We start from the raw sequence: 101757 nt of genomic DNA on the forward strand, positions 1-101757 counted from the left end.
TCTTCCCGGGAGCAGTGCCCGCTGCGCGCCCGTCTTACCCCGGCGCCGTCTACGCAGGCTATGCCCCGCCGACGCTTACCGCGCCGCCCCCTGTCTACTACCCCGCTGCGTCGCCAGGACCGTGCCGCGTGTTCGGCCTGGTGCCTGAACGGCCACTCAGTCCAGAACTGGGCCCCGCGTCGTCGGGGCCCGCGGGTTCCTGCGCCTTTGCCTCGGCCAGCGCCTCTGCAGCCACCACCGGCTACCAGCCTGCAGGCTGCGCGGGGGCCCGACCTACCAACCCCTCTGCCTACGCGGCCGCCTACGCAGGCCCCGATGGCGCGTACCCGCAGGGGGCAGGCAGTGCCCTCTTCGCAGCGGCTGGCCGGCTGGCGGGGCCCGCCTCGCCCCCCGCGGGTGGCAGCAGTGGTGGCGTTGAGACCGCAGTGGACTTCTATGGGCGCACATCGCCCGGCCAGTTTGGAGCGCTGGGGCCTTGCTACAATCCTGGGGGGCAGCTCGGAGCCGGCAGTGGAGGCGCCTATCATGCTCGCCATGCGACTGCCTATCCTGGCGGGGTGGATCGATATGTGTCCGCCATGTGAGCCGAGCTTTCGGTCGAAAATTCACAGATACCTCGGCTGTCCACATGAACTAAGTTTCCCTGAGACCTGAGAACAGGACTGAAGAGAGGATTTGAGAGCCACGTGGAAGGGACAGAGAGGGCAGGAGAGGCATAGCCTCGCAGCGCACCGCGTACACACCGGTCCGCTTTGGAAATGGGAGGATGTGGGGAGAGGCAGCGAGGGCCCACGGACTGGGACAAAGGACCCTCAGTAAGGCGAAGCTCCAAAGGACATGCCTTTCACATTCTACTGGGGAGGGTACTTGGCGATAATGGGGGCGCAGCGTAGTGCGTATGCCAGAGTCTAGGTCTGAACTGTGGGGAATCACCACCATGTCTTCACTCATCCCTGTATTGCAAGAAACTCGGCCGGGCCTTTTACACGGTTCTGCTTCTTGCGCCTTTGATTACTACAGCAAAGGCTGCAATAGCGCCTTCCTTAAGGTGAGGAAGATGAGTTTGCAAAAGAAGTAGCCCCCTCCTTTAAAAAAAAAAGGGGGTGGGGTGGGGGGGAGGGTTCTGCTTCTCTTGACCTGGGGCTGGTTTTCCCTGCCTTTGAGAACTGCAGACCTGGCTTTTAGTCTGGAGACTGTGCCTCAGCTCCAGAGAGTGACCTAATCCCATCGCCCACATCCCCAGTCTCTTCATCTGCCATACAAGAAGGCTGCAGGATTCGACGCCATATGGCCTTTAAGGGCCGCGTCATCCTGGATGCTGCCCTGCGAATCTGGCAGCATCGGTGGGCCACCCAGGGCCTGACCCTATTCCCAAGAACTGGAACAGAGCTTAGGACAAGCTCCTGCCCTGAAGTCTCTGGATTGGTTCCAGGCAGCAATTATATTATAATTTCTTGAACCTTTTGAGCATGATGTGCTGATCAGCAGCTGTTATGCTAGGTCATAAATTGGGTTTTCCAATGAGACAGGTAAAAATACATTTGTCCATTGTCCACGCTTTCATTTCAGTAAGTGACCCTGCACCAAATTGGAAAACTAAAATTCAAAGAGACGACAGGACTCAGGGCAGCCCTTTGGTTTCGGCTTGTTGAGCTGGCTCTTCCATCCCTGGCAGCCTCTGCAGTACAAAAAGGAAAGAGAAAAATTAACTGGGTCCGTCAGTGAAGTAAGCTTTAGAAAGAAACTGGATTTTTAACTTTGTTTTGTATCCGTTCGTTTTAAACATCAAGCTGACCCAAATCAGAGAAAACTCAACTACTTTCCCACCTTTCTCTTAAGATACCTTGTTAAGTTTTTATTCTGGAACCAAAATTTCCAGGGTTAAATACTTCAGAGGCTCGGTACGCAGCTCTCAGATAAACCTGAGTGTTCAGATGAACTGTTTTAATAAAAAATCTTTGATCAAGTGAGTTCTGGCAAGAGAAACTCTGCACCTTTCTGAGTAGTTAACTTGCTAGCGAAGGGGTGGGGGCTGCGTGAGAAAAAAGACTGAAAACCAGTGGTAATTTTTATTTTTAATCTTGGGAATTGTGCTCTCTTGTTCACAAAGGCATGTGAATGTGATTCAGTCCAGACGGGTATTTGTCTAAATGAGTACTGTCCAGAATGGAAACTACACGTGTAATTTAAAATTTTCTAGTAGCCACATTAATAAACAGTTGAGATTAACTAATATATTGTATTTAAGCCAATATAGCCAAACTATCATTTCAACATATAATCAATATAAAAATTTGTTGAGATATTTTACCTTTTTCATACTAAATCTTCAAAATCTGGAGTGCATTTACACTCACAACTCATCTACATTTGGACTAGCCACATGCCAAGTGCTCAATAGCAGTATGTGGCTGATGGCTACCATACTGGACCCTACAGGTCTAGATGCTGGTCTTTCCTGACTTCAGTGGTGGGTAAATGACCATCTGGAGGCAGGAGGTCTCTGGAGAACTGACCTTGCTGTCTGGGTCCAGATTCCACATCCAGCCCTGCGTCCTTGCAGAAGTGTAGGTATTGGGCCCCTCTCATCTCCATATAGACCCTTGCGGGTGTTAAATTCAAAGGTTCTCCATGGGCATGCTAGACAGTCTGACTCTCCCAGCCCAGAAGTCAAGATGCCTTGCCTAATTGGTAGTGGCCAGAAATTGAGAGCCCTCTCTCAGGGGTTTAGTCCTGGACTAGCAAGGGCCCAGGAGCCGTATTTGGGCTGGGAAAGGGCGGTCTATATGCCCAGTTAGTGCGGTAGTTGACCTTTTGTCTCTTTTTTAACTACCAAGTCGAGTGCGTTGGTCGTTAACCTTAAGTCCCTTTCCTCCAGTGTCCACGTTTGTGAAGGGGAATTTGTGACTCCTGCCACGGAGTGTCCTCCTTAAGCTAAAGGGGACAAGAGAAGTGAAAAGCGCTTGTGAACTATAAAGTGCTGGGCACAGGAGGGCTTTAAAATTTTAAAGCGTAGCCTTATCCCGAAGCCTGGGGAGCGTGGGGGTAAAGCTCCGGGGGCGGGAAGGTTGGGGTGGGAAAGTGCATGCGTCTCGGCACCCTCCCCCCAATTTGTGACTAGGACTTCAGGTGCGATTTTGTCCAAAGAGAGGGTCTGTGCCTAGAGAAAGAGGACGCCTCGAGGAGGGAACTGGGTGTGTGCAGCGGCAGCCGGGAGAAGACAGGGAAACGCTCGAGAGTCAGCCCTTCGCGGCCTCTTTCGGGCCGCATCCGCAGCTCGCGAGCCACCCGGCCTGCCTAGAATGGGCGCTGCGCAGGCGAGTGAGAGCGGCTCCGGCTTCAACCACAGCCTGATGAGCGAGCGGGCCGACCCTGCAGTCCTCAGGACTCTAATCTTGAGAACATTTCACTGCAGCGTCTTGGAACATGCCAACTCTAAGAATCCCCAAACAGTGGAACACAACCTCTCGGTTCCCCCATCTGGGAGCTCAGAATCGGGAGGCGCGTTTCTTTATTTGTTTCTTCTTCCTATGCATGAAACTAGAAAAATCGTTTGCCCCTCTCTGGGCCCTGCACCCCAGCGTCGTGTGCAGGCGCCCCCGGGCTGTGGGTAATTAGATGCGTTCTTCCCTAATTGCCCAAGGCTCGTTAGAATTCGCCCCAGAGCTGTAACATTTATTTTCTTTCAAATTAACTTTGCTTGCAATTAAGCTTAGGAAACCAGCAACAAAAGCAGACTTGGCCTGAGGTCGTTTACTACGAAAACGGATTAGGGAACCTTTTCCCTCAATTTAAGGGGAAAGATTCCTGTGGCCAGCGTTTGGGGGAAGTGTCCAGACAGCAGAGGCAAAGGGGGGCAGGAAGCTGCTGGCGGCGCTTGTAGATGGTAACCGTCTTTGGCCTTCCTCCACATCTCCGTGATTCGTGTGCCCAGAGGAGTAAGGGTGATGGCGTTGAAATAAATTCGGGACGGTTTCAGCTGAATTACAAACCCATGACACGAAGCTAATGTATATAGTTACAGTTTACCCCGCTGGCTCATAAACATAATCTCATTTACTAAGAACTTTGTGAGGATTTTCTTTTATTAAAATTAAGTTTTTTCTTATTACAAAATTGGTACATCTTCATTGTAAAAATAATAATAACACACGTTAGAAAGAAAGAAATCAAAGGAATCCATAGATTGCCCAGAGAAAGCACAGCAAACACCTCGGTGAGTATGTTTTCTAGTTTTTGTTTTTGTTTTTCCTACGCAGGAGACCTGAGTCTCAACTTTTTCACTGAAATCCTGTAAGATCTTGAACAAGTCCCTTCCTGCACTGAGTAGGCCTCATTTTCACCATCTACAAAACTAGATGGCAGGTCTCTTTTACTCTCACATTCTTGAAGTTCTCTGTTTTTGTTCATATGAATCCTGGAGGCAGGGCCAGGACACCCTTCCTGCTATTTTACATAAGAGGCTGAGGCCCTGAGGCCTTGCCACTCCAAGTGTGGGCCCTAGACCAGCTGCATGGGCATCCCGTGGAAGCTCACTAGAAATGCAGAATCTCAGGCCATACCCCAGATCTACTGGACCAGAACCTACATTTCAGCAAGACCCTCAGGTGATTCATATACCTAGGTAAAGAGGCAGATATTTAGAGAAATGAAAAAACATGTGTTAAGTTGTTGAGATCAACGATCTCAGACTACCTTCCAGGAGCCTGCTGTTTTCTGACCAAAGTCCCCAACCAGTGATCCAGTGCTACTGTGAGGCTCTGGCTGCACAGAGGAGAGTGCTGGGCTGCAAGGGAAGAAGTTGGTCGGGGTGAAGTATTTCATCTCCTCCCTTGGGTGTATTTTCTGCGTCTTGGAATCTAGCCCTAGAATACATCTCACCTCATGTTCCCAGCCGTATGGGTAACTGTGACATGGCATTCAACAAAGGTATACCTGAAAGCATCTTGAAAGCTGAGGTGCCAGTTGGAGCCAGAGCAAGAACCCAGGCTTCTGAGGCACTTTGGAGACCTTGGGTTCTGGTCTCTGTACCCTCCCCAAGCAGCAGTCATTGCCCAAGTATGGAATAAACTTGGCCTCTGATACCTCAGTTCCAGCCCCAAATTTCGGGTAGTTGGGGGTTTAGGAGGAAAAAGGCTCTCTTCTTGGGACACAGTGGCCAGCAGGAAGGGGTCCCTATCTCTGAGTCCATTCTGGCCAAGGGATCCTCTACTAGAACATTCTAAGTGCCCCTTGGTCAGCCCAAGATCCTGGACACTCTAATGAATCATGTCCTGCCTCAAACACACAACTTTCAGGAGAATCTGGTTTCCATGCTCATTCTGTTCCTGAGAAGAGCTGACTCCTGGTAACTGAGCAAAAAATGCCCTGATGGAAAGCAGTTCAGACAGGGCATGTCTCCCAAAGAATGGGGCAGGAGTCCAGATTGAGGAATGGGGCAGGAGCCCAGACTGAGGAATGAGGCCAGAACCCAGGATCACATACCAACTCATTGGGAGAACCAGGACTCTCATCTCAGTGATCATATGAGTTCTCAAAAATAGGAATACCGTGGGTGTGTATAGAGCTTCCAAGGAGCTAAAGAAAGGGCATGTGACTTACTCAAGATCTCACAGCTGTAAGTGTCCAAGCTGGACTAGAACCTATGCCTCCCCCAAGGGAGATTGCCTTTGATTATCATCTTAATAAAAGGCAATGTGAAGATGGGGGTGTGTTAAAAGTGGGAGCTGGGAGTTGGGGAGGAGTGCACCTTGGAAGATTTCCCTGTTTGGGCCTCCATTGGATGAACGGGTAAACTGGGCTGGGACTGGTTAAATAATAGCTTAGAACTACCTAGAGGGAAAGCAGTATGACTGGTGCTTCTCAGCCTAAACTGAGCAATGACCTAAGTTAAAAACTGAACCAAAGAAAAAATGGGGCAGACAGGTGGGGTCAGGAAGGATAGGAGTCCCTTAATGAGTTTGGTGCCTGGTCTCTCCCCATCCCTGCCCTCTCTCCAGCATTTTCTTAGCTGAGGCCAAAGCCAGACTTTGCAGAGTTCCTAGAATAGCCTTCACTAATCTACCTCAGGAGAGGAAACCTGCTCCCTACAGAATTCCCTGTGCCCCTCTGCCAGCCCCACAACTCCTCTTCTGTGAGCCAAGGCTCAGATTTCCACCTTATCCCAGGGTTAACCAGGTGCAGAAGCACATAGTCTGGGAGGCCCAGGGATCAACTATAAGCCCCTCCCAGGGTGAGGAAGAGACCGGGAAGCCAGAATCAGGGCGGATCTCAGCCCTGGTGTAGAGCCCAGGCTTATCTTGGTATCTGAGAACGTGAAGCGGCTTCTCCCTGGAGTGTGGGCAGAGCCAAGCCCCATGGTTTTTCAAGCATGGAGACACTCAGCAATCAGAGATAAAGTGTGAGAACCACAGCCTCATAGGGCCTAACTCTCAGGGCTACCCTTCCCAGCAGCCAGCCAGGGCCTCCCCACTCTGCACCCCACCACCACCAGCTTCACTTCCTGATGTCAGACTTTAGTTCTTCAGGGAAAGACTTCTTGATGTCTACAGCCGAAAGCCCAAACTCCTCACCTAGCACTCAGGACCCTCTATGATTCCTATGCCAACCCCCTTCACAGCCACTCCTCACAGAGCTGCCCTTCCTGCACCTCTAGGCTCCAGCCAATGCACGCTTGCTGTTCCCTAGACACCTCTATGTGTTCCTGTCACCTTGAATTTGTTCTGACCATTACCTCTTAGCCCCATACCACCTAGGGACTTCTAAGGCTACCAACCCAATAGGAGCCTCCATTATCTCTCTCATCAATCAAGGTACCAGCCTCCTGACAGGGCTCCCTTCTCCCTCTTCTGCTTCCCTCAGACATTTTCCTGCCAGTAGCCAATGTGTGATGCAGCTCAAACATCAACAGATCACGTCACTCTCTCACAGAGGTCTGAACCTCAGGACCAGGGACTGAGAGTAGGAGCATGGCATGTCCATGAGCAGCCCTGGGAAAGGTTTCTTACACTATGGCAAAATTATGTTTAATATGAGCATTTTCAAAATTTCTCCCTCCCATGTAACACTTTACTTTTACTCTAAATTTTCATCAAAGTTTCATACAACTATTCAACCTTATGCAAAGTGTGGTCTGCCCACATTTTCTCTGCAATGGTGCTCAAACAAAGAATAATATCCTATCGTGGGGATTGGCAGGGGTCTTGAGGGTGGAGCTAAGAGCAATCAAATGGAGCATGTTGAGGACAACCATACAGTGGAAATTCTGGACAGAAATAAAACAAACAATACACCCTCTTTCTGCCATATTCAAGAATAAGGTGTACCAGACACAGTCATCTACCCAGCTATCTTCCCCCTTCTTTGCTCATAAGACCCTGATTTTGTCCAGGTTCCAGTTGGTTATATGTTTTAGGGGAAGACTTACCCCTTGGAGTACCCATGGATGCAATGTTGGACTTGTCTAAGGTAACCATGGTGATAATTCCATCACTCTTGCCAGAAATTACTCAGAAATGGCTACAGGATACTTTCCAAGCTAATGAGATATCCAGAAAAGTGTGCTGATGGCTTCTGAGAAACATGTCTTTGTTCTTAAAAAAGAGACAGGGGAAGATAAACAGTCCTTTTCTTTCTCTGAATGTTGTTTGAGTGTGACTCCTGGAAGTGTGGCAGCCACATTGCGCCCGGAGGGTGTCAGCCTAAGAGAACAAACCAACTTGCCAAGGATGGCAGAGCAGAAAGATGGGAAGAATCTAGGTGTCTGATGATGTCACTGCGTTGCTGAACTAATGTCGGAATGATTCATTATAGCTTTAGGCACCTATTGCTGGAAATAAGAAATATCATCCAAGTTTAAGCTGCTTTTCCTTGGGCTTTTCTGTTACTTGCAGCCAAATGCATCCTAACTGACACAGAAGGTGACCCTTATGGGACGGGGGGGGGGGGGGGGGGGGCAGGACTGAGTCCTAGTTTATTCCCTTTGAGATTTCCTTTGCTATTCTTATAAACTTGCAGCTGAAAGGTTGTCTAGTCCCACCCTCATTTTATAGAAGGAGAAACCACAGGCCAGGGAAGGTAACTTTCTATGGTTGTGCCATAAGCTAATATCTTAGACCCTGTCCAAGGCTCTCTCATGCCATTGTTGTTCCCCAGCTTCAAGTGGCTCTGCGGGGGCAGGGCTGACTATTGGTAATCCTGACATTATCAAAGAGTGATTGTGTTCAGAGTGTACCAAGCACTTCCACATATGTCATCCTTCGGGTCCTCACAACAGTCTTAGGAAGCAGCAGGTTTCCGCTGCATTTTTTCAGACGAGGCCACAGAGGTCCCAAGAGGAGAGAATAAGCTCAAGGTCACGTGACCTTGGCATGGGAGGGACTCAACCGACGTAAGAAAGTCTACAGCAAAATGAATCAGATGTCTGAGGATTTTTCCTTCCTGGATATGGGAATCGGAGGACTGGCCTGTTGATCTTGACCAGAGCTCCAGGGAAATCCACTCTCTTTGTGTCTCTGAGTGGGGTGGATCAGATGCCCCTGACTTATCTCTTCAAGCTGTGAAGCTTAAAGGTAATGTCTGTGAAGTGTGTTGGATCTGGTTGCTTCTGATTCTACAGAGTAGGATGGTAAGTGCTAAAGCTGAAGGGGACTGACTGTTGCTTAAAATGAGCCCTACGATGGCAGCCAGTGCCTTCTGTCACCCAAACCTTACCCCCCCAGCTCCACCACCATTGGTCCCACCAAGGCCCAGGCTGCAGGAACAGGCCCTTAGTTTACAGAACACCTGGGAGAGGCTGTGGGCAGCTGGGTAATTTCCAAATTAATTGTAGGAGAAACCTAACAAAACAATCTACAGCCTAAGCGTCCTGGGAGTGCTGCTGTGAGACTGACAGCTTGGAATCCAGCAAGTACAATGCTGCCCGACCACAGACAGGAGGGCCCTTCCTCCTTGGGGGGAGGAGGGCTGACTTCCTTCCAACAGGGGCCCGTCTGGGCCTGCAGCTGGCCTGATAGGAGTGTAAAACCCCAGAACTGAAACAGTCTTTCCACCCAAATCCTAAACTACAATTAACATAAACAGCTTTCCCAAAACATTATTGCAAGGTTGACTGGCCCCATAAGTTATATGCCCTGGCAGAAACCTTGTTTCTTAGCAAGGGGTTTTTAGGTCTCATTTTGAAAATTTCCTCCTGAATTCATCCTCAAGAAACCTGGGCTGCCCTCCACTGCCCCCCTGTACATTATATACACATGCAGGAAATGAACTCAGAGTCTATGGTATATTATTAATAACAGTCAAATCTTACCAAAGTTTGGTACTTTCCTGTTTTCTGAGAGACTGCCTGCTTTTGTCAGAAAAGTACTGGTTCAAGTCCTGGCTCCAGCACCTAGGCAAGTCTCAGCCTCACCTTCCCTAACAAAAAATGGACACAACACTGCCTTCCCTCTCTAATGCCAATCACAATGGCTAATAATCAGTGAGCTATGTGGCAGGCCTGGTTTGGTGCTTTTGGTTCTCCACAAACTCCCCTGGGAGATAGAGACCATGAACTAAGAAATGGTGGGAGCAGAGTTTGAAGCTAGGCAATCAGACACCAGAGCTTCTGAGTGATAACACTTTGCATCGTAAGGCTCCTGGTTCTTACAGAGGCACTAGGCTAGAAGTCAAAAGACTCATGGCCTCACCCATCCACAGCCACCAACTTTGTGTGTGATCTTGGGCAGTCTCTTGTCTCCAATAGTCTCATCTATACACTGGGTAGATGTGTATGGCGATAACAATCAGGTGGCCTCCTGTGTCCCTTTAGCATAGCATTTGGTGAGCTTGAGTCCCCCTCCCCTGAATATGAAACGAGGATGGAAATGCATAATGTGAAAGTTTTTGATAATTGTAGGGTGTAGTTTATTTCCAAGTCCTTTAATGTCATTATTTCATAAAGCCCTCAAAAGAACCCCAAAGTGTGTGATATGGGGGCAGGGGGAGGGCGGTTACTGCACTTATTTTTACAGCATGGAGAACTGAAGCCCAAAGAGAAGTCACCGGCAAGTAGGGTGGATCCAACACTAGACTTGTGATGTCAGGCTCTGATCTGGGGCTCCTGCTGTTACACTATGAATTTCTGCAAATGAATGGATACCCCAGCACATTACTGGCCCAGGTATAATGCTGTGCCTGGCACTGTGCCTTGCCTGCAGTGGTTGCTCACAGCATACAGACCTAAGAAAGTGGCTTGGTAGCAAGAAGAAGGAAAGTCACCTCCCACCGTGGTACTCAGCCGGGGTCTAGGGAGGTTTAGGGCTAGCACCTACCCAGATCTGGGCCCAATATTATAGGTTGCTCAGACCCAGAGTGCCTGACCCAGGGTCAGACCCATGTATAGCCTGAATACGCAAGCCCCTGCCCTCTGTCTACAACCTATTATAGTCACCTTCCAGATGGAGTGTTGATGGTTACCTCATGTTTGATGTGCCTCATACCCCATTTGTCCCTCCTACCTGCTCCATATAGTCGCACAATGTGGTGGCAGCTTCTGACAAGGCTCCCCTCTCTCAGTATTCACAGCCTGTGTAAGCTCTTTCCACTTCAATAAATGTGGATTAGCCCTAGTGTCTTGCTTCTAATGAGCAGGATATGGCAAAAATGAGAGCAGGTCCCTTCCATGATTAGGTTACAAAAGCCTATGACTTCTGTCTTGCCAGCATTCTCTCTTTTTTGCTCTAATGAAGCAAATGGCCATGTTGTAAAATGCAGGATGGAGAGGCCCAGATGGTAAGGAACTGAGGAACTTATGAGGAACTGAGACTTTAGTCCAGTAGTAAAGGACTAATCCTGCCAGCAAACAGGATCACAGTGAGTAAGCTAGGAAGTGGGTCCTTCCCAGTCAAAACTTGAGACACCCGCAGGCTTGTGAGCGATCCTGAAAAAGAAGGCCAGAGAAAGTGAGATGATAAATGCAATTGTTTTAAGCCACGAAGTTTTGGGATAATTTGTTAATGCAGCAGTAGATAACTGATATATGGGAAGTGATGTGGCCATGAACCAAGGAACACTATCAGGCTCTAGAAGTTAGAAGAGACAAATAACGGATTCTCCCCTGGAGCCTCCAGAAGGAATCAGCCTTGCCGACACCTTGATTTTATCCCAGTGAAACTGAGTTTGGACTTCTGACTTCCAGAACTGTGAGAGAATAAATATATGGTCACCAAGTTTGTGGTGATTTGGTTTAGCAGCTATAGGAAATTAATATAGCTGTCTATAAGAAACTCGCTTCTAATACAGCAATATAGGCAAGTTGAAAATAAAGGATCAAAAATATTTATCATGCAAACATTAATCAGAAATCCAAACCAAAACAGAAGGGCTATATTAATATCATGTAAAGTAGACTTCAGAGCAAAGAAGATTACTAGGGACACAGACGGATATTACATAGTGACAATAAGGTAAATCCAGCAAGAACACTTAGAAATTCTAAATGGGTATGCACCAAACAACAGAGTTACAAAATATGTAAAGCAAATTGTTAGAACTGAAAGGAGGAAGAGACAAATTTGCAATTAGAATTGGAGACTTCAACATCCCTCTCTCACTAATTGGTAGAACAACTAGACAGAAAAACAGAAATATGCAGAGCAATCCAACAATGCACAACAGGATCTAATTAACATTTGTAGCACACTCCATCCAGCATCAGTAGAATACTCATGCTTTTCAAATGTCTATGGAACATATACCAAAATAGACCATATCCTGGGCCATAAAAAAAAAAAAACCTCAATAAGAGAAGTGAAATCATATAGAATGAGCTCTCTAAAGTTCTCTGAGAAAGATATTAGGAATATTTCTAAACACTTGGAAACTACACAGCATCTAAAAAGTCAATGGCTGAGTCTGGCTGGCTCACTTGGTAGAGCATGCAACTCTTGATCTTGGGGTCATGAGTTCAAGTTCCACATTGGGTATAAGAGATTAAAACAAAACAAAATAAACAAACATCCAATAAAACTCCAAAAACCTCAATGGGTAAAAGAGAAAGTCTCAGGGAATTTCTTTTTTAAACATGAAAGTGAATTAAAATGAAAATACAACATATAATAAGCTATGGGACACAGCAAAAGCAGTGCTGACAGGGAAATTTATAGCACTAAATGCATACATTGGAAAAGAAGAAACATCTCAAATCAATAACCCTAAGCTCCCACCTCAAGAAAGTAGACAGAGAAGAACAAAATAAAGCCAAAGTGAATAGAAGGAAGGCAATAATAAATATAAGAGAAGAAATCACTGAAATTGAAAACAAAACAGTAGACAAAAGTCAAGGAAGCAAAGAGCTGGTTCTTTGAAAAAATGAAAAAAAATCTCTAGACAAATCTCTAGCAAAACTGCTCAGGGAAAAAAGAGAGAAGAGACAAATCACCAATATCAGGAATGAAACAAATGATATTATTACAGACCCCACAGATATCAAAAATATAATAAACGAAGTCTACAAATAATGCAAAACACATAAATTTGACAACTTAGATAAAGTGGACCAATTCCTCAAAAGATAAAAACTACTACAACTCACCCAATGTGAAGTAGATCATTTGAATAGCCTTATAAAGGAAACTAAATTGTTAATTTTTTAAAACTTCTAAAAAAGAAATTTCCAGGCCCAGATGATTTCACTGGAAGGAATTCCACCAAATTTTTAAAGAATTAATACCAATTACAGAATCTCTTCCAAGAAATAGGAGAGAAACAAATATGTCCTAATTCATTTTATGAAGCTAGTATTACTCAGATACCAAAATCAGATAAAGGTGTGTGTGTGTGTGTGTGTGTGTGTGTGTGTGTGTAAACTATAGATTATGATTCCTTATAAATATAGACAGAAAAGTCTTTAATAAAATATTAGCAAATAGAATTCAGTGATATGTGAAAAAGAATTACACACCATGACTATTCAGTTTATTTCAGAGATGGAAAGCTAGTTCAACAGTCAAAAATTAATCACTGTAGTCCACTATATTGACAGGCTAAAGAAGAAAAAATAATCACACAATCATATCAATCAATGCAGAAAATACATTTGATAAAATTAACAGCCATTTATGATAAAAACTCTCAGAAAAATAGGAAGAGAGGGGAACTTCCTCAACTTAATAAGGAATGTCTACCAAAAACCTACAGCTAACATTATACTTAATGATGAAAGACTGACTATTTCTACCAGAGATCAAGATCACAGCAAAGATGTCCAGTCTCATCGCCCTTGTTCAACATAGTACTGGAAGTTCTATGGTAAGAGAATGAAATAAGAGGTATACAGATTGGAAAAGAAAAAATAAAACGGTTCCTATTTTCAGATGACATGATTATTTACTTTGAAAAACCCAAAGACTTTACAAAAAGAAGAAGAAGGAGGAGGAGGAGGAGGAGGAGGAGGAGGAGGAGGAGGAGGATGAAGCGGAGGAGGAGGAGGAGGAGGAGGAGAAGGAGGAGGAGGAAGAAGGGAGAAAAGCTCCTAGAACTGAGTCCAGCAAGGGCACAGGATACAATATAAACATACCAAAAAATATATTTCTATGTACTAACAACGAAAATGTGGACATCAAGGGGCGCCTGGGTGGCTCAGTCGGTTAAGCGGCGGACTTCGGCTCGGGTCATGATCTCGCGGTCCGTGAGTTCGAGACCCGCGTCAGGCTCTGTGCTGACAGCTCAGAGCCTGGAGCCTGTTTCAGATTCTGTGTCTCCCTCTCTCTGACCCTCCCCTGCTCATGCTCTGTCTCTCTCTGTCTCAAAAATAAATAAACGTTAAAAAAAATTTTTTTTAAAGACAAAAGAGAAAATGTGGACATCAAAATTAAAAATGCAATCACTCAAAAAAACTTTAGACGTAAAGCTGACAAAACATTTACAGAACTTGTATGCTGAAAACTCCAAAATTCTGTTGAAAGAAATAAAAGAAAATCTAAATAAAGACATACCATGTTCATGGTTTGAAAACTCAATGTATGAAACTGTCAATTCTCCCCAAATTGGTTTACAGATTTAATGTAATTCCTATCAAAATCCCAGCAAGAACTTTTGTTGATATAGACGAGATTCTTCTAAAATTTATGTAGAGGCAATGGAACTAGAATAGTTTAAATGATTTTGAAAAAAGAATAAAGTAGATCTTAGTTTGGGCTACTATAAGAAAATGCTGTAGAGTGGGCAGCTTATGAGCAATAAAAATTTATTGCTGACAGTTTTGGAAGCTGTAAGTCTGAGATCAGGCTGCCAGCATGGTCGGGTTCTGGTGAGAGCTCTCTTCCAGTTTGCCGATTTCCAACTATTCCTTGTATCTTCCTTATGTGGGATAAAGAGGATGAGAATGCTCTTTGGGGTCTTTTCATAAGGGCACTAATCATATTCACGAGGGCTCCACCCTCATAGCCTAATTACTTTCCAAAGCTCCCACCTCCTAATACCCTCACTTTGGGAGATAGGATTTCAACATATGAATTTTGAGGGGACATAAAAGTTTAGTCCATTTCAAAGTGAGAGGAATCACTTACCCAATTCCAAGACTTCTTATATACTACAGTAATCAAGACTGTGTGGTGTTAGTAGAGGGAAAGACACACAGATCAATGAAAAAAAAAAGAGAGAAACCCAAAATATATCCACACCAATATCACCAAGTGATTTTTGACAAAGGTCCAAAACAATTCAATAGAAGAAAGACAGCCTTTTCAACAAATGGTGCTGGAGCAACTGGACACCCAAAGGCAATAAAACAAAACAACAGCAACAACAAAAACCCCACTTCAATCTAAGTCTCATACTTTATATTAAAATTAACTTAAAATGGATAGTGGACTTCAACAGAAAATGTGAAACTCTAAAACTTTTAGAAAAAAGATGGGAGAAAATCGTTGGGATGTAGGACAAGGCAGACAAAAAGTTCTTAAACTTGGCACCAAAACAAAATCCATAGAAGAAAAAATCACTACGTAGGATTTTATCAAAATAAATTAAAAATACTTGTCTGTGAAAGGCTCTGTTAAAAGGAAGAAAAGAAAAGCTACAAACTGGAAGAAAATATTTTCAAACCACATATTTGACAAAAGATTTAGATCTAGAATATATAGATAACTCTCAAAACTCAACAGTAAGAAAAAACATCCAACTAGAAAATGGGCAAAAGAAATATTGCACCAAAGATGATATAGAGATGGCAAATAAGCACAGGAAAAGATGTTCAACATCATTAGCCAGTCAGGAAATGCAAATCGAAAACACAATGACATATCACTGCACACTTATCACAATGACTAAAATAAGGCAAAGAATGATAACACCAAATCCTGGTAAGGAGTCAGAGAAACTGGATCACTCTTATGCTGGGAATGTAAGAGTGGGAATGCAAAATGGTAATGCTACTCTGGAGGAAAACTCAGCAGTTTCTTTTAAAGCTAAGCATGTAACAACCAGACACCCAGCAATTTATACTCTTGGGCATTTATCCCACAGAAATAAAGACTTATGTTCACACTAAAACCCGTACATGAATGTTTATAGCATCTTAATAGCAAAACAAAACAAAACAAAACAAAAACACACAAGAGAAGAATCCCAGATATCTTCCAGTGGGTAAATAAACTCTGGTACATCCACATCATGGAATACTACTTAGCAATAAAAAGGAATTAATTATCAATACACATAACAACTTGGAAGAATCTATAGAGAATCATGCTGGAAAAAAAAGCTGATTCCAATAGATTATGTATAATTCCATTTATATAAGTGGATATAAATATAAAAGCACAACATGAGGGATCCTTGTGGTGTTTGAAATGTTCTGCATCTTGACTATATGAACTTTGCTATCCTGGTTATGTTATTATACTATTGTTTTAGAAAATGTTACTATTGGGAGAATTAGGTAAAGGGTACACAGGATCTCTGTATTACTTCTTATAAGTGCATATGAATCTCGGGTACCTGATGGCTCAGTCGGTTAAGCAACTGACTCAGGTGATGATCTCATAGTTCATGAGTTTGAGCCCCACATCGGGCTCTTCACTGAAAATGCGAAGCCTGATTGGGGTTCTCTCTCTCCCTTACTCTCTGCCCCTCCCCCACTTGCTCTCTGTCTCTCAAAATAAATAAATAAACTTTTAAAAAAAAGTTTACGAGTGCATATGCTTTTAAGTTTTTCTTTCTTTTTTTAAATATAATTTATTATCAAATTGGCTTATATACAACACCCAGTGCTCATCCCAACAAGTGCCCTCCTCAATGCTCATCACCCATTTTCCCCTCTCTCCCCCACCCTCCCATCCACCCTAAGTTGTTCTCTGTATTTAAGACTCTCTTGTGGTTTGTCTCCCTCCCTCTCTGTTTGTAACTTTTTTTTTTAGTTTATTTATTTATTTTGAGACAGAGAGAAAGCACAAATGGGGAACAGGCAGAGAGAGAGAGATAGAATCCCAAGCAGGCTCCACCCCACCAGTGCAGAGCCTAATGTGGGGCTTGAACCCACAAGCTGCAAGATCATGACCTCAGCTGAAGTCAGATGCTTAACTGACTGAGCCACCTAGGCGCCCCTAAAAGTATTAAATTTTAATATTAAAAAATGTCAGGTTAATAAAATAAGCCTGTGTGGCTGTGATATCAGACAAAATGTTATTTCATGGCAAAAAAGAAAAAACCTTCACAAGAAATAAGGTGGGTCATCTCGTTATAATAACACTTTCAAATCACCAGGAAGATAATTCTAAACTTATATGCATCTAACAGCATAACTAAAATATAGAGCAAAAGCTGGCAGAACTAAAAGGGATTTTAACAAATACACTACACCATCACAGAGAACACATCTCTCCCAATAATAAAAAATAAAGCAAACAAAAAATATCAATAAGGATAAGGAATATTTGAACAACTCAGTTAATAAACCTAAGGTCACTTATGAACTATGGCATCCAACAAAAGAAGAAAACTCATTCCTTGTTTGCACACTTGCCACATTTACAAATACTGACCAGGTGCTAACCCACAGAACAAGCCTCATAGGTGACCACAATGTATTTAAGTTAAGAATCAATAACAACAAAAGATGATAATAATTAAAGAACCCTACATGTTTGGAAAATTTAAAACAATTCAAAACAACTCCAAGAAGAACTCTTACAGAAATAGAAAAATACTTAAGATCAAACCATAACTAAAATATCACATATTAAAACCTGAGGGATGGAGCTGATGCAGCATTTTAAGGGAAAACTAGAGCCTTAAAAAGAAAGAATTCAAACTTAATTAGCTAGCGGTGCCTGGGTGGTTCAGTCGGTTGAGCGACCGACTTCGGCTCAGGTCATGCTCGTGGTCTGTGAATTTGAGCCCTGTGTGGGGCTCTGTGCTGACAGCTTGGAGCCTGGAGCCTGCTTCGGATTCTGTGTCTCCCTCTCTCTCTGCCCCTCCTCCACTCGTGCTCTGTCTCTCTCTGTCTCAGAAATAAGTAAACATTAAAAAAAAAAAGAAGAAGAAATACATGAGAATGATTAGCACAAAACTCTTGTTAGTAGTTATCTTGGACTGGGTGGAATTAGGAAGCAATAGGGAAGAGGAACCCCAAGGGATCTATGATAATGTTCTGATCTCTGGTGTTGGGTGGTTGGTTCAAAGATGTTCATTTGGTGCTGCTGCTGCTGCTGCTGCTGATGATGATGATATAAAAGCAGGAGGAGGAGGAAAATTGTACCAACTCCTTCTTTTATATGGATGATATATTTCACTAGAATCTTTTTTTTTTTTTAAGAACACTGGGTTTAGGTTCAGAAATCTTAGGTTTCACATCTACATAAAATTCTTACTAACTAAAACTCAAAGGTTGTCACCTAACCACAACCTAACCTAACCACAACCACCCAACCACCTCCCACCTACAGTAACAGCCTCAAAACTGGCCTCCTGAGTCCAGAGGTCACTCTTCTACACTTGATTCCACTGCAGACTTTCCTTTAAGCTTCATTCTCTTGAACATAAATAGTTCGTCAAATGTAAAACCATTGTATTCAGAGCTTCCAGGGTGTAAGACTCCAAGGTCACCTCGCATACAACTGTTGATGGAACTGCTATCCCCTTGCGGGCAATGCAAGTGGTGCTCCATGGGGTTGTGTAACTTGGTGCTACTAGCTCACTGGAGGAGAACTTCTGGAAAAAGAAATTTGCCACGGGGTTCAAGACAAAAAGATTGTCTATGCCAACAAAATTATTCCACAGGAGTTTAAAAGGTTAAGACTTTCAAATCCAAACCAACCTCCAACATGTAGGCCACTTCTTTATAACAACTATTGTCATGGCCCCAAATTTACCCTTCACAAAGCATCTTCACACCCATTATCTCAGGTGCACCCAGTCAATGCTTCCCCTAACATAACTTGCATCTAGAATTGGGGCTGGTTTCTTTCAGCTTTGGGAAGTTGCTCAGTGATGTTCTCCAGGTGCCTCTCTCTTCCTGTATGTCCCCTGGGGCAGTCCCATCTGTCACCTACTCACATTCAACCTCCCCCAAGACCCCTACAGAATCTCCCCAGTAGAAATGGATCTCTGTTACCCAATAATAGCACAACCTTGGGTGTTTGTCTCTATACATTTGAAGCATCCAGTAGATTCATCTCCTTACCCTTCTGTTCTTAGGATTCCACTAACCAGTTTTTCAGCCTCGGCACGATTGAGATTTGGGTCCAGACAGTATTTTGTTATAAAGATTGCCCTATGCATTGTAGGAAATTTCACAGTATCTCTGGCCTCTACCCACTAGATGCCAATACATATCCCCTTCTTCCCCACCCCTGTCCCACTGTGACAGCCAAAAGTATCTCCACACATTACCAAATGTCCACTAAGGGTTAAATCATCCTTTGTTGAGAACCACTGCCCTGGGCTATGAGCACCCCGAGGACAGAGCAGTGACTTATACACTTACTCACTGTATCCCTGTCTAACATTGTCCTGGCACATAGGTGTTTACCAGTAGAGAAAAAATCACCTGCCATGTGTTAGATATAGTCTCATATATGTCAATGTTGACTACCCTCCAGTCATTCAAGGCCACCTTCTGTTTTTTGCCATATCTTCACGCAACCAATACTAGTATTAACTTTATATTTTCCTTTATATTGGCTCATTTTATCTCAAATCAGCCACCCAACATAGTACCTACATACATTAGGCACAGCACCTGATACAGAGAGGGTGCTTAGTAATATTTGTGAACTATAAGTGAATTTCCCTTTCCAGCTCTCAGTATCAGCTTCATAGAAAGAACCTGATTTCTTGATTACCTACCTAGTCTGTTAGGGATGTCTGACTTCTGTAACAAATAAACCCCAGAATTAAAAAGTTTTAACACGATGGGATTATATTGTGAACAGTCCATCCAGGGTGTTCCCGGCTACCAGGTGACTTTCCATGTGACAACTGAGCACCCTCTTTCTTCCTCACAGCTAGGCCCAGAAATGACACACATCACTTACACTCACCTTCCACTAGCGAGAACCACTCCCAAGACCCCAGCTCAGTGCAAAGGGAAAACAGAGTGGCTGGCTGGCCAGCTTCACGGCAGTGATGCCTCGATACTGCAGAACTAGGTGCTCTATTTTAGTGGATAGCTAGCTGGCCCTGCCTCAGCTCATGTAAGGTATTGTCAGTTCACCTCTCAGACACTGCTTTCTCCTCCAGAATGTCCCCTCCACAGCATCCTATCATCCAGGCCAGCAAACTATGCCTCCGATGTAGCCAGGAAGGAACAGTAGGGAAATTCATGCAGTGGGTTCGCGAATCTACATACCCACCCCACCCTTTCCACCATTTGTCATGAGACAAATGGTAAAACCGAGAGAGGAGAAAAAAATCTACTCAGGGTTACCCACCAAGTCAGGGTCAGTACAGGACCCTGAGCTGTCTGCACGAGGCGGGCAGCAATGAGGCCCATCCACCCACCTTCAATAGAAGCAGCCCAGGAATTAGCGCTGATGCCTACGCCCCACTCTGGAGTTCCTGACACCTCTTCTTGGATCTAGGCCCTTTCAAAAGGAGCATTTCAAATAGGAGCCATCAACACTTACAGAGGGTGGGTCTTAATCCACAGAAGATCATTAGCTTCACCCAAGTGATGGGACATCCATCAGCACCTCCCATTCTTCCACCAATTATCTATCTGCTAATTATCTGGGATTAAGAATTGACACGGAGCGACATGGTCATTAACCACATATTTGCACGGCTTATTCATGTTAGTGGGGCTGCTTGGTCTCACCGAGTCTAATTGGACCTGCCCACAATGCTGCACAACACATTTACATCTACTTGGCTGTCAGCAGCCAATAAAGGACCGCAGGATGTGTTTACTTCCAAAGGGACTTGGCTCTTGGCAAAAGCTTTTTTGCAGGCACGCTGGGTGTCTTGGCTCTCTGGCAATACGGACTGCGGCTTACCTCAGAGCACACATTCAATTATTTGTCAAACATTTGTTAGCTCAAGCACTGTAGGAGACATGACACTGGCCCCAGGATGTTTCAAAAAGACGAATGAGACACTGTTCCTACCACCTGTAAGGTTTCTCTCTAGTCAAGGAAACACAGCAAGCAGAGGGAGCTAAGAGCTGTGAGAGAAGGAAAGCAGAATGCCATGGGAGTGCAACACCAAAGATCTGTTTGGTCTGAGAAATCAGGGGAGGCCTCACAGAGGAGGCATTTTCAGCAAAAAGCCAGATAGAGAAAGGAATTCTAGGCAGAAGGAACTGCAAAAGCAAGGGCACAGAGATGTGTGAGGGGATTAAGGAGTGACCTAGTGTGGACAGCACACATGCCACAGGTAGGAAGGGGGTGGCCTGGCACACTGGGGTCAGGACACGGGAGGGAAGGAGGTGCCGAGTAGCCTGGGTCATCCCATTGAGAATATTGACTGTTCTGCTAAGGCCTGGAAATGTTTCCTCTGAGTACCGGGAACATGGAAGCAATTTTGTTTTGGTGTGTATGTGTGGGTGGGCATGTTTTAGTATATTTTATTTTGAAAAATAGCATACATACAGAAAATTGTAAACATTCTCCCAAACTGACCGCCCCTATGCAAACATCACCCAGCAAAAGGAACAAATCATTACTAAAACTCCCCAAATCCCTTTTGGCCCCCTTTCAGGAATTACCCAATCACAAAAGAAAGCACTAGCCTGGCTTTAACATCATAAATTAGTTTTCCCTATTTTCTTGCATTTGGCTTCTTTTACTCAACATAATGTTCTCAAGACTCATCCATGTTGCTATACATAAATGTAGTTTTTCCTTTACCGTTGCTAATATTCCATTGTATAAATGTATCATAATTATTAACAAGCATTGCGTAGTTTCCAGATAGGGGCTGCAAATCTTCTTGTGCGTGTCTTTTGGTGTTTTCGTGGAGGTACATTTGTTGGCTACCTATCTAGCGGTAGAATTGCAGAGTCATAGGGAATGCAAATATCTGTATGAATAGACACTGTTAGTATCCCAAAGCTGCTTTGTCCATTTGCACTTCCACCAGGAATGCATGGAGTTCGGGTTGTTCTATATATTGTCAGTCTTTGTATGTTTTATGCTAGTTTGTTTGGAGGGAGTGACACGATCCCACCTAGGCTAAAGGATGGTCACTCTGACAGCAGCATCATGTGGTAGTTAGAAAAGAGGGAGTTGGCACAAAAGGACCAGTCATGAGGCTAGACTGTAAGGCCCAGGAGAGGGGTTATGAAATCAGTGGTGATAGAACTGGGCGGGGGTGGGGGGGTGCAGGAAAGGCTGACAAAAAGAGGTACTGAGGAGGTGGAATATAAGAACATGACCACAAGGTAGAAGTGGACTTAAGAGGGAGATGGGAGAAGGTTTCTGTATGAGGTGACTGGCTGGGTGAACGGTGTCAGGTTTGAAGGCAGGAGAAAACAACCTAATTTGGGACGCATTGTGTTTGCAATGTAGGACAAGAGGGAGATGTCCAATAAACTGTTGGTTAGATAGGTCTGTTGTCAAGGGATGAGGTCAAGGCTGGCGACACTGAATTAGGATGTATCACCACAGAGGTAGGGGTTGAAGTCAGGGGTGTGGCTGAGATTTCCTCAGGCTGGGGGTGGGGGGTTGTATGAAATGAAGAGAGGAGGGCTGAAGACCAGCCGCCTACCTTCAGGGGATGAGCAGAGGAAGAAGAACGAGAGACAACATCGCTTCCCTCTGAAATGCTGGCAGGGGCTGTGAAGCGTGAGTCAGGCCCTTTGAGCCCCAGCAGCAGCCTGGGGTCCGTCTTGCTAGCCACAGTTTTCTCCTGAATGAACTTGCATCACTAACCTCAAAACTGCATTGTGAAATCCGCATCAGATTGCGTACCTCTGGCAGCATCCTGGGGACAATGGGACTCATAGCATCTTGGGGCTGGGAGTCCTCTCCATCTCCACCACATCTCTGCCAATTAGTTATCCAGCACCCCAGGCGGGGAACTCATACTTCCCACGGCAGCCATTCCACTGTTGAGCAAGTGAGGACATCAGAAAACCTTTTCTTACAAATGCAGTCTCACCAGGTTCAGGTCAAAGGGAAAAAATAAAGCTACACTCCAATGGTAATGGCCCTGGGTAGCATAAGATGCAAAGACTCTGCGTTCTGGGAAATCTGTTTCTATTACTGTGTCCACCAGCATCTTCCTGCTGGGGTTGGGGTCATGGCGTTTGACTCCCTCCCAGGAAGCTGCAGTGATTTCACTACCATTTGCACACTGGATGGGAATGTGCTCATCCGCTTCAGGCATTCTTCTGGCTTCATCAAGCAGTGAGTACTGCCCTGGAAATTGGCCAGTCTCTCAGGACTCAAGCAGTGCATGCCACAGCACAGATCCGCCAGGCTGGACACGCGGGAAGAATGAGTGGCTGCTAGCTGAGAGCGAGCCCACTGCAAGCAAGGTGGGCACAATGCCATTCTGTTCAACATTTTTTTTTCTAAATATTTATCTGCACCTGGCCCTTTGTGGGTCTCTGAAGAAGACAAAGGAAGACAGACCCGATGAAAACATGGCTCCCATCTTTGGGGAGATTGGTGGAAGAAACAGACATGCAAGAGAAAAAGGTGTATGAAACTTTTTTTTTTTTTTTACTTTGTTTTTATAAATTGCCAAAACACCCACCTAGGCAGCCTCTGTAGGATCTTAAATATGGAGATTTGGATTCTGGAAAAGACATCAAGGAACACTTCCCTGAACCTCAATGGAAAGGGTCTTATCAACCACTTAAAACAACTGACATAGCGGGGTGCCTGGGTGGCTCAGCTGGTTAAGCGTCCAACTTTAGCTAGGGTCATGATCTCACAGTTCATGGGTTTGAACCCCACATCAGGCTCTGTGTTGACAGCTCAGAGACTGGAGCCTGCTTCAGATTCTGTGTCTCCTTCTCTCTCTGCCCCCTACCCCCACTCACACTCTGTCTCTCTCAAAAATAAATGAAAACATTAAAAATTAAAAAAAAAAAACTGACATAGCATAAAACTCCAAAGTGTTAACCCTTGGATACATACTTGCTAAACTGAAAAAACACACATCACTTTCTCCTGACTATAAGACATCCATTCCATTAGGAGACCTCAGACTGAGGGTTCTTAGGAATTTCCGGAATTTACAGATTTTGGAAATAGATAGCTTGTGTCCAAGTTGGCAGAATAAGATTAACTTTCTGATTCTACAAAATCTTTTTTTCTTTCCCTTTGCCTATTGCTGTATATTGACACACTCTCTTTTCTCTATATGATTTCCATTTTCATCATCTTGTTACTTTTGACTCACTATGGTCATATGGATTGCCAGACCCACAGGCACAGAATCCCACCGAGCATAGCATATGATCAGGGGATTCACTTCATAGTGAACGAGGCATAGGAATGAGCCCAATGTCATGGGAAGCACTTCTCGATATCACATATTGCACCCGTAGGAGCTAGCCTCATAGATTGCTGAAACGCCCTACTAAAGTCACCAGGTACCACCTCTGAGGCAACACCCTGAAAGGATAGAGAGCCATCCTTTAGGATGTAATGTATTCATTAAATCAGAGATGCCTATATGGTGGTGTGACCCCACTAGGAAGGATAGATGGCCTGGGAACCAAGGGGTGGAAGTGGCAGTGGCCCCAATAACCATCAGGCCCAATGACCTTCTGTAAGACTTTGTACTTCCCATCCCCACACTTTTGGGTCACACTTCCTCACTCTCAGATGAATCTGGCTAGTCTATCATGAGTCTTCAATTGGACTTCTTTTTTTCCAGGTAGACTTCTTGACTGGAACTTATTGTTTTATTAGAAAATTAGTTGATTTGCTCATCTTCCTGATTGTGGTGATGGTTTTACTGGCATATGTATATGTCATAACTCATCCAATTATACATTTTTTAAAGTTTATTTTAAGAGAGAGAGCATGCACACATGTGAGCGTGTGTGTGTAGGAGAGGCAGAGAGAGAGGGAGATAGAAAATCCCAAGCAGGCTCCAGCACTGTCAGTGCCACAGACCCTGACACAGGGCTCGATCCCACAAATCGTGAGATCATGACCTGAGCCAAAATCAAGAGTTGGTGACTTAACCAACTGAGCCACCCAGGTCCCCCTCAGTCATACATGTGAAATAATTTACTTCAAAAAAATCTGTCAAAAGAGGGATGCCTGACTGGCTCAGTCAGTAGAGTGTGCAACTCTTGATCTCAGGGTTGTGAGTTTAAACCCCACATCGGGTATAGAGATCACTTAAACATAAAATCTTTTTTAAAAAAATCTGTAAAAAGGAAAAAAAATGAATAGTTATGTGAAATACATAATCTCAAAAATATTAAGATATCAATAGGGATTTTGGTAAAAATATATAACGTAGATAAGAAAAATCAAGAAATCCTCCACAGAAGAAGTAAGTATAAGCATGATTCAAAATTAACCAAATATATTTTCGTAATAACTCCAACGGCTCTCTTTAAAAGTGGGACTACCTTAGTGGTGCCTGGGTGGCTCAGTCAGTTGAGCATTGGACTTTGGCTCAGGTCATGATCTTCCAGTTCATGGGTTCAAGCCCCGTGCCAGGCTCCTGCTGATAGCGTGGAGCCTGCTTTGGATTCTCTGTCTCCCTCTGTCTCTGCCCCTCCTCCATTCGTTCTCTCTCTCTCTCAAAAATAAACATTAAAAATAGGGGCACTTGTACCCCAATGTTTATAGCAGCACTTTTAACAATAGCCAAATTATGGAAAGAGCCTAAATGGCCATCAACTGATGAATGGATAAAGAAATTGTGGTTTATATATACAATGGAATACTACGTGGCAATGAGAAAGAATGAAATATGGCCTTTTGTAGCAACGTGGATGGAACTGGAGGTGTTATGCTAAGTGAAATAAGTCATACAGAGAAAGACAGATACTATATGTTTTCACTCTTATGTGGATCCTGAGAAACTTAACAGAAGACCATGGGGGAGGGGAAGGAAAAAAAAGTTACAGAGGGAGGGAGCCAAAACATAAGAGACTCGTAAAAACTGAGAACAAACCGAAGGTTGATGGGGGGTGGGTGATGGGTATTGAGGAGGGCACCTGTTGGGATGAGCACTTGGTGTTGTATGGAAACCAATTTGACAATAAATTTCATATTTAAAAAAATAAAATAAAATTGGACTACCTCAAAGAGAAGGCCTCTCCTACTCCTCAGGTCAGGATGGGTTGGGTTGTGCAGGCTGGCACAGGGCCAGGGAAGAGGGGATCATTCAGTAAAATAAAGGAGAAGAATCATCATGCTGGGGAAAGGGGAGGTACCTGGGAGAGAGGGGAAAGGGTCAGCAGGGTGGGATGCTGCATGGGTGGAGGAGGGAGAGTTGAGAGCCTTTAGGGGCACAGCAACACAAAAGGGACTTTGGGAGGAAAGAATTAATCAGAGAGGATTTTGAAGTTGTTTGCCATGGTGTTGCTATGGGCCTCTTTCCCTCTGGTCACTCCTTCACGGTCTTTAGCAAAGGCTGTGTTGCTCACTAGTTCTTTCATGTGAAAGTGGATCCTTCTGGGAACTCTAAAGGGGGTGGGGATGAGTTGTACACCTGTGTTGATGCAAGGCAAAACCAGATTGTTCAAAGAAGCTGGAGTTAAAGGCTCCTGAGTGAATCCCTAGAAATGAGTAAAACTTTATTTTTTAGACCTTTAGATTACTTTAGGTCTTCAAAGGCTGTGGGGTTCAAGCTGGGATCTCCAAGGGGTAATGAAGGACCCAGTTAATATCTAGGTTCTAGGTGAGGGGAATAGGGAGGGAATAGCATGAGGACGTATACATCCGACATGATGAAAAGATGGAGCTGGAGAACAGGAGAGCACAGAGGAGGGAGGGAGGATTTAGAAAGGGCTGGAGGCTTGAGGGGTCTGCTGGGCTGAGAGGCTAGTTCACCTTATATCTTGTCCCCCCTCAAGCCACCACCCTAAAGAAACTGACAACCAGCCCCCAGCACAGATCTAGTCTTTTTTATCCCCCATCCCTCTTCCTACTTTTCTAAATCAATTATGTTGTCCTAGAGAGAAAACTGAGATGGAAACTCTCAGGAAAGAAGAGAGAATCACCCTTGTGGGGAGGGAAGGGCTGGAGTAGAGACAGGGGCTTCTATACAACACTCATAGACCCCCTGTCTGGGTGCTGTACAGAGTTTCTGGGTAAAACCCCAGTCATGCAATTTAGGGACCACAAATTAAATTATTCAGAGAGTTCAGAAAACCTGGAGAACAGAGTCCTCAACCTTCATTCACCAGTCACCCTCCAACCTAGGTGTCTTGTCTCAGCCTTTCCTATGTGTTACAATTAATCTGGATAGCAATGCTGAGCCTCTGAAAGTTTTTAATCAGGTGCTGGAACCCCACTTACTGCTGTCCTCATGGAGCAGAATCCTACCTTCTAGAGTAAATGCCATTTGAGATTTTGTGCCCTTCCTCAGAAGAGGTCTGCTAATTGAAGAAAATAAACTCAGGACCCTACAGAAAAGACCCTTCTCTGAGGTTTTTAAAAAAAGAAAATAGAAAATACTTTTATCCACTTTACAAATGAATAAAAGGGAAGGGACGCAGAGCTCCATTAATGCACTGTAGAAAGACTATCCATGAATACTGATCTGCCTAGAGAGAAAAGAGGAAGAATTGAGTCCAAGCCCCTCATTTGTTCTTGTCTTTCGGCATCAATGCAGGGGTAAGAAGAGGTGCCAAGAGGGAGCATTTGCAGGTAAGTTTCTGCCTGAACAGTCCAGAGCTCTCAAGGGTTGAACTTAGTCTCTCCTTCCCATGAGACTCACTGAAGTCTATAAATCTCTGAGGATGTCAGCTGCCAGAGCCCATCTTTCTTTGAAAACAAAGCTTTCAGCAGGGGAACTCATAAGAAGGAGTCAGAACCTAGAATGTTTTGGGGTTCTCTGCTAGGCCCATCCAAGGGAATGGCAGAGTAAGAGAGCTGGCCAGTGGGTCTTGTCCACTAGGTGGCGGTGTGAGGTGCAGTGCTAGGACTATCTGGAGGCTGGCCTTTTAGGTCCTGATTTGGGGCAAACTGTTTAACTTTCCTAAGGCTCATATTCCTTGTGGAGATATACTTGGCCTGCATCCTTCACAGCATGGTTATGAGGATATGTTGGGATAAAGTATAAAGCACTATTCCATACTTGAGTCTGTCCATTTTCACTGACTGGTCTTGTATACTAATGCTTGGGGCTCTCAGAGTCTAGTGTCCCAAGAGCCTCCTCCAAAGGACCATTTTACTCAGCCTCCTGGAAGATCCGTTTGCTCCTCCCTTCACCACATGTGACCAATTCTCCTGGTGTCCCAGGTTGGAGAGCTTGCCAGAAAGGAGCTCACATGACAGGGACCTGCTTGTTCCCTGGAAAAGCAGGTATTAATGAATCTCTTCTCCTTCTTTCTTGTACCTCTATTCCTAGCATGGCCTGTGTGATTCCAGGGCCCCAGTGCAGCTGAACTTGCATGGGAGGGTAAATCTATAGGGAAGGATATGTGAAAGAAAGCCTTGCTTGAGAAATGAAAGAAGTGTCGTGAAGTGATATAGGGGAATGTGACTCTTGCCAGGACTTCTGGGTCCCCCATCCTATTCTGTTCCCAGCTGCAACTTGTACCTCTTGTCTTGTGCAGCCATCTGGGCTAACTTCTTAATGAGGACAGCAAGATAGATCCCTGCCGGGAGGATCGATAGAGACCTTATCTTCTGATGTTTGGGGAGGTTGGGGAAGATGCTGCTCCCTCTGTGTTCCCTTTGGCTTCCATGTCTCCTCTGCCTGAGCCCTCCCCTCTCTCAGAGGTATCTCTGGGGAACTCTGCAAGCAGTTGCATTGAGGTGGTAGCCTCTCTCCCTCAGCCCTGATATCTAGGAGCTCCCGAATACATAAGTCACAAAGGGACTAAGTTTCCAGATTATGGAGGAGAAAGAACAGAAGGAAGGGTACTTCCCAAACAATTGAAGCACATTAGTGAATTCTTCTGGGACTACTTTAGTCTTTTGTTGGCACACAGGACACTGAAGACTCCCAACCTTATGAAGTAACATAGATAAACCAGAGCAACTGCACAGTCTTCAGCTTCCAAACCCCACTGAAGGTGGGGTGGGGGGAGAAGGCTCTTTGCAGCAGAAATGGAACCAGCTCTTCCAGGGTCTTCCCAGTCTGCACCAGTCCTTGGGGCTACTGTCTGGGTCTCTGGACAGGGTTGATCCCCCACTAGCATCTCCCTTTGTCTTATTTAGTGGATTCCCTAATGGGCCCAGTTCATATACAGACTAAAGAATCCCCACTGGCCTCAGCCCCTACCCCAGGCCCCTCTTCAATTTCTCTCCCACTCTTTCAGCCCCAATTAGGGCCTGTGGAGTGTCCTTTCCTAGACCCCAGGATGAAGTACAGTCACTCATCCCAAAGGAAATTCAATCCCTGGATTGGCACTTATTGTAGAAGCAGCTGGAACATTTGTGATGTTTACCCTCTTTTGGCCCAAAGATCTCAGGAAATTTTTAATCCTCCAACTCCCAACACTCCTACAGGGGCCTCTTTTTCTTAAGTACCAGGTTCCACCCTTGCTGGAGAATTTCCTAGCAATGAGACCTGCGGCAGCTGCAGCACCACCTTTGAAAGCTTCATCCAGCACTGAGCCCATATAGCACAGATACAGCCTCCAGGCCAACTGGCAGGGACTTCTCCAACAAAGGGCAAATGTGGACCTTTACAGCCCTCTATCATAGGTGCCAAAGCAGCAGGGAAGGATCTAGCCCAGAGGACATGGAGGCATCCAGGAAACTGCTATGTGAGGAGCCTGGCAAAGTGCCAGCGAGAGATGACATGCGAAAACTCTGGAACATAGCCCAAGGAAGCCCCTCCCCCCCTCAATAATCTAGTATTTACAAAGCTATCCCATGAGGAGTCTAGGGTCTGATTCTGAGGAGACAAAGTGACTTGTCTCAAGGAAGGCTCATCAAGAAGCAACTGGAAAACACCCTGAAGATTCACTTGGACAAAAAGTTGGGTAGATATCTCTGGCAGGAGCCCCTGTAGGTGTACATAGTTCAAGGCTTGTTGCCAATTGCCCCCTCCTGTGAAGTACTATAGCTAATAGGAAACTGGAGATTTGGCACCTTCAATGAATCAGGAACACTGCCTGAATTCCTTTTGGAAGCTTTCCTTCCTTGATCTAGGCATTAGATAAGCACTAGAAACCCAGGTTACATGGTTTGGGGTACAGCAGAGGTAGAACTTACCTCTTAAGGTCCTTGAATCCGTAAAACTGTTAAGTTGATAGAGACCAAACCATAGTTTCCCTGGTCTGCTTTTCTCTCTCAGCACTGTGTTTCAGGGATGACTAAGCCAAGGGTGTTTATTAGCTCTTTGAACGAAACCATTGGGCAAGTCAGGAGACAAGCTGATCACAAAAAATTCAGTTCCTACCCTGAATAGTTCTTTCCCTGCCCTCTCAGCTGTGAGCAAGGAAGCCAGAAGGCCCTGTGATGTTAGTCATGGTTCACACAGGACTCCCAGTCCAAGAAGAGAAGACAAACTTTCGCCCATCATCGACAAATTGTGGCACAGTATGACTGTATGGGGGACAAGAGAGGCAGTCCAGAGTCATTCCCAGTCAAATGATGGCAGGACAAAACCCAAGGGATGTGAGTGGAGTTGTATACCAACAGACTCCAGCCATGGAGAAGCAGTGTCCCAGAGGCAGAGAACAGAGGGAAGAGTGTCTGGAGGGGACTACCACAGACCGGAGCATCTTCTTGGGAGTTTCCACTTTAGGAAAAGACTACTGGAGATTAATTTAGGGATTCCTTCAAGGGTCAAATAGTCCAGAGAGATAGTGAAGTCCAAGAAGATTCCAGCCCCTAAGTCACAACTGGAAGATGTTCTGAGAGTCAGTGAGCTGAGAGATGCTCAGAAATTGAATTATCTGAGTGGTCAAGGGGCTCCAGTGATGAAGTATTGCCCCACTCCAAGTGTTGGTTGCCCAAGATATGGGACAGCTGAGCCTTAAAGAGCAGATTGCTGATGGACTGAGGCTCATATTGGAGGTATGCTGCAGAGCAAGCCTCAGGGTTTTCCCGCTGAAGTGCCCCGTGCCTTAGATAGCCGGCCTACTTCATTTCCTTGAATCTATAAATCAATTTGAGGAGTTGACACCTTAATAATACTGTGTCCTCTGACTCACAAACCTTGTAGATATCTCCATTTCTTCAATTTCCCTTATCAGTGTCCTATAATTTTGTATATAGACATTACACATATTTCAATACATTTTATCCCTATGTATTTAGAAATTTTATCTAAATGGTATTTTTAAACTTCTAATTGCTCACTGCTTATAGAGATAAATTTATTTTTGTTTTTTTACTTTATATTCCATGACTTTTTAAACTCATTTATTAGTTCTAGTGGCTTTTTTTGTTTAGAATTTTCTTCATAGATGTTATCTGTAAATAAGGAAACTTCTATTTCTCCCTTTCTAATCTGCATGCCTTTTCTTTTTCTTGCCTTACTGCATCATCTGGTTCCTCCAGTACAATACTGAATAGAAGTGGTGTGTGTAGATATCCTTGTTCTGGATCTCGGGGTGGAAAACATTCAGTCTTTCACCATTATGATGTTGGCTGTGGGTATTTTGTAGATGCCCTTTATCAGACTGAGGAAGTTCCCTTCTACTCTTAGTTTCGAGGGGTTTTTGAACCAGGAATGGGTATTAGATTTGGTCAAATGCTTTTTCTGCATCTACTGAAACCATGCTTTTTTTTAGTTTGTAAATATGGTGAATTACATTGATTGCTTTTTTTAAATGTTAAACCAACCCCACATTCCTGAGATGAATCTTACTCAGTCATGATGTTTTATCCCTTAATATATTGTTGGATTAAATTTTCTAAAGTTTTGTTTAGAACTTTTGCAACTATACTTATGAGAGATATTGATCTGCAGTTTTCTTTCTTGTAATATTTTTGTTTGGTTTTGGTATCAAGGTAATTTGGGGCTTGCAAAATGAATTGGAAAACATTCTTTTTCATATTCTGAGTTTGATTAGAATTTTTCTTCCTTAAATATTTGATAGAATTCACCAGTGAAGCCCTCAGCATCTTAAGTTTTCTGTGTGAGAAGGTTTTTAACTGTGATTTCAGTTTGATACAAGGGTTATTTATTCTTTGTTAAGCAAATTTTGATAATTGGTATCTTTTATATTAAAGTTCATAATATTCCATTTAAATATCTGTAGAATCTATAGAGGTGTCACCTCTCATTCATGGTATTATTAACTGGTATCTTCTTTTTTTCTAATCCAACTGGCCAGAAGTTTATCAATTTTTTGCTCTGAAAGAAGCAGCTTTTGGTTTTTCTCTATTTTTTTGTTTTCTATTTCATTGATTTCTGCTTTGATCTTTACTATTTTCCTTCTTCTGCTTACTTTGGGCTTATTTTCCCTTTTTGTTGTCGTTTATTGGGATTTTAGCAGGTAGCAGAAACAAATGCATGGACTTTCTGTTTATCCAGAAATCAGAGATGTGATTCGAAAGAGGTGGCTTTCTGGCTTTTTCATTTTTTTAATGGAATTGCCATTTGTAGATTCTCCCAGTATTTAAGAAGTTAGTATTTAAGAATGTTGGTTCTGCAGTTTGACTCAGGCTTTACATCCTAAGTCTTCCCCCTTCCTAGCTATGTGATCTTATAAAGTAATTAACTGTCCCTGAGCCTCAGTTTACTCATATGTACAATGGAAAAGATAGTAGTATCTTTCCCCACAGTGAGTTATCCATGTAAAGCTCCATATGTGACCCACAGTGCTTGATAAACATTAGCCATTATTTACTCTTTCATTACTTTCATTATTTATTTATTTACTCTTTTCATTACTTTCATTATTTATTTATAAAAAAAAATCTATACTACTGTAAAGACCCTTTCATCATTTAAGGACTTTTTCATGTTAACCCCTCCTGTTAGATAAATCAGCTTTTTACTGCTCCCCTCAAGAGTGTGGTAGCTAAATACACAAAAGCTAGCTTTCACTTTGTAACAAATAACCCTAAAATTTGTGCTTAAATTAACTTTTTCTCATTTCTATGTATTGGCTGGGCAGTTTTTCTGGTCTAGGACAACTCAGATCCAGACGACGTAGGACAGCTTCATTTGTATGCCTGGTGACTGGTTCGGTGTCAGCTGAGACTCAGCCGTGATTAGAGAATCATCCAGCAGGTTAACCTGGGCTTGTTCACGTGGCAGTAGAAGGATTCCCCAGAGGAAGAACAGAAGGGCAAGCCCTGATGACGAAGCTCCTCCCACCTTATGACCCAGTGAATATTTTGTGCTTGGCTTCATTAATTTTATGTCAGTTATTTTCCCCTTATAGTCATTTGCATGCACTCTATACTCGTGTTGTCTGACTATATTAAAGGTATCTTTCAATGTGACTGTTTATCTTGGCAAAGATAGGACATTAGGCAAAGAACTAAGAAAAATCAGCTGTTCTTTTTTTTATTATTATTAAAGTTTTTAAAAATTTATTTATTTAGGGAGAGAGAAAATGCGAGTGAGTGGGGTAGGGGCAGAGAGAGAGAGAGAGAGGGAGAGAGAATCCCAAGCAGGCTTCAAGCAGTTCTGATATGATGGGTCCCTGAGCTCCCCTGGATAACCTGCCTAACCCCTCTGGGACTTGGTTCTGCCTCTCAGACCTCAACTCCTCCCCAACCCAGGCAGAGCCTGAGCCTCCAAATAAGTCGACAGCCCTACTCCATCCCTTACACAGGCTCTGCTCTGCCACCTGCCAACACGCCAGCCTACCCTTCCTTCTAGTCTGCCCTACCTCTACCTCAGCACAGCCTCCTGACCCAGTGGGCACAGCTGATCCCAGCTCCAAGCTTCTCCTCTCTTGCTGACGGAGCTTCCATTTTGACAGTGGGTAAGGGCCAGCTCTGAGGATGCAGGAACAGAAATCCCCACCAAGTCACATAGTGTGCGAGCTTACTAAATAATACAAGTAGACAGGGACAGTGGGTGGAGCTGATGAGTGAATGGATCCTACAAGCAGAGACCTATCCCTTAGTCCAGACTGGATGAATTGCACAGGCTTGGTGAGTACTGGGTTAAGGTGCTCTCCATGGCTCAGCCCTCTGCCAGCAACACCATCCACACAGGCGCTTGTCTTCTATCTATAGGCACAATGCCTTACCCAAAACCCTGTCTCTGGAAGAACAGATGTCAGTGTACCCTTAGGGACAAGCTGTCTAGGCCCCACCAGTTTACCTGCCCCAAAGTGGCTCAGCTCCACAGCTGATGTGTGACCAGGGCCGTTTCTGGTTTTGTGATCCACATGTGATGCTCCAGGAAAAAGTAAAAATGTCTCTAACTGTATTTACCAGATTTGGGGCAGGAGGAGGAGGGCACACTGTTATGTATTTAGATGTAGAAATCTAACTTATCTTAGTTAGGACATTTTACTCTCCTTATGCTCCACATATAAAAATAATGTGTTCATGACTAGAAAAAACCCACAACATACTGAAGAGAATAAAGTTCCCTTCCCCAATGAGCTCCCAGAGACCAATCCCCAGAGGCAACCACTGTTAGCATATTTTTATTTATCCTTCCAGAAATGTTCTACATGTGTGTAAACATGGATTTGTACAACCTCATTTTATACATATAAATAGGATATTTTAAAACATACATGGTACTTATGTCATATTTGTAAGTTTTCTCACATGGCTATATGACTAGGTCCTTTCAAAAACAAAGGTAATCCCTGATTTAGAAGCATGTAATAACCCAAAAACTTAATTTGTAAATAACCTTTCTGGAACTCAAAACATCTTTTCAGAGGAGTAATATTCTAAATCACGGTCAACAAACCTTTTCTACAAAGGGCCAAATATAAGTATTTTTAGCTCTGCAGGCCACACTCTCTGTCACATGTTCTTGTTTTTTTTGTTTTTGTTTACAATCTTTTTAAAACGTTGGGGTGCCTGGGTGGCTCAGTCGGTTAAGCGTCCGACTTCGGCTCAGGTCACAATCTGGCGGTCCGTGAGTTCGAGCCCCGCGTCGGGCTCTGTGCTGACTGCTCAGAGCCTGGAGCCTGTTTCAGATTCTGTGTCTCCCTCTCTCTCTGACCCTCCCCCGTTCATGCTCTGTCTCTCTCTGTCTCAAAAATAAATAAACGTTAAAAAAAAAATTTAAAACGTAAAGACCAATCTTAGCTCTTAGGCTGTTACACAAAAACAGGGCATGGGCCAAAGTCGGCCTTTGGATTATAGCTTGCTGACCCCTGTTCTAAATAGCAGTTAGGTGCCAAGCTTAGCTCTCAGAAGCAAGATTAACCCATAATGGGTTTAAGATGCCAAAAGAGATAATATACTTTAAATTGCTTTGTAAACCATAGTGTCTCTACCAATGTGAAGAATTATTAGACAGTTCTGCAGTGTTTAGCATGCGGGTAATTTTTTTTTTAAATAGAAACTGTTAACACTGAATAAAAAAGGTTTATAGATCTTGAATTGCATGATTTAGCAAAGAATCTGATAGAATTCTCAAGTGATCTACAAGGCAGCACGGGTAGATGACACTGTGTTACATACAATCCTATGTTTTTTGTCAGCATAACACAAACACACATTGACTCAAAACTGACTGGTTAGTGTGGTATGAGAGTTCACTGGACAAGTGGCCCCCTCCATCAAAAAACAGAGTGAATCACTGAATTTTTACCTCCTATGCACATCAAAAAGGCTTTTTTTGTGCCTGTTCACAGTCACATGCACTGACCTAACCCTTGAATTCTCTGTGAATTGTACCTGCTAGAACCTACAAAGGTGGAGAAGACACAGAGTAGAATAGAGTGGATGCTGGAGAGTCATTTGGTGACTACCTATATTAGGAGCCTTATTTATTATTATTATTTTTTAATGTTTATTTTTGAGAGACAGAGAGAGCACATGTGTACACGTGCAAGCAGGGGAAGGGCAGAGAGAAAGGAAGACAGAACCCCAAGCAAGTTCTGCACAGCTGTCAGTGCAGAGCCTGATGCGGGGCTCAAACTCACAAACTGTGAGATCATGTCCTGAGTCGAAATCAAGAGTCGGACGTTTAACTGACTGAGCCACCCCAGGCGTCCAGGAGCCTTATTTTAACAACAAAAAAACCCTGTCATATTTCATTGAGCTTTAATCCTTATGACTTGCTTCTTCTTTGTCAAAGAGGTAGAACTTACCTTAATAATTTCATACCATGACTACAATTTTATTTTATTATAAAATAAATACAGATATATAAGTGATGAATCACTAAATTCTGCACCTGAAACCAGTTTTGTCATACATGTTAATTAACTAGAACTTAAATAAAAACTTGAAAAGAAGGAAAAAAAAAAGAAATGCAAAGATTTTCCTGAAGTATCTGGGCTGGAATCAGGAAAGAAGGTAGAAGACCAAGGACACTTGAGAGGATCATGTGTGAGAAAGGGGTTGGTCTTCTGATTGTACACAGAGGCAGGGAAGGCAGCTCATGTGCAATCCCAGAAGGGAAGGCCAGGTGGAAGGAAGACGTTGCCCTAGGCATGTGGCTTAATGTCACCTGGGTTTTTAAGGTAGGACACTTTGTGATATCTCCCTTAGCAAAATATCCTATAACTTGCTAACAGGAGTCCTTTAAAAAAATTCTGGAGGCACGTGGGTGGCTCAGTCAGTTAAGCATCCAACACTTGATGTCAGCTCAGGTCTTAATTTCAGGGCCGTGAGTTCAAGACCTGTGTTGGGCTCCATGCTGCGTATGAAGTCTACTTACTAAAAACAAAAAACAAAAAAACTGTAATTAAAACAAAACAGAGGTCACCCACACATTGTATTTTAAGGACCCCTTGGTTCCCTTGAGTCTGCTTGTCCAGGCAGGTAAGCCAGAAAGGGTGTCAGTAATAACAGGCACAATAAAAATATTACCTAAATTTGTAGACCACTGAAGAGTTTAGAAAATACCTTCCCAAGCATTATCCTTGGAACAACAAAGGGTGGGAACTTGGATATGGGTAAAATGACTTGCCGTAGGTCACAAAGCTAGCACAGGGCAGAGCAGAAAACAGCACTTGAAGTTTCTGAGGCCAAAGTCAGTGTTCTCCACATCTCCCATGCTACTTCCCAGGAGGTCCCACAGAGATCTGGAATGGGCATTTCTACTCTCATTCCTCCCCCTGTTCTTCATTTAGTGGCTGGATTCCCATGAACATCACTCTAAGTGTCCTACACTTACTAAGCACATGAAATTGCTGACCCGTCAAATAAACCAGCATGGTTTGCTGGGCATCTGTATCTGCAAGGGGGAGGCAGCAGAGCCATGCTGGGAAGGGAGCCAACTCTGGGGCCAGACTGGATGGGTTGAAATCCTCCATGCATGGCTGACCAGCTGTGTGAGCTTGAGCATGTTACTTAACCTCTGATCAATGTATGAAAAAGCATGTACCCTCATGCCAAGGACAGGAAAGAAGTTCAGTAACTGATACAGATTTCATTACTGAGTCTTCACCTGCCTTCTTTGGGACTCTATCACAAAAAGGAAACTACCAACAAGAGGTTGATTTGTATCTTTAGCTCCATTTTCTTCTCTCCAAAGAAAAAAGTCACAAATACATAAAAAGCATGAATACCATGTATATGCATGCTCAGGGGTTTGGCTAATGAGTCTTTCTGGTTGTGAACAGCCTCCACATGCTGAAATAATCCATGCCAGCCCTTAAGCCAAGCTACAATTTAAAGATTTAATAAATGCCACACATCCTCTAATCTATTCCTATAAGAGATTGATAAGCATCAGTATTTCTTGTGGAAGTTACCGTTCAGGAAAGCTGGGACAAGTGGGCTGAAAGCCAAAATTACCTAAACAGCTTGAATAACTGGAATTTATCTCCAGTCTAGTGAAATGAAAAGAAACAGTTATCAAGGGCTCCCCCTACAGGCACCAAAAAGCAAAGGCTAAAATTTAAGGTCGATACAGAGTACTGTACCTCCTTCTTCTGGAAAAGTTCCCACAATGAAAAGGAATGTAAGACTTACTTCAAACTATTTCTCTTTATGAGGGATGGAAGTTCATGACTTAGAGATCCAAACTGCCTCACAACAGGACACTGAAAATGCATACCTAGAGACAAAAGCTCACATGGGGGATTCAAAGATTGGGAGTGGGGAGAGGCTTAACATCATGTTAAATGAGAAAGAGCTGAAGGAAACGGGGCGGGGGGTGGCTCAGCAGAGAGACAGGACTGAGGGGTAGGGAGCTAGAATAATATCTGACAGGCTAACACAAGGGCACTATCAGCCATATGTTATGTGGCCCCTCTACATAACAGTGGTTATCAGGGAACAGACTTTATCTCATAGAAAGGAAGAGTATTTTAATAACGAGCACTATCATACATAATGAACTACAAAGAGCAGGGGTGAAGGATCATCACTCAGGGGTTTAAGTGGGGGCCTAAAGGCCAAACACTGGGAATACTGAAGAGACTGGTAAGTGGGCAGAGAACTAACCTGGATTATATTTAGGATTTTAGTTCTAAAATCCGGAGAATGTATATTAAAATCTCAAACAACTGAACAGTCCTGTTGCTAGAAGGCTGGTTGTTATCATCCTCAGACTATTTTTTCAATATTAAATATCAACATTTTGTGCTTCAAGCCCTGATTTAGTCTCAAAATAATTTTAAGAGAAAAGGCATCAAAATCGAAATAAAAGATTATACTAATGTCAACTTCCTAGTTTTAACATTATACTACAGTTTATGTAAGATGCTACCATGGGAAGCAGCCAGGTGAAGGGTACACATGGCCTCTACACTATTTTTGCAACTTCCTGTGAATCTGTAATTATCTCAAAATAAAGAGATTTTAAAAATCAAATTAAAGATACTTCCCCAAGAGGTTATAAGCAACCTCAAAGGCAATCCAGTTTGGTTCAAGAGTGCAGTGTCATCAGCCGCAAATGACTCTGTCCAAGTATCTACAGGCAGCAGGACTCATTTCAAAACCATGACCAATCAGCTATTAAGATTTACAGTTGTGGGGCGCCTGGGTGGCTCAGTTGGTTAAGCGGCCGACTTCGGCTCAGGTCATGATCTCACAGTTCATGAGTTCGAGCCCCGTGTCGGGCTCTGTGCTGACCGCTCAGAGCCTGGAGCCTGTTTCAGATTCTGTGTCTCCCTCTCTCTCTGCCCCTTCCCCACTCATGCTGTCTCTCTGTGTCTCTCAAAAATGAATAAACGTTAAAAAAAAATTAAAGAAAAAAGATTTACAGTTGTGATTAGGAAAGCCTCTCATGTTGACAGGTATCTAATTTGGTTATGCTGATCATAAATCTTCAGTTATCTGGGATCACATCATTAAAATCACCTATAGGCAATACATTCTTACAACTGCTTCCTACATGGTACTACACAGGAACCACGAACAGACTTAATTACTATATTTATCTAACTGTAATAAAATAATTCCTCCCCTAACTATGACCTGCAACAAGAACTGCATCTTGTTTTTACCTCCTTTTATCACCAAAACCTAACCCACAGTAGCTTTTCAGTAAATACACAATAAGTAAGAAATAACCCGGTAATTAAGTTATTTTCTTGGACCTCTGGAGTGACTTTCTTTTCTGATACAAAGACATCCAGAGAAACTTCAGAGTGTCTATTTTGGAATCAGGATTAAATATATGCATACTACATACATATATATGTGTATGGGCCAAAGTCTCTGATATACAGGGGTTTAATCTCTAAAAATCTTTACAACCACTTGTGTTCGATCTGTTAGTTTCGTTTTTTTTATTTTTTTTTAATGTTTATTTATTTTTGAGAGAGAGAGAGAGAGAGGAGAGAGAAACCAAGCACAAGCAAGGGAGGAGCAGAGAGAGAGGGAGACACAGAATCCGAAACAGGCTCCAGGCTCCAAGCTGTCAGCACACAGCCTGACGCGGGGCTCAAACTCACAAACTGTGAGATCATGACCTGAGCCAAAACCGGACACTCTATCAACTGGGCCACCCAGGTGCCCCAGATCTGTTAGTTTCTTAAAACAATGTTAACTCAGTTTGATTTAAAATAAAATAGAGGGGTCAAACTATTCCAGACAAGAAAACCAGTATGAATTGTTGAACAGATCCCCTTAGCTTGTAAGTTCCTGCTAGAATGCTCTCCGCCCAGTTTTACCAAGTGCCAAGAATAATCAGCTTCTTTCAGAAATCAATGAGACATCAACACCTTTGGATTCTTCAACATTAACCAACTGAAAAGCATATGGCAACTTCTCTAAATTTTACATCTCTCACTTTATTAAAATATAGGTTTTTCAAATAAATATTTTGAACAACCCAAATCAATCAAAGCAATGAGATCACAAAGTGTTGCTTCTTTTTGCAAAGGCGGCACATTGTTAGCTTATACAGATAATCCAACAGCCCCATCCAAAGTCAATTAGGCTGTTTAAAACACACGATAGAGGCTACTTACGATCCCAGAGACACCAAGGACTCTGTAGGGTCAGTCATTTGAATAGGCTCCGAAGCTGGCTTGATCCTTAGAACCTCTGCAAAGCCATCACCAAACCAGCAAGTGACATGCGCTATGTCTACAGTAAAGTAGAAAAGGCGATCCTGGCAGAGCTTCCGTCGATACACAGACCGAGGGTCAGCTGACAGCACAGCCTCAATGGCATGCCTTGCTTCCTCTGCTGATTGAAAATATTTAAATGAAGACTGACTGCCATCTGCAATGAGAATAATACAACTTAATGCTGAAAGTCATGCACGTCAAATTTCATTACAGTGAACTTTAATGTGGAGTTTGGTTGGTTCCTTGATGATCACGTAAAATGAACTGGGTTTGCCAATCTATTCAGTCATTACACAGAATGTCACTTTCAAGTAGTATTTACTATCATTAGATTAAACTTATGCATGCCCCCAATTTTCATGTGCTAAACAAAATCTTCTATCTAATCTCAACACAGACTTTAATTCAATTTCTTGTCATTTTCTTCTGAGAAAGGAAGTATGGTCAGGGAAATGCATTCACAGTCCCAGCATTCTCAGAAAGCCACAAGAAAGAGGACTAAACCCACATATACCCAGAGCTCCAGCTATAGGTAAGAGAAGGTGCCTCAGATAGTTGGTGTCACACCCCTACTTAAAATAACACCACAGGGGCGACTGGGTGGCTCAGTCGGTTGAGTGTCCAACTTCGGCTCAGGTCATGATCTCACAGTTCGCGAGTCTGAGCCCACACTGGGCTCGCTGCTGTCAGTGCAGAGCCCACTTTGGATCTTCTGTCCCCCTCTCTCTGCCCCGTCCTGCTTGCACTCTCTCTCTCAAAAATAAACATTAAAAAAAAAAAAAAAAGTAACACCACATTCCCTAAGGAACAAGGACATGACAAAACAGATACGCTGAGAAAGTTGAACACCATCACGAGGGAACAAGCCACCCCATGCCACCCAGGTTTATATTTCAGGTAAAAAGATGTTTAACCCTGTTAAGTAGCAAACTTCCTACATTTATATAATTGTGGATGTATTATAATTTTTAAAAATACAGTATGTACAAAACTTAAATAAAAAATTAACTGTGACTTAACTTTTTTTTTTAATGTTTATTTATTTTGGAGACAGAGAAGGAGACAGAGCACGAGTAAGGAGGGGCAGAGAAAGAGGGAGACACAGAATCTGAAACAGGCTCCAAGCTTTCAGCACAGAGCCCGACGCGGGACTTGAACTCACACACCGCGAGATCATGACCTGAGCCAAAGTCGGATGCCTAACCGACTCAGCCATCCAGGAGCCCCAACTGTGACCTAACTTTTAATAGCTACAACATAACATACATCCAAATGAAGGCTGGGCCCTTCCAGGAAGGTATGTGATTTAAACAGTGTTGTCCCTATTCAAAATATCGTCTGGAGTGGTGGTAGATCTTTATTCTTCTGCAAGTAAATTCAATTTTTAGACAACAGCCAAAAATCACTCTGGGCTATATCCAATAAGTAAGTTTGTAAGTAAAGCCATGAAGTTCAATTTTTGGTCAAAAACGAAGGACCAACCAATTCAAATGCTGATCACACAGAATCCTTTAAAAAAACAAAGACAAAAACAAAAAAAAGAAGGACCAATTATGCAGTGCTAATATTCCTTTATTGCATGGCTCATAAAAGGACTCCAGGGCCACTCAAAAAAGAGGAGCTTTAAAAACATCACACTCTTTAATTAAACAGTGTAACTGGTAAAAGCTCCAGGCCTTTGGTTGTTCACCTGGCACCTCACTTCTCTGACAACTAAACCTTCCAAGTTTAGCTCAAATACTTTTTCCTCCAGGAAGCCTTCCCAGGTTTCCTCTCTGCTCCCCAAGTCACAATCCTTCTCTGCCTCATGTGCCCACAACACTCCGTTCCAGCACCAATCCCCACGTCCTCCCCCCCCACCCCAACACACACAACACGCTGCCATTCAATATCTTTTCTCTTTTCTAGACTATAAACTTCCCGAGGTCATTTCTTATTTCTGTACTGGCTCCAAATTCTGTTCTAAATCAGTCCTTGTTTTAAAGTTACATTTCATAATTCTTTTTAATGATTTTTTTAAATCAATAAGGCATACTGTAATCTCTCAGACACATAGCACTAGAGTTTGAAAAAGATAAAACTTTCCAAAGTACGAAGCGTTCACTGATAACCGCAGGCCAAAGGGTAAGTATAAATACAAAGTATCTTCCAGGCAGCACTGCTTTCTTTGTTCTATCACAAAATCCTTTTAAACTTACCTTCCTCCTCCCATCAACTGTATACAATGATGAAACAACTTTCATAAACAGAATTGTTTTTTAAGTTTTTTATTCATTTATTTGAGAGAGAGAGAGAGTAAGCATGAGAAGGGCAGAGAAAGAGAGAGAGAGAGAGAGAGAGAATATGAATCCCAAGCAGGCTCTGCACTCATGAGATCATGACCCAAGTCGAAATCAAGAGGTGGATGCTTAACTGACTGAGCCACCCAGGTGCCCCATAAACAGAACTTCTTAAATACAGAGGTCAATTTAAAAATTAAATGCTTTGTTTAAACACAAAGCATTAGGGAAGAACGAGAAACACATCCTGGAGTGGCGGACGAAATCAGACACACTCTTGGCAACTTAACTGGCTACTTCTTACTGGAATCACTGCAGCTACCTCTTAACAGCCCCTTCCTTCACTCTAGATTGCTGCTCGGGATCTGCTGTGGACAGGGGAAACCAGATTACAATGTTTGTTAAAAACCATGTGGTAAAGTAAACATGCTCCAAATAAAAGCCCTGTGGCCCCTCTTCTACGGTGAAAGGTATGTCTTTAGGGCTGGGACTTTATGGTGACAATAACTGTGCTAAGAGACCCTTTACCTCTTACTCTTGGGCTCTGTGCCACCTGATGGAATAAGATGGGATATTTCTCTAGTCAGACAGTAAAACAGATGAAAAAATGTAATTGACATAAGTATAGAACAAGCATAATTTAGCTTCTGAATGCTGTTTGAAAACCCCAGGAACTACTGTAACAGACTGATAAGAGGACTTAAATCACGAGCCACCTCATGAGGCAACAGCCATTCTCAGAAACACTTTACTGAGTTTTGGGACTCACTGTACTGAACAACGTGGCTGAATGGAAGTCGTCAGATGGTGGTGTTGCCCAAATATTATTTTATACTCCTGCATTTCTTACGACCAGTCATCCTGACAAATATGCTGTATGACTGCCCTCAGAAATACCAAATTTGACTAAAGTTCTCATTCAGAAATAAGAAACAGAAAGTACCTGGTACACCTCCTGAACTGAGGTGCTCAAGATCCATCTCTGCGTGAGGAGTAAACCGCACTTCCAAGGTGGCCACAGGGGCCTCTCTCACCCAAGCGGGGACCACGCTGCAGTGGGCTGCATCAGCCCTCCTGGGACGGCAGTGAAGGACCACAGGCTGGACCTCTGTACTACTTCCTTGTGCAATCACTGCTTCTTTCCCTCTCCTTTGCCTCCTTTCTGTACCTTCCTCTGAGAACCTCTTCTCCAGGAAATATGGGCCGATTTGCTCTTCTGCCACACTTGGACTCTGATCACTTCTGGATTCGACACCCAAATCTCCCACTATCTCTCTGTGCTTAGGGGAGTTTCGCCGGATTTGTGTTGAGCTGTCACATTTCATATAGTTTTCTCCTGAAGTTCTGTCTTCGGCACATTTAAGTTTCTCCTCAGTGTGACCATAGTGTTGTGGTTTATCATACCTTGAGAGCTGTTGCTGGTCACAGCTGTCAGTCTTGCCACCGGACCGGGGCGTGTTTGGGTGCTTATATTGGTTATTCTGTAAATTAAAGTCCTGTAAATGTTCAATCAAATTTTGTGGTGAGTCATACTCAGCTATGTAGGGCTTTATGTCTAGGACAGGTGTGCCATGAATCATGTCAATTCCAGAAAGGTATATGGCTCCACCTATAATGTGAAAAATACCTCGTCTTAGAAATAATAACAATGAAGAATAGTGCAAACAATTATAAACTAACACCATCCTTTTATGTCTCACCAAGCTTACTCACAATTCTCTTACACGCCAGGCTCTCTGATACCTGGTACCAAAACACCCTTTTCATTCTACCTGGAAACCCATCCTCTTCTTTACTTGTCAAACTCCTGCATGTTCTTTAAGGCTCTTAATATAACATCTCTTCTACAAAGCCTTTCTGGCTCTCTCTCTCTCAAAAAAGGAATAAATGTTAAGAAAAAAAAATTTTTTTAAACATGACCAACACAGGAAACTGATTTCTACAACATGCTCACTGTGAATGAGCCTGGAACTTTGGAATGAGGACTTTGGATTTCCTAGGTGATGGATTATGCCTAACAACGTCTGCAGAAGGAGGAAAGGCATTGTAACATGGGTAAAAATTCATGGGATTTAGTCAGACAACCACTTGGCTGGATGCTATTAGGAAAATTATCAAACATCAAAGAGCTTCAGTTCCTTCATCCATGGAAGTAAGACTGCTACCCTATCCATTTTTGGGACAGAGAGAGACAGAGCATGAACGGGGGAGGGGCAGAGAGAGAGGGAGACACAGAATCGGAAGCAGGCTCCAGGCTCTGAGCCATCAGCCCAGAGCCCGACGCGGGGCTCGAACTCACGGACCGCGAGATCGTGACCTGGCTGAAGTCGGACGCTCAACCGACTGCGCCACCCAGGCGCCCCTACCCTATCAAGCCCAAAGAGACACTGAACATACGTGAACCCTCTTTACAAACTGTCAAGCACCACATAAATACTAGAAGTCACCATAACACTTATTTGTTAAGAATGCCTACAGTATTATTGTATTTGCCTTTTACATTTCTCGTTTGATCTCCCTGTTAGAATTTTAAGTTCTTCTACAGTGCAGGGATTTTTTATCTGATTTGTTTACCACTATACCTCAGCACCTAGAACAATCCCTGGCACATTTATAGTGTTCAGAAAATATGTGTGGGTTACATGAATGATCATAAAATGTTCCAGTACTACTACCCAAGCTGGTTAGCCATCACAAACTGATAAAGCTCAAGTTGAACTGGCTACAGAATTTTCCTGGAAAACCTCCCTAAGGCCCAGCTGAATACAATCCAGGGGAGGAAGTTCAAGTTCTGGGATAAAACAAACAAAATAACTGGTCTTACCTATTTAGTACTAAGCAGCCTGAAAACTACTCTTAGAACTTTTGTCTCATAAGATCCTAAAAAATACTGTGGGGGCGCCTGGGTGGCGCAGTCGGTTAAGCGTCCGACTTCAGCCAGGTCACGATCTCGCGTCTGTGAGTTCGAGCCCCGCGTCGGGCTCTGGGCTGATGGCTCGGAGCCTGGAGCCTGTTTCCGATTCTGTGTCTCCCTCTCTCTCTGCCCCTCCCCTGTTCATGCTCTGTCTCTCTCTGTCCCAAAAATAAATAAAAAAACGTTGAAAAAAAAAAAAAATTTAAAAAAAAAAAAAATAAAAAAAATACTGTGGAGTTCCAGAGAGGGCAGGTCCTGCTCCTGAGCCCATTTTACAAACAAGCAAGCTAAGGCCTGGAATGGTCTTCTGATTCCCAGTATACCTATTTCATCTTTTGCCTAACAAATGTGCTTATTAGGTCAGAGTGATTCAAGAACAGGATGCTTTACTAACAAACAAAACAAAGATACAAACCAAAACTCAAAAATACAGAGAATAGATTGGTGGCTTCCAGAGAGAAGAGGGTGGGGAGATGGGTGAAATGGCTGAAATGGACCAAGAGGTACAAACTTCCAACTGTAAAATAAATGAGTCATGGGGATGTGATGTATAGCACAGTGACTACAGTCAATAATATGGTCTCATATATTTGAAAGTTGTTGAGAGTAAATCTTGGAAATTCACGTTATAAGAAAAAAAACTTTTGTAACTCTGTATGGTGACAAATGGTTACTAGACTTATTACGATGATGATTTCACAATGCATATAAATATTGAATTATATAGTACAATTGAAACTAACATATCATTTATACTTTAATAAGAAAAAAAAAAAAAAAAAGAAAGGGATGCTTCCAAAAAATGTATGGTCCATTAACTAGGCTATATATGAACACACAGTTAAGACTAATCTGATATTCTACACAGGTACTTCCACAATCTGACAGGTATTAAATATTATAGCGAGATTCATCACAGATCCTTTGCCACACATCAGAGTTAACAGCTGTGCTACAGCCATGACGCACGTCCAGTTCCTCAAAGATGCAAGGAAGAAATAATACAACACCACCCTGTGTGTTTACCATATCTCCACATACAACCAGTTACTGTGTATTAATTCTGAAAGTGACCAATTATTTTTGAATTATTTTGTATTTATTGTATTCCAAGTCAAAGAAAATTTGGTTACTAATGTAAAGATTATGAAATCTTTCATTATTTTAAAATAACTTAATAAATTCTGACATATGTGATGATATAATCAGACTCTGAGCATCCTATGAGCACTGATTTCTAAGTGTAACATTCCTTGAGTCATTTCATTTTCTTCAACGTCTGATAGTTCTCAGGGGTTCGCACCATTGGTAATCATCTGAATAACAGGCAGTGGTGAATACTACATTGGCTTTAGAAGACTTCTTTTGGGTAAGGATAAAAAGATAAAAGTAGAAAGGAAATGTTTTACCTTCTACCTTTTCCAGCTTGGCCAGAGTCAATCCTATTGCATTGGGACGATGAGGGCTCCTTGTGGAGAAAACTCCAGTCTTTGCGCCATTCAGCCTAGGAGGCTGCACTTTCGCCTTACAGCTCAAATGACCATTTTTGTGAAAAACAAACAAAATCCTATTGAAAATAAACCAAACCACTGAGTAAGAAAAGAACACAAGTTAATGTATCATAATGATTTGAGGGGAAACAATCTTTAATCCCATAAATTAGAACTGAAACAATGCTTTTAATGGTATTAAAATGTAAGCAATGAGGGGGAAAATACCATTCTGATTCCCTGAAGGGAGGCAGAGTTTTATTTCCATATCCTTTGCCTCTAACACAATTACTGGCATATGGTAGGAACTTAGCAAATGTTTGTGAAGTGCCTAAATGAGCAAAATTTACGAAGTAAATGCCTTCTGTTTGCCAGGCAGTATGCTAGACAATTTTATACTCATTTCATTTAATTCTCTTAACAAGTGTAAGATTTGTAATTTATCCCCATTAAGAATGAGGAAATTGTGGGGTGCCTGGGTGGCTCAGTTGGTTAAGCATCCGACTTCGGCTCAGGTCATGATCTCACGGTTCATGAGTTCAAGCCTGCATTGTGCTCTGTGCAGACAGCTCAGAGCCTGGAGTCTGCTTCAGATTCTGTGTCTCCCTCTCTCTCTGCCCCTCCCCTGCTCACGCTCTGTCTGTCTCTCTCTCTCTCTAAAATAAACATAAAAAAAAAAGTGTGTCTTTAAAAAAAAAAAATGAGGAAAATGAGGCTCAGAAATGTTAAATAACTTGACTAGGCACTCCTAAACAAAACACAAAAGAAGGAAGCCAAGAAGAGAAACAACAGATTTGAATTCATTAAGTTTATGACTACACAATGTCATCTCAGGAGAAAATGTCTGCTACCTGTATAATGGATGATGAGTTAATATCTGTGGTATATAACTGTTCCTACATATCACAAAGAAAAGGACAACTCATAAGAAATTAAGCCAAGAACATGAATAGACAACTCACAAAAGAGTAAAAAATAGCAACCATATGAAAAGATGTTGAACCTAATAATTTAGAAATTGAACTGAAAAATAAAATACTGTTTTTCCCTGTCAGGCAAAAATGTAAAAAAAAACTGATAACATATAGTGTCAGCAAGAACGCAGAGAAAAGGTCATTTTTATACATCTTTGAAACATAAATTAAGCTTACTAAAGTGCAATTTGGCAGTAGGTCTCCAAAGTTATAAATATGCACCCCCTCTAGCTCGATATCCATTTCTGATACCCTATTTGTAAAAAATACCCAAGTGTCAAGAATTGTGTCTAAGAAGGTTTGTTACAGCACTACTGTAATACCAAAATAACTATCCATTAGCAAGAGAATGGTCAAATCATGGTATACCCATATTTTCCAAAAGCAGACAGCCATCAAAGCAAAAAGGATAAATCTCTATGTACTGTCATGATATATACTGTTGAGTGAAGAAAACATATTCCATTGTTTAAAACACTCACTCCCAACGTGTATGTATATGCTTCTATGTGTATTAAAAAAGGAAAAGAAAAAGCCTGGTAGGATATACACCAAGCTGTTAACAACAATAATCTCTGAAGAGTGTAAGGGGGTGAGGATGAGAGAGGAGAAAAATAGGAGGGATACAGAAAAATCTCTTTATATAGATCCAGACCTATTTTTTTTATATCAGTAAATGTTTTTAGCTTAATTAATTTAACCAAGATCCTACAAACTAGGTCAGACACTCATGTTTTTACTCTACCCACATCTCCAAATTAACATGAAATATAAACTATTTCAGAATAAATACCTAATTTTAGGTCTTCACTTTAAAATTAGACCAAGCCATACTGGTGATGCTGGAGTGAGGAAGAATGGACAGAGACAGAATTCCAAGTGACAATCAGTAACACTAGTATAACGCAGGTCCTAATATAGGTAACACTTTATTATTTAAAGTATCCAGATTTCTAAAGCTCTTTTGTCTTTAGGAAGAATAGACTTAATTCTTCATGGGTCTAGAGTAGAGTCATGCAAACTTTTTCTGTAAAGGGTCAAACAGTAAATATTTGAGGGTTTGCAGGCCAACCAGTCTCTGTTGTAACTGTTCAACTCTGCCACTAAACCACAAAAGCAGCTACACACAATACATAAATGAATAGGAGTGGCTGTGTTCCCATAAACATATTTACAAATATAGGAGGTAGATGTATTTGGTCCATGGGCTGTAGCTTGCTGACCCCTGGTCCAGAAGACAATAGGTACCCACAGGCAGAATCAAGAAGGTCTGCAGATTTCAGCTTGACAGAAGGCATTTATTATAGTCAGAACCAACTGCAAATGGAACATGCCCCCTCAGTGGATTCCAAGCTTCCATGAGGTTGCTCAAGATATACAGACAATCACATGTGAGAACATGGTACGTGAATTCCATGCAATAGGAAGGATGGTCTGGATGGCAGACTCCAAGATTGCCTTCAACTGGAGTACTTTACTCAAGGGCAAGTTCTGGCCCAAAGAACCACTTCTAATTATAAAACAACTTACCAAACATGAGAAAACTGTTCTAAGCCCATCAAGGAATGTTCAGGATTATTAAAGATGCTCTTCCGAATTCTCAAACAAGCTCGCGAATGGCTACAAACAGATGGCTGCCTTGGAGTACCATTCTTGGCTGAGAAACAGGATTCCAAGTAGCCAACTGGCTCAGTTAAAAGATTCCCTACAGAAGAAAATCAGGTAAGAAATCATTAGTCAAAATGTCAAATAAAGATGTAGGAAAACATGTTTTCTTTAATGCACTGAATTCATAGTTTTAACATCTACCAAGTGTTATGCAACTATTAAAAATGATTCATATAGTATCATGAATATATACAAATAGCCTCATTATTACATACACATTATTATATCCCTTTGGATGATGAGCCAGAAAGAGTACAGGTCTAAGAAAAGAAAGACAGGGAGCATTTTTAGATGTTCTACTATGACCATAAATCAAATTCTATGTTACCATTTTCTAAGGCATGTGACTTTGGTCAGGGCTAAAACGGTATTTACTATAGAGGGAATAACACACACACCAAGTTAAATGAGAACTGTCACAGCACATGTAGGGAACAAGCTAGTTTGCTTGGCTAGAGTATGAAAGATAAGGCAAAGAATAATTAAAGATAAGGAGACAGAGGTTGTATACAGATATCCTCATGCTTTTCATAAGTCTGCATTAAGCCACTGCACATTTACAGAAGACCTACATTAGTACCTGTTTTTGCTAATCAAAAGAAATCCAATGTTTATTTTTACCAAAAAAGGCAAAAATTGAAAATACTGTTCAGTATCTGTTTTGCAGAGAGCTGTTATAGATGCAGGGTGCACCTCAAGGTGTGAGATCGGCCCCACTCAGGTCCTTCCCCAGGAAGCATCTGAGCATCAAGACACTAGATTTTTGAACTTTGTCTGTGAGCATCTGTGGTTTATCTTGTTTTGTGCATCCACTAGCAAGATGTGTCCTCAGGTAACAGAAAAGCCTAAGAGAGATTATTTTTTGCATTGAGGAATGCTCAAAATATTTTCCATATAAATTAATGGTAACTACTTTGCATTATGCCATTTCAGCTTATGAAACATTTTGTAGGGATGCTCTACTTTTGGATAGTGGGGAAAACGTGTCCAAATAGGGATGCATTCAATTAAAAACAGAACATACAAAACAAAGTTGTTTAAGCAATAAAGGGAGTACATGGGATCATACTACTAAAATGTCTAGACACAGGGTAGATTTCAGATTAGGCTTGTCCAGTAGCTCTCTGCCCCTTTAGAATGTAAGCTCCCTGTGGGCAGGAGTTTTTCTGTCTTGTTTACTGCAGTGTTCACTGTCTATATTGCATGCACGGGGGTAGATACTCAAAAAATTCATGTTACATGGAAAAAAGCATTAAGTCTAACCTGATTAAAATGGGAATTGAAAAAGTGAAAGAACATAATCCCATTTATGAAAGTTTGTTTATACATTCACCTAAATATGTACATGTATGCTGAGAAAACTATTTGGAAGGATATTCACCAAAATGTTAACATTTTGGTAAATGGATGTGGTAACATGTAAAATGGATACTGAGATTTTTGGATTATTTTTATATTTGACTTTGTAATTTATAGAATATTTGAACTTTTTATAATAATTAGAAACCCTTTTTTTTTCCTAAGTGGCAACTCCTTTCAAAAGAAGGAAACCCTTGGGGCGCCTGGGTGGCGCAGTCGGTTAAGCGTCCGACTTCAGCCAGGTCACAATCTCGCGGTCCGTGAGTTCGAGCCCCGCGTCAGGCTCTGGGCTGATGGCTCGGAGCCTGGAGCCTGTTTCCGATTCTGTGTCTCCCTCTCTCTCTGCCCCTCCCCCGTTCATGCTATGTCTCTCTCTGTCCCAAAAATAAATAAAAAAACTTTGAAAAAAAAAAAAATTAAAAAAAAAAAAAAAGAAGGAAACCCAGGGGCGCCTGGGTGGCTCAGTCGGTTGAGCGTCCGACTTCGGCTCAGGTCACGATCTCGCAGTCCGCGGGTTCGAGCCCCGCGTCGGGCTCTGGGCTGATGGCTCGGAGCCTGGAGCCTGCTTCCAATTCTGTGTCTCCCTCTCTCTCTGCCCCTCCCCCGTTCATGCTCTGTCTCTCTCTGTCTCAAAAATAAATAAACGTTAAAAAAAAAAAAAAAAAAAAAAAAAGGAAATCTGGCTAGCCAGTATCAATATAGGTTTCAAGTCCAATGTATCCACAGCTAATTTACAAATAACTTTTTTTTTCTTTACATTTCATGAAAGCTTTACTAACTTCTTTTAAGAGATGATATAAAGACACTCTAGACCATCATTTTATTTCCAGCTTCCATTACCAGCATAGGTGGTGAGATTATAGGCCTGGTAGTTTCCCTCACAGCACCCTTCTTTACTTTTCACTTATAAAAACTATATTATTGGCTACATATAAAATATTATATGTAACACATATATATTAGAGCATCATATTATGAAATCTTGTGTACTCACCACAGATCCCAAGAACTAGAGTTTTACCAACAAATTGTTATCTTTTAATGTTGTTTCTCTCCTAGGGCACACCCATCCTTCCCGCTGAGATAAACAGGTGCCTGAATGGGGTCTTTGTCACTCACTTCTTTTTCTAATGTAGTTTTTTAAATATAATTTTATCACATGTATATGCATGCCTACATAATTTTTATTTTGTCTTTGAACTCTATAAAAACTGGTATTAAACTACATGTTATCTTCTCAGGCTTGCTTTTTCTCTCTCAATATTATGATTCTAAGATACTTCCATACTGTGTATGTTTTTGAGGACTTTAAATATTTTTTCAATATGTTTACAGGCCTTCTTTTGTTTATCCTTATCCATGTTCCTGTGGAATAAAGACAGTAAATAAAGATGAAGAAACTGAGGCCAAACAAGTCTCTAGAGTTCCACTAAAATGTCATAAAGAAACATGGCCAAAAAAACAGCCCTAACCTAGTAAGTTGGGATCCCTGTGTCCTGTTTTCATTTAACAAACACTTTCCAGGTGTATACAATTGCCAGACACTGAGCTAAGTTTGGGTAAAAGAAACAACAAGAACTCTTATCATAGTGGAATTAACAGTTGTGAAGAATCTCACAATACTTCAATATCGTGGAAAAAATATTTAAAGCACCTAGTATAACACCAAGTGCTCAGCAAAGAGTGTTTTTCAAAGCTCTTACTTAGGCCTTTCCCTCATTTTAACAGTATTACAATTGTATTAATTGTGTAATAAGAGAAAAACCAACAGTTATTAATGCAGAGTTTTTGTACACAAGGTAATTCTGGTCTTCTTGACCTCTTGCTTGGACTGTTAAATTACCCTTACTATATAATTCATGTCCCCCACGCAGGTCCCTCTCCCTGTTAAAATATACTACACCAATCCTCTAGACTCTGTTCCTTAATTTTATGCTACCCCCCTTTTTTTTTAGGTTTATTTATTTATTTTGAGAGAGCACAGGGGAGTTGGGAGGGGCAGAGAGAGGGAGAGAGAGAGAATTCCAAGCAGGCTCAATACTGTCAGGGCAGAGCCCATTGAGGGGCTCCAATTCACCAACCATGAGATCATGACCTGAGCCAAAATCAAGAGTCGGAAGCTACACCAACGGAGCTACTCTAGGCGCCCCGCTACCCTCTAACTTTAAATTTTCCACTTTTCACCATTAAGAGACTTTCTATTTCTTACACTGGTATTTAAGGTTCTCCACAATCCTGAGTCCAATCAACGGTTCCCACCCACCCCCGCCCCCCATCCATCCAATATTTCAGACTTACAGCTCCCCAATCCCATGCTGTGTAGACCTCTGAGCCCTGCTCCTTCCTGTCAAAATATAAGCCTGCAATCTGGCACTGTGCAACAACTTTTTAAAATGAGCACAACCTCTGACCAAGTAGAAGTACTTTTAGCAAATTTAATCTAAGTTAAACATTTATCACACACACAAAGATTTTAGTTTTAACAATTTTCTTCAGAACAATGAAAACTGGCAGTACCCTAAACGTCCAGCAATAGCGAACTGGTTAGTTAGAACACATCTCTAAAGAAAAATAATGTGCAATCCCTTAAAATTATTAATGGTCACAGATTTATATGAAACTTGTTTTAGAAAGAAGTTACAAAACAATGGGGTCACATATCAATTCATTTTTCTAGCGTGCATGCACTGAAACAAGTATGGTAGGTTGACACCAAGATATTAACAGTGGTTTTCTCTGGATGATGGTGCACTTTGACTTTCTTCCATTTGCTTCTAATTTCTAAAAGTAATATTCTGCTATGATGAAGGGAAAATAAACCCATGCCCATCTTTCCAGGCCCACTTTAAAAAGATTTCCCGTCTCTCCGCCCCAGAACTTTCCCACGTCTCCCTCCTCACTTCCTACAGCACAGGAGGCCTCTCTCTTGGGGCATTTATTAGTTCCTAACGCGCGTTAACACCAACGTTCACATCCTATCTCTCCCACAGGCTCAAGAACCCCCTGAAAGAAAGGCCGTTACACTGCACGTGGCTGTTCCGGCCATCACGCCTAAACCAAGCCAACCACAGCTACCCAGAACAGATGACATCATCCCACTCGCCTCAGCAAAATCACGTGGTCGCTGGTGCACGTGATCCGTGGCTTCGCGGTAAGTACAATGACGCACTTCGATTCAAGTTCTCACATTTTACGTCCCTCTCTGCACTGAAGTCGGAGGCCTGAGCCTAGGCCTCTTTTGGGTGTGAACCGCCGGTCTCTTAGAAGTTACCTGTTTCCAAAGCCGGCTTCACGCACCCGCACGGGGTCGCTGTGGCTTCAGGCCCTGTCTCCTCCAAGACGCGCATGGCTACTTTTCACTGAGGTGCCGACCCAACTCGGCAGACTTTCCGCTTCCTGTGTCCGAACTTGGTGCCTGCGCAGAAGCCGCGCTGGCGGGGTGGTGCGGGCTCAGGGGCTGGCGCATGCGCGGAGAGGGACGCGAGCTCACTGCGGGTGGCGCTGGCGGCCCCTGTAAAGTTAGGGTTGGAGCGCTGAAGCCATTGCCCGGCTTCGGTTCCTTTCCCGGGTCCGGGCCTCCGTTGACTTTAGCGGATCCGCTGTGATTCCCCGCCAGTCAGCGACTCCGCGTTCCATTGCTTGCCAGTGGGGACATTCGATGACGATTTATGCACTAAGATGTCTCTCTCGAATTTTTAAAGAAAAAGGATGGATATATGCAGTTACCACATTAGCATAATTATCGGATGTTGGGAAATGTTAGAAATTCTTGCGTGGTAGGAATACACAGATGATTATTTATACTTATGTATATTCAATTTTTCCACAGTAAAAACGATGTATTGTCAGCAAGGAACCCCAAGTAAACCTTATTTAAAGTCTAATGGATGGGGAGCCTCACACTGGAATAGGGGGTAAGTGGGGAGTTTTTTGTGTGCTCCATACTTTGCGGGAATTGAAGCGAGAATGAAACTGAGGGTCAATATGCCATGTACATAGAAGAGATTGTAATCTTTGTTTCTGGACAGCTCTGAAAAGGGCCAAATAGAATCGTATTTTCATCCCATGCGATGACCAGTTATCCTTGTAACGATACTATCCTTTTACCTACTTACTTGTAACGTCATCTCTCACCTATATCAAGTTTCTCTGCGTATGTAATTCAGTATATGGGCTTTTTATCCTGTTTGTGGTGGGGAGAATAAATGGCTTGCAATATAAAATATTCAAAAGCATGCAAATCCACAGATTTTAAACGCACAACCATGAAAAGCTGTCGCTAAACCTTTTCATTTGTTATGGAGTAATAAATAGATCACTAGCAGAAAATAACCAGCAGGAGCCAAAGATTGAAAGAGAAGGTTGTGGTTGAAAACACACTCATGCACACACACACACATACACATACACACACACTTTAAAATTGATCACATTCATAAATATGTCTTCTGTCGTCTGTCCATGAAAATTTGGAAAAAAATGCCATTTATCTGTTTCCAGGGGAAATGCTGTTAATCAGTGTGTCTGCAGAAACAAGTTTGAGAACAATTAAGCTATATACACTCTGTGAAACTGGCACTGTAATAGCTGTGTTTGCCACTAGATGGTGGTGTTGAAAGTGATAGTATTGCTTAATTTGTGGACAGACTAGTGTGGAAATGTATTTGCCCTCCTGACCTTAGATATCATTATCTAATGATAATCACGAAAAAAAAAATGCATTACCAAGTGTGGCAAGTACTGAGATGCAAAGCAGATTTGGAGACACTGATGTAGATTGCCACATCTAAATTTCAAAGGTAAAATTTTTTGTTCTGGAAAATAGGAATTTAAATATGTAACACTTTTATTATATGATTTGAGGTTTTTATTATCCTTTCTAGAGTTATGTAAGATTATTTGTAATTTATAAGGCAACCTTCTGGGGCGCCTAGGTGGCCCAGTTGGTTAAACACCTGGTTCATGATTTTGGCTGAGGTCATGATCACAAGGTTTGTGAGTTCGAGCCCTCTGTCGGGCTCTAAACGGACAGTACGGAGTCTGCTTGGGATTCTCTCTCCCTCTCTGCCCCTCCCCACTCAAAATAAATAAATAAATAAAAACTTTATAAGGCAATCTTTTCTTTGGAGGTAAAATCTAGGAATCTGCCTTTAAAAAAACTAAATGCTGGGGCTCCTGGGTGGCTCCATTGGTTAAGTGTCTGACTTCAGCTCAGGTCATGATCTCATGGTTCGTGAGTTCAAGCCCCTCATTGGGCTCTGTGCTGACAGCTTGGAGCCTGGAGCCTGCTTCAGATTCTGTGATTCCCTCTATCTCTGCCCCTCCCCCGCTTGTACTCTGTCTCTGTCTCTCTCAAAAATAAGTAAAAATGTTAAAAAATTTAAAAAAAAAAACACTAAATGCTTCTAATACAGGTGGTCATGAGCCTACAGTTACAGAACACTTCCCCTTGCAATGGTTCTTAATCTTTCACTTGGATGAAGGATCCCTGAAAAACAATTAAAGCTTTGGGACTTCTCATGAGATCATTTTAGATTTAGTAGCATGTGTTTCATGGATTTTTAAGAACGACCATTGTACCTACCATGAGAGGAGGGTAGTACAAAGTGGGCTTAGATGGTTGCAAAACTTTTGATTCTGTGACCTCAACGTTTTAAGCCAAGAAGAAAACTGGAAAATGTTTAGATGCACACTGGTGTTTGAATAAGAATAGTGAGAAAGCAGAGATTGTGTGTATACAGGGAGTGGGGTGAGAGGGCAAGCAGAAAGGGTCCTAAAAGGTAAAAAGAGAAGATCCCTCTCCTTCTAACATTCTATATTCTTCATTCCATCTACTTTGTCATCTGTTTCACCTTTATGCCCCTGTGCATGGCACGTATGCAAATCTCTTATGGTTCCTCTTTAATGCAACACTATTAGAACATGAAACTTCCATCTACCCTTTTCTGACTAATGTTGACCCACTCTGGCAGATGAAATTGAGACCAGATTTTCTAAGATTAGACCCAGCATGAAAAGTACTAAGGAAGTTAGATGTTACTTTAGGTGAGTACCCAGCCTCTCTGAGGTTATTCCCTCATCTATAAAACTGGAATGATAATCACTGCCCTGCCAATTTCATACACTCCTGAGCAAATCAGTGTATATCAAAGTATAAATTCTGAAGTGCCATCCAGATATAAAGGACTATTATATGGTTATTCTGCCCTCAATATGTCACTTGAGTAATATAATGGAGTATGAGTAATCATTGTATGATGCATACACCCCAAGAGGAAAAAAATGTAATGTTTGTGGGGGAATGTGTGCAAACAGGAAGGAAAGAGCATTGTACCCTCCCCATACACTAGTGGTCCTCAACTGTAGCTGCACAAGGTTCACCTGGAGAGCTTTTTAAATATTCTAAATGCAATGTCATATCGGAGATTGGATCCTGAAGCCAAAAAAGGACATTAGCACAAAAACTAATGAAATCCAAATAATGGTAATGTCACCTGTCTTAATTTCTTAAGTTTTGATAAATGGACCATGGTTATAGAACATGTTAACATTAGGATAAACTGGGTGAGAGGTATACAGAAACTTCTGTACTGTCTTTACAAATTTTCTTTAATTTCTAAAATTATTCCTCAAAGAATATTTGAAACAACAACAAAAAAAAATAAACTAAAAAATTAACATACCTATGCCTGGATGTCGTCCTAGGCAGGTAAATCAGAATCCCTGGGGAGGCACAGCTGTAATTTTTATTTTTTATTTTATTTTATTTTTTTAAATTTTTTTTGTAACGTTTATTTATTTTTGAGACAGAGAGAGATAGAGCATGAACGGGGGAGGGTCAGAGAGAGAGAGGGAGACACAGAATCTGAAACAGGCTCCAGGCTCTGAGCAGTCAGCACAGAGCCCGACGCGGGGCTCGGACTCACATACCGCGAGATCGTGACCTGAGCCGAAGTCGGACACTTAACCGACTGAGCCACCCAGGCGCCCCTGTAATTTTTAAATCTACCTCAGTGGTTCTAATATATCCTGAGTGTTAAGAACCTCTGTTCTACACTACGAATGCTTGAGGGACTGGGATTCTGTCTTGTTCTTCACTGTATAGCCTAGAACCTAGCACAGTGCCTATGTGCCTATAGAGCTTATGCAATTGCGCCCTTGCTAAACTAAACCTTTACTCACAGAAATCTCCTTTACTTTAGTCTTCTACAGAGGGAAAACTGCAAACAACCCCCCCCCCCAACCAAATCCCAGGGAGTTTTTCAGACATCTTCCCACCTGGAAGAGTTCCTATTCCTGCCCCCAGTCTCTTGTCATTTTCAGCTAATCGTGACCATTATCACCAGATAGGTATTCTTAAAATACTGAAACTGCCACTCCATTGTTCAAAAGTCTTACTTAGTTCCCCATTACCTTACGTAATCTTTGGTATGGAAAATTCTGTTCACACTAATAATATGAGATTTTTAGCCTATTAGCCTGCTATTCCACATGGACCCTGCATTAACTGTAGTTTACAAGTAGTTCTCTTGAATATGTCTCGAATTCACCCTTCTCTGTGTCACATACAATAATGCTGTGATCCTCACCTACAATACAAATCTTTTTCATCTTTTCATCTTTTGGAGATTTAATCTTTTCAGGTCACTCCAGCAAAAAAAAAAAAGGGGGGGGAGGGGAGTGTTTCCTCTATTCTATGTACTATTCAAATGACACTAGCCTTTCTTACTTTCTTTTGTAATTATATTCTGTTTTATTCCCCCGTAAAACTAGATTAAACCCCTGCTGGGTAAGGACTATATGCTATAGGTCTTCTAACCCTCACAGTGCTTACCACAATGCTGTCCACACGGTGAAGCATGTGATAATGATTTAATGTACTTTTTGCACAAATGCAATATTTAAAAAGGAAAAATAGAAAATCAAAATTCAAATACTTAAGTAAACTACATTTATTACTCATTACCTCAAAATACCTTTGAAGGAGTCCCAGAAGGATAAATTGTTAAAATTAACTTAAAAAGCCAACTAAAGCCTGAATAAAATGTTGATGCTATTGTTACATTGATAATTGAACAAAGTTTACAAGAAAACTATTACTCCCCAAATTTTAAATGAACAGACAATATACTCTCTCTACTTTTGAGAATTAACCAAGGAAAAAAATAAATTAAAAAAATCAACCAAAGAAAGGTTTGTTCTTGAGGGTAAAAATCAGTTATTCAGCACCCCCCCTTTCCCGTTTCTGTCTCTCCCCACCGCTATCCTTATTCCAAAATACATATACACACACACACACACACGCACAAACTAGCAGGATATCATCTACGTGGTAGAGCCTCAAAAAACACCTTAGTTCACTCTTTCAGCTGTAGTCTATATGTGGGAAAAAAACCACTTAAAATATTAATGAGTATTGTAGAGATACAATATTTTGAGAATCACACGTATACTAAGATGTGTATTTTGTTGGACAACTGATGGTTGAGCATCGTTAAAACAAAACATAACTATAGACGTCATTTTCTGGATGAATCTCTTGAGGAACATTTGGAATTGCTGGTATCTCTGGTTCCTCTGCTTTGGGTTTTTCTCTCATTTCTGTAAAATAAAATATGAAAATAGGTTAAATAAATGGTCAACTGGGACAATTGACTAGATTAAAAAACTCTACCTCACACCTTGCACAAAAGCAAATTTCAGATGAATTAAAGATTTAAATATTAAAATACCATAAATGTTGTATAAACAAAATTTTCTTATAATCTTAGGATTAGAAAGGCCTTTCTAAGCAGGAAACAGATCAGAAACCAGAAAGGAGAAGAATGACAAGTTTGAATTACCAAAAATTAAAATTAAAATCTTGCCATGTAGGTGACAAAAACCACTATAAATAAATTTAAACCATAGACAACTGGAAATATATTTACAACTTATATGTAGGTAAAGTCTTAACTATTACATAGAGATTTTCTAAGTCAATACAAAAAGATCAAATTTAAAATGGAACAGGAATTCAAACGGGCAATTCTCAAAAGAAAAAATTCAGGAGCGCCTGAGTGACCTGGTCAGTTGAGCATTCAACTCTTGATTACAGCTCAGGTCATGACCTCGCAGTTCATGAGATATTGCCCTGTGTCAGGCTCTGCGCTGACAGCATGGAGCCTGCTTGCAATTCTATCTCTCCCTCTCTCTCGGCTCCTCCCTGGCTCACATGTGCATGCTCTCTCTCAAAACAAATAAATACACATTAAAAAAATAATTTTAAAAAGAAAAAAATCAAATTTATAACAGTCATGAAATTCAAATTCATAATAATACTAATGCCTAGAAGCAGTCATTATCAGAAAAGTGGAAATTAAAACAATTAGGTTGTTTGGTTTTTTTAAAACCTAACACATAGGAAAAGATTTTTTAAATGTAATCGTGCAGTATTGGGGGAAAAGCACTTACATAAACTCTTGGTTTGTGTGGACTGCTAAAACATTTTGGGAGGCTCATTTGACAGAATGTATCCAAACATTAAATGTGGTCACCCTGTGGCCCAGCATTTCAATTTCTAGGGATTTATCCAATGGATATAATCAGACACACTTAAGCTCCCAGTGCCTCAGTTTCCTTATCTATAAAATGGGGATAATATTATTTTTCTGGTAAGCTTTTTAACATTGAATAAAATAATTCACACAAAAGATTTTTGTGTGGCACATAGAAAGTGCCAAATAAATGTTAGTTCCAATGATGTTCACTGAACATTGTTATAATAGTAAAACTCGGCAGTAACCTAAACGTTCATCATTTCAGAGACTGGTTGGATAAATTATTGTACATATAACACAATACCATACAATTGTTACAAAAGATGTCATTAAGATGGCCGTGATATATATTGCATGTGAAAAAATGCAGCTTACACAGAATAGAATGTATTATACTATGTCATTTGTTAAAACAAGGGAAAACAACCTCCAGGATGGGGATCAGAGATAGGAGATGGGATCATGGGGGATTTACTCTATATTCACTTACATATTGCTTTAATTTATCATAATGAACATTTATGATTCATTACTATGAGCCTTTTCTAATCAGTAAAAAGGTATATACTTCCATTTGTTTGGCCAGACAAAACCCCAAACAAGAAAAGCATGAATTAATTGCCCACATTAACCTTGGCAGGAATGAAACTGCTCGAACCGAGCCCTGTGTGGATAAGAAGTGCTTCTCCAACAGGGGCTCCCATCAGCCCAGACAGTGCTTCACGTGGCTGCTTTTTACTCTAATGTTTTCACCCTTGAAAACCTGCACCCGTTGGAACCCAACTAACCCCCTGTCTCTGTTGTAGTTATCTTTTAGGAAAGAGCTTATTTGTTTATAAGCTACCAGAAGGATTTCTTGAGAAAAGGATATGGTCTGCTAGACTCAGGCCACTTCATATACCGTCTATGGTTTTGTACAAAGAGAACCAAGGTTCTCAGTTATATCCCTGAGGCAAAGGCCAAATTGAAGAAAGGTCACATTACTTTAAAAGTGTCATGCTTAGGAGAATGCTTTTCAGGAACAAATACTGAGATAGAAAGGGTTTTTGGCAAACCTGATAAATCCTACAAAAACAAGTTCCCTTTGTAACAGGATCATATCTTGTACCTTTATAACCCCATTGGCACCTTGTACCATGACTTTACTTCCTTTAGTTTGCTGGGACATTTTAATTCTCAAGAAAAACTTTATTCATCAAACTTTCTTGTTAATTTAAACTTAATCGTTCTTTAAAATATTTTGCACATAATTCATCCTATATTGGGTTTATTTCATTTCACTGGCTAAAGTTTCCCAGAATGGATACTCTGTCAAGTACCTGGTATACACACTTATATTGCCAATTATTTTAATTCTTTGTAAATGTGCCAAACAGGCCCTGGTTGAATAAAAAACATTTTTTACTTGAAACCAGCTAATGACATGAATGATACCCTTGTGATAACAGGGGATATCCTAAATTGTGAAAGAAGGCTATAAATCATCACTCTGAGGGATATGGATACCTATGTAGGTGCTCTAATTATAAATGGGGAATCCTATTAAGTGGCAGTTTCAGTGACTTGTCCCAACAAACCATCCCTACCTTGAGGAAAAGTATAAACATCCTTAGCATCCTCCTGGTGTGCTTTAGGATCCTGGCCTTGGGGCCCATCTGTTTCTTGGTACGGCTCTGGAAAGCATTCTTGAGACACATCCTTATTTTTATATGTGTTGGTGGAGAGGTCCTCAGGCCCAGGTGTTTCTTGGTATATTTCAGGCGAATAGTCTTCAGACCCACCTGTTTCTTGGTATATTTCAGGCGAAGAGTCTTCAGACTCAGGTGTTTCTTGGTATATTTCAGGTGGATATTCCCCAGCAGCAGGCATTTCTTGGATTGTCTTATGAGAGGGTGCTTTAGACACAGCAATTTCTTTATATGTTTCATGAGAGAAGTGTTCGGGTTCAACTGTTTCTTGGTGTGTTTTTGTAGAAAGGTCTTTAGGCACAGCTATTTCTTCTGTTTTAGGCAAGAAGCTTTCAATCTCAGCAATTCCTTGATCTGGTTCAGAATTGTATTCCTCAGGTTCATCTCTTTTCTGGTATGTTTCATGAGCATAGCCTTTAGGCACATCTGGTTTGGTGAATGCTTCGGAAGAGCATCCTTCCAGGTTAGCTATGTCTTCAGTTTTAGAAGGAAGGACTTTGACTACAGCTGTTTCTTGGCACAGTTTAGGAGCGAGATCTTCAGGTTCAGCCATTCTGAAAGGATGGCCTTGAAGTACAGCTACTTCTTGGCACAAGTTAGGAGAGAGGTCTTCAGGTTTAGTCATATCAGGGCACATTCTGGAAGAATGGTTTTGAAGTATGGCTGTTTCTTGGCACATTTTAGAAGAGAGGGCTTCAGGTTCAGCCATATCAGGGCACATTTTGGAAGGATGGCCTTGAAGTACAGCTGTTTCTTGGCTTATTTTAGGAGAGAGGACTTCAGGATCAGCCATATCTTGGCATGTTTCAGAAGAGTGGTTTTGTATTGCTGTTTCTTGTATCTCAGAAGAATTGGCCTGATGTATAATGCCTTCTTGATCCATTGCAAAAATTTGTTTCTCAGGCACAACTTTTTTGGGAGAGGCTACCAGATAGAGCCCTTCAGTTATAGTCCTAGGTGGTTCAAGTTCTTTCTCCATAGGTGCTAATGCTTTCTCCCTCATGTCCTTTTTAAATTGTGACTGAGGCTCCACCTTCAGGTCTGTGTTTTGTTGTCTCTTTCTGCCTCTTTTATTTCCTTTTCCCATCCTTGGCCTCTTGCATTTTTTCTCTCTGTGAAAGATCAGAATTAGTGTCAGCAATGGGCCTACAGGATTCAAATAAATGCTTAGTAATAACAGCCGCTGGTCTTCCGGCTGCCTTGTTGCATGACCATGAAAAAAATCACTTAATCTCTCTAGGCCTCAACCTCCTTGTTTGTAAAATGAAGGAGCCAGTGCTAGTTGTCAGGAGAGGAGATGTCCCGCAGGGACTTTTTGTCTCTTGACGCCTTGCTCACAAGGAACCTTCTTGGTGAGTGCAGAGAGTATGTGTGTTTGAGAGCATATACTTAAAGATTGGTTATGGAGAACATATAATTGATGTTATAAATTAATAGATTGGCACTCTGGTTTATACAGTGGTCTGTCTGGGTTTAGCATGTGTGAGTTAGTCCCACTATGCCCTGGGTAAACTGATACAATTGCATTTCTGGATCTGCAATCCAGGCACAGCTCCTTGTCTGCACAGCCTGCAGACGGAAGATGTATATCTAATTGCTTATCTAATTCAGTGTCTTGTGTAGAGAATGCTAAAGAGCAGCAATACATGTCAAATGAGACGTTCTGTGAGCTGGGTCAAAAGCTTCAAAAACATCTCTTGAGGTAAAGAAGCCTGGTGGAAAGGTACGAGTGTCCATTTTATACCTGCTCCAAATGAATAGCTAGATTAAGGATCCAAAAGATAAAAGGATATGCATGGAAATTTCGGCCAATGACAACTCGTTAGGTACTGCAACTATAACCAAATACAGATGGCTAATACAGATGGGCTGGTGGTGGGGAGGAAAAGGTACTAAAAATAAACATTTCATCCTTCTTCTAAACCTATTGAAATTCTGTTCCATGCTACCTGCTCCACAGAGCCTCCTCTTGCCAACCACGGGACTGAAATGCTCTCCTTGCTCAGGATTTATTGTGAGGGCCATGCTTTTAGGTGAGGAACATGAGCTGCCTCATACCGTTGTTACTTGTGGAGAAATATTCTTGTAGTAAATATTCTTATTTCTGTTAGCAAACGAGATAAAACCCGTGCTTTTCTATCTTCGCAGTGCTCGTAAGTCCTTGCGCACTTAAATGTATACCCTATTCTGCCTTTATGTTTGAACTTTCCAAAATTAAAATTTTTTAAAGACTGCCTCCCTAAAACCAGTTTGAAATCAATATTAAAAAGGTAAACATGTAATAAGACAGTCAAAAATTAATATTAGAAATAATATACAAGAAAATGTTATGTAAAAATGATGGAAAGGCACCTCACCATTTTAAAGTATAATTCCAACTAACAAAGGTAACAGGATAAATTATAAAGTCCTAATTGTCAGATTTTTAAAAGATGGTATATGTGACTTTTTCAGGAAACACTTATTTTATTCTAATATTGAATACTAAATAACTTGTCACATAGATCACTGTATGAGGGAATCTGAGTAATGTTCCATGTTCTTCCTGGTAGTTTTTCAAAAGATGCATATATATCTATGTGGTCTAAAATTTAATCTGAACTCTGTCACTAATCAGCTATGTGATCATGGGTAAGTCACTCAAACTCTCTATGCCTTGGTTTCTTCACAGGCAAAATGGGGTAAATGGTATCTGTCCAACCTCATGCGGTCGTTGTAAGAATCGCATACAATAACTTAGAGGAATGAGTTATTCAAATATAAATTAGTATTCGTATTAATATAGGAAACACTTATAGTGCTTCCTATGTGCCAGGCACTGTTTTAAGTAATTTGCTTATTCTGTTATCTCATATAATCTTCACCTCAATTTATGAGGTAGATACTATTATTATCTCCACTTTGCAGATGACAAAACAGACGCACGTTCTTGTCCAAAGTCAAATGGCTAGAAGTGAGGGAGCCACGCTTCAAATGTAGTAGTCGTTCTGGCTTTAACAGCCAAGGCTCTTAACCATTACACTCTGCTGCTTCTCTCTGGAACCACTTAGGTTTCGCTGTGTGGTATGTTGTGTAAGAATAGCCCTCAGCTCAGTCGGTTAAGCGTCCGACTTCAGCTCAGGTCATGATCTCGCGGTCCGTGAGTTTGAGCCCCACGTTGGGCTCTGTGCTGCCAGCTCGGAGCCTGGAGCCTGGAGCCTGCTTTGGATTCTGTGTCTCCCTCTCTCTCTGCCCCTCCCCCACTCACGCCCTGTCTCTCTCTGTCTCTCAAAAATAAATAAATGTTAAAAAAAAAAAAAAAAGAAAAGAGAGAGAATAGCCCTCAGTAGCACAGAGATATGTCCTAAGAGCATGGCCGGCCAGCTGCCAAGAGGCTCACCAAGGTGTCCTCTACTTCAGTGACTTTTTCAGCCTTGCTCCCGCCACCCAGCAAGCCCAGAAATCCAATTGGATCAGCACACTGAGACCAACTCCATTTATCTGGGATAGAACTCATCAACCAGCTGAAAATAGCTGATATATAAACCTAAAAACCAATTTTTAAGTGAACAGTGAGAAATGCAAAGTCACCCAGCAGAGGATGCTTGCACTCACAGATGAATGCACTCTTTCTCTGTAGCAGGTATTTGAGAAGCCAAATAATGATCAGAAGGTTGCCCGGAGAGTATGGAATTAGGGAATATAAGGATATTCTTCAACAGAGTCACTTGCCACAGGACTCGAGTACAGAAGTTTCTGCTGTAACACAATATATGCATTCCTGAAAAACCTCACTTTCAGCAAAATCCTACACTAAAAGTGCAGTGCTTATGGGGGAAAATAGAGTTAAAGCAAACAACTCAAATCTTGTGCAACTTTCTAACACTAACAAAAACAATAATTGGTACTGGGGGAGATATCTTGAGTAGTCCAGATAGGCAGCTTACTATGAGAAGGCTGCCTGGGGGATAGCAAAAATACGCAAAAGCAACAGTTTAAACGCAGGCTTTCAGCTGCTGAGATCCTGTAAATGCTGGTGGTGCTCTGAGCCAGCTGCCATTGGGTTGGGCCCAGGAGGAAGTGCAGCCTACTCATGGAGAGCTATGGGGAGCTGGTGGTGTCCTCTGGGGAGGGAGCCCTGGATGTGGGCTGAAAGGGGCCCTGCTTATGCAGCAGCCAAGCTGAAGGCTTTTCCCTTTCCTGCTGAAGGTTTTAACTGTATTCCTTTTTGATTAGGAAAAATCATGGACCAATACAGCTTCTACATTACAGTGACATCATTCTCCTATTTACCAATCATATGTGAGTTGATTGGTGCTATAGAAACATGTGTTATAGCAGAACAGAAGATTCTCAGTCCCCAGGGGAGATTGGTGCCCTTTCTTAAGAAAAGTGCTAAAACATCTATATTGTATGTTTTTTTAATGTATATCTATTTTATCTTTGCCACCAAAAGAAACATTTTTCGCAACAATGAAGAAATGCAAATATAACTCCTACTAATCTAATAATAATATAATAATTATTATTGTTATAATAAAAGAGTGCTTAGATCAGTGGTTCTCAACTGGGGGCAATTTTGCCCCTTAGTCCCCCACACCAAGAGACATTTGACAATGTCTGGAGATATTTTTGGTTGCCACAATGCAGGTGGGAGGCGTGCTACTGGTCTCTAGATGCCAGAGATGCTGCTAAACATCTACAATGCACACAACAGCCTCCCACATAAAGAATTATCCTATCCACAACATCAATAGTACCCAGGTTGAGAAACCCAGGCTTAGACAAGCTCCTTGGGCTCTCCTTTTCTATCTCCAAGCACCTCCTCTGTTTTCATAGTCATATTTTAAACGGATGCAGTTAGATGCTGTCTCACTTATAATCGTGGTCTTGTACTCTCTCCCTAAGATTATATACAAGTGACTTTGCTTGGAGATTTAAAAACTCCTAAACTCTCCTGTCACTTATTTACATAAAGTGTTTTGGTTTGCTCCATGGAGGGTTAATCGTACTCATTCAATTAGTATTTTACTAATAGAAAGCTTGGAAAACTAGCCAGGAGCTCTCCTCAAAGGTATCTCCTGCTCCCGACAAGATGCTTCTATGTTTATATTACCAGAGTAGTAGAAAGAACACCAGGCCTCTCTACAATGGAATTCAACTGCCTGGTGCTTTAATTTAAAAAGAACAGGGATAAAATTCCATTCCCACCACTTCACTAGCTGTGTGATTCTAGGCAAGAGATTGAACCTTTTGGAGATTTGGCTTCTTTTTTTTTTCTTTTTGTATAATAGGAATACCAGCTCCTGATTCATGGAATTGTTGGATAAAATATAGTGTGTAAAAGCACTCAGCACTACTTGACCCATAGCATATACTTGACAAATAGCCATTCCTCTTCCCCTGCAATGATACCATACCCAAATTGCCATTGTGAAGTTTGCTTCTCTTGTGCTTCCTCTTTTCTTTTCCTGAGTTGTTCTCTGTTTCTCAGATTCCAAGTTCCAATGATTTCTGTAGGATCAAGATGGAAGTTATAGGAGATAGTGATAAATTGTGGCATTTATCAGCAAGTGTCCTATGGCAAGGTGGAGACCCCCACCCCCACCCCATCCTGGGTGTCTGTTCTTCTCCTTGCTTTTGAAGGACAAGGACCACATTTTATTCATCCTTATGCCTCCAAAGAATGCCTAGGAGCAAATGCTCAGTAAGCATTTTTAAATGAAAGGGTCAGTTTTTATACATATGTGTTCTGTCAACCCATTAGTTTCTTCAAAATAATTTTACATATTGCACAAACATAAAAAAATCAGCCGTGTTCTGCCATCCTTAACATTATAACCTGTTTTCATTTTATTTCTCATATCTAGTCTCCATATTATACAAAGTTGTAATGATAGCATACCATAATTTTATCATTTATTAACCTAACATCATGTCAGAAATATTTTCTATGGTATAGTCCTCATAATTATAACTCTAATCAAGTTGATGTATTCCCACTTGTCCAGTCATTCCACATGTATTGGTTGTTGCCAATTTTATGGGCTGTTGGGTTTTTTTTGTCACAGTAGCTCAAACTATAATAAATATTCATGCATACAGTTTTTTTCCTTTTGAGTTTTTTCCTTAGGATGATGTCTGTCCAAGCTCTTTGGGAAGTTATTATCAAAAGAAAGGTTCTGTTGCCATCTGAGTTTGTGAAAAGTTAATGGGTCCTCTTAGAGCCTGTAAAGTGATGACAAACTTGCATGGAGGGCCCCAAAAGGCAGAGCATGCTCCTTGGGCCACAGCAGCTTTTGTTCTTAAGACAGAAGTTCTTAATGATAAATTTGGATTTGGGGGATATTATATGTCTATTTTTATCGATGTCTAGTTAATTTACCATTTCCTTCAATTATGAATGTAGGTGACAAACCACAGAAATTTTTGTGCAGTAAGTGACTTTGTCACCAAAAGAAATCACAGATTTTTTCCACATCACATTACAGTTGTTGCAGACACCTAAAAACACAATTTATTTGAGATGATATATTTGATTTGATGCAATGCTGTTAGATTCACCATTACTATAATCTTGTTATGTAATGTGTCTATAAATAAGCATATATATTACTGTATCACAGTTTTTCATTTTAATAGCTATATCTTACAATTGCTTCCTTTGGAATTTTATCCATTAATTTTATATATTTTAAATATTTATTATAAAAAGGTATCTATAGGTTCCTCAGAGTGCCAAAGGGATCCATGGCACAAAAAAAATTAACTGTCTCGAGACCTAGGGTTCTGCAAAACATTTTGAGAAATGCTGCTTTAGGATAGACCCAAAACTAAGATTAGGAAGTCAAGAGAATAAGCACTGTTAAAGATCTGACAATAGGTAGACCAGATCTCTTTCCAAAAAATTATACCAAATTTACCCTACCATAGAAGTATAGGGGTATAATGGTTGTTTTACCTCAACCGTTCAGTACCGGGTATTTTAACATTATCTTTCACTTAAATATATTATCAAGAATTTATTATGTCCTTGTGTTTCTCTGCTTATTAGAATCTTAATGTATTAGAAGTCACCTCAGAAGGTTATACAGCCCCAATCCTTCCCATCTAAGGTTATATGAACATACTCAATTATGTGCTTTTTGGGGGCCAGATCCATAAAAATTAGGAAAATAATCACAGCCCAGTTCTTCCCAACTGTCACTAAGACATCTTAGTGGCCAGTAGAGACCTCTTAAGATCTCTTTCATTACCTGGAACATGGTTCTCTTCTTGATGAGGACCAGGTGTCTGATGGAGCGTCGAGCGAGATTGGTCCTTTCCCAAATCCATCTTGCTGTTAACTCTTCCTGCTATGTGGTCTGACTTCCACAAACAGCCTTTTTAAAAATATCAAAGCAACTAACAGTTAAACACACACACATGCACACACGAGTTTGTCACTTTACTTCCCGCCTAAAAGTTTTATCTGGTTGGACCACAGCTGCTGACTACTTCTACTATCTTTATCACACTGCACAGGTGTGAGTAGGGGGCATGGTTGGTCCCACTATCTTCATCCTGTAGTATAGTTGCTAGTTATACAGGGAGCCCCACGGCCACAGCCTGGCATCGTGCAGCCTCCGGTACAGCAGTCATTTATTTCTGTCTGCCAAGAAGTGCCTCAGTCTGATGGTCCTTTTTCCAGATGGAAATGGCATAGTGTAGAAAGTGCCCTAGCTGTAAGACCTAACCAGTCCATGTCCTAGAATAAGTCACCTCCCCATTCTGTGGCTCTTTCCTCATTTGCAAAGTGGGTAAATAATTCCTGACTTGCCCACCTTACAGAGTTCTTGTGAAAAAGTGAAAATCATGAATGTGAAAATGATGAAGCTATGAAATTAACCTTACGTTATTTTCCTGCATGTGGCACTATTACCTTAATCTGTTGTAAAATAAATTTCACATGTGTATATGCTGTGAAATTTAGATAATAGACCCAAGGAACCAAATTAGGAATTCAAAGCAAATCTGAACCCTTTTCTGCTCACCTGATCATTCACAAGTGCCTCAAGATGACTAGTGAAATCCACTGTTACTCATCCAGGGAAGGGCAAAAAGAATTTCTTAATGAAAATATGACCATGTTATGTCACAGAAATTAAGTTGAAACCAAAGGAATTACCCCATCCCCAGTTGGTTACCCCATTTGAGAAGGTAAGGAAGCACAGAGGACTATGGCTGTTCAAGTAGGGAAGGACCACTGAACACACCCTGCTATGAGCAGCCTTTCTGAGAGATGCAGGAGCAGCAGTATTCTAGAGTCATAGATTGGATTGAAGAGAGTTTGAATTCCAAAGTTGCTTAGTTCGGCAAGTTAGATAGTCTAGGGGCCACTTTACCAATCTACAACATGGGGACAGTATTGGTATCTATCTTGTGGTGTTATTGGGGTGATTAAATCAAATGGTCTGTATAAAACATTTTATATATGCCTGGAATATTGACCTTGCTTAACAAGTATTAGCTGCTTTTATTAATAATAAAATACAGTAACCAGATTTTGGTAAACCAAGTCATAGTTTTAAATGTGCTAAAGAGGGGCGCCTGGGTGGCTCAGTCGGTTAAGCGTCCGACTTCGGCTCAGGTCACGATCTCGCGGTATGTGAGTTTGAGCCCCGCATCGGGCTCTGTGCTGACTGCTCAGAGCCTGGAGCCTGTTTCAGATTCTGTGTCTCCCTCTCTCTGACCCTCCCCCGTTCATGCTCTGTCTCTCTCTGTCTCAAAAATAAATAAATGTTAAAAAAAATTTTTTTAAAAAATAAATGTGCTAAAGAAACTCAGGAAATCTGAAAAGAATCCTTTATAAAGAGAAAAACTTTAAAAAGTGAATATGTGCCCCCTACTTCTCTAGACTCTTAAGGCATTAGAAGTGAAAGGGCCCTCGGGGCACCTGTGGCTTAGTTGGTTGAGTATCCAACTTCAGCTCAGGTCAGGATCTCACGATTCGTGAGTTCAAGCCCGGCGTCAGGCTCTGTGCTGACAGCTCAGAACCTGAAGCCTGCTTTGGATTCTGTGTCTCCCTCTCCCTGCCCCTGCCTTGCTCACCCTGTCTCTCTCTCTCTCTCTCTCTCTCTCTCTCTCTCTCTCTCTCTCAAAAATAAATAAAGATTTAAAAAATTTTAAAAATTTAAAAAATTTATCCTCACTCAGGGCTTATTACATTCAGTTCAATGATTCAGCAAACCTTAGGGAACGCCTCGTATTGTGCACATGTTGAGCAACAATGTCAGGATGCAAAGACTGACAGATGTAGTTCCTGGATTCTGTACACCGTACACTTGAGGTATATATATCCACATCTTGATTGCAAAGAGCTAATAGACTGTCTACCCTGTTGCAACCTTCCTAAGTTGATTTCACCCCTGCCTGTTCCCTGTATCTGGGAGCAGAGTGTGGAGGGACTATAAGAGGGTGGGGACTTGAGTTAACAGTAAATAGAGCCAATTTTGGGTGGAGGAGGCCAGTGGAAAGACTTCAAAGCAAAGTAGATTGGAAGCCAGGCAAGGTGTCTTTGATGTGATAAGCAGGCCAGAGCAGGAACTTGTTTGGGACACAGAAGTAGCCACATAGTAAGTTCACAAGCCATAGTTCATTGTCCCTTCTCCCTATGGAAAACTCTGGAGTCATTACCAGAATGTGAGATATTAGCCATTAAATTAAAGGGTGGATATTTTTAAACAAATGCTGCCTTGTTCTAGAGTTATTTGCATATATACACAAAACCTCTTTCTAAGCCACAAACTCTTAGGGGGTAGTTACCTCTCCTGATTCACCTTTCCATCCCCACAGTTTAATCCAGTGGGAGGCTGCCACAGTGGTTCCCCATAAATGTCCACACTCTTGTATGCAGGGCAGGAAGCCTGTGAAGGCACTTTATACACTCAGAGGACTTGACGTGGCTGTGACTTAATAATAGTAATCCCATCATCTGTTCTGGAACTCTGCCTACTGTCATTCACTGGCACCATCCTATGTACTGGAGATATGGCAGCTAAAAGACAAAAGTTCCTGCCCTTACAGAGCCTACAGTCTAGTGGGGAGAGAGAACCACTAAGCAAATTTAAAATATGTACATATGTAATATATCAGATGGTGATAAGTGTTTTGGAGAAAACTGAGCAGGGAACAGCAGGCTGAGGAATGAGGGGGAAAGTTGATGCTGGTTGCTATTGAAATAGGGTGAAGGGCGCTTAGGTGGCTCAGTCAGTTAAGCATCTGACTCTTGATTTTGGCTCAGGTCATGATCTCATGGTTCGGTTCATGAGTCCCAGCCCCGTGTCGGGCTCTGTGCTGACAGTGAGGAGCCTGCTCAGGATTCGCTCTTTCCCTCTCTCTCTCTCTGCCTCTCCCTGCCCTGCCCTCTCTCTCTCAAATAAATAAACTTTAAAGTAACTAACTAACTAAATAGGGTGATTAGGGAAGGCTTAACAGAAAGGGTGACAGTTGAACAGAATTGACAGAGGTGAGGGGCCAGCCAGGCTGATAGCTGGGAGGGCATTCTAGGCAAAGGGACACCAGCAAATGGTCGGTGGTGGTAGGAAGTAGGTTCAGAGAGGTAAGTTTGTTGCACCATGTAGGGATTTCTACTCTGATTGAGATGGATAGTCATGGGATGGTTTTGAAGAGAAGAGTGATATGATCTGATTTATATTTTTTAAGGATTATTCTGACTACTGTGTGGAGAATAGACTCTTAGCAGCAGGAAAGGAGGTGGAAGCAGGGAGACCAGTTAAAAGGGTCTTGCAGTCATCCCAGTGAGTGGTGATGAAGCCTTGCACTGTGATGGGAGTGGTGAAGAAGTGATCAGATTCTAGAGTAGCTTCTAAATTGGAGGTGGAGTGAGAGACAGTCAAAGACTAAGAGTTTTGGTCTGAGCAGCTGGAAGATGGAGTTACCACGAATATATGTGGAAGGCTGGGAGGAGCAAGCTTGAAGAAGATGATTGGAGTTTAGGAAGGAGCAGCCAGAGAAGCAGAGGAAAACCGGAAAAGTAAAGTATCCCAGAAGCCACAGGGAAAAAAACATTTCAAGAAGAAGGGGGTGATCAATTGTGGTGAATTTTGCTAACGAGTAGAATAGAAGAAGGGTTGAGGGTTGTCTCTTTCCTAACAGTTCAATTCAGTTAATTACGGACTGTGGAGCCCAGAGAGGTTGTTACTTGGTCAAGGTCATACAGGCAGGACCAGCTACCTAATTTGCAGGGCCCAGTGCACAATGAAGATGCACAGCTCCTCTTTCAAAAATTAAGAAGGTCAAGTCAGCTACAGCAGAAAATTAAACTCCACACAGGGCCCTATTTCACAAGTGTTTCACCGGATCCTTGCGGCAGACATAAAACAGATCTTCATGTTTCAGATCAAGACACTGGTGCTAAGTATCGAGTGATTTAAGGTCACAGAGCTAGACTGGCAGTGTAAGTGTGGAACTTGGGCCTTCAGCCTCCTGGTCCAGCCTTCTTCCCACAAGATCAAACCAGGTATTGAGGGAGAGAATTGCTTTCCTGCCTCCTAACTCTAGAGCAAGTTTATTTTGTGTGTGTGTGTGTGTGTGTGTGTGTGTGTGTGTGTGTGTGTGTGTGTTTTAATGCTTATTTTGAGAGCGAGAGAGAGAGAGAGAGAGAGAGAGAGAGTGAGTGCACAATTAGAGACTGGGAAGAGAGAAAGGGAGAGAGAGAAAGAATCCCAAGCAGAGAATCTCTGTGCCACCAGTGTAAAGCCCAACTGACTCAGGGCTCCGACTCATGAACTGTGAGATCATGACCGAGCCAAAATCAAAAGTTGGATGCTTAACCACTGAGTCACCCAGGCACCCCTGGAGCAAGTTTAAATATTGAGGCCTTGTTCATGCATTTCAGAGGACTGATTGAACTGGGAAGGTGTGGGAGGAAGGAAACATTGCTAAGAACTTCTGCCCCGGGGCTCTGATGATGGGGGTGAGAGGGGAGCACGGGATACTATCTAGTCAAAAACGTGATCTGATAAAAGTGCTCCAGAGCTCATGTAGTTTTAGGCTATACTGATGTAATTATAAAGCCCCCACACCAGGGGTAGATCAGAGTCCTGCTACACTTCGGTTTGTCATACCACACCTAGAACATCATGCTGTGAGGACCATGTGAGTGGTATTTGAGAATGTGTACAAGAAAGAGCAAAGGGTATGTAGCCGTACCATTTCCTGGCTGTGTAATTAGCGGGTAGGGGTGGAAATCGCTCAGTTCTTTCTAACCCTCGGTTTCTTTACTTGTAAGACAAAAAAAGTAAAACCTCACAGGGATTCTGTGAGGATGAAAGTGATCGTGAGAGCTTCTTGTAAAATGAAAAGCACTGTGTAGATCGGAGTGCCATAAACTTGGGTGGTGTGCATAGTATTATTGGAGTGTTCTAATGGTGCACCTAGGCATTTTCCTAGAGTGCGGTTGGGTAGACAAATGAAGGAAGGGAAGATATTGTGCATTTATTTCTCTTAGCGTTCCTTCCTTGCTAAAATCCTTTTCCAAAGCTTTTGAATTCTTTTCAAAGAGTGTGGATCAAGCTTTGTTTTCCTAAGTGGGGAGGGAGAGTTTCTGGTTTCCTTCTCTCACAGTCTGTTGATGCATGATAAATGAGTTCTGTCTCTGCTAAAACAGATGCTGCTGTACTCACAGTGATAACACGGTCTATGACTTTAGAATGGCGGTAACCTGACTTTCAATTTAGTTTGTTCCAAAGTTCCTCCTCTGGCATCCTCCCCCAAGGCTTCTTTCTATTTCTAAATGTACAGACAAATAAGCATCTCTGGATTAGCTGTGAGTGGTGGTTTATGTGGGGAAGAACAATTCTGCTCCCACCTTGAGCCCCCATTCCATCTCTATCCTTTCTTTCCCTAACTTCCCAAACTCATACTATACTAACTTGACCTATTCCCCCCACCCCATACCTCCTAGATTCCTTCACACCTGCAGTCTACTTTTTCTTTCCACATATTGTTCTCTCATGCCTCATCAGTGACTTCCTAGTGGCCCCTCCACAGTTCTCTCTGACCTCCTATAGCTCGTGATTCCTCCTGGCACTTGCACTCTCCTGGAAACCTGCCCTGCCCTTGGCATCTGTGGCGGTGCGTTCTTCCCCTTTCTCCCTCTTCCTCATCCTTGCTCCCAGGCTTCTCTTTCACATCCCTAGATGTAGGAGGTATTTCCCAAGGATGACTCCCTGATCTTTTCTCTGTATACTCCCACCCTTCTTAGATGGTTGATCCAACCGTATCCCTTTAGCTATTATCTCTGTACAGATATCTTCTAAATAAATATCAGTCTGAGTTCTAAGCTCACGTGTTCTTGGATACCATTCATTATGGAATATCCCACTGCACCTCAAACTTAGCATAGCGAAAAGCAAATTTATCCTCCCCATAAGACCAGTCTCCTCTGGTTTCTTTCTGCTAGGGTAGTGGCGCCATGTTCCTGGTCATCCAGCTGTAAACCTTCACAATTGTCTTGGCCTCTGCCTCCTCACTGGACACAGCCTCCAGCTGGGCACAGTTCAATGAATTTCGTCTTCCCAGTGTCCCACATGTTCATTCCCTTTTATCCTTCCCCATGCCACCATCCCAGAGGGGAACCTCAACTTCTCATTGGAAGTACTGGAAAAGCTTCCTAAATGGTCTAGCTGCTTCCATTTTCCCTCACCTTCCCCAGACTGTCCTGCACTAACAGCCAGAACATTCCCCCTATGGCTGACTCAGTACTGGCTCACTTGGTACTCGGTTCTACTCTTTGTAGAATACTGTAAAGTGTCAGTAATACTTGCAAGATACAGACTCAATTTTTCAGCCTGGCCTTTAAAACCAACTTCCCAACCTTCCCTCCCATTCCTTTCCTGAAAATACCCCCACACTGTTCTGATTAAACAGTGCTTTGCCCTCCCTGTTTGGCTGTGGCTTGTTCTAACACCCACAGTACCTTTATTCACACCTCCTGACTGTTCAGTGCTCCTCCCTGTGTCTGTCCATCCAGATACTGAGTGCCTCCATCACAAAGCCTTTGATGCCAGGTACTGAGTTGCCTCCATCACAAAGCCTTTGATGATGATGGTGATGATGATATGTTAGTCACTTTATAATAGGTACCTGAAATTTTACATATATTATCTCATTTCATTTGTCCAACTCATAGTATCCCCATTTCCCTGGTAAGGACATTAGTGGTTTGAAGAGATTAGGTTATAGGGGCGCCTGGGTGGCGCAGTCGGTTGGGCGTCCGACTTCAGCCAGGTCACGATCTCGCAGTCCGTGAGTTCGAGCCCCGCGTCAGGCTCTGGGCTGATGGCTCAGAGCCTGGAGCCTGTTTCCGATTCTGTGTCTCCCTCTCTCTCTGCCCCTCCCCCGTTCATGCTATGTCTCTCTCTGTCCCAAAAATAAATAAATGTTGAAAAAAAAAAAAAAAAGAGATTAGGTTATATCCCAAGATATATAAGCTCATAAATGCCAGAGTTAGGGCTCAAAACCAAGGTAGGCTGTCTGTAAAGTTCAGATTTCACCATTCTGTTCTACGACCTTTTCCTACCTAGAAGTGATCTCTCCTTTCTGAGCTATAATCACACTTGATTTGAACTTTTGTATGATAAATATCACATAATATTTTTAATTTTGTTGTTCAGATGTATACATCTTTTCTACACTATTCATTCAGCAAACAGATAATGGACATTTATTGCCAGCCTCTTCACTAAGAATTGGTGACATAGAGAAGAATGAAACAAAAGTCCTTTCCCTCAAGAAACTCAGTCTGATTGAGGACGAGAGACAACAAGTAAATCTGAATTATAATACAGTGTGGTAATTTTAATATTGATATTTCCAAATGTTCTGAGAGTAGAAAAGGAGTGCTAATTCTACTGCCACAGAAGTGGAAAGATAAGGATATTATATCGTGTACCCTACGGCTGTAATTCTTATTCAGAACTGCCATAGTATGAATTTGTACTGGTCAACAAGTAGAATTGGGGAAATGATGTCCATCAACTGATGAATGGATAAAGAAATTGTGGTTTATATACACAATGGAATACTACGTGGCAATGAGAAAAAATGAAATATGGCCTTTTGTAGCAACGTGGATGGAACTGGAGAGTGTGATGCTAAGTGAAATAAGCCATACAGAGAAAGACAGATACCATATGGTTTCACTCTTATGTGGATCCTGAGAAACGTAACAGAAACCCATGGGGGAGGGGAAGGGAAAAAAAAAAAAAAAGAGGTTAGAGTGGGAGAGAGCCAAAGCATAAGAGACTGTTAAAAACTGAGAACAAACTGAGGGTTGATGGGGGGTGGGAGGGAGGGCAGGGTGGGTGATGGGTATTGAGGAGGGCACCTTTGGGATGAGCACTGGGTGTTGTATGGAAACCAATTTGACAGTAAATTTCATATATTAAAAAATAAAAAATAAAAAATAAATTAAAAAAAAAGAATTGGGGAAATGAAGAGGTTTTGTACGTATGTGATGGTATTGTGGGATTTCTTTCACTTTATAATTCATTTCACAATAATAATAGTAATAATAATAATAATAGCCAATGTTTATTGAACACTTGCTTACTATATCCCAAGCACCATTTTAAGCACTTCATATATAATTAATTTAGTCTCTACACCATCCTTTAAGGTAAGTAACTATTGATATCCTTGTTTTATAGATGAAGAAACTGAAGCACAGGCATTGACCCTGTGCCATAAGTCACCCACCTAGTAAGTGGCACAGCTGGGTGGGTAGGATCTAGGAGACCATACATTTAACCCTCTTGCTCTCCTACCTCTCAATTTTACTTCTTTCACATTTAATAAAATAAAGTAGCAATATATATTATTTTCTTTTCCAATCCCCTCTCTCTTCTGTCTTCCCCTTTTCCCTCTCCCTCATGTTTTCCCTCTTTTTGCCATTTGTTGACTATCTATTCTGCCCCAAACAATGCAGGGTGTCAGGGATACAGAGGCAAATCTAAAATTTTTTTAATGTTTATTTATTTTTGACAGAGAGAGAGATAGAGCATGAGCAGGGGAGGAGCAGAGAGAGGGAGGCACAGAATCCAAAGCAGGCTCCAGGCTCTGAGCTGTCAGCACAGAGCCCAATGTGAGGCTCAAACTGACAGACTGTGAGATCATGACCTGAGCTGAAGTCGGATGCTCAACCAACTGAGCACCCAGGCTCTCCTACAAAGGCAAATCTAAAAAAACAGCATACACAGAAAAGTAAGGGAACACAGATAAGGAACACTAGCCATTATGGAGAGAGAGGGTCAAAGAAGTCTTCCTGGAATTGATGACCTTGAGCTTAGTTTTGAAGAGTGAATAGAAATTAACTATTGTGACACAGCAAGGCTGGGAGCCACAACCACAGGCTCTGGAGTCTGATCTATGTTCATTCCAATCAAGTTGTGTACAACCTTGGGAAAGTTACTTAAAATCTTCCAGCTTCAATCCCCTCATATATGGAATGGGCATCATAACACCTACCTCTCATGACTATTATGGAAATTTTAAATGATGAATTATGGAAAGCATCCAGCTCACAGCCAACCTTAATGCTCTGGCTGTTATTATGATTGTTCATAATCTCACTAGTAGTAAGCGAAATAGAACAGCTAGATAATAAGGCTGAGCAAAACAATAGAGTCATTTTCTGGATAAGGAAATGGAGATCCAGAGGGAGGCCTATGTCACACAGGCTTAGTGACGGTTGGAACTGGAATCTGGATCCTTCAAGAGTTCTACTGTTTTCCCTTCACTTGTCTGGTATTCTAAACTCTCCTGTCGATAAATCAGTCTATTTAATTCCCTGGCTTAATGAGTATTTCCCAAACTTTACAATTGTTGACATTCCCTATTTGTGACTTTTGCCACATTCTTGTAATAATGTCCTCTATATTATTACTTACTTAAAATTTTTCTTCAGATACACTCATTTTTACTAAAAAATATCAAATGGAAATTTTATATCACCATTATGAACAGAAAACCAATCACAGGCTTGTGGCATAATAAATTATATTTCATCTAAGGCACATTAAAATAAATACCAAACTATTAAAATAAAAGATGTTTCATCTAAATTATCTGCACTTCCCCAGTGGAATGTATACCACATCTTGGGAAATACTGGCCTGTGTAATTAATCAGTGAACTCTTTTCATTTCATGGAACTTCTAGATTATGTCCAAATCTATCCTAAAGTGAAACTTCCCTTTGCAGTGGCTGGTTTATAACTCCGAAGGAAGAAAGCAAGACTCACCTCACTCCCTGGCCTGCTACTGACCCACTATTATTCGTATCAGCTACTTTTGTTAGTGTCTCTAGTTGAACAGTAGCCTCTCCTATTTTTGCTATTTCTTCATCCTCTTGAGTTTTAGCTATTCTGGCATAGAATACATACTAAGAAGCTAACATGATGCTTTAGTTCCATTTATTTGGAAATTTCAACTCCCTGCTTCCAGTAGATTCTATCCCCTAGACTTGGAGTTTAGAGTTGGAATAACCTAGATGAGTCCCTACCTAAAAGGGACCACTGGTGATGAATTGCAACCTTCCAAATGGTCCCACCTCCAGTGCCTGCCAGAGGGCCTAGCACAGGTAAGCCTCCAGTAGTCCTCACCAGAACCAATTGAGGTAGAGGTGACTTTGGCTAGAGGTGCTGCCACTAGGTGGACAGAGATGGCAACTGCACCATTCTCACCTGCCAATTAAGTCAGAGCTTTGGCTCCAGCACTTTCCCTGGCGGAGCCTGCCTGGCTCCCTCATTCTCTTGACACTCTCTATTCCCCTCCCTCCAAGTCCTCCTCTGGGTGAGTGAGCACTGGGGATGTTTGCATACCAAACACTTGGCTAATTGATATTCTGTCACAATCTGCTCAACAAATGTTAGGTTTTTTGTGTTTGGGGTTTTTTGTTTTGCCTTTTGTGTATGTGTGTGTGTGCACATACACGTGTGGTGTGTGTGTGTGTGTGTGTGTGTATCACTTTGGTTGTATTTTTAGCCAGGTTGGGGAAGGAAAAGAAGGAGTTACTCTGGAAGGCAGAAAATGTATTGCCAGGTCTTTCTTGCCTGGCATTCTCCTAAGTGGCTGTGAATGCCTTTAACAGATGGAGTTCAGGATATGCTCAGATCTGATTTTATCAGCATATATCCTGGGCAAGTTCAACGTGAGGATGAAGACTTCCTTTGTGCTTCTTTATGTGTTGTATTGCCACTCTTTATTGTTAGTACACTCATCTCATTTTAAGGAAGCCAGCCCTGCTCAGCCATGATAGACACCTGTGTGGGAGTCACATAACAATGTCTGATACTCCACTGCAACAGGAGACATGGCAGTCCTGGCCCAGCACTTGGTAGTGGATCCCCAAGCCCCCATCGGCAGGAAGCACATCTTATTCTTATATGTGAGTGCAAGATTGTTCTTGGTAATCAAGAGAGAAATTAAAACAAACCCAGACGGAATAGCCATCCTCAAAGACTGCCAGTAACACCCAGAATTGCCCATAATTCTTCTATCTGAAGGGCCTTAGGCTTCATGATGAAAACAGAAATAGGAGGTTATATGTTATTATTGATATGGCCTTTATCATTATAATTGGGCACTGCACTTCACTTCTCAGTAAACATTAACTCGAAGAAGCAACTACCACCCTGAACGGCGTGTGGTGCAGTGGATAGAGCCTGGACTCTTGGATCAGAAGATAAATAGAGTATCTATTTCCACAGAACTGCTATTAGCTTCTGTTTTCACCCAGTTCAGATGGGTGTACAATACTTCATTCTCATGCACGGAGACTGGGGAGAATCCTGTCAGACAGAACTTAAATAACTTCATCGGTCCATCCAGTGAAGGCAGACTTTCCTTTCTAGAAAACCACACACCTACTCTGACTTATGGAAACCTCCATTCCCATATCCCACAACCAAATATGGCACCAAAATGGATTTAGTCATCTCTCTGAGAGGAAAGAATAGAGTGAACCTTCACTAATCCAGGCAATTTAATTCCCCTTTAATGGGAATTAAATTAAGATCTCAATAATACATGATGACAGTTCTGCTTTCTAGTCTTATATAGAAATCATGCCTCTGGCTCTAAATCCCAGTTATCGCTGACAGAGGAAGTGAACCATTGATCAAGTAATAGAGTTGCCATGTTGTAGGGAGTAGAAGGAGTGGAAAGAAGAGATTGATGACCAGGTGGTGGAATAAATAAGTACTGGGCGTGAGACTTCTTAAGTCAGACAGGGATGCCAGGCTGGGCAGGAGGGATAGTTACTTGGGGAATTACGAGGAAGCTCGTAATTGTACTTTATGGAGTTGTATGAACCTGGGACACAGTAAACACTAAATTTCATAGAATCTCATCGCTGGAAGAAACCTTTAATTTCATCTGGTCACATTTCCCAAGAGACGCCTGAGAGCCCTCTACAGACTCAGTTTACTAGAAAATGTTTCTGATTTTAAACAGTTTGCTAAAGAAAACCCAGCAGAGACTTTTTAAGTAACCCCCATTTGTTATAGTTATGATTATTACTTCATGACCCTGGGAAAGTCACTTCGTTTTTGTGGGCTTTTGCTCAAAACTGTGACCTCTCTGGGGCGCCTGGGTGGCGCAGTCGGTTAAGCGTCCGACTTCAGCCAGGTCACGATCTCGCGGTCCGTGAGTTCGAGCCCCGCGTCAGGCTCTGGGCTGATGGCTCGGAGCCTGGAGCCGGTTTCCGATTCTGTGTCTCCCTCTCTCTCTGCCCCTCCCCCGCTCATGCTCTGTCTCTCTCTGTCCCAAAAATAAATAAAAAAAAAAAAAAAAAAAAAAAAAACAAAACTGTGACCTCTCTGGCTATTAGTTTCTGCATCTATAAATAACAACCCCAGATCTCTCCTGCCTGCCCCTCAGCATGGATAACACGCTAAAGAAGACAACAGAAGTGGAAGTGTCTTGGTAACCATAAGGTATGGTGTACTTTTTAAAACATAAAGAGTGTTGCTATTACCTCTATATTCTCTCACCAGCGACATGCCCCATGCTGTACAAAAGTAGCAGTGTTTTATCCCTCTCCATTCTACGACAGGGTTCCTCACCTTGCCCATAATTCTTTTTATGGAGTTACCCACAGATGGGTCCCTACAAGAGCGTTCACCAAGGGATCCTGTGCTTTTTCATGACAAACAAGGAATGGGCTTGTGCCCATGCAGTGCCTGCCACCTGCAGAGGAAGGGCCAGCATGCACAGGGGCTTTTGGCAGGAACAGCCATCTTCTTGCTCCTCCCCACATTCTTGACAAGGACCACCTGTCCACAGGCCTCTATCAGCATGGGTGAACCTTAATGAGCCCAGCAGTAGCAACCCACACAGAGAGAGGTTCCTCCTAGTCCTCAGTTTTCAGTCACAGTGGAACCTCATAATGGCACAGACTGTTGTTCATTTTAACAGGCATTTAGTAAGTGTTTGTTATGAGTCAGGTCCTGTGCTTGCCACGGGGGATATGAGATGAGTCAGACATGCTGCCTTCCCCTAAGACCTCACAGTTTAGTGGGAGAAACAGACTCATGAGTGTCAAACACAGGATGTGTTATGACCAAAGCCCGGACGGTGTTCGGGCATAGCCGCTGGATCACTTCTTAAGTCAGGCTGAGGGCTCTGGGTTGACTTCTCAGAAGAGAAGAGATTTAAAGGGAACCTTCACAGGGGTGTAGAAATTCCCCAGGGGAAAGGGGGTGGGGTGGGGATTTCAGACAGCAGGAGCTGCAAGTACAAAGGCAGAGATGTGGGAGGACAGCTTGGTTCTGGGTAACAGGGAGGCTGGAGTGTGTGGTGTGATGCACACCAGGGAGTGAAAAGACTTGAAATCAGAAAGGTAGTGGGGGCCCAAGCAGCAGGCCTGTATGATGTCATGGGAAGCACCGAAGGATTTTAGGGAGGAGAATGTCATGGTCAGGTAAGGTTCTTTGAGCAGTTAGGTCGCAGTGTAAGGGCTGGGTGGGGAAACAGAGGGAAGACAAATTAACTGAGAGTATTGCAGGAGGGGATGGATTCTAGAGAGATTTAGGGAGTAGAGTTGATAGATCTTATTATGAGAAGGTCTAAGAGCTTCTGGCACAGGAAATTAAAAGAGAAAGAAGGCAGACTGAAATTTTAGTGAGGGCCCACAGGTAAGATGACAAGATATCTTGCATCAACTTGACTTCCAACTTCTTGACTGCCCGGTCAAGATGGCCTATGGAATGTTTGTGGACAGGAGGTCAAAAGCTCTTTTTTACAAATGATTTTTAAAGCTGCAGAGGTGGAGTCAGCAGATTTGGCTGACAGAGCCAGTATTTCCTTCCTTCTTCTCTCATGCTCCACATGTCTTAGTCCCAAAACCAATTGCTTTGTCAAGGAGGATGTCTTCCCCAAATAGAAAAAGGCCACATTTTGGTTAAGGATTGGCAAATAGCTGTGCTAAGATCTCCTTGCTAAGTCCTATCTGGATTCATGCATTATCACTAAGAACTGTACAGTTCGGAATACTCTGCTGCCTATAGCATACAGTTACAGACCAAGCATGGGGCAAATTCCCAAAAGAATTGATATTTGAGCTGGGTCTTGGAGGAAAGCAAAGGAAAAACAAATGCACTAAAATGATATCTTACCCGGTCTGGCACCTAGAGTGCTCTGAAGGTGGGCTGTCCAATAGAACTTTCTGCAGTGATGGAAATGTTCTTCCGTACTATCCAATAGGGTGACCACTAGTTGCATGTGGCTATTGAACACTTGATATGTGACTAATATGATTGAGGAACTGACTTTTGAACTTAATTCGTATTACTTTAAACTTAAATAGCCACTCTAGCTAGTGGCTACCATATTGGACAGCACAGCTCTGGAGTACATTTGGCATGCCCAGATTCTGTTTTACATGCTCATTCTTTGCTTCATTCTCCTTGTGACCCTCCCCTGTCCCTATTCTCGTCTGCCTAGTCCTTCCAGTTTGATGTACTAATTGGCTGTCGTCCAGCTTCCAACATTGGTTCTGTTTCCTGGTTATTGATTTTCTCTCTCATCACAACAGATACCTAGATAAAGTAGGATTCAGAGAATCCTGTCTTGCCACATTGGGCCCTTCAACAGGCCTTATTCACTCCTTTTCCTTGGTTTCTTTTCTCGGCCACTTTAGCCAGTTGGTAACCTGGACTATTCTTGGATGTTTTCCCTCCCTGACAACCTGAGTTAGAGGATGGGACAGTTGGAAAAAATGGAGGGTGGGGAGGGAGGGTTATAACAATAAATACTTTGAATAAATACTTGGATTTGAGGTCTCTGGTAACAGGTAAAGGGCTCCATCCTGAGGCCTTTTCTGTTGGTCATTTTTAACTTTGATTTGTATAAAGATAGCAGTATCAATAGATTGATTACATTTGTGGATGAAAAGGATGGATTCAGAGTACAAAAAAAGGCTCTTGATAGGCCAAAGCATTTGGCCAAATTTAACAAGACGAAATGTAATGATGACAAATCCCAGATCCTGTGTTTGGGTCTAAATGGCTAATTACCTATGTACCAATGCACAGTTTAGAAAGCTTGGTGTTTTTTTGCTGATTATTAATCAGTGTTGGATACCAAGAAACGTAATATACTCTGGGAAAGTACTATAGAATCCTATCCAACAAGCAAGTTCTTATCCAAGAGAGATCTGCTCATTTCCATACCAATCAGACCACACCTGGATCATTGTTTCAGGTTCTGAGCTCGCACTTTTAAAAAGGTGGGGGAAGGGGAGGGACATTGATAAACTAGCCACAGTGGTCAAGGGACAGGAAACCTATCATATATGAACTGGAACAACTGAGCCTTAGGAGAGCAGACCATAGGGACAGGGTCACTGTCCTCAGTCTCTGCAGGGCAGTAACAAACAGAGAGCAGACATGCTTTAAGGGGCTCCAGAGGGCAGAGCAAAAAACAAATGAGTGAAAATTCAAGCGGACTTCAGCTCAGTGGGAGGAAAATATTTCCAATTGAACTGTGATTTTTGGCAGTTTAATCTACAGAGGCAGAGTCTGGTAGAGACCCTGGAGGAACAATGTAAAACATGCCCCAAAGCCAGTCTGCTCAAATATGGATTGTCTCTATCGTGATGGATGGCTCATTCAAATGTGTAGGCCCTACACTTGCTGACCCCGTTTAGCTTGCAGGTTCTATATTAAGTGTCAGATTCTTCTCATTCTAGCTCAGCATTCTAATTAAATAACCTTGGCTCCTTGCATGTGGAAAACAGGTTTCAAGCACAGAACCTCTAGCACCAAGCAGAATGGCAACATAATTTTAGCTCCTGAGCAAAATGGGTCTCACAATAGCGTCAGTATGGCATGCACATTAACATTTGAATATGCTGTATAATAAGCATGCTAATTACTCTGAGAATACTTGAAGAATAAAATCAGCCGTGATCATTAGAAGAGAAAGGGGCTAGCAATTTATAGCATGGCTGCTGCTTGATATTCAAAAATACATGACGGCTCTCCTCACAGGTAAAAGGTAATTACTGTGATTATAAACTGTAATGATAGTGGCAGGAAGTGATCAGAATTTTATTGGAAGTAAGGATGCAGTACACTTGTGTTTTTTGTTGTTCTTGGTTTCTTTTTAACCACATTCAGATTTTAATTTTTTTTAATTTTTTTAATTTAATTAATTTTTTTTTTTTAATTTACATCCAGGTTAGTTAGCATGTAGTGCAACAATGATTTCAGGAGTAGATTCATTAGTGCCCCTTACCCATTTAGCCCATCCCCCTTCCCACAACCCCTCCAGTAACCCTCAGTTTGTTCTCCATATTTATGAGTCTCTTCTGTTTTGTCCCCCTCCCTGTTTTCATATTATTTTTGTTTCCCTTCCCTTATGTTCCTCTGTTTTGTCTCTTAAAGTCCTCATATGAGTGAAGTCATAATGATTTTTGTCTTTCTCTGACTAATTTCACTTAGCATAATACCCTCCAGTTCCATCCACGTAGTTGCAAATGGCAAGATTTCATTCTTTTTGATTGCCAAGTAATACTCCATTGTATGTGTATATATATATATATATATATATATATATATATATACCACATCTTTTTTTTTTAATTTTTTCTCAATGTTCATTTATTTTTTTTGAGACAGAGAGAGACAGAGTATGAACGGGGGAGGGTCAGAGAGAGAGGGAGACACAGAATCCGAAACAGGCTCCAGGCTCCGAGCTGTTGGCACAGAGCCCGACGTAGGGCTCGAACTCACGGACTGCAAGATCATGACCTGAGCCGGAGTCAGACGCTCAACTGACTGAGCCACCCAGGCGCCCCACCACATCTTTTTTATCCATTCATCCATCGATGGACATTTGGGCTCTTTCCATACTTTGGCTATTGGTGATAGCGCTGCTATAAACATTGGGATGCATGTGTCCCTTCAAAACAGCATACCTGTATCCTTTGGATAAATACCTAGTAGTGCAATTGCTGGGTCGTAGAGCAGTTCTATTTTTAATTTTTTGAGGAAGCCTCCATACTGTTTTCCAGAGTGGCTGCACCAGTTCGACTTATTACTAATAAAAACGTGTCCCCATTTCGATGCTTGGTTCGTTTGAGCAGTTTAGATGTGAACCCATTGCTATATTGCTAATCTCAACTCTGCAGAAAACGGCTGGCAGGGTTTACAAGGGTGATGAGGAGCTGGGAGAGGGCGGGCCTCAGGTTGGACATGGGGCCATGATAATCACCTTGTGCTAGGTTAGAAGCTGTACTGGGGACCTGGTACCCCGTGCCTTGCATGACCTAGACTAGCAGTTCTCAACGTCTCATCTGCAGACCTCTCAGGGATCCTGCTGCTCTTTCAGGAGGTCCATAAGACCAAATTGTTTGTATAATAATATTAAGGTGTTATTTGTCTTTCTCACAGTATTGAACAACTACATACTGTATGATTCAACTTATATGAAATGTCCCAAACAGGCAAATCTATAGAGACAGAACACAGGTAAGCCATTGCCAGAGATCAGGGGAGGCCCTGAAGGGAGAGTGATTGCTTGATGGGTACAGAGTTTCCTTTTGGGGTGAGGAAACTGTTCTGGAACTAGGTAGTGGTGGTTGTGAATTTCCGAAATGTCACAGAATTGTATACTTTAAAATAGTTAAAACGGGGAGTGCCTGGGTGGCTCAGTCGGTTAGACATCTGACTTCGGCTCAGGTCATGATCTCACAGTTCATGGGTTGGAGACCCGTGTTGGACTCTGTGCTGACAGCTCAGAGCCTGGAGCCTGCTTCAGATTCTATGTCTCCCTCTTTCTCTGCCCCTCCCCTGCTCACACTCTGTGTCTCTTTCTCTCTCTTTCTCAAAAATAAATAAACATAAATTTTTTTTAAATAGTTAAAATGGTGAGTTTTAAGTTACGTGAATTTTACAACATTAAAAAAAAAAAAAAAAAAAAAGAGAGAGGGAGAAAGTTTGCAGATTGTCCCGCATAAGAAATTCTTCCTATGCAGAATTTTTAAGCTTCTTGAGGGTTTTCTAGTCATGGAAGTTCTCCTGTTTGTGAGGCCCTTTCAATAGCTATAATTCTTATAGTTAGGAAACATTTTTCTTATTTCCTGGACAAGCGAGGCTATTTAAAACCATTTTTTTGGACTTTGCCTAATGCTTTATCCTTTTGCCTTATCTTTTCTATCAGCCTGGAAAGCTACTACTTATTCTTTGAAGCCCATCTAAAAATGACACTCCCTTGGTGAAATGTTCCTGGGCCTGCAGCCCCAACCCTACCCCAGGAAGAATTGGTCCCTTTCCCCCAGTCTGGGTTCTTATAGTACTTTGGTGATATTCCTTGTATCATATTCCTGATGCAAGGAATTGTATCACAGTTACTCACAATAAATCATTTTTTTTTGTTGTTGTTGTTAATGTATCTGTCTCTCCTAAAAGGTGACTCTTAAGAGCGGGAGTATTTCTCATTACCCCAAAATCCCAGTACACACACAGACACACACAGACACACACACACAGCTCTCCAAATGTGGTACAAATTAATAACTTTATATTAAGTACTTAAAGTTTTTTTATTCATTTATTTTGAGAGAGAGAGAGCACGTGTGCAAACAGGGAAGAAGCAGAGAGAGAGGGAGAGAGAGAGAGAATCCTAAGCAGGCTCTCACAGAGTCTGATGCAGGGCTTGAACCCACAAACTGTGAGATCATGACCTGAGTGGAAATCCAGTGTCAGATGCTCAACTGACTGAGCCACCCAGGTGCCCCTTAAGTATTTTTAAAAGGGCTTTACAAACATTGACTCATTTAATCCTTATAACTTTATATACATACATTTTATAGATGGTTCACCTGAGGAAACAAAAACTTTGGGGCACAAGATGTTAAAACAGCAAAGTTGCGTGACAGTAAAACCACATTATAGCTTGGCACATGGTTGGTGCTCAATAAATGCCTATTCTGGCAAAAGAAAAACTGGCTAAGAACATTAGGTAAATAAAAGAGTTCTATTCTTATGACTTGTTAAATGTTTGTATATAGTTTTTAGACTTCACAGAGTGTTAGAGCTGGGAGGGACCTTGGCTATCTCCCTGTGCAAGTTAGAGATAGGGCAGGGGTGCTCCCAGGCGGTCCTGTGGAAGAAACATGGTCCTGGAGCTGAAGCGGGGAGATCAGGAGCGGGGAAAGAGGTCTCCCAGAAGCGGAGAGAGTGAATAAGTTAACCGAGAGAGATGGTAGCTTAAGACAATTATTCAACCAGCACTAAGGAAACCCCCTACCCAGGAGAAAGGCCAGGGGAAGGCAGGAGAACTAAGAGATGGGAGAGCCACAGAGCAGCACAAGATGCCCCAGAGCATGCATGCTCTACAGGGGATACTCAGAGTCTCAAACCAAAGAGCACAAGGCTTCCCGCAAAAACCAGCTGTATCTCTTTATCCCACATCACCCTGATAGATCTTCCCAGAAGCAACTACCGCCAATTCAGCTTCTGATTTTTACCTCCATGTTTATAAACACGTTTCTGTTGCTTTACCTTGGTTTTCCCACTTTAGACATTATATATTGAGTTCCTAGTATTAGAAGATTAGGGTTTAGCTGTCCAATGCCACCCCTAAAAACCAGGTGTGCACCAGTCAACTGGAAGCCAAGTGGCCCATCTGAAAGGGAGGCAGCTCCTACTTATCAGGTTACTGCCAGGAATCCAGCTCCAGGCTGACAGTATGGATCAAAGTATGTTAATTTGTAAGTAATCAAAACACAGCCCCAAAACTGCCTTAACAATGAAGCTTCCACCAGAAGTCCAGGGTGACTCAAGCTTCCAGGTTGGTTTGATTCAGCCGAACACCAATGTCATCAATGCTGACTTCCATGTGAGTTGGCTGCCAACAGTCCACAAGCTCCTCACCCATATTCAGACAGGTGAAAGTCATTTCTGGAAGCCTCCTTAGCAAACCTCTGTTGGTCTAGATTGGGTCATGTGCCTGTAGTGGATACTGGGGAGGTCTCCTCAGTTCCCCTTTTCAGGGCAGGCATAGCTGCTAGGAATATTCTGGCAGTCAGTCTCAGGTCTCAAAAAGCCACTTCCCCCAAGGTTTTACAAAGTTTTACCTCTTCCCGGGTGCAGCCTGAGGCCGGCAACTGGTTGATGTAGGAATACAAATGCCTGGCTCCTGTACTTCAATTTGGGACAATTCTGAAAGGCCATCCCCATTCTCAAGTTCCTGGTGGGATCAGCTGAGGCCTTGGTTGTAACTACACTGCAGTTAGCTGGTCAGCTTCTCACGCCCACTCTGTTCTCTTCATGTCCCCACAGGTGTCTGTCCTGAGAACTCTCCTCAATAAACCTGTGTGTGCTAATTCTCCATCTTGGATTCTGTTCCCAGGGACCCCAGTCTAAGACAGTGCCAGCTTCTGAATCAACAAAGGTGACAAGAGGTGGGACTATGCTGATGAAGTAGGACTAGTTTGCACGCCATGTTATAGACCAGGGCTGGGATCAATCTCTCCCAAAGCACATGGGCTGAAGCAGAGAGGATAGGGACTGAAACAAAACTGAATTGTTAATAAAAAAGAGAAAAATCATATTGGGGAGGAAATGATACAGATTTTTTTGATCTTTCAAGAGAAGCCAGAATCTCATGATGTTTTAACGTTGGAAACTAACTGCGATGTTTTTAAATGTTGATGAAGAGCCGACAAGACATTGCCCAACATTTCAGCAGTTTGCAATCTTGGCCAGAAAGAACACGGGTATAGTTTGTAGCCCCAGAGAGCAAAGCTAGGACTGATAGTTATGTGAAATCAAGATTTCAGTTCGACCTGATGAACAGTTTCCTAATGATTTGAGCAATATGAAAATGGAATGAAGCATCTCAGGAGGAGGTGAATTCTTTGGCACCAAGGTTCATGTTTGGGTCTTCTTAGAATTTGAAGTATATGATCTTTGAGATCCTATTCATTGATATCCATAGAACATGTCCTATATTCACAAAATATCACTGATACACCCTTATCCCAATATTAACAGCAACCAGAATTGGGATTGTACCAATAGGACTACTGAAACACGACTCAGTTTCCTTTTCCTGGAATACACTTGACTTATCACTTCTGGATATTTACTTAAGTATCAAGGGGAACAAAGGTATCTTGTCTTAGATATAAAGATGCCACTAGCAAATCCTGTACAGATATCACATCATGATAACCTCTAGCATTATATTCTAGCATGTCAGAGATGGAAGCATCTCAAAGATCATGCAGTCCTGTTCCATTTAATGGGAGACACAGAGAGGGGAAGGAACTTAAATTACACAGTAAAACCATGACCAGGATCTGGATATCTTTACTCTTGGAGCACAGTTCTTCCCACTGCAACTCAGATGACATATTTTGTTGTCATTAAGCTGAAATAATTCCCCATCACCCAGCTATCCCAGAATGACAGTACTTCTGGTCTAATGGACTTTAAGGTTCTAGGAGGAAGCCAGTCTCTGGCGGCCATTCCCTTTCAGTGGCCTAGAATGCCCAACTATTTATAGAGATTGTTTCTTTCATTATGTTTAGTGGTTACTTGTTTTAAAGGTATTAGGTCCACATGGTTCCAAATTCAGTGTTCTTTCCACGATGTCACTATGCCTGGAAAAAAACGCCATGGTTTTAGCCACCAGGAGCAGGATGAAAGGTACAAGTGGGCCTGGAGGGCAGGCTGAGCCACTGAACCATGGCTTCTTAAATTCCCTAATAGGACAGAGCCTGCAGAGGGACTGATTGGCCCAAGCTATAAAGAGAAGAGGGACTCAACAGGGAGATGACCACCTTGAAACAGGACTTGTCTCATCGTGCTCCTTCATCCCATACCTCTAATCTGACACAAAGCCCTTTTGAGTCTTCCTGAGAAATATTTATCCTGCCTGGCCCTCCCTCTTTCCTCTCACAGAAAAAACAACGACAACAACAACAACAACAACAACAACAAAGACACAAAAACCTGATTTGGACTTGAGTTACCCCACATGTAGGTTATTGTCACAGGCTTTTAGTTCACTTCCTCTGGGTTGCAGGAATAGCCTAAACCGAAATGAGCATGTATTACATCTGGTTTTCATTTATAGCATGTGTGTAAATTATGCTGGTCTTTTAAAAAGCCTAGATTTTTACCCTTCAACTCCACGTAGTAAAAGAAACTCCATAAGTGCCACGCAAAGACTTGCTCCAGCTCAGAAACAAGGCTGGTCACCAAAAAGAAGAAACTTGCTCAGAAAATGGATAAACAAGGTGCATTGTATTTATACATTAGTATACTCTTCATTAATACAAAGAAGTGAGCTACTGATGCACCCAGCAACCCAGATAAATCTCAAAAGTACCATGTTGAGTGAAAGAAGTCAGATATAAGAGAGTACCTGTAGTATGAGTTCATTCATACGAAGTTCAAGAACAGGCAAAATCATCTCCTGGGGATATCACTTGGGATAAGGGTTGCCTCTGATAGGGCATGGGAAGGGATACAGGGGAATGTACTTTCTAACTTAATTGGGGTGTTGGTCACACATGGGTATACCTTTGTTAAAACTCACCAACTATATGCTTAACACCTGTACATTTTTCTGTATGTAATTATTCCTTAAATTAAGAGGCTGTTGTAGAAAGAAGAACCCAGATGTCTGGTGAAAAACAATGGCTTCTTAGTAGTCCCCTGCCCTCTCTCAACTTCTCACTAAAAAACATCTGAAGAATTGGGGAAATTCGGAGCCTCCCAGCACCATACAAAATCTGACAGAAATGCAATGCCAGCATCTTGGCATCAATTCTTCTCCTTTAAAGTACATGTTGCAGCTGGATTAAGAAAATCATATTTTAAAAAAAGGAAAGAAAATCATATCCTACCACTTTTTTTAAGATATCTCCAGGCTATGATACTTTTTTTAAAATAAAAAATTTTAAGTTCATTTATATATTATGAGAGAGAGAGACAGAGAAAGAGCATGAGCAGTCAGGGGAGGGGGGTGGCAGAGAGAAAGGGAGAGAATCCCAAGCAGTCTCTGCACCCTCAGCACAGAGCCCCAGATGGGGCTCAAACTCACCAAATGCAAGATCATGATCTGAGCTTAACTGACTGAGCCCCCCGGGCACCCATGTCCTACCACTTTCATTCCCTGAGCAGATGCCTGAGAAAGGGTATGAAGCTCCATGGCCCCTCCCACACCATCTGTCCTCTGCCAACTCTGGGGACATCCAGCCCTTTGGGAACAGATCTAAGGCAGCCAGAACACCATTTCTTAGTATCCACAGCCACCAACATGAGCCTCCTCTGCCAGCTTGCTCACTGTTTAAATTTCATTTGTTTCAGATTTAATACACCAGACAGTTTTTAACACCAAATAGGTCTATAGCACTTGTTACCCAAACAGCAGCTCCTGCCCCGCCCTTCCCAGCTCACTCCCCATTCTCCCCAGACAGGGCTTCCCGTTCTTTTAGTTGTTGCCTCTGGTGTTTGCCTCCTTTTATATAAATAATGTGGTTATATTACTCTTTGGGTTTTGTTTTTATTTGACACATTAACTATTACTATTGACTTCCTACTATGGAAAATAGGAATTTCGCTCTCTTACACCCTCACTCCTGCACAGCTTTGACTACCCCTCCTTTCAGTACTGGTTATTTATGTTAATGTGACTTCATGTTTGCAGATAAGCCACTTAAAAAACTGTATTTCTTGTACAACTTTTTATTTTTCCTGGAGTTAAGAATTACCTCCTTTCATTGTTTTCATTTCTCCATCAGAGCTATGAAATTCTCTCTCAGTGTGCTTACACAGGAGGTGATCCTTGTTTTCATTTTCCAGTATCCTCCTGGAGTCCTCTGGCCTCTTGCTCAATCTGTACTGGGTTGCTCTTGAGGCCTGCCATACTGCTACCCTTGTGGGAGTATATTCTCCAGGAGCTTCATGAGGAAGAGTGCATGCAGGGTTGCTATTTTGAGATCTTTAATGTCTGAAAACATTTTTAGTCTTCTCTCACTCTTGAATGATCATTTGACAGTATGTTAAGTACTTAGAGGACGATCCTTTTCCTCAGAATTTTCTCATAAGGCATCAATTACGCCACTGTCTTCTAGCTTCCCATGATCTATTAAGTCACATAACGTTTGATTAAAATTTTTTAATGTTTATTTACTTTTGAAAGAGAGAGAGAGAGCGCAAGTGGAGGAGGGGCAGAGAGAGAGGGAGACACAGAATCCGAAGCAGGCTCCAGGCTCCGAGCTGTCAGCACAGAGCCCGACACAGGGCTCAAACCGAGGAGCTATGAGATCATGACCTGAGCCGAAGTTGGACGCTGAACTGTCTGAGCACCCAGGAGCCCCATAACATTTGATTTTTTATCCTTAGGATACTTTTAGGATCTCTGATTTTTGGAAATCTCATCACACTATGATTTGGTGGGCCATTTCAATCTGAAAATCCAAAGGAACTGTGTTTTTTCCCTTAGGGTACTTTCAGGATCTCTGTTTTTTGGAAATCTCATTACACCATGATTTGGTGGGCCATTTCAATCTGAAAATCCAAAGGAACCGTGTTGCATTATTGCTTGATAAGTTCATCCTTTACAGCTATAGGTACTGAACATACTGACATTTGAGGGTCTCTCAGTGGAAGTACCAGCTTGCTTCCTGATCACCACAGAGTGATGCCCTCTAGTCTTTAAGACCTATCAATGCACACAGAGTTTCCACTCATATTTTTAGTGCCTCTCTTGTAAATATGGATATTCAAGAATGACCAGATGCTCAGGAAAGACTAACACAAGAGCCAAAAATCTGAGTTAGTAAAAAGGAACGTGGAGAAAATGAACACAATTCAGATATGATAATAAAACTATCTCCTCAAAGAAAAGATGTTACATCAATGAAATAAAAACAGGATGCTATGAAAAATGAACAATTATAAAGAAGAAGAGAAAGCCCTCGGATATTAAAAATGTTATAGCTAAGATAAAACAAATCTGGTTATTTTAGATATTTTCTCTTAAATCAGTCACTTTCCCCTAAAAAGAATCCTCCAATCTTCTGCCTTTGGAGATCAGCTAGTAGTCTTCTGGAACTAAGTGGGGGAAGGGGAGTTGGAAGGATATCTCATAGTTTGGGATGCAGATAGACTTCCACTTAATTCTCTCCATTTTATTCTTCTCTCTGTCTTGAATTCTGATTAATCTAATATTGGACCTCCTGGGCTGTCCTCTAATCCTATTTTGCCTTTAGTAAATTTTTTTCTTTTTGTTCTGCTTTCTGGGAAAATTTCCTCAACTTTACTTTCGAATCCTTTTAAACATTTGGGAGGGGATGGCACTAAGCATATGAGTTAAACCCATCACCATTATCAAACTGCAGAGCATTTCTGCTACTTCAAAAGAACTGCCATACTCATTAGCACTCACTTCCCATTACTCCCAGCCCTTGGCAACCACTAGCCTACTTTCTGCCCCGATGAAGTTGCCTATTTTACACATTTCACATAAATGGAATCGTATGTGGCCTTCATGTCTGGCTTCTTTAATTTAGCATAATATTTTTAAGGTTCATCCATGGTGTAGCATCTATCAGTACCACACTCCTTCTTATGGCTGAAAAAAATTCCATTTTATGCATATACCATATTTTGTTTATTCATTCATCAGTTTAGGGACATTCGCTTTATTTACACCTTATGGCTATTATGAATAACACTGCCATAGACATTCATGTGCAAATTTTGTATGAACGTATACTTTCATTACCCTGGGTACATACCTCGGGATGAAATTGCTGGCTTTGTTTAGCTTTTTGAGGAACTGCCAAGCTGTTTTCCAAAGCAGCTGCACCATTTTACATTCCACCAGCAATGCACAAAGGTTCCAATTTTTCTATATCCTCACCGACACTTGTTGTCCATCATTTTTATTATAGCCATCTTGGTGGGTGTGAAGTGTTGTATCATTGTGGTTTGGGTTTGCATTTCCCAGTGCCTACTGATATTGAGCCCCTTTCATATGTTTATTGGCCGTTTCTATGTCTTTTCGGAGACATGTCTGTTTACGGTTTTTGTTCGTTTTTAATTGGGTTGTCTTTTTGTTGCCGAGTTCTAATAGTTCTTTTTATATTCTAAATAGAAGTCCCTTATTAGATATATGATCTCCAGATATTTTCTCCCATTCCATGCATTGTCTTTTCACTTTCTTCATGGTGTCATTTGAAGCACAAAGTTTTAAATTTTGATTAAGTCAACTTTATCTTTTTTGTTTGTTTGGCTTTTGGTGTCACAACTAAGAAAGCTCTACCTAATCCAAGGTCATGAAGATGAACTTGTTTTCTTCTGAGTCTTATAGTTTTAGCTCGAATATTTAAGTCTATGATCTGCTTTGAGTTAATTTTTGTATATTCTGTGAGGTAGAGATTCGACTTTATTCTTTTGCATGTGGATATATAATACTCCCAGCACCACTTCTTTAAAAGACTATTCTTTCACATTGAATTGTCTTGGTGCCCTTAAGTTTTCAACCTTGTCATTAGTTGAAAACTGACTGACAACGATCTTTAAAAGATAATACACCTGGTCATGATATCACTGTTCTTGAGTTCCAGCCTTGTGTCAGGCTCTGTGTTGACAGCTCGGGGCCTGGAGCCCACTTCGGATTATGTGTCTCCCTCTCTCTCTGCCCCTCCCCTGCTCGCATTTTGTCTCTCTCTCCTTCAAAAATAAACATTAAAAGTTTTTATAAAAAGATAATATACCTAATTTAGGCAAGGGTGAGGGAAAATCTTACACGATGCTAATGGGAATATAAAAGAAATCCAGCCTGTCAAGGGCAATTCACTGTGCACATCCAAATTTGAAATATATATACTTTGATTCAGGAATTGTACTTCCAGGAATTTATTTCAAGGAACTAATTGTACAAAGATGTTGTGCATAGTGGTGAACAACTGGAAATAGCCTAAATGGCTATGAGTAGAAGACCAGGTAAATAAATTATGCCACATCCATACAATGAAATATGATGCAGACTGTAAAAATGGAGATAAACAAATTTATGAACAAACAAATAAATATGATGGAGACCTAGATTTATTGATTTGGAGCTATTTACTGCTAAGAGAAAAAGGAAAACATGTCACAAACCACCACTTAGAGTAGGATTCCATTTATATATTACGTATTTTACATGTGCATCTACATTCATAGAGATAGCTCGGGAAATATTCACAAAAATGTTAACAGTGGTTGCCACTAGGTTATGGGATTTGGTTGGCTTGTATTTTCTTCTTTATACTTTTTTGCATTGCATGAATTTGCTACATGAATATGTATTGTCTTTATATTCAGAAAAAGAAAAGCTATTTTCATTTTGTAGAAGAATGTCCTCAAGGAATGTATATTGTGGAAGACTCTTCAGTTGCATGGAAATGTGTTCATAATATATTATTGTTAACCAAAAAAAGCAGGTTACAGTATCATCCCACTTTTCAAAAATTTTTAATGTAATATATACAGCATTTCCTAGATACTATGTTTTTTTTCACTATTTGCTATTTCTGAAATAAGGATGTCTCTCATAATCAATATGAATATTTAATGTAGTAGGCTCCCCCCTCCTCACCCTCCTGAAAAGCTGTTATTAATGAGACGATGCTTCTGGCAATCTGAGACTTTAGAAAATGCCATATGTGTGTAGAGAAAAGACTGGAGGAATAGACACCAAAACATGAGCAGTGCTTAGCCCTGAATTGAGATTTTAATTTTTTCTTTTCGTTAAATATAGTTTCCAAGTTTTCTATAGTGTGTACATAGATAAACATTAAAAAAAAATAAGCCACCCAGGAACCTGACTGCTCTGCTTTTCAAGGAAGAAGTAGAGTGGGACTTATGGCCTTTACCAAAAAAAGAAAAAAAAAAAATCCTAGCAAACTAGGGAGCACATATACTGCCAGAGTAGTGTCAGAGTCTAGAGTGAGGGAGGAGTACCTTGCGTGCCCACCAAGGGGCCCTGGCCAGGCAGGAGCTGGCAAAGCAAGCTTCAGAACAGATGGAAAGTTCAATCAACAGCAACAGGACTCTGAGATCAGTCTTAGTACTGTGTGGACAAGGAAATCCCTGTGAGGTAGAGGAGAGGGTCCAGATGGTGGGGACGCTGGCTAATTATGGAGAGGGATGCCCAACACTGTGGGGCCACTCAGATATTTTCCAGGCTAGCTCAGGGACACATTCCCAATTCCTCACGAGAGACCAAGGACTGAGTCAAACAGAAAATAAGCCCATCCCCTTTGAGAGTGAAAACTTATGTAGGTTTGGGTGAGCCCTTCTCTCAGCCAAAGGCACAGGGTCCCTCCAGGAGATGAAGGACATGGAGCAGAGGTGAAGGACTGAAGGCCACAGCAGAACTTCAACAGCCTCTGAGGAGGCCAGCAAGCTCTGGGTCTCTGTTTAGGGTAAGGGAGGGACTTGGGCTTTTGGTGACTTGTGCCCGGGACACAGAGGAGAATGCCAGGCATTCTGCCAGGTAGGAGCTTCACCTACACGATCAGGTCTAATCCTCACAACAGTCCCCTGATGAGCAACCTGAGGCTCAGAGAGGTTATGTGGTTTGTTCAAAGGCACACAGCCAATAAGTGATAGAACACGATTCCCAACTCAATGGAGTCCCTCTCTGAAAAGGGAAAAACTGAGCAGAATTAATACTTATACTAAATATAAATATTGTTTGTTTACAAAAAATATGAATACACAGGTGGACAAACGCTGCAAGGATATATGCCTTAATGGTGGAATGGTGGATATGTCTCAGTGGTAGGAATTTAAATTTTAAATTTTATTGTCTGGGCTTTGGTGTTTTGACTTTTTTTTCTTTTTTTTTCCTTTCCACCTCCTCCATGATGAGCATGTAAATCTTCTTAAAGCAGAGAAAACAAAAACTTTTTTCAGAAGCAGTTGTGAGGACTAGTGGATCAAAGTAACAAGAGTGAATTATAGTGAGACCTTAATGACAGAGAAATCCAGGTTCTTACTGGCTACGTGAGTTCCACTTGGCTTCACTGAACCTGTTTCCTAAACAATAAAAGGGGATCATAATCTTGTCCCAGTGAGCTGTTGCCAGGATTAACTGAGATGCAATGTACATGAAAGTCCCAAGCACAGTACTTGGCATAAGGATGGTGTTTAATAAATATTAAACTTGACGAGTCATAGCTCTTCATGCTGCACCAGGAAGGCCTAGCACTTACAGCTGTTTCAGAGAGCAGAAAGGAATCTGGTTTCTTTGGCAGGGGCCCCTTACTAGACCTGCAGCTGCCTACACACCTGACACTCTTCTCCTTCTCTGTTTTTACCATCTGGAGACTAATAGGATCTCATTCCTTACCCCATTTTCATCTAACTGTTTGCCTCTTTCTCCCTTTGTTTCAAGAATCTCAGCTGCCTAGACAGTATTTTTGAATACATGTGACATTCTTTTCAACATGACACACATTTGCAGAGCACCTGTGTCCTAAAGATGGCCCCAGACTTCTACTCTCCATACCCTCAGAAATACTTGAGCTCATAGTCTATTTGTATGAGCTCATAGTCTATTTGAGAATCTAGATCCTTCGACTCCCAGTTGGGGTCTGACTGCTGTAGCAGGTACACACAGGGTGTTGTGGAAACCCAAAAGGCAGATTTGCCAGTGAACGCACATATGCATGGGAGAGTAGGGGGAGAATGAAAGTATTCAGTATTTAAAGAACAATGATTTCTATATCACACGTCACACGTCAGCTTCATATAGTATCTTCACTAAAGAGAAAACGTGCCCGTTCTGCTAAACTGGCTTCAAAGCCAGTCACAGCAATGCTCGAATGGGGCTGTTTCCTCCCGTCTTCAGATTTATTCAATTCTGTTCACAGCGACAAAGTTTGTGGAAGGCTCCGGTCATCTGATGATGTTGCTGAGGCAGTGGGGTGGAACAGGGCCAAGGAGTTACAATCTAGCTCAGAGTGTTCTCCTCGGACATTTTGGAGCTTGTTGGAATACACATTCTGATTAACGGGCAGTTCTAGGACTCAAATGAGTGCCCAAACCGGGCATTATTTGACAGACTTTTAAAAACTTATTAGGCAAATGTTAACATTAATGGGAGCAAAAAGAGATTCACCCATAGTTCAGACTCCCTAAGAAACTAAGTGGTTTTCACTTTTGCTTATTCTCTTCCGGCCCTTATTCAAATCCATAAATTCCTGGACATGGTAATCATTGTAGATTAGATACAATTATATATTCTACTTCTTTCTTACACCCAGATGCATACTCAGAATGATGTTAAGTACAGCAACACTCAAAACTAGGGCACTGTGACAACAGCCCCTTCAGGCCTGTGGACTGACCGTCCAGTGGAAGATGTTGGCAGGGCAATGAGACACACCCTGTTCTGCCTGTGTTATTTATGCCTCTGGCAGTGAAGCCCCTGACAAAGAAGCATGTCACTGGAACACATGCTCTTTGTTCACAGAGGTGCATGCCAGCACCGGCTGTGTCAGAAGGGACAGTACCGGGTTTGTAGTCTCTCCTCCTTTGGCTCTTTTGCTTTCTTTTTATTTGCTTGCACATTGTGGCTATGTTTATTAATTACTTTGTAGCGTAATCTTATAAAACAGACATTTATCCTGTGAGCTATGTAGCATGGGGAAAGAGGCCTTCATAGCCTTGCGTTGGTTATAAAGAGAGGACAGGATCTCAAGATTTGCCTTTTCTCCCCAAGGATCAATACCACCTCTCCCATGGGCCACCAGGTTACCACTCTCTCTGGCACAGAGCTGCCATGTTCCAGTCTCCTTCAGCATCTCTCCTTTGCCTGCGACATGGCACCTGCATGCTCCGTTTGGTGTTAAAGGCTGGCTACAATTGCTCTCAACCTCCTGTTCAAAGCAGGCCCCATGCTATGAGTTCATTTCAGTTGGACTGATGGTGTAACAGAAAAAAGACGGCAGACTTTGGAGTCAGACTCCTCTGGGTTTAAATCTTAGCTCTGCCTCTTAAGCCATACAGCTTAAGGACCCAGAGCTTCAGTTCCTCATCTGTAAAATGATTAAAACACAGTCTACTTCACAGGGTTTGAAGATTACATGAGACAGAACATATTCAAACCCTAAAAGTGAACAGCTCAATTATTGCTTGTTAGCTCATGTAACTGATTTGCTAGTTTTTCATTAAAGCCTTTATTTCATGGCCCTGTGGTTCTCATAACCTTATAGTTACAGACCTCCTGTGCCATCCTGAAGACCACTTCCCTCACAGATTTTCCCCTCACAGAGATGTCTGCTAAGACTAACATTTTACATACAACACTCAAGAAACAACGTACTAAAAAGTTTTTGCCTTTTCCCAAAATGCTTCTAAAACTTTTTTTGCTTTGAAATTTTAATTCGATACTTTAAAAATTGGTATAGGTGGTTTCGTTTGCCACTAAACGAACTCAGGTAAAATGGAAGGGATTGAGTCTGTCTTAACTTCAAGAAAACCTTGTTAATGCATAGAATTGTGCATTTTTCTCCATTCGTAAGTTGTTTTCAATCTTTGGAGTCTGTCTATTAAGATTGTATCTGACTTGACCCATGACATATTTACTTATTTTAAGCTGAATACACCCTGAAGTGACTCCCCGGAGGTCTGCAAAACAAACTTAGTGCTCTAACCCTGGCTCTCAGGGTGCTGAGCCAGACGATTACAAAGGCTACCTGCCAAACTTCCCCGAAACGCAGCCCAGCAGCCCATCGAGAATTACACACCTCGCAGGGGTACCCTGAGGAATAAATGAGATAAAAGTGTGCGGAAAAACTTCGTAAAACTTCGAGACCCCATTAGAAATGCTAATTGCTGCCTTGCTAGCCTATGTTTAAATGTTAGGAAACCCAGGGAGATTCTCCGAAACTCGGGGACGTTCGGTCCCTCTGTGGCTCGGGCGGGCGCCAGGGATGCCCTGTGCCCACAGGCCGCGAGGGCCAATTCCGCCCGGTGCCGCGCGGTGCAACGCGGGACGGCCGCTATTCCGCCCCCGACGGGGGTCCCCGCAGCACTGGCCTCCCGCCTCCAGGCCAAGGGGTGTGGGGTTCGGGCTGTTGGCTTCGCACCGTATGAGGGAGAGGAAGGCGAACCCGAAAGCCCCTGTCCCGCGC

The 101757-nt window shown here is 42.0% G+C and overlaps 3 protein-coding genes and 1 long non-coding RNA gene across 8 annotated transcripts in view; 2 read left to right on the plus strand and 2 right to left on the minus strand.

Moving 5' to 3' along the window:
- Positions 1-697, plus strand: part of FOXE1 (forkhead box E1) — a 1232-nt gene extending 535 nt beyond the window's left edge. Inside the window, exon 1 of the mRNA XM_060610396.3 lies at positions 1-697. This exon is cut by the window's left edge and continues 535 nt beyond it. Within this exon, the coding sequence (XP_060466379.1) occupies positions 1-584 (584 nt within the window). The 3' untranslated portion in view covers positions 585-697.
- A 33428-nt stretch (positions 698-34125) lies between these two features.
- TRMO (tRNA methyltransferase O) lies at positions 34126-54218 on the minus strand. Of its 4 annotated transcripts, none has more exons than XM_060609230.3 (5): positions 54106-54218; positions 49338-49512; positions 46753-46910; positions 43373-44038; positions 34126-40304 (listed from the first exon to the last, which is right to left on the minus strand). In XM_060609230.3, the coding sequence occupies exons 1-5, from the start codon at positions 54179-54181 to the stop codon at positions 40045-40047; spliced, it is 1335 nt and encodes a 444-aa protein (XP_060465213.2). In that variant the 5' UTR covers positions 54182-54218; the 3' UTR covers positions 34126-40044. The 4 variants fall into 4 exon arrangements, with proteins under 4 accessions (XP_060465213.2, XP_060465216.2, XP_078292786.1 ...); XM_060609233.3 differs by lacking the exon at positions 54106-54218 and adding an exon at positions 53735-54009; XM_078436660.2 differs by lacking the exon at positions 54106-54218 and adding an exon at positions 51829-52212.
- LOC132663176 (uncharacterized) lies at positions 54108-94808 on the plus strand. The gene is made up of 4 exons (XR_009602968.3): positions 54108-54198; positions 54664-54748; positions 86999-87076; positions 89891-94808. It is a non-coding gene; the product is annotated as an uncharacterized LOC132663176 (long non-coding RNA).
- On the minus strand, positions 59283-71959 carry HEMGN (hemogen). Of its 2 annotated transcripts, XM_060609224.3 has the most exons (5): positions 71847-71959; positions 69297-69423; positions 67461-67554; positions 61960-63173; positions 59283-59435 (listed from the first exon to the last, which is right to left on the minus strand). In XM_060609224.3, exons 2-5 carry the CDS (start codon positions 69373-69375, stop codon positions 59329-59331), a joined length of 1494 nt encoding a protein of 497 aa, XP_060465207.2. In that variant the 5' UTR covers positions 69376-69423; positions 71847-71959; the 3' UTR covers positions 59283-59328. The 2 variants fall into 2 exon arrangements, with proteins under 2 accessions (XP_060465207.2, XP_060465208.2); XM_060609225.2 differs by lacking the exons at positions 69297-69423; positions 71847-71959 and having other exon boundaries at positions 61960-63169; positions 67456-67541.
- Positions 94809-101757: the final 6949 nt, after the last annotated feature.

The sequence above is a fragment of the Panthera onca genome, chromosome D4 (genome assembly GCF_046562875.1).
Source record: "Panthera onca isolate mPanOnc1 chromosome D4, mPanOnc1 haplotype 2, whole genome shotgun sequence".
NCBI lineage: Eukaryota > Metazoa > Chordata > Mammalia > Carnivora > Felidae > Panthera > Panthera onca.

Coding starts and splice junctions, on each gene's coding strand:
- TRMO (XM_060609230.3), bottom strand. CDS start 54,181: ATGCGCGTCTTGGAGGAGACAGGGCCTGAAGCCACAGCGACCCCGTGC. Junction 46,911..49,337: donor GAACAGTTTTCTCATGTTTG/GTAAGTTGTTTT, acceptor TATTTTCAATAG/GATTTTGTTTGTTTTTCACA. Junction 40,305..43,372: donor CAGTTCAGGAGGTGTACCAG/GTACTTTCTGTT, acceptor TTCTCATTGCAG/ATGGCAGTCAGTCTTCATTT.
- HEMGN (XM_060609224.3), bottom strand. CDS start 69,375: ATGGATTTGGGAAAGGACCAATCTCGCTCGACGCTCCATCAGACACCT. Junction 67,555..69,296: donor AGAAGAGAACCATGTTCCAG/GTAATGAAAGAG, acceptor TTGATCCTACAG/AAATCATTGGAACTTGGAAT. Junction 59,436..61,959: donor TGTTTATACTTTTCCTCAAG/GTAGGGATGGTT, acceptor TTTATTTTACAG/AAATGAGAGAAAAACCCAAA.